The sequence below is a fragment of the Arachis ipaensis genome, chromosome B9 (genome assembly GCF_059453495.1).
Source record: "Arachis ipaensis isolate K30076 ecotype BB chromosome B9, ASM5945349v1, whole genome shotgun sequence".
Taxonomy (NCBI): Eukaryota; Viridiplantae; Streptophyta; class Magnoliopsida; order Fabales; family Fabaceae; genus Arachis; species Arachis ipaensis.
Genome location: NC_142444.1, coordinates 154,092,883 through 154,201,655, shown reverse-complemented (window position 1 = coordinate 154,201,655; position 108,773 = coordinate 154,092,883). Strand labels below are relative to the sequence as shown.

The 108,773-nt window shown below is 32.7% G+C and overlaps 14 protein-coding genes and 1 non-coding gene across 22 annotated transcripts; 8 read left to right on the top strand and 7 right to left on the bottom strand.

The window, feature by feature from the left end:
• Positions 1-4,356: 4,356 nt before the first annotated feature.
• KCS19 (3-ketoacyl-CoA synthase 19) lies at positions 4,357-5,981 on the top strand. Its single transcript, XM_016321398.3, has one exon. It carries the CDS (start codon positions 4,457-4,459, stop codon positions 5,921-5,923), a length of 1,467 nt encoding a protein of 488 aa, XP_016176884.2. The 5' UTR covers positions 4,357-4,456; the 3' UTR covers positions 5,924-5,981.
• A 3,140-nt stretch (positions 5,982-9,121) lies between these two features.
• On the top strand, positions 9,122-13,448 carry LOC107618505 (Protein phosphatase 2C family protein). Of its 2 annotated transcripts, none has more exons than XM_088497809.1 (9): positions 9,122-9,439; positions 10,377-10,519; positions 11,255-11,353; positions 11,483-11,641; positions 11,872-11,958; positions 12,063-12,154; positions 12,258-12,329; positions 12,924-13,072; positions 13,172-13,448. In XM_088497809.1, the coding sequence occupies exons 1-8, from the start codon at positions 9,288-9,290 to the stop codon at positions 13,050-13,052; spliced, it is 933 nt and encodes a 310-aa protein (XP_088353935.1). In that variant the 5' UTR covers positions 9,122-9,287; the 3' UTR covers positions 13,053-13,072; positions 13,172-13,448. The 2 variants fall into 2 exon arrangements, with proteins under 2 accessions (XP_088353935.1, XP_088353936.1); XM_088497810.1 differs by having other exon boundaries at positions 9,135-9,439; positions 13,191-13,448.
• Positions 13,449-15,163: 1,715 nt separating this feature from the next.
• ITN1 (Ankyrin repeat family protein) lies at positions 15,164-18,689 on the top strand. The gene is made up of 4 exons (XM_016319962.3): positions 15,164-15,529; positions 15,668-16,147; positions 16,794-17,203; positions 17,577-18,689. Exons 1-4 carry the CDS (start codon positions 15,505-15,507, stop codon positions 18,408-18,410), a joined length of 1,749 nt encoding a protein of 582 aa, XP_016175448.1. The 5' UTR covers positions 15,164-15,504; the 3' UTR covers positions 18,411-18,689.
• Positions 18,690-24,957: 6,268 nt separating this feature from the next.
• On the bottom strand, positions 24,958-26,119 carry LOC107616954 (putative membrane-associated kinase regulator 4). Its single transcript, XM_016318815.3, has one exon. It carries the CDS (start codon positions 26,100-26,102, stop codon positions 25,074-25,076), a length of 1,029 nt encoding a protein of 342 aa, XP_016174301.3. The 5' UTR covers positions 26,103-26,119; the 3' UTR covers positions 24,958-25,073.
• Positions 26,120-28,066: 1,947 nt separating this feature from the next.
• Positions 28,067-35,923, bottom strand: LOC107617319 (uncharacterized). The gene is made up of 18 exons (XM_088498191.1): positions 35,450-35,923; positions 34,919-35,140; positions 34,186-34,281; positions 33,831-33,883; positions 33,466-33,562; positions 33,222-33,295; positions 32,937-33,048; positions 32,257-32,367; positions 31,656-31,732; positions 31,261-31,327; positions 30,743-30,808; positions 30,324-30,431; positions 30,045-30,175; positions 29,897-29,963; positions 29,725-29,792; positions 29,030-29,126; positions 28,761-28,831; positions 28,067-28,669 (listed from the first exon to the last, which is right to left on the bottom strand). The coding sequence occupies exons 1-18, from the start codon at positions 35,597-35,599 to the stop codon at positions 28,300-28,302; spliced, it is 2,037 nt and encodes a 678-aa protein (XP_088354317.1). The 5' UTR covers positions 35,600-35,923; the 3' UTR covers positions 28,067-28,299.
• A 2,263-nt stretch (positions 35,924-38,186) lies between these two features.
• Positions 38,187-40,343, top strand: LOC107617317 (chalcone--flavanone isomerase 1A). Its single transcript, XM_016319056.3, has 3 exons — positions 38,187-38,379; positions 38,513-38,671; positions 39,721-40,343. The coding sequence occupies exons 1-3, from the start codon at positions 38,274-38,276 to the stop codon at positions 40,137-40,139; spliced, it is 684 nt and encodes a 227-aa protein (XP_016174542.1). The 5' UTR covers positions 38,187-38,273; the 3' UTR covers positions 40,140-40,343.
• Positions 40,344-47,780: 7,437 nt separating this feature from the next.
• Positions 47,781-49,776, top strand: LOC107617318 (chalcone--flavanone isomerase 1B-1). The gene is made up of 4 exons (XM_016319057.2): positions 47,781-48,003; positions 48,083-48,241; positions 49,089-49,312; positions 49,411-49,776. Exons 1-4 carry the CDS (start codon positions 47,898-47,900, stop codon positions 49,594-49,596), a joined length of 675 nt encoding a protein of 224 aa, XP_016174543.1. The 5' UTR covers positions 47,781-47,897; the 3' UTR covers positions 49,597-49,776.
• A 1,034-nt stretch (positions 49,777-50,810) lies between these two features.
• Positions 50,811-52,613, bottom strand: TT5 (Chalcone-flavanone isomerase family protein). Of its 2 annotated transcripts, XR_015899345.1 has the most exons (4): positions 52,199-52,600; positions 51,897-52,120; positions 51,302-51,641; positions 50,811-50,988 (listed from the first exon to the last, which is right to left on the bottom strand). XR_015899345.1 is itself a non-coding variant. In XM_016319055.3 (3 exons), exons 1-3 carry the CDS (start codon positions 52,461-52,463, stop codon positions 51,363-51,365), a joined length of 768 nt encoding a protein of 255 aa, XP_016174541.1. In that variant the 5' UTR covers positions 52,464-52,613; the 3' UTR covers positions 50,811-51,362. The 2 variants fall into 2 exon arrangements, 1 of the variants encoding a protein (XP_016174541.1); XM_016319055.3 differs by having other exon boundaries at positions 50,811-51,641; positions 52,199-52,613.
• Positions 52,614-55,927: 3,314 nt separating this feature from the next.
• On the bottom strand, positions 55,928-58,925 carry LOC107617315 (cationic peroxidase 1). Its single transcript, XM_016319054.3, has 4 exons — positions 58,648-58,925; positions 57,447-57,638; positions 57,185-57,350; positions 55,928-56,448 (listed from the first exon to the last, which is right to left on the bottom strand). The coding sequence occupies exons 1-4, from the start codon at positions 58,867-58,869 to the stop codon at positions 56,048-56,050; spliced, it is 981 nt and encodes a 326-aa protein (XP_016174540.1). The 5' UTR covers positions 58,870-58,925; the 3' UTR covers positions 55,928-56,047.
• A 1,527-nt stretch (positions 58,926-60,452) lies between these two features.
• Positions 60,453-64,912, bottom strand: LOC107618018 (Pre-mRNA-splicing factor 3). Its single transcript, XM_016319941.3, has 6 exons — positions 64,203-64,912; positions 63,308-63,589; positions 62,721-63,146; positions 62,435-62,626; positions 62,161-62,321; positions 60,453-61,611 (listed from the first exon to the last, which is right to left on the bottom strand). The coding sequence occupies exons 1-6, from the start codon at positions 64,761-64,763 to the stop codon at positions 60,729-60,731; spliced, it is 2,505 nt and encodes an 834-aa protein (XP_016175427.1). The 5' UTR covers positions 64,764-64,912; the 3' UTR covers positions 60,453-60,728.
• A 13,070-nt stretch (positions 64,913-77,982) lies between these two features.
• On the top strand, positions 77,983-80,640 carry LOC107616249 (ABC transporter G family member 6-like). Its single transcript, XM_021110903.2, has one exon. It carries the CDS (start codon positions 78,169-78,171, stop codon positions 80,458-80,460), a length of 2,292 nt encoding a protein of 763 aa, XP_020966562.2. The 5' UTR covers positions 77,983-78,168; the 3' UTR covers positions 80,461-80,640.
• A 988-nt stretch (positions 80,641-81,628) lies between these two features.
• LOC107617551 (FKBP-type peptidyl-prolyl cis-trans isomerase) lies at positions 81,629-82,712 on the top strand. Its single transcript, XM_016319325.3, has one exon. The coding sequence runs from the start codon at positions 81,920-81,922 to the stop codon at positions 82,520-82,522; it is 603 nt and encodes a 200-aa protein (XP_016174811.1). The 5' UTR covers positions 81,629-81,919; the 3' UTR covers positions 82,523-82,712.
• On the bottom strand, positions 82,678-89,915 carry SAC3A (SAC3/GANP/Nin1/mts3/eIF-3 p25 family). 6 transcript variants are annotated; one of them, XM_016319326.3, is made up of 14 exons: positions 89,529-89,915; positions 89,355-89,426; positions 88,034-88,882; positions 87,328-87,792; positions 86,592-86,693; positions 86,337-86,434; positions 85,573-85,747; positions 84,850-85,335; positions 84,601-84,741; positions 84,339-84,398; positions 83,990-84,120; positions 83,771-83,904; positions 83,424-83,659; positions 82,678-83,188 (listed from the first exon to the last, which is right to left on the bottom strand). In XM_016319326.3, the coding sequence occupies exons 2-14, from the start codon at positions 89,412-89,414 to the stop codon at positions 83,087-83,089; spliced, it is 3,039 nt and encodes a 1,012-aa protein (XP_016174812.1). In that variant the 5' UTR covers positions 89,415-89,426; positions 89,529-89,915; the 3' UTR covers positions 82,678-83,086. The 6 variants fall into 6 exon arrangements, with proteins under 6 accessions (XP_016174812.1, XP_016174813.1, XP_016174814.1 ...); XM_016319327.3 differs by having other exon boundaries at positions 89,520-89,874; XM_016319328.3 differs by having other exon boundaries at positions 89,355-89,429; positions 89,520-89,829.
• Positions 89,916-91,176: 1,261 nt separating this feature from the next.
• TRNAT-AGU (transfer RNA threonine (anticodon AGU)) lies at positions 91,177-91,250 on the top strand. Its single transcript has one exon. It is a non-coding gene; the product is annotated as a tRNA-Thr (tRNA).
• Positions 91,251-104,274: 13,024 nt separating this feature from the next.
• Positions 104,275-107,110, bottom strand: LOC148546856 (uncharacterized). The gene is made up of 2 exons (XM_088498232.1): positions 107,044-107,110; positions 104,275-106,151 (listed from the first exon to the last, which is right to left on the bottom strand). Exons 1-2 carry the CDS (start codon positions 107,108-107,110, stop codon positions 104,275-104,277), a joined length of 1,944 nt encoding a protein of 647 aa, XP_088354358.1.
• Positions 107,111-108,773: the final 1,663 nt, after the last annotated feature.

The following is a 108,773-nucleotide window of genomic DNA, read 5'->3' as shown; positions in this document are numbered from 1 at the left end:
GAGGAATGCACATTTAAGAAATAGAAAAAATTATTATTTAAATATTTCTCAGAAATGAGTGTTATTTTTTCTAAAAATTATAAGATGAGTTTAAAATTTAAATGCCTATGCCACAATTTCAACAAATTAGCTCATATGCCGCTTTCTTCTCCTATTTTTTTTTATTAATCACATGTATTATTAATAAAGTGAATACCTCATCCGATTTCTCATAATTATTTCGAAAGGATTACGAAATCCCCAAAAAAAAAAATATTCAATTTGATCTCTGATTTTTTTGGGACTGATTAGTTTTTATGTCAAAAAAATAACATTAATTTTTTTGATACAGAAACTAATTAATTCCATAAAAGTAAAGTTCAGGAACCGTGTTAAATTTTTTTTATTAAGAATCTCATCTTTTAAAATAATTGTTAGAATCATTTAGAGTTTTTTCTTTATTTAAAAATACTATTTATATAATACGTCATATTATATAATTATATATAAATATATATTATTTAATTTATTTTATATTTTAATATACATCTAACACGTTTGATTATTATTGCGTGATGTCTCTTCTCACTTTCTCAGTGAGTTTGATGCATCTGGTAAGAGACACTTTCTTAGACCCACTGCACCTACATGATTCCAATCTAAACCTCATCACAACTACTCATGCTGCATGCATGCACAATAATAATGTATGGTTACAGATATATATGACTTTGTAATTTGTTGTGTTTGATGTGTTTGTCACTACCACATTCAGTTCTAAAATATCTAAAGTGTTGTGAATATATATCACACCCGTGCATATATATGGACCGAAGTTGATTAATTAATATAAAAGTTTAATTTTCAATTGATAATGACTTTGTTTATTGTATTATGCATCATAACTTTATGAGAAAAATTCTAAGTAGTCTACAACAAGATCTTAATTAAGAAGTTAATAATCAACCTGTACATTATAGTTCATAATAACGACCGTTAAGTGATCAGACATAATCGTTTAATAATTGTCAAACCTTTCTTTGATTATATAAGCTCTTTACCTACTCGCTAGTGATTAATGAATATATATAAGAAATGAGTACAGTGTTTAATTAATTTTCTTTCTTTCTTTAGTTGGCGATGTACGTGCATCATATGTACATTGATGAATTGTAGTACATTATTATTATCTTCTGTTCCAACTACGCATTTTCAAGTCTTATGTGCCATTGTTGTAAAGTAGATAGAATTAATATCAATAATTTGGATCAAATGGTAAAAACTTACTCAAATCAGTAAATTATCTAACGGCTCTCACCTATCAATTTCACGTGAAGTCGACTGCACTTAAGTTTCCACTTAATCAAATAGTGAAATAGTTAGTCTAATAGAGAAAAACCGTAAAATTAAATGAAAGATTCGCAATGAGTTAATTTTTAATCTATTAAATTAAAAAATATCGTAAAAAAAAAATAAAATGAAATTATTAATATATTTAATTATTTAATGCAACCTGGCTAGGTATTTGATTTCGCCAATTTAATAATTAAAACTTGAAAAGAATATATAAAAAAAAGAAAGATATTAACCAATAAGGATCAATAATTCTCATCATGAGCTATATATGAGATAGGGGCCCTATTCTAATGATCTGATGCATCCTTTAAAGGAGACGCTGTTAATGTTAATTGTCCTTCACTATATGATCGAACATGTTAGCAAGTTTTATGCTGGTCCATATTATTAATTAATAAAATGAAAAAGAAAATTTTGAATAAGCTTGTTAATAATGGAGTAGCTGGCGGTACCTAACTACCTATATTAACACTTACACCGAAGTCATCAATATCTCAATGCATGTAAACTAACTTAAAGGAATGAGTAAGTTCAATTATTGTTACTGGATATATATATATCACCAATCAGCCACAAACCCCATAAAATATCGTCTTAGTTATTGTCTTTTTAAGCAGAGTTAGGCGTACTGGACAAGTGTTCATGATACCTTTGTCTTTCACATTTTTATATATATTTCGACCACATCGAAAATAAACCGTTTTAATTTTTTAGATGCGTGTCTGGTGGAAGTAAACATAAATATGGTTATATACTTATATATTTTATTTAAAAATGTTAAATATTTTTATGATAGATGGCATTTTTACATAAAGATAATATTACGGATTGAGAAAGATTTTTCGTGATTGAATCTACATATGTTTAGTAAAAAGAAATTTTTTTTTTAGAATAATAATAAAAAAAATCAATTGGAACATAAAAACTTGGCTGAATTAGTCCTAATTACTCTTCAAGACGGAATGGAAGACGGAAGAGGGAGATTATCGAACGAAGAAAAGATCCAATGACTTAAAAAAAATTGAACGAATAGCGGTGAAAATAAATCTCATGTACGATTTCTGTAGTGACAATAAAGATAATTTATCTGTCAACTTTTCCACTGTCACCTCTCAAAAAATCAAACTCTACCTTATATAAAATTATCAAGTACGCTTAACTTTTAAATTTGAAATCTGTTTATATACGGTAAATAATTTAGTAATTGGACAGACTTATTTATAATATTATCTTCAAGTGAAGATATATCTTTACAAGAATATTTATCTTTAAAAATACTATAATATATAAAAAAATAATTATTAAATTAGACAATATATACTTTTATATAAATATATAAATTATTTAATTTATTTTTAATATATATTTTATATAAATAATTAATTTAATAATTGATTATATATATAATTATTTAATTTTATTTAAGCCCGACGGGGCTGGTCGATCATATAACTCAGTAATTAATGTGTTTCTCCGGTGACTGAGGCCAAGTTGTCTGCCATATGCCATTTCTTCCATTATTCTTGCTCATTTTTGTTTTCATTTCTTTGTCTTTTATATACTCTACGTGAGTAGTATCCACTGGCTAGCGTGCACTAACGTTAATTTATACACAAAAGTAAGATCTATTGCAAGAAAGGAAATGAATGCAACTTGCTCGCATATGTATTCTCGATCCAATAATGGTTAAATTGAACATACAGAAGTGTTAGGGACTAGTATATTTTGTGATTTGTAAATTGTAATTATCAATTATTTATTAATTATTAGTATTTTTAATGATATAAAATTATATTTAATAATATAAAATTATTTACTTTTTTTTATGATTAAATTCGGGCTAAATTTTAATATTTTAATAAAAATATTGACTCTGTGACTTTTTTTAAACCGATTTTATTTAGCAACATTGATCAGTCGTCACAACAAATATACAGGTAACTAATTAATTTAATGAACAAACCCTAATGGCGAAGGAGTTTCTGCTTCTATATATGTAATTTAATAGAGAGCAAACAATATTAAAAGCTAAGTAAGATGGCACATGCCATGTCTAACTGAATGAAACAATTGAAGTACGTAGCTAGAGACTAATATAAGATCGAATTGAAGCTGGTTAATTTATTTTCATTTGGTTCTTGTTTTAACCTAGGGAGTCATTCAATTTTCTGAACCCCAATAGATGATGTTAGTTGAAATGCAAATCAAAAGTGTCCGTAAAGAACTATAAAGATGACAGAGTTTTTTCATTATTATATCTACACAGAAAAAAATTGATCAGTGCAAATACAATTGTGCTGCTAGCTCCTTGTTGGATGGTCCACCTGCTAGAATATTTATAACTTTTTGACCTACTCCAACGAGAACCCTGTTTGTACAGCACGAATAATAACTAGCACTATATTCAAATAATAATAAACAAGATTTTAATTTAATTATATATTTTCCCAAATGGAGGTAATAAGCAAGAACTATAATAGGCAGAAGTCAATATCGTCTGGTCCAGTAAGAGAGTTTAATTTGTTTTGGTTGAAAACTCATGCAACTTGTACATGTGAATGCGAATGTAGGAATGTGATTGGCTCTGTAGTACAACTTGCATTGCACACTCCACAAGTAAATATCATAATTTCTCCTATAAAATTTTCTTTTGTATCAACATAACAGTTAAAAATTATTACTTGGATATATTTCACAATAACTATTGTATTTACGTAAAAAAAAATTATGAGTAATAATCAATAAATAAGTAAGAATTATTAGATGATAATTTAGTCTAATACGTTAAATCATCTCAAAATTTTTAACTATTAATTTTATATAAAAATAATTACACATAAATTTTTATTTTATGTTTAAATACATGTATTGTTGCCAATGAGTTATAGGTCAAATGACATGATCTTCCCAAGTTGCGGATTCGAGTCTCCTATCTTTGGAAAAAAAAATACATGTGTTATTTAACTTATTTTTTAAAAAATATAATTTGCAAGGAGATGATGTAAAAATTGTTTGCATGTTGTTATTATTATATATAGAGGTAGCACTCTTGCACCTTGAAAACACACAGATACATAAAAAGAAAAGAACACCACTGTTCACTGTTCCTTTTTGAGCAGCCATGGATGTTCTTCTCATCTTATGCTTGTCCGTTCCAATGTTGTATTCAATCTATGTCCTCTCCAAGTTACTGATTATGAATCGAAGAGGGAAATCATGTTACATGGTGGCCTATGAATGCTTCAAGCCACCAGAGGACACAAAACTCGACACAGATTCCTGCACAAGAATCGTGATGCGCAACAGAAACCTTGGCTTAGAGGAGTACAGATTCCTCCTCAAAACCATCGTCAACTCCGGCATCGGCGAGAACACTTACTGCCCACGAATCGTTCTCGACGGCAGAGAAGAATGCCCCACTCTCAAAGACATTCACGACGAGATCGACGAGATCATGTTCCAAACCCTCGATAACCTCTTCAACAACACCGGAATCGCTCCCTCCGACGTCGACATCCTCGTCGTCAATGTCTCCTTATTCTCCCCCTCACCTTCCCTCACCTCGAGAATCGTCAACCGCTACAAGATGCGAGAGAATGTTAAGAGCTTCAATCTCTCTGGAATGGGGTGCAGTGCCAGCGTGGTTGCTATTGATTTAGTGCAACAGCTCTTTAAGTCTTACACCAACTCCATCGCCGTCGTGGTTAGCACGGAGGATCTCGGTGCTCATTGGTATTGCGGAAGGGACAAGATGATGATGCTCTCTAACTGCCTCTTCCGATCCGGCGGCTGTTCAATGCTCTTCACTAACAAACCAAGCATGAAGAACCGCGCAATCCTCAAACTCAAGCACATGCAGAGAACACAGTACGGTGCAGACGACGAAGCTTACAGTTGCTGCATACAGGTAGAAGACGAGCAAGGCCACGCCGGTTTCCGGTTAACCAAGAGTCTGGTCAAGTCAGCAGCTCTGGCCTTGACCGTTAACCTCCAAGAAATGGCGCCAAAGATTCTCCCTCTCTGGGAGCGAGTCAGATTCTTCCTGGTTTGTGTTCGTAAAAGCATCAAGAAAGGTGAAACCTTGAGAGTTTTGGAGATTCTTCTTGGGAACAAGAATAAGACGAAGAAGGGGAGCTTGATGAACAACGTTCTTGGCGGTGGAGGGTTGAATTTCAAGGCGGGGATAGAGCATTTTTGCGTGCACCCCGGAGGGAGAGCGGTTATCGACGGCGTTGGGAAAGGAATGAGGCTGAATGAGTATGACCTTGAGCCGGCGAGGATGGCGCTGCACCGGTGGGGGAACACGTCGGCCGGTGGATTGTGGTACGTTCTTGGGTACATGGAAGCGAAGAAGAGGTTGAAGAAGGGAGATCGGATATTGATGATAAGCCTTGGTGCTGGTTTCAAGTGTAATAACTGCGTTTGGGAAGTTATGAAAGATTTGTCGGATCAGAATGTGTGGAAGGACTCCATTGATTCTTATCCTCCTGCTTCTCTCGCCAACCCTTTCAAGGACAAGTACGATTGGATCAACGATGAGGATCTTAGCTTTGTTAGGTTCGATTATACCAAGTTTTCTTTGGGATAAACACCATTAATGTCGCTTAATTATTGATTATTCAAATAAGTTTCTGTTCATGTAAAAATATAAATTCGTGTAAAGGCGATCATTAAGAATTTAAAGATGGCACATGTTAATCCATCTAATGATTCTTTACGTGAAAAAAATATTTTGATGTGAGTAGTTATTTTTTACTAAACATACAGTTTTACTAAATATATATATGTAATTGTTGGTCATCAAATTAAAGGGAAAGCAAGTAGTGTAGGGTTTAATTTGTTTATCAAATTAATTAAATAGTAAACTTGCTGTAAAAATAGAAGAATGATATATATTATTTTTGTGTACATCTCTTTTTTTTTATATATTTTAATTTCTTACATTAAAAATCATTGGTAAGAAATAAAAGACGATAAAATATTTCTCTCTTATATCATAGAAAAAATATACATAAAAACGCATATAATATAAAATTTGATATAAATATCATTTTTTGTGATAATAATATTTATGTATATCTATCGACAAATTATAACCTAAATGATATAATTTTTACATACTCATTTAAAAATTATAAATTCGAATCTTTAAAATAAAATATTTATATATAAATATATATTAATAAAATTAATAAAATATATAAATATATATATTATTTAATTTATTTTTTATTTTATATTAGTAATTAATTTTGACCATTTATTTTTATAAGATTATAAATAATGAGGCGCACGCAGTATATATATTACTGCCTTTACGGCTTTACGGCTTTACCAAAGAATGGTAAAAGCATTAATGGGTTACGTACGATAACCCACAGGAAAAAATATCAATAGAAACTCCCAATAAATTTCCATTCACATTTACATTATTTTCATGGTGGCCCTATGAATTGACGAAGAAATATACAATACAAAAAGAAGTCAACAAAGGTAATTAAAGCTGCATGTCCCTATTGGTACATTTATTGGAGCTTTCTTTTTTGTTATGCGTTTTTATTATTACTATTATGTGCCTATGGTGGCTATATGAAGATCTTATGGAATAGATTCGGCATCAGAATGTGACCAATATAATTACGCAGCATATATATATGATATGTCGAATTAATTGGTTTAGAACTACTTCAACTGTGCATTATCACATACATGTGTCACCACTTAATTAAAAAAAGAGGGTGGCCCGGGAAAGATATAAAATAGCATCTAATAGCTTCTACTTCTATGTATGTGTTAGCCCAGTCAATTAATATGAATGAAGATAGATTATTATTGGTGATTCACTGGGTTATGCATGGCTATGAATGGCACTATAATAATCTCATGTAGAATCTGTGGGCCACGTACGATCGCTACTTGCTACCACTATCACCCATTTTAATTTAATGCCCCTAAAAGATATATATTTCTATTAAAAGGATAAGTGGCTAATATATATCATTATTATGGTTGGAGTGAATTAAAACCCCAACTAACTACATATTTTAGAGGCGAAATAAATTAATCTATTGTACTATGTCCATGTACGTACGCCTCTTGATTGATGTCCTGTATAGGCATTTGCCTAAATATATACATTTATAAAATGTCAATGCATACTATATATAGTTTTGTTTTTAAATTTGTTTTAGACGAAATATCAAGGACTATTATATACAGAAATGTGCCCAACATAAAGAAAGAAAGAAAAAAAACTTCACAAAGAGAGACTCACAGGTTAGGTTCATGATCACAAGTTTGAAAACACAACAAAGTGGGGCATGCACGTTGTGCAATGTGCAATGTGCAATTGAGGACTTAAAATATAATTTGCATGGACCAGCAATATGCATGTCTAGGCAGTCTAGCAACCATCAAGGAATAAGGATGATCGTTGAAGGTACAATTTCTAAGAATAGTATAAAGAGTTTAATTTTAACGTATTAACGGTATAAAATGAGAAAATTTAAAGGATCAGTATTTTTATTAAATTTTGGTCAATATTAAACCAACAAAAAAAAATAATTTCATACTATTAGATATAATTTTACAGCATTACAAATATTAATGATAACTAATTAATGACTATAAATCACAAAACATACGGCTCCTAGCACTCGTGTAAAATATTTTATTCAGTCGTATAATTACTGTTCGTTGTTTTCTTGGATGACCATTTATATCGTTAATGTAATTAAAAGATAGTTATTTTTTTTAATGTGTTAAATGTACATGTAAAATAATTTTACATGAGAAAATTTAGGGCATCATCACTTTTCTTAAAATTTGGCCAGCACTTAACAAAAAAAAAAAAATTTCACACCATTAAAAATATTAATAATAACTAATTAATAACTACAATTCAAAAAAATTACTAATTTTCTAACACTTCTTATTTTACATTAACATAGCATCAAAATTAAATTTTATATATAAAATATTACATTGCGTTTCGTTTTTATTTTTCGGAAGTAGGGATTACTTTGAATTTTTTAAATAAAATAAAGAATTATTTATTAATTTTTTGTAATATTTACATTTTTTCTTTTTATTAGTCAACTGCCAAATTTTTTTAGTCAAAGTCAACTCTCAAGTTTAATTACGGTAAGAACAGAATGAGTTAACTAATTTTTAACAACTTTCCACTATCTTTATTTTTTAAAATTTTAAAATTAAAAACAAAAAAGAGTTAACTATAAGTCTATAACTTATGTACCAAAAAAGATACAGACTCCTCAAGAACGTCTCGGATCGAATGTAATATTTTAAGAAAATTGGGATCTATGGATGATCTAATTGTTGTTGTTTTTGTATTTGATTGTTAATGAACATGATAAATTTATAATAAATTAATTATTTATAAAATAAAAAATCATTTTTATAATTATATAAAATATATAGGGTCAATTTATAATTAAAATTAGTTAAAGGACTATGTAACAGTTGTTAAAAAATCTTAAAAAGCATGTTTTTTTACTTGGACCACTAAGTGGTCCAAAGGTTCCTGGACCACCGAATCCTGAACCCAGATAGTTGTAACGTATGAGTTTTAAAATCGAAACTTCTAGGTGAAGTGGGAAAGATTATGCTATAGTTGACTTTTTAGAATTTCTCATTTTCAAATATTGGGCCGGACCGAGGCCCACGTAACAGTAATAGCCTTAGCTTTAGACAGAGCGACACTCTGACCCAAAAAAAAAAGGAACAGAGCGACAAAGAGAAAAAAAAAATATATTTAAAAATAAATAAATAAAGGAAAGAAGAGAAGAGGGGAAAACCGGAAAATGTTGAATAAAAAAAGAGGAGGGGGTAGTAGAATGAACGAGGTAGGAAGAGGGTGGTGCTAAAAAGAACGATAACCAGAACCAAAAATAAATAAATAAAAAGGATGAAAATAGCGAATAGTAACAATAATGATTTCTAATAAGGAAGACCGTTCCGCCACCGCGGCCCGAGCTGCAGCTTCTTCTTCTTCAAGGGATGATCGGCCCGCACCGCCGGCAGCACCCAACATTGTGATGTCGTCGAAGGATCACGATTCTCTCTTCAGCGGTGGTGGCATCAGGTTCCTTATTCATTCATTCTCTTCCCGTCTTTCATTCAATTTCCGGTTATGTCTTCGACTTTGAAATTAAAAAAAAAAAAAAAAAAAAAACTTCGACGTGAATTAACATGTCTACAATAACAATAATAATAATTTGTAATCATAATTCACCGCATCCAAATTTAATAAGGTAGGTGCCTATCTGCCATTCTGAAAATTTCATGGAAGGAATTGACGTTTTGTTTAATTTATATGTGACTCTATGTTAGGTTATAGCATTTTCTACGGTTGTTGCAACTAGGCTTCTTGTTATTAACTGTTTTATTATTACAATTTTGTCATTGCAATTAAGAAACTCTGCACCAGTTTTTTGCCAAATCCCTCAAGAAAATAACCGATGCATTGAAAACCAATTTTTGTATCACTATCTATCACACAATATTTATGTATAAATATCTGGTCAATATTTGTAAGTTATATGTATAGAATGACTTCAGACTCTATTGCTGTTAAGATAAGCCATAAGTTTCTATGCTTTTAAAATGGGAAATATAGTATGGTATCCATGATCCAAAACAGGGATGTAGGATGGAAAAAATTGGGAAAACGGACGATTTAGTAAGTACTCATGTGAAAAGATCGTTGTCTAATTTGGAAAACCTTTCCTGGTTAAATCATAAACGTTATTTGATCTTATACCAGGCAAGCATGTCTGAGTAGAGCAGGGGTCATGGAAAGGAGTGGTAATTAGTCCAATTATTCAAAGTTATTGTCAACAGCTATAAGTAATCTTGGTCTGGAGGAAAAAACTAGGGATTCTTGAAATTCAGTTAATTTTTGTTTGCCACCATCTGTTTATCTTTTATTTTTTTTTAGTGAAGTTGTTTAATGGCCTTTGATCTCTCTAATATTGGAAATAAAAAATTGAAACGAGTGAAGTGCTTGGTTTTTATTTTAGCTTTCTCTCTGGAAGTCGAAATGGAAGATTTAGCTATGGATATTCCAGTTTCAAGGGTAAAAGGTCTTCAATGGAGGATTTTTTTGAGACCAAGATATCAGAGGTTGATGGTCAGACTGTTGCCTTTTTTGGTGTTTTTGATGGTATGTGTAATGTTTCTGTTCTATATCTCTGAAGCCTAGCCTTGATGTCATTCCATTTTTTTCAATGGCGTTATTGATTTCGGTTGCAATATAGCCATTTTACAGTGTTATTGTAGGATGTTTACTTGTCAGACATAACATTAAGAAATTGGTGATTCTGTTTTACCTTTATAACTTGTATGCTCACTATTGCAATCTTGTCCAGGCCATTGGCTTTATCCGTTGGTGAGATGTTGTTGTCATAATTATGGACTCATGGTGTGTCTTTACAGCTTTGATGTTGTTTGACTGTTGTCTCGAATCTTTTGGAAAAGGCCTTTAGGGTTCAGTTATTAAGTGACGAGACAGAGTAGAGTACTTGAAATGAGCCAGTTGGATGATCTTCTGAAATTCTCCATTTTGAACTGTTAGTGAGCAGCATAATTAGGACTTATACATGGTATAGGTTAGCCCAAATGGAGAAAAGCATATTATTTATACCGGCAAAAGACAGCTAGTAAGACTCCTATAAGATTGGGATTAGGAATTTACCCATATTAAAGACTAAACAGTAGCATGTATCAACAGAAATTCACCAATGCTCATTGTAGCACGGAGCAAGTAATTGTAATACTGGAAAGTTTTTAAGCCTGTGTAGATCAAATTTTGTACTAAAATTGAAGAATGTGCAGTTTATTCCTCATTGACATGTCCTTTTCATGCATCTATTAAATTTATTTCTTTTTTTCTTTTTAGGTCATGGAGGTTCCCGAACTGCAGAATACCTGAAGGATAATCTGTTTAAAAATTTAAGTAGCCATCCTGACTTTATCAAAGACACAAAGACTGCTATTGGTATGAAATACTATCATATAAAATATACCTTGTAGTGCAAAATATTATATGCCACTATAGTGGTCTGATTTGCCACATGGATGGTCTCTAAACATAGTATGTTTATTGCCTGCTGATTTGTTATTGCAGTTGAAGCATTTAAACAGACAGATGTTGATTATCTCAATGAGGAAAAGGGCCATCAGAGGGATGCTGGGTCCACTGCATCAACAGCTATGTTGTTGGGCGACCGAATTCTTGTTGCAAATGTTGGCGATTCCAGAGTAGTTGCATCCAGAGCTGGTACAGGTTGGTACTGTGTCACTTATGTGCGGGATTTATCTGAATTTGGTGCTGAGTGAAGGGGGATTATTCGGCGTATTTCTTTTAGCCCAATTTTGGTGATATGCTTGTCAAATACATAGTAAATTTCCACTCCAAAATAGCTCAAGCAAAATAATTCCCTCTTCCCTCATCCCTGTTATTTTATTCTTCTGCTTTTCACTGTTATGACTTATGAGTGTATTGTTTTACTGTAGCTGTTCCTTTGTCTATCGATCACAAACCTGATAGATCTGATGAGCGTCAAAGGATTGAGGAGGCAGGGGGATTCATAATTTGGGCAGGTGGGTTTCATTATGCACTGGTGTTAACATCCATTCTTTTTATTTTGGTTTGCAATAAACTAATGATAGCAATAAATAGTTTAACTAGCTGGTTATTGATTCAGGGACATGGAGGGTTGGTGGTGTTCTTGCTGTTTCCCGTGCATTTGGAGATAAACTTCTTAAACCATACGTTGTTGCTGACCCAGAGATTAAGGTTGTTAACCCCATACATCTGATTATCACCCATTTGTATTCCAGTGATGTATAGATATTATGTCAGCTGATTTCCCCCCCTTGTTGCAACTGTTCTGGCTTAGGAAGAAGAAATAGATGGTGTGGATTTTATCATAATCGCCAGTGATGGTCTTTGGAATGTCATATCAAACAAGGTGAGTTCATCTTACAAGCTATACTATATTTGACCATAAATGACACGCTTGATCTTGTGAACTTTCATATGTTTTTGGTAATCACTGTTCACTGCTGAGTGCCACTACTCTGTACCAAAGCTGAACTATGGTTACAAGTGCATGTGCACCTTGTACTTGGTAGTCTCCATGCTTGCCGTCTTCATTGTGTGTCCTCTTTTTTGCTGCATACAACCTTGGTAGTGCAAGTATAGATGCAATTTAGGAAGTTTTTGGCGTTCATGATATAATTTTATATGCCAATCAGCCAAAATTGTGCTGTGTTCCAAGTGAATGAAGTTGTTCGTATTAAGGTTTATAGCGGTCTCATGTTTAAATTTCTCTACTCTACATGTGCACTCGTAGCAGTCTTCAAGGCCCTTCCTTCTTGATTTAAGAGGGGAGATGGAACGGATATGTGTTTACAATTTTTCATAGTCAATGCATGAAATTTCCCATGCCACATGTGATTTTGAAACGCTGTAGATTCAAACTTGGATTTTCAGTTTTAGTTTCAATTATTTAGCCTTGTGAATGCTTTCGTTTTTTGCCTACATGTCGTCCCTACTATTTCAGGAGGCGGTGTCTTTAGTACAAAATATCACAGATGCAGAAGTGGCGTCCAGAGAACTCATTAAAGAAGCTTATGCGCGAGGAAGCTCAGACAACATCACTTGTGTCGTCGTTCGATTTGATCTCTCCTGATCCGACTCCATGCTTTTCAGGTGTCTGCCATTTCTATGAACTGAAATCCACTCATTTTGTAGTTTTCTTATGTTGGAGTGTATTACTTCTCTTAATTTTTTCTCTTCTTGACGGTGCAGTTTTATATATTTTATTCAGATAAGGAAATAGTTATAGATGCATTTGATTTTACCCTTGAAGGATGAAAGCTCCATCTCCAGAATCCAGTTTTATGTTGGAAGACTTGTTCCCTTCATTGATACACATGATATTCTATTTGTTTGTTTGTTATGTTGTTAAACCCTCCAACTCCAACACCCTAAAATGAAAGCGTGGTGCTATTGAAGTCAAACCTGGGTTGTGTTGCATGTAAATCTCACGAAATATAAATACACACGCATTGTTTCTTCTTGCAAATGATTGAACTTCATTACTTCTTTTTTAGTATTTCGCGTATAGAAATGTTTGGATTCTATTTGGAACTACAATATTATGGCTCTGCTCAGACAAGAAGTTTCTAGAGATATAACATTTTGTGTAAATCATGGTTCGAAGCTTTCCTAAAGTTAAATAAGGCATTCTAGTAAAATTTGCATGTAAATTTTGAATATATAACAATATATTTTTTAAGTCTTTACTTTATATTATTAACTTTAATGTTCATATGTTACCTGAATTCAAAATCAATCATATTAGATGTACTAATTACTAATTAATAATTAATTGTAAATATGAAATATATATCGAAATATAAAATATACATTACGAATAATATATATATATATATATATATATATATATATATATATATCAATTGATTTTGGTGTGTCCAGATATTCTTTATTCGCCATATTTTACGGAGACATATAATAGATTGCAAATTAAAATCGTAATCTTCCAAGAAAATTTTTGTGATCAGTGTCGCTTTTGGGCTTTCCAAAACTGTATAACAATAGCACTTGAAAATTGAATTTTTTTTTTTTTATTATTTAGGCTATATCAAAGAATAAAATGTAAAATATAATACTAAATTTCTTAATGATTAATTCATTGTCGAATGTGCAGAATTAGAGCACAATATGAATAGTGTATGACTAATTGACTAACGCTCCAGCCCACAGGTTTTGTTTCAATTATTCCTTGTCTTTTGTCCCCAAACCGGTTGGATAATTTTATTATATTTGTAATTATCTGGCTCAAGCTACAAACAAATTAAGTAATGTTTAATTAGCTGAGGAGTATGGAGTCATGAGTTCAACTAATATTCATTTTTCAATAAGGAAATGCATGTGTGATTTGTGATGTTTTGGAGTAGATAAAGTAAATTAAAAGATTAAAAGACTTAAGACTCTTCCATTGTGACGGCGCACGCTCATAAAGCATTATAAATGGGTCAGTTAAGTTCAATGATGGTCTCATCTCATCAAACTCCGATTATTGACTATTAACACCTTTCCTTTCCTTCTTCACAAAATAAATTACAGTAATCTAGATATATTTGGTTATCTATGATCAAATTAATTAATGTTGTGTTCTTTAACTAAATAAATTAACGCTGATGTATATTAGATTATTAGTACATTTCTTTTTCTTTTGGGGGTCAGATTCTATATTTTTAATATTGTCTAGTTTACATTAAATAAATATCTATGTTGAAAATTTACATCCATTTATCAATAATTTTTTCTTCACTTGCCATCGCTAGAATCATCCAAATTTCTATATTATTATGTCACTCTCAGAGTAGAGTCTTTGAGTAACAAATATTATCTTGCGTTACCAATAAAACTGAAAATCTTCATCGCTAGAAAGAAAATGTTGATGACTATCCAATACAGTATTTGTATTCTTTATTATTCAATAAAGTATCATATTTAGTTGTCTTAATAATAATAATAATAATAATAATAATAGTTTATTTATTTTATATCTTACAAATATATGTTAAAATTATGAATTAAAAAAGTTTTTATTAAAAATATAAAAATTTAATTTTTAATATATATATATTTTGATTTATTAAATAAAAAATTTAAAATTTTTTATTAATAATAAATTTATTATATATCCTTTAAACATATATTAACTAAATCCTAATAACTTTTTTGGTTGGACACGGTATCCAACCCGACAGTCAAGACGAATATCCCAAAATGTAAAGAATTGAAAACTCTAATTCACGTTACATTCTTTCTCAGATTAATTTTCGGAGATGAATAATTTGCAGAAAAAAAATATGGAATTACAAAAAAAAAAAAAAAGGAGAAAAAGAAAAAGGAATATCCAAAATGTGTTTCTCCTTCTTGTCTCCCCCTCTCTTTCCCCTCACTTTCCTCTGTGTGTCTGCTTCCCCAAATCATTTTTCTTTACCATCTCTCTCTAATCACAGAATCGAATCACTTTATCCTTCATCTGTATGACTTGCTAAACGTTCTCTCCTTCTTCTTCTTCTTCTTCTTCTTCCACAATTTCCATGGCTTCCAACCTCAACCAACCAGGTTTTTCTCTTTCTTCTGTTACTTCACTTCAAAGTTCTTTGCTTTTCGCTATCTGCAGCTCTCAATCAACAAAGCTTTCGTTTTTCTGAGACCCTTTTGCCTCTTTTGTTTACTCCTCGTGTTTGTTTTTGTTTTCAGGAGCTCAAGTTCAAAGGGAGAACAGCATCAACAGCGCTATCTCTGAGATATCGCCGTCTCCGTCTCCTTCGTCGGCGACGGCGCCGGCGCTGGTGTTATCAAACTCCGGGAAGCGAATCGACCAGGCGGGGAAGAAGAAGTATGTGAAGCAGGTGACTGGGCGGCACAACGACACGGAGCTTCACTTGGCGGCTCAAAAGGGTGATCTTGGTGCGGTGAAGCAGATCCTTTTGGACATCGATTCTCAGATTATTGGGACTCTTAGCGGCGATGAACTCAACGCTGAGATCGCTGAGGTGAGGGCCTCCGTTGTTAACGAAGAGAACGAGCTCGGAGAGACTCCTCTCTTCACTGCTGCTGAAAAGGGTCACCTTGATGTTGTCAAAGAGTTGTTGATGCATTCCAGTAAAGAAACTGTTTCCAAGAAGAATCGATCTGGCTTTGATCCCTTGCATATTGCTGCTAGTCAAGGCCACCATGGTAATTTCTGAATTCTGAATTGTGATTTGTTTGCATTGTTAGATGGTATTTTAATTGTTATTTTCACTCTTGTGCTGATTGTAGTTGTTCTGCTACAACTGGTTAGTCCAATTAGGTGAGTAGGTGTAGGATATCGAAGCAGTTTTGTTGTTGTTTTGCATCCGAGGGTAGATCTTTTATTTATGAAGTGAGTTGTACTGACTATTTATGTTGTATTAACTAAAGAAAAGCAATAGTTATATTCTTGATTCACACAAGGAATTGGTTGAAGTAATTAGTAATTTGGACCTCTGAGGCAACAATGGAAGTTCTGATTCTAGGAAAGGTATTCTTGTTCGGAGACTGCATAGCTCTTGGACTCCCATGGTTGATTGGAAGTAAGTCTTATGGCACTTGTGGTAATTGAGAAACAAAATAATAGGAGAGGGAGTGGGAGACGAAATGTATATGATGTCAATGTTCTGTGGTGATATGTGTCGAGGAGCCTTCTAGGCCAAATGTTTAGATAACTTTCGCAAGTTAATTGATGGGTTATGTGCTAATCCTATAAGGGTTTAATTGTTGTATTTTGTCTAATCATAAATTCTATATGTGTGTACTCTTTTCTTACTCATCCTTTTTAATACATATAGTTTTTCTTTTGCAGCCATCGTCCAGGTTTTACTAGATTATGATCCCGGGTTAAGCAAAACAGTTGGTCCATCGAATGCTACTCCACTTATAACAGCAGCTACAAGAGGCCACACAGAAGTGGTGAAAGAATTGCTTTCAAAAGACTGTAGCTTGTTGGAAATTGCTAGGTCCAATGGAAAAAATGCCTTGCACTTAGCTGCCCGCCAGGGCCATGTAGAGATCGTAAAAGCGTTGCTCAGTAAAGATCCACAATTGGCACGGAGGACCGACAAGAAAGGGCAGACGGCATTGCATATGGCTGTAAAAGGGCAAAGCTGTGATGTGGTAAAATTGCTTCTTGATGCAGATGCTGCCATCGTTATGCTTCCTGACAAGTTTGGCAACACCGCATTACATGTAGCTACCAGGAAAAAGCGAGTTGAGGTATGTCAAAACTGGCACAACTTTACAAGCACCTTACGTATAGATGAGGTCATGAGAAACACAAATGATTTTAGTTTTATGGGATTCATACACATGGCTAAAAATGTGTTATTATCCCCCTAGTAGGATACTTAAATATGCCTTATAGCTGTTTACTTACTTGTCCACCTTGGAACATCGGGTACAAATATTAACTGTTAAAAATGCAAATGAAGCTGCTGATTTAGTATAGTTTGGCCTGAATTTGTCTGGAAATATAGGGTCTTATGTATTTAAATTTTCTTTCTTGAATTTACATACATTCCATCCATCCATCCATGATATTTTCTCAAATGAAAAATCTGACAAAGTTGTTGCTCATTTTACTCCACAGATAGTGAATGAGTTATTGCTTCTGCCAGACACCAATGTTAACGCATTAACCAGGGACCACAAAACAGCCCTTGACATTGCTGAAAATCTTCCCCTCTCTGAAGAGTCAACAGACATGAAGGACTGTTTATGTCGATATGGTGCGCTTAGAGCTAATGAGCTCAACCAACCAAGGGATGAACTGAGGAAAACTGTTACTCAAATTAAGAAAGATGTTCACACGCAACTTGAACAAACCAGAAAAACCAACAAGAATGTTCATAATATTTCCAAAGAGCTAAGGAAGCTCCATAGGGAAGGAATCAACAATGCCACAAACTCGGTGACTGTGGTGGCTGTATTGTTTGCTACAGTTGCTTTCGCCGCTATATTCACTGTGCCTGGTGGGGATGATGATAGTGGTCGGGCAGTGGTAGCAAGTTATGCTACTTTCAAAATCTTCTTCATCTTCAATGCTATTGCACTTTTTACATCTTTGGCTGTTGTGGTTGTCCAAATTACCTTGGTTAGAGGTGAAACTAAAGCAGAAAAAAGGGTGGTGGAGGTGATTAACAAGCTGATGTGGTTGGCTTCTGTATGTACTTCGGTGGCATTTATTGCCTCTTCGTACATTATCGTGGGTCGAAAGCACGAGTGGGCCGCAGTCCTGGTTACAGTAGTTGGAGGAGTGATAATATCCGGAGTCCTTGGCACCATGACTTTCTATGTCGTGAGGTCGAAGAGAACCAGATCAATGAGGAAGAAGGAGAAGCAGCTAGCTAGGAGGAGCGGATCCAACTCTTGGCCTCATTCAGATTTCTCCAACTCCGAGGTTGATCGGATATATGCCCTTTGATTTTATTTTTTTTTGGAACTCGCAACCCCCGAGGATCACAAGAAAAAGAGATGACATTGACCGGTATTTTGAATTTGCACCTTCCAAGTCATTAATGCTGTAAGAGTTCACCAAGAAAACTCTAATGCTTCTTGTGTTGCACACTGTACAGTTTTGTTTATTCTCTTAGCAATTGTTGTAGGATCATGAAGCAATGCAACTTTTCTGAGTATGTACCTGTGGGAAAAATCAATAGAACTGTGCTCTAATTCTAATTTATGTATCAATATATTGTCAAAATATCTATGGTTGCCATCCCTGTTTGTTGCTCAAGTTTTGTTACTAGAAATGTGTTGGGGACAAGTCATCACCACCCCTGACCTAGACTTCATAACTGCATCAAAATGTTGTATTGCTGACAAGAGGTTGTGATAGTAATGCAAGTTATCTGTTTGTCCTGTAATGGAGACAAGTGCATAGAAAGAATTACACAAATTTTAGATGCCATAGTCAACATATGTTTCTCTGAGTTAACTATTATTATATATAATGGGAATATGAAGGAAATATGCTATATAATTTTTTTCCTATTTTCGGTTTATAGTTAAAATGATCCCTGAAAGATCACTGTGTTTCGTTAGTTAAACAATGACACATGACATTAATTAGTTTGTAATATGTCATCCTTTAATTGACAAATGTATTTTTCAAAGACAAATTTGAACCATTTAATTTTTGCAAGGACCAAAAAATTGATATATTCATGATTTTTCAAGAGCTATTTTGATTATTTCTTTTAAGAAATATTCTGATCATTAACCCAAATATTTTCCTTGTATAACTTTACAATAATTAATCGATAAGTTGGTTATATGAAAATATATTCTCCATATACAAGTTATTATTTCATACAAGTCAATACAAGTCTCTTTAACTTAATTCACCTCACGCGCTACTATCTAACTAACTTTTCAATCATCGTGCGAATATATAACTACATTTTTTGAAAGGATTTCGTTTTCGTTTTCAAATTTTCTCAACGTTTTTTATTTATGTTCTCTTTCATCTCTGCGTTCCCTGCGTTTTTTATGTTCGTTCTCTATGTTTTTGAAATCAAGTTCTAAAATCAATTTTGAACAGTTATCTCGTTGTTGAAAATAATGAATAATTCAAGTTCAGATTGTCAATTGAACCAGAACGAAATTGATTATTGTTTTGAATCAAATCAAGTGGCTGAGGTGTGGTTCAATTCTAGTTAATGTTTTCGTTAGTAGTTTATGATTTTGTAGGTGAATAATGTTGTTTTTGTTTGTGAAAATTGTTGTTCATCGTTGATGGTTTGAATTGAATGTAATGTAAAAGTTTTGCATTAAAGGAAATATTTTTCTGTATTTGCAACAAATTTCAGTGTAACACGAAGATATTTAAGTGTATTGTTTAAGAATTTTCGGTGTATGTGTGCTGATAAGTTCTGCGGCTTCTTCTTCATCTTCTTATTTCATTTTCTCATAATTCTTTTCGAATTCAGCTTCGCAACTTCCTTCATTTTTTGCGACGATTTTGAGAAACTTTTTGAGAGATTTTGATCCTTATTTAAATTTTGAGCGTTGCGGTTTTAATTGAGGGAGAAGAACCGTTTGCACTATTAAAGAGTTAGAGAAGCGCGTGTTTACACGTAATCTAAATTGAAAATTGTTTTTATTAGGCTTGGACCAATTTATATAAACTTGTATACCAAAAAATTTGTATGTGTAGCCGTCCTTATACGAAAATAAAAGTACACGGCTGATGAGGATATAACTGAGTATAATATATAAATTTTGGGTCTGTTGCTGATAGCATGCTTGTTTTTATGTCTGAAAAGTTTCAAATTATGGTTTAAGAAAAAGCTCATGTCCAAATTATGAACTTGAAATTCCAATCCAAACAGAAATAGCATATGTTCTGAGTTGGCATTGTCTAAATGATTGGAATTGGTGGCATGGCATCTGGCCAATTGGGGTGGTTGTAACTTGAAAAGTTTTTGTTGTTTTGTTGTTTTTTTTTTCCCCTAAGCGAAGATCATTGCATGTGTAGATATAAGAATAACAAAATCACATAAAAGTTGATATATATCATAATCAAGGAATTTTGTTTTTAATGAAATTAGTAAACCACGCTTTTGTTATGAATATATAATTTAATTTTGATGCATTGTTAGTGTAAAATAATTTTATACGTGCATCTAATTACATAATGCCACATCAATGAAAATAACTACCTTTTACATTGATTGCGTGAATAGTCATCCAAAAGAACGGGTCTGATTGCACGACTGTGTAAAACGCTTTACATTGTCAGTGCATCGAAATTAAACTCGCGAATATATTAGGGGTGAGCACGGATACGCTTTACATTGTCAGTGCATCGAAATTAAACTCGCGAATATATTAGGGGTGAGCACGGATAGCGGGTACCCGATTACTCGTCCGAAACCGAACCAAACTAATTAAATTGGTTCTAGAACCAATGGGTAATCGGGTCCGACCTGAACCAAACCAATAACTCTCTCTAATAATTGGTTCGAATAATGATTTTTGGGTGCAGAACCCGTGGATCCGAACCAAATCACGTCATTCTTAATCGGTTTGGTTTGGTTCGGGTACATGCACAAAACAAACGTAAATTCGAACCAAACCGAACCAATTACAATTCAATTAGTTCGATTCTAATTTCACCATAAATCCGAACCAACTCGATCCGTGCTCACCCCTAGAATATATAACTAAAAATAATTTGTTACAATTGTGCCAATAATTTAAAAAAAAATCAGTGATCATGATAAGAAGCTGAATTAGTTAGGAATTAAAGGAAAACACATTGGTTGAAATCATACCACTGAAACCGGGTATTGAAATATAAGGAGCAGCAATTGGATTTTTTTAAATTTTTACAACATAATTAAACAAACACCAAGTCACTAACTGAATCTGAGACACACATGAAAGCACTATCAAAATTTCAAAACACACTCACATGAAAGCAAACGGAAATCATGATGTATGCTTGCTTCTTCTTATAGCTTATTGCGTTACTTGCTAACCATGTTCTCCTCTTTTTTATTTCCATTTCATAATAAACAAATAAACTTTGGGAAATATAACAGTAATTAAAGAAATTCCCATTGTCACCTTAAAGTTCTTCTAAATATAATTAAAGAGAAGATTTTTAGTGTTAACATTTAAATCCTTGGGGAATTCTATTGTTTTTGTCTAGCTTCCAAGATATTATGAAACTACTAATGACAACATTTTATTATTATTGTTATTATTATTTCATTAAGTTTAAATGTTTAATGTTTGGTTAACATAGAACTAGCCACTGTCAAAGTAGAAACAAATCGGAAAAGAAGCATCACCTGAAAAGCTGTTCCTAACTTTGTCTGCTATGATGAAGGATATATATATATATATATTTTCAAATAAAATGTGATTAATTTAACATAACTCTCGTACGTATGAAGTTAACTTCTTTTTGTCTTTCTATTTCTCTGACAGTTTTTTTTTTCTTTGTCAATACCATAGATTATAGAATACCTTTGCTTTAATTTAATTAAGTTATCCTCATCCATGAATTTTTTTCCACCAGACATTAAATTAAAATTAAAGGCAATATCTATTTAAAGTAATTATTTATGTAAAGATATTCTTATATAAAAATATTAATTAAAAATTGTTAGACAATTTAATATATTTAATTAAATTATTTATATAATATATATTAAATATTAATATCTTAATTATTATTTTCTACGAAGATATCTTGATGTAAATATTTATGTGTAAATTAAATTCTTTTTAATTATAGTTGCCAAGGGACTAATATAATAGACATATGTGATGCCACAGTAATCATAATTGTTACTCATAATCTGTGATGATTAGCCGAATGCCTCAAAAGATTCCTCCTTTATTTTTGCCATCACTTGGGTTGGGTGGGTAATGCCAGGTAAACAAAAAAAAAAAAATAATCAAAACTTGTCTTATTTAGTATTAATTAATTGTCGTAATAATTAATGAATGTTAAATAAAGTAAATTATAATTGTTTTTGGCTGATTTTCTTTTGTTACCAAACATTTTCGGATTAGGTCAATGCCAAGTTCCCTCATGTTTATGTTACTAAAAGAAAGGGTATTTTGGTACATAATTCCATAATAATGAATTCTGTATTTGAGTTTCATAAGTAATTAAAGTGATATATACTACATAGAATTGAACATTTAATTAAGATGTTTGTTTCACTAATAAGAAGAATTTATTTGTATACGTAAGACGGTGTTTAATTTAAAGAAAAGTATAAGTAACCAATAAGATTTTTGAACAATGTGTAAACAATGTGAATTAATAGGGTTAAAAGAGTAAATGTTATTCAAAATTTATATTGTTCCCCTAGCACTCCCCTTAATTTAAATATCAAAATCTTGTAGAATTAGTCAATTAAGTGTTGTTAACACTATTATTATTATTATCATTCTTCCACTCATTAAGTTCGTACTAAATAATGTACTATGATGTTTATCCTGAGATTTATTTTCATGATTGTTAAAAGGAATTATAATTTATAGAAAACAGAATCAAATGATTATTGTCACTTATATGTTGTATTGTATATAGTTGACACTTAACAGCATTAAAAAAATTAAAAGCAGTTAGATTTCTGCACAAGTTATTATCCTTACATTAATGTGTTTCTTCACTTCACCGTTACTTTAGTTTTTTGAGATCTATATCTGCAGCAACTTGTTGCCAATTTCTTGCAGATGAATGAAGACATAAATATCTCTAACAATTTTTTAATTTTTATATTAACATCCCTTAATTTTAATTTTTTTCTTTTTTAGAATTATATTTTTATATTGACCCCTTTTTTAAAATTGCTCTAGCTCCATCCCTAGTTTATATAATCGAATTTGAGCAATAAAACAATAATACTAATATTGATAATAATTCGAAGTTTTGTTTTCTGATACCCTATAAGATTTATATGGCGCTTATTCTTGTGATATTTGCAAAGGTAAATTTGTTATATGTTCTCACTAACTAAAATAAATTATAGTGTGATTCTGCGATGTGCAAAGAAATAAATTATTTATACTATATAGTATATTCTAATAAATGTTATATTATTTAGAGATTGATTATATTAAAAATATTTTATAGAATATTTATTTAACAATTTGTATATCATTCCATATAAATGATATAATTATTCAATTAAAATATAATACAAATTGAAATTTAGTTATTGTTTTAAGATTTTGAATTCATTTATTTTTAAAAAAGACATAAGTTTTTTTTATATTAGAGTTATCCAAGCTACATCTTTATTTATTGTTTTTATTTTTATATTTATTTTAGTTGTCATATTTTATCTTCTCATGTAGTATTTTTTAGTTTACAAATAATTAAAGGAAAATGAATGAATAAGAATGAAAATATAATATAAAATTATGAATTAATTTTATAATCATGACATATTTGAATGAATCTAATAAGAAGATATACTAAATTTGAACTTACTTAGAGGAGTCTTTTATAATTGGTACCAGAGATTAAGAAACAAAGAGTCTTATACAGAATGTATAAGTAGACTAAATAGTATAGTAGTAAGAGTCTTAATATGTATAAATTATAGAATTTGAATATTTGTAACTGAAATCTTTTATAATAATTATTATTATGACACTTTTAATGTATGTTTAATATATTTAATTAGTATTTTATATTTTAATTGAATAATAATAGATAAAAGCTTTTTCTTTTAACTTTTTAAAAACTTTTTACTAAAGAATGATTGGTTGATTCTCATTTTTTGGCAAGTCATTAGAATTGTTCACGTGACATCATTAACAAGAAAAAGATGGCTTAAACTTATTGCAAAAAAAATTAGTATCAACTTTTATATGTTATAAATAGATTTTATTTTCATGCATTGCCCTTAGTCTAAATGAATTTTATACAAACAATCAATGGTATGTTATCGTATCAGTAAAAATGACTAATTTTTAAATTTATTACTTAAAAAGTTATCTAAACACATAATTTGATGAGATGATTTATAAAACTATTAATATTTAAAATATATTTAGAAAATTTGCTCATGAAAGAAGAATGGAGAGGGGTTTAGAAGGTGTAAAAGAAAAGTGCGGTATGCAACTTGATTGTCATATCTTGAATTTGTTGAACAGATGGAAGTCTTTGAAGACTTTGAATGAAAATATATGCAACTCTTTGAATAGTCCCAATTGTGGATCATAAATTTTGAATAGTTTTTATGAAAAGAAGCAACTCTTGACAAAGAAAACCACTGTCTATGGTTGAATCTATAACCACCAATTTGGTTTTCTTAACTTTTGGAAAATGTCTCACAAATCAGTTGCAATTCAAACTAAAATAAGGAAATCTTGCAAAATGCATGGTTTGTAATGTTGTCATGCATATCATAGTACACTAACTCACAAGTAATTGAAATTCCAACTCATATTAAGTTGATCAAGTTGATTTCAAATAAAAATACTAAGATTACTGATAATACAAATTAATCACCAACATTAAAGAGTAGAGTATTGAACTTCTACTCATCATGACAATTTGGTTAAAGTAGTGAATTAGAGTTATCTTTCATCAAAACTTAAGTTGTCCCTATTAGCCCCTCAAAAGCACTACTCTTTCTTGATCCTCACTAAATGAGTAGAATCCTACTTCACTTGAATTCTTCTTTGTTTGCTGAGACTTCTTGCAGTGAGCAATGGCTCCTTGGATTGCATTCTCTATCTCTGAGCTTGCACTGCTGCACCTTTTAAGATGCTGCCTTGATGACTTGTTTGGAATCGAAAATGAAGATGATCCGGTGGACAGCGACGACTTGTTTCCCGAAAGAATCTTGATTCCTACAGAGAATGACCTTCTGTGATTGCTACTTGGATCATCTCCATTGTTCTTCATGACAGAATTCGAGGACTCGTATCGAATTTGACCATATGGATTGCTACTAGTATTATTATTCTTCTTCTTCTTGGACAAGTTATTATTATTAGCCTTTGAAACTGAGCCTTCATCAGCAACTTTTGTTGAAGTTGCATAGTTTTCATAGGAGCAACCGGATTTTCCAAACCAGGACTTGAGATAAGCCCTTGAAGCCCTCAACTTTGATCCTATTGATGAATGCTTCAGTTTCTTGGTCCAAGACTTCTTCTGATGATGATTACTCTCAACAGTGAATCCTTCATCACTTGTGCCTGTTGATGGAAACTCAAGCTTATAGTCTTCAGGGTTTAGCTCTCTGCTAACTTGGCATGATTCAACAGGAGAAATGTTGCAGGACTCAAATGGGGTGCCTGAGGTTGGTGTTGTGTAGGTTGTGGTTAATGGGGTGCTAAAAAACTCTTCAAAGGCTTCAACTTTGTCCATAACAAAAGGAGGGTCAGAGTTTTGGAGGATTTTCTCAACCATTTGAAGCCTTGGAGGAAGGTGAAGAGGAAGAAGCTTTCCTTTGTAGAAAAGCTCATCAGCTGGGGAAGTTGTTGAATCCTTTTCTTGATCAATGGAGGACATTTGGAACTCAAACTCTCCTGGTTGTGGATGAGAATGGCAGAAGAAGTTAGAATATGAGGTTACTTCCATATCAATGTAATCATCATCTGCAGTATCAAATGCTATGAGTTTTGAAGCCATTGATTTTAGGCACACTTCTCTAGTTCTTGTTCCTATGAGTATATTATGGAGAATTGAAGACCAAATGCTGCTTTTAAAAGGGTTAGACAATGCCATATTAAAAAAATATACAAAATAAAAAGCAGTGTTAATTAGTGTTAGTGTAGTTTAGTGGTATTCTAATTTATTGCTTCTTTTAATTTTAATCTCATGGTTGTCTCTTATCATTTATCATTATTGAAGGAGTTTGTCTGCAAGCAAGCATCCAAATGTGAAAGTTAAACCATTTTTTTTATTTTCTCTTATGGGGTTAAGCACTGACCCACATTACATAAACTCTGGATTATTTATTTCTCATTGGGATTGCTAATTTATTTTAGTATCTCTGTTTGCTAATGGTAACTAACATGAGTTCTATTGATGAATAGAAATTGACTTTAACCTGAAAATCTGTCTCACCCTTTATAGTCTAGTTACTAGCTGTAATAGAATAATAGTAGGGATGGCAAAGTCTAGTATGATTGAAAAGCAATGATATATTTTAGTTATACTTTTAGCCTTGTAACTTCATAGTGATTGGTGGTAAAAAAATGAAGGAATAAGACAGAGGATCTTCAAGGAAAATCTTGTGCCTTAAGATCCATGTTTTTGAAACCTTATACATTCTCATGCAAGAAATTGGGTTTCTGAACAAAGATATGTTTCTTTTGATTCTTTCTGCATTTATATAAGTAATTTGTGCACCATAATCAAGTTGATGTTGAAATAACAGCTCAGCAAATATATATAAACTTTGCACTGATTACACTAATGCACTTTCTTTTACCGGATTCGAGGTTCTGTTTTTTCTTTTTTTCTTTTTTTTTTTTTTTTATTGACACACTTTAGTGTATATATAAACTTGCACACGGGAAAAGTCTTGATAGACCTTTTTGTGAACATAAGCATCTTTTTCCAGTCTTTTCTTGTTATTCTTTCATTTGTTTTATGGCTAACTTAAATTACATTACATTACATGCCTTTGTTTTTTTAATTTTATGTTGTGGTGACATGACATGACATGACATAACTCATGTTACTTTTCTTTGTGTTTATTAGTTAATAATTAAGATTAACATTTAAAAAGTCCAAATTGTAAGTGAATAAATGCATCATAACACACTGAACAAGATGAAGGCAACAAAATGACCCGACAAATATTGGTGGGATAAGGGAACTGAGGCCGGAATGCCTGCAAAATAAAGTTCTAGACTTTGGTTTTCAACACTCCTTACCTACTTTTGGGTTTACCCTTTTCTCTCTTATTATTTTTTTCAATTCAAATCTTAGTTAGAGGCAAAAAGACAGTGCAAGGTCCTATTTGTTTCCTCCAATGAGCATTTTTTTTTTATTTGGTTAATTAATAGAGCCTGTGTTTGCAAACACTAATGTGAAGTATATCATCAACATTGAGAAACCATGCATTGCTTCATAGGAACCTTCCTTTTATGATTTTTATAGACTTATAGTATAGTATAGGTCCCTCCCTAGCTATGCTAATCTAGTTGCAACGTCACTTGTAATAAGGAATTGCTATAAAATAAAGTTAGGTCGTCAAGCAATTACACACCTATATATTTCGCCTAGAATAATTATAATAAACTATTAAGATGGGTGAAAGTGATAAGAATTTGAACTCCACAATTTTTGTTATGATAAATTTGTATCTAAACGGTATCCAAATTTGGCCATAGTTATTTACATTTTTGGTCAACTTAAAATATGAACCAAAAAGAAAAAAAATCAAGTATTCGCTACATGCTTCTATAGTCTTGATAATCTACATTTTTTAGTTCATTTATAAATGGTAGAAAAACCGTTTGAATATTTCTTAGTTAATATAACAGAGTAAATAATAAACGGCAGAAGAAGAGCACACAGTTCAATACCTTTAATTTCATGAAAAAAACAAAATGGCATATGGACAATCAAGGTCCTGAAATAAGTTGGACCCACTGAAAAAAGCTCTGACAAATCAGTTATAACTTAAAGTTCAGTACTTTACAGAAGAATGAAGAAATTATGCACGTTTTTATGTTACAAATTCAAAGAAATCTGACCATGCTGCACGTTCATTAACAGCCAACCTATATATACGCTTACAATTCATATCATACTTGCATATGTTTGATTATAAAACTACAACAGCAAGCGTTAAGGTCCAAAAGGATTCACCTAATTACTTGGTAGAGGACAATTCTCTTTCAAGCTCATCAAATTCCCAATCACCAATCTCCTCTCCTGAGTAGTCTTGGCTAACCTTTCCAAACTCCGATTCTAGCTTAGCTAATTCCGCTTCATGGTCAAATATATCATCTCCCTTAGCTGAAGGTGATTTTGACCGTTTCTCTGTTTCTGTCTTTAAAATCTCAGTACCCGGAGCTGGAGCTGAAGCAGCTGGTGTATCATCAAGCTTTTTCTCGGCAAGGGGTGATTCAGACTTTTCAGGCGGGCTCTCAATTTCCAGATTTGGTCTTTCAATGGCCTCAAATTTAGTCCGTAATTTTTCAATGGCATCAAAAAGCTCTTTAACTCTTTCTTCATCTTTCCTGGATGAGTGAACCCATAATGTGATTTAGAAAGAAAATATGAAGCAACTGAAACAAGGTCAAACAGTGGATTTTAAAGGAAATACAAAACCTCGAAATTTTCTCATGTTGAGCATAAAACTGCTGTTTCATGTTATCCACTACACTGAAAGTGGTGATAATCTGAAACAAGGAAACAGAACCATCAATAAGATCCAAAGTCCGGATATTCAAACATACAAGCAAATTGAACACCCCAGAGCATTTTTGTCTAGGTAAGAATCTACACTTGGGCATGCTTCAAGGTAAAAGAAGACAAATAAGTGAACTGCTGGATAAAGAAGACAGTGACCTAAAATTATTCTCAAGTCACATGTATACCTTAGCTTCATAGCTTAAATATTCCTCCTCAAGATTTCTCCTTGGACTTAATAGCTTTGTATCCTCATCATCTCCACTGGAGGCCACCTTCTCTAACCTATCTCCCCAAGAAAATTAAGAAAATAAGAAAAATAAACATGCACACATTTAGGCACATGCTGCAACCTAGATTTTGTTGACTAAGTTTGCTGGTTTTGGGAATATGGAAGGAGCAAAATCTTTGTGGTATTGCACAGTATACACCACAATTTGGAGTATTTTGTTGGAGTGAAACTTACGCACCCTTAACAACATATTAGATAAACAAGCTTTATGGGATAAAATTAGATATTTGGCCTTTATCTAGTGTAAAGCTTATGTACTTTTTAGAGGAATTTCCCTTTCAGACAAGTGCAGTTCACCACTGGTTTTTTGTTTATGCTTTGCTTTTGCTTGGAGGATCTGTTCTCACCCCCATCTTCTTGTAACATTAGTTTCAAAAAATTAAATTAAACAAAAAAAAAGGGGGCAAATTCTAAAATAAATATAATTTTATTCATGCGATCACATACTTATTTTGGTTCAAATTTTCCTTACAAATTTAGAGAGTTAAAATTCAAATTTGTTCTTAATTGTAAATAATTTGATTTCTCAAAAGGAAATTTCCATACACCCAAATTCTCATGTAGACATTAGAAATAACACAGAAAGGTTACCTTTGACTTAGATTCTTGAGGTTCACAACGAACGTTGCAATATGGTCGATGGAAGGCTCCAACTCTTTCTGTGAATTACATAACATGTAATATTACACAGGAAAAGCAGGGAAGCAGAAAGGAATCCACCATTTTAAATTCAACATCCAATTCTGTAAAGGAAAATCAATACCTTGTAACCAGCAAGAAGCTGAATGACCAAATTCACAAAATAGTCCTCATGGCTCTCCAATTCATCACTTCAAAAACACAACAATTAGCAACAGTATTAATTCATGATAAATCTCATATAAGAAAATCCACCAAAGTTTAATACATACTTGACCTGCTTCTCGTAAATTTCTGCATTTGACCGCTGCAGAACCCAAGTATCTTCGAGAAAATTAACCCAGGTCTTGATAACATCTGCTTCAACATTACAGGACCTAATTGATTTTGTAAGTTCATCTTCCTGTCAATCAAGGTCAAATGAATACTTCAGACAACTGGGTCAAATGAATACTTCAGAAAACTGTAGCTGGGTGCTGAGAATTATTTAAGCAGCAAAGTGGATTAGCATGATAACCCAAACACAAAAGAGAGAACTTCAAAGTTCAAACCTTTGTCTTCAGATGTTCAACTATCTGATTGTTTGCTTCCTCAAACTGATCCCTCTCTTCCCTCACATTCCACAATCGTGCTTGAGCAGAAGCCAAAGATGTATTAACCTACAGGGTGTAAACCAGACATCAATCAATTATAAAATGTCTGTTTCTAAATAAATCAATCATATACAAATAATTATCAATTAAGACCCGGAATGATATAATCACTCTTACTTTAAGGTGTAACTAGTTGAAATTATAGATGAAGATCAACATTTGAAGACAGAATAGTAAGAGAAGAAAATTCTAGGAAAGGGTCAAAGACTTCAGTTAGAAATTTCAATGGTTTCTAGACTAACAACATGAGAAACCATTCTTCTGCAAGAACTGAGAAAAATACTGAAGCATTGAGAATATAGATAGCAACAAAATACCTTTTTTAATTCAGCTTCAAGTTCTTCCTTTCTCTGTTGGAGTCCTGATATCTCAGTTGTCAATTCCTAAAAAAGAAAAGGGGGAGGGAGGAAAAAATCAGCAGTCCCTCTACGAAAAAGATGGAACACCTAGTACGCACACCAGACCAGAGATAAATTTAATAGAGCTTGCATACTGAAAGCCCTTCTATATCTATTGAGCAATGATCAATGATTAACTTCTTTCAATCTAGTGTCACCTAAACAATATAAAACAAAAATATAATACAGGACAAAGTGTATATAAAAACTTCAGATGGTGAAACAAAAATGCTCCTATAAGGATATCCTTCCCTCAAACCAAAATAAAATATTGTCCATACATTATTTAATATTGACAACTTAGACATAAATTACACATTTCAAAGCAAAAACAGACCTAGTCAGTTATGAAGTTTCCTTGTGAAAGATTGTTAATTCCTTGTCAGCCAAAATTTACAAATAAATACAATGCTGCCTTGCTGAACAGAACAGATTACCTTCTCCTTTTCACTAACTTCACCATCTTTAGCCACCCGAACTTTTAATGCCTCCTCTTTTTGTACTCTGTCATTATTTAGTGTAAGAAAAAGAGAGAAGGGGGGAGGGGGTTGGGTTACTTTCCTGTATCTGAAGCAAAAATATTATACAGCAAAATAAATCCTTCAAAATCACCTGATCTAGAAGCTACAAGATTCTTTGCATGCATTAACAAAAATAACTAAATGAAACATTTCATAATTAACCATCCTGCCTTTCTTGCATAGTTTCATGTCATATTGTCATGCCTAGGAATTCCATTCTCAGTTTATAGTTTGATATAATCAGACTAAATGAAATGAGATACAGGGAGAGAGAGCACTAAACAGACATTTTCATAATACAGGAAATCTACCTGTGGTCTAAAATACGCTTTTCAGCTTTTGCAGCAGAGTTGGCAAGAGAATCTGTTAAAACCTTTAGCTTATCAACCTACTTGTAGACATGAAAATGATAACACTGTTAGAAACTAGAATATAAAGAAAAAACAGATCTAGACACATTTAAAAATATTATTAACGAAGATCATCAAAACTGAACATTCCAAAATACCCCAAATGCATGTCCTACTCTGTAGTCCCATACTATTCCCAATACCAAAAGCTAGGACATATAGTCATGTACTTGTGGAAGTATATCACCATAAGAGAAAATTTCATCCTTCTGTGGATGTCAGCTAAATGGTGACAAAACAAAATATCTACAAGCCACTACCTCTCCAGTTTTCATTCAGAGTTGAGGTTATTGATATTTGATAACTAGCAAAGAGCAAGTCTCCATCATCTATCTTGGTTGAATGAAGGTAAACCATTCTAGTTTTAATGCCTGGTAATATATATATATATATATATATATATATATATATATATATATATATATATATATATATATTGTATCTCTATTTTCTAGCTCTCCTACCTCTTTACTTTCCAAACGAAACTATGAAATAGTTGTACCTTTTGGGCATGAACATCAGGAGAGTCTCCATTGGTTAAACCTTTTTTCTTCAGCAATAATCCTTCCAGCCTGGAGCATATCCGAATCTGTGCTAGTGCTATTTTTAAAGCCTGCAAAGTGATTGGTTGGTTATACTCCATATTTCAAATTTCAAAACATCGATAAAGTTTCATAAACACAATAAATAGTTGAATATACTCTTAGGGAGAAAGGGAGAAGGGCAAAGAGCAGAGAGTGAAAATCTCCCATTCAGCTCAAGAAAGAATCAAGATATTAGAGACAGGTAACAACTCTTCCTTAAGAAGATAAGTACAAAATACAACAATGGGATACAATCATACAAGTGCACTGACTGCATGCCAGCCAAATTAACTAGTATTTGATTACAGGGTAGAGACTAACTCCAAAAAGGCTCAAATGAGCTTCTTGCACAACATTATACTTTAATAATTGGGGGGAACTCTACTTTACCCCCTATAAATAGAGATCACATACACTTTAGTCCTAAACTAAAATAGTGTGCAACATGATCCCTTAGCCTTCTTATTTGTGTGTGTTAGTCCTTATGAAAATAGTACACATTTAAGAAAGTTTAGGGGGAAAAGATTGCACTCCTTATGAAAGTGCACTAGTTTCCTGTTAATTATGATAGAACACAAACAGAAATAAAATAACATACCTCTAGTGTTGCCATTGTTTCCTCAGCAGATTTATAATCAACTTGGTATTCAGTCCCCTGTGAAGTTATCTTATTGAGCTTTTTCTTAAGACTAAAGGCTTCAGCATCTATTCTGCAGCCAGAAAGCAACACAAGATTCACAACGAAGACAGGTATATTACACAGCTTTGATCTTATGCGACACCAGTAGAATGTGACTTTTATCCAGAGAGAAAACCTCATGATCTGTAGCAGAAATTGTACGACAAAAATGACAACAGGAACAAACCCTTGGTTCATACTGACCTAACAGCTTGAGAACTAATTTTCAACCCAGCAATGGCACCCTGTGCAAACTGAAGTAATTCCTCTCGCTTCACCTGAAAAACGGGCAAAACATATATAATAATGTCATGTAAAGCTGAAAAAAAAAAAACAGAATTGCCTAGAGCAGTATACCTATAAGTGGTGAGAATTGCAAGTAGTTCCAGCAACATTTTGGTACTAGAATACTTCTATCTATAGATGCAAGTGTAACTATCATACTTACCAATACTTCATCTTGATAGCCTGAAAATGCTGTTGCGAGATCTTGTAAACTGCTTACTATGGCATTATGAACCTCTTTCCCTCCAGTCAGACAGAGCCTATATAAAACAAATTAAACCATGATCAGGCCAATGTTTGGCTGAACTGAAGTATAAAAGCGTTACAAAATGTCTCACACAAATATGCACCAAAGGGCTTGAAATCTAGGAACAGAAGGATTCAGTCAAATTAAATTAAATGTCGTATGTATAGCCATATAAATACTCGCATCAAACATGTCGAATAAGAATTTTCATGCAGGTAAAACAGCAAATATATGCTAAGAATTGCAAATCACCATGAGCCATTTGAAACAGGCAAACTCACCCAAACATTTCCAGGAGAAGGGAAACCTCTTCCTCATTAGGAGCTTCGATAATCTGAGGAATAGAAAAGAGTTAACCCTGCGGTTAACCTCCATCATCAGCAATTAAAAGATTGACATATGCAGGATGATCTTCTTTTACCATTGTAATGATAGTATGAAACACTATTAGAATTAGAACAATAAAGCTGAAATAACTATACATCAAAGAGAAAACAAACAAGCAAGTGTTTATGTTTTACTAGATGGAAATATCATTGATAAAAGTTTATAAGAAGTTACTAACTCTTAACAACATTAACATACCAGAAGGAAATTCAGCATTAGTGTACCTAATAATGACATCAATTATCGTACCATTGATAATGTTATACCCTCCAATGCCTGACTTTGAAGAAAAACATCACGGAAATTTAACGGTTCACCTCCAAAATCACTATCATAATAAAGAACCTGAAAAAACCAAAAGTATGAAAAACACAAACAACAAAGTGAGAGAATGTTAAATCAAGATGTTCACTATTTCGAGGATTACATCAATAACTGAAAAACTTACACATCAACATTGGGAAATAATAATAATAATACCCTGAACACAGACATCAACAATATAGAAACACTGATACATAATGACTCCTCAGCTAAGCTAACAAGTAAAAACAAGTACACAACACTTCAGTAAATCTAATATAAAGCATCACACTGTCGAAAATGGAAATAAAAAATAAACTCTGAAACACGGAATTCTGAAGCAGTAAAATAGGGTAGAACAGCCACCCCAGCACTCTGCTCTAATATAATGCAAAACAGCAATGACAGGCTCATTCTGTAATTAAACTGAGAGAAAGACAAAACAACAACCAAAGAATCCTGCTATGACCAAAAACAGGGAAGGATCAACCACAGTTTTTCTACTGACAATATCATCTAAAATACAAACAACAAGAACTTCTTAAATAGATTGTCAGTGCTAAGCAGATTAAAAGTATAATAAAATGATTTCCTAAAACTTGGGTAGGTATTATATCCCAAAATCAAGTATACCAAACTAGAATGTTCGGATTCAAGGCAAGGAACGAAGGCTTCTTACCAGAGATGGTTTCCTTGGGTTATCTTTTAACTCTTCAACACCAAGGTGATGCTCAAAAGTCTTCTCTTTACCTTCATCCGCAGCTCGAGACAATTTATCAATCTCTTTAAGCACAACAAGCCATCTTCTAAGCAATTCCACTCTTTCAGGTCCCCTGTAGGTGATAGCAGCTTCTTCCAATCTCTTAATTGTCTGCGCAACACTTCTATAATTCCGAGCAGCCTATGCATACACACAACGTGAAATCAGTATCCCCATCATTCTCATCACCTCACATCAGAACACTTCAGTTACAAATTAATTTAGCTCCAAAACAGTAACATTACAACAATTCATTCATTTAATTACAAATGGGGAAAAACAAGTACTAGTTTAGAAGATATGTAAAACAAACAGCTGAGACGAATAAAAACGAGGTCAATAAGTCACTAGAAACATGAAGGGGACACAAATTTTGACCTAGTTGGGAATTAGGGTAGCAATCACAGGCGAAATTGAAAGTAATACAGATAGAGGGGAGAGTAAAGTTACAATGCGATCCTGAAGGATTTTGGCGCCCTCGGCGACGGCTTGGCCGGCGTGTTGTACGACGGTGTCGGCATAGTTCCTGACGGCGCGAGTGAGGTTGGTGTTGTTCCCAACCTCCACTGCTTTGGTCATCGCAGATCTCAGCCACGACATCTTCTATCACTGTCACTCCCTTTAATTTCACAGTTCAGATTACGAATGCCAACACTCAACACAGAAATGCATGCACCAAATTTAGGGTTTGAATAGTTGGTACGTAGTGACGATAACAAGAATAAGGTGGTTTTGGAAATTGGAATCGATACAGAACCAGCATGTGTCTAAAGCTTCAGTTTTTGGATTTCGAGACGATGAAGACGTCAAATCTCTACGTACGACGCCGTTCCATTGTCGTTTTTTCAGTTTTCAATGTGTATGTATACGACTATACGTATACGTACGTATATTCCAAAGCATAAGTTAATGGGCTTTGGCAATAGAATAGCCTGTTTATCGTATGGGCTAATATAGTAATATGGTTCGGCTTTCTGCTCATTTCTCCCAACAGAACAACATTGAAGTGCACAAAAAAAAAAAAAAAAGAAATATCTGCAAATATCACAGGGGGGGATAATAAGTATATTATTTTATTTATTAAAATCATAAATATGTAATTATTCAAAATGATTAATACCTTTTTTGTTGTATGAAATGATAAATGTCTTATGTCTTAATTAAAAGATCTTGTTTGAGCCTTAGAAATAATGATGAAAATTATTTTAGAAAAAGAAATGTGTATACTAAACTATTTTATATCTTTATTTTAATTATGTGACGTGCATAAAAAAAAACAACAAGGAGCTAACATTTTATTTTGAATTAAAGTTTTGATAGCATGTAATGATTGAGATCGAAACGGTGTAGTTTGGAGATAGCAGAATGATTAAGTAATGGAGCATTATAATTTGACAAATTCTACGATTACAAAACAAATAGAAAGAGATTGTGTCATATATGCGTAGTCATAGTCACAGCCAAGGAACTTCACATGTTTTGAATTTTTGATGTTCATATATAGATCATTGTTCAATTCAGTCCAATAATAAGATTACTAGTAAACAAAACTAGACCGGCAAGACCGTTGACCCAATACCGGCATGAACAGAGATGGTTGTATGATTTGGAATAATAAATTTTCTAATAATTCAAAAATAGAAGATTAGTGATATCGTTTTAAATATAATGATGACTGCCAGTTAGGTGGGTAGGTATAGGATAACCGATAATGTAAAAGTGGGACTCAGATCTTAAAGGAAGTAGTACCTAGTAATATAACTTGTAAGCAAAAAATGCTTGAAATATAAACGCTTCTTCTTATTATTATAATATATAGCTAGGGGTGTACATGGTCAGGTCACATCGGATTTGGCTTAATCCGGATTTGACTCGAAATATAGATTGGGTCTAATTTTTAGACCCTAACTTGATATTAGATCTGATGAAACTTACGCACTTTCGAGCCGGGTAAAAACTGGGTAAAAATCGGATTTTAACATGTAAAAATCACCTAATCTCCAACCATTATTTCACAATTCACATAGTAAAATTCACTTAAAAAATATAACAAGAACCAATCCTTCTCTAAAATTAAAGTATAACCATAATTAATATTAATATTGTCTAAGAATACCAAATATTTAAATCAATACAAATAACACAATATTATGCATTAGTCTAAAGTCTTATACATTTTAAACATAAAATATTGACTTATAATCTTATAATGACTAATAACACAAAATATTAAGGTTTACAATATTTAAATTCCACATAAGAATAGCCATCATCCATCACTAAAAGTCACCAAAAAAAAAAAAAATCATCCATCACTAATAACACAAAATATTAATTGTGTATGATGACCGGACCACCGGACCGAGTTCGGATGACTCGAGCTATTGTCCGAATCCGATCCGAAATAATGATCGGGTCTATTTTTAAGACTCTTATCCGACACTAGACCCGATAAAATCACACTAAATTAACCCCTAAAATATTCGGGGTCAGGCCAAATCTTCGAGCCGAGCCGAGTCATGTACACCCCTGTATATAGGTATAGGAATTACCTAATTTTTTAGTTTATTACGTTATTATTTAATTTGTTATACCAATTAATATTTAGTAAAGCAACTTAATAGTCAAGCTAGACAAAATCACTTTTCATGTCAGTATTTAATTTAATTTAATTAATTAAAGAACAAAACATAAATGATTTTTTGTTTTTATAAAATAGTTTAATAATTTATTATTTCTAGTTTTAATCTTTATAAAAAATTATTTTAATCCAATAATTCTTAAAATAATCTACTTCAATATCACTGTTAAATTATTTATTATAATAATATTAAAAAAACAATAATTTAAATCATTGTATTTAATTTAATATTTACAAAAAATAATTTAAAATTATTATTTTTATTATTTATTAGATATTTTTATTTTATTAAATATTAATGTGATAAATTAAATAAATTAATCTTATCTCGTCACATAATGTAATAATGAATATGAAAGTGGAAAAGCGGCTTCTTTCTGTATAAATATTAAATAACTAATTTTTTTTTAATGACAAAAGCTCACATATAAAATTAATAATTAAAACTTATTAAATTTAATTAAATTTATTAAATTATTTAACCATCCTTAAATATGGACACGTAAATTTTGAGCATTTCTCATACATATATATATATATGGTATAAACATATTCTATACGCCAAATACCAAGGGGATAAAACAAGAAAATTGTAGCTTACAAGTTAAGACACCTTTAATTTATAGTTTGAGTATGGCGGCGGAACCATCCATCACGGCAATACAGTTCGAGAACCTTGTCTTCCCGGCGGTGGTTACTCCTCCTGGCTCCTCTAAGTCTTATTTCCTCGCCGGCGCAGGTATTATTATTATAATCTATTACACGCACCTTGAACGGATTAAATAATTAATGGTTGCCTTAGCTTTTGTCATAATCAATTAAAAAGTAATAATCTAGATTAAATAGTTTATTGGTTGGTGATGAATGAGTAGGGGAGAGAGGATTGACGATTGATGGAAAGTTCATAAAGTTCACCGGAATCGGAGTATACTTGGAGGACAAAGCGGTGCCATCACTCGCCGGAAAGTGGAAGGACAAGTCCTCCCAACAATTGCTCCAAACCCTTCACTTCTACAGAGATATCATTTCCGGTATGCTTAAATAACTATTCACATAATCAAAGTAAGAATCAATTATTTTTATTTACGCATGTACGCGTAATGGAAAGTTTGAGTTAAAACGCCATGTTTACAGTCTTTAATTTAGATTCAGTTTATATTCGTGATGAAATTGCTCACTAAACGTTGAAAAATGATATTGATGGGATTAAAAGCTTCATCAAATATATTGCGTGTACATAAACTATTCTGGATTACACTTTTATTTACAAGTGGGACAAAATTAAGGTCAACTAAAGCATGCTTAAATATGAGAAATACAATAAATAATATAAGACAAACTAAAAATTAGTATTAATTATTATATATTTATATATTTATTTTTTATATTTTAATGTGTATTTTATGTAAGTATCTAATTTGATAATTAATTTTTATTATAGTAATGACATAATTTTAAATAATATTATCAATCATATTACATATATATTAAAAAAAATAGTTAATAACAATATAATATATATATATATATATATCAAAAACATTTATTGTACTATAAATAAATTTGATTAAATATTTCAATAATTAATTATTTAATTAAAAATAAAAAATTTTAGAAACTATTATTTTTTAGTAATTTTGTTTATTATTTTATCAGCATAAATATTAAATTATTTTTAATAAATAAATTTTATAAATTTATGTGTATAAATTTTAAAAAATATAAATATAAATTATATATTTTTCTGTATAAATACCTTTAAATATAAATACAAATTATTAATTTAAAATAATAATATTTATTGGTATCGTAACTAGTTAGTATATATGTAGTAATTTTGTGTATGGATTATATTAGGTAGCTAATGACCTTTTTGAACAACATGAATAATAATTCTAAAATTGGTCCAATTCAAATAAAACATATTACACTTTAAATTACTCATCTAAATCTTAATATTAAAATAATCATCTGCACACCTAATAAACTGAATATTCAATATATTCATTATTCACATTATTTAATATTTTCATTATCTACCTATAGTTCACGCATACTTAATTTAACAAATTGTTTCCAGGGCCGTTTGAGAAACTGATTAGAGGATCGAAGATCCTGGCACTGAGTGGAGTGGAGTATTCAAGGAAGGTGATGGAGAATTGTGTGGCACACATGAAATCCGTTGGGACTTATGGCGACGCAGAAGCTGCAGCCATTCAACAATTTGCTGAAGCCTTCAAGAACGTCAACTTCAAACCTGGTGCCTCCGTCTTCTACCGCCAATCACCACTGGGACACTTGGGCCTTAGTTTCTCCGAAGATGGCAACATACCGGAAAAAGAGGCGGCGGTTATTGAGAACAAGCCATTGTCATCGGCGGTGTTGGAGACCATGATTGGAGAGCACGCCGTTTCTCCTGATTTGAAACGCAGCTTGGCTGCAAGATTACCTGCCGTTTTGCAACAGGGTATTATCGTCACACCACCACAACATAACTAATTAAATTATATATATTAAGCTTTTGCTCAAATAAAAATAATTGAAATGTTAATCACCATTTTAATTATTCTTGTAATTTTTGCCATCAGCCTCGCTTTTAATTTAATTCATCTACCCCAGTTGTGTTCCTCCAATTTTAGGAAAATAAAACACTGTTCAGCTTGTTGACTGAAAAATAAATTGAAAGAGTTATAGTTTATTGTAGTTAATTTGTCCATTTTTTTTTCTTTTCAAAATTTATGATTTTATATAAATTTTTTTAGGTGATGATCAATAGATCGTTGACCATTATATAATTAGATTAACATTCATACCTTCGTTTAAATAATAAGTTAAAAAATGAAAAAAAAATATAGTAAATAATTCTAGTGATTACTTATTAACCAAAAATTATTAATCTCGTATTATATAAATTTGATAATAAAAATAAAAGTAAATGACCACCTTAGTCTTTAAAAGATTAGTTTTTGATAAAGGTAAATTGATATTTTGACTTTGGAAAGATTATTTTTATTTGGTAAATATACTGCATTTTTTCATAAGTGGCAAAAACCCATATATATTAATTGATTCAATATTTTGTTCCAACGATGAGAAATTACATAAAAATAATAAAAAAAATTGAGAAACAGCTCTATATCTAGGACCTTTTTATTCATTATTAGAGTATTATTAAGTGTTTAATAATTTAGTTTCAATTGGTTGATTGATGATTTTGGTTAAGTGTACAGAGAAGCAATTTAGTTTTTATGGTGGTCCAAAGTTAAACAAGCCCAATCAATTAATTAAACTTGGTGCAAAAATTAATTTAAATAATAGTGGCTGAAACCTAGAAATTAAGAAAAGAAAGAATTGACCCAAAGCTTCTTAAAATCCATTCGATGATCTCAAATCCATAGATTTTACATTGCAAAGTCTTCATGCCTTGGTTATTGGAACTCAAATTTCATTTCAATTAATTACTTCATTAGTTAAAGTGACACATTTTTCAAGTTTCAATTCACTTTAACTTGTTTAAAACTTCTGCCAAAATTTTCTTATCTTCTCTCTCCTCTGCTTTGGTCATGTCAATCTTTTAAAGAAGAAGATAGAAAAAAAATGAAAAATGCACAGAGTTGATTTTGAAAAAAGGCAAAAAGTTTTTTGCCATATCAAAGCAAGAAAAGGTTACGGTCCAGTAGTTTGCTTCTCAGGGTTCAAAACTTAACAAAAGTTTTTTTCTTCGTTTGTATATCACCAATGATCAAGAAGAAAAGATCCAAGGTCTCATACATGGAAGAGGAAACCATAGAAAATGTGAAACCACCTTGGATCAGAAGCTCATCAACAGTCAAAATTAAAACTTGGGGCCAAAGTCAAGATTAATGGCCAAAATTGAAGAAGATGGATGAAAAAAGATGAGAGAGATGCATGCAATAGATTCGAGCTATCTCTCTCTCTCCTCTGATGAAGTTGTCGCTACTCTGATGTTGGAGAAGAAAGATGTTGCGAGGGTGTAACTGATTTCAACTTTGGAAGTTTCACCCTTCTATATTAAGGGTGAACGGCCAAGGGTTGAGATCAAGGAGAGTAAGTGAAAAGTACAGAGTTCCCATAGCTACCCTAAAACTGTTTGAGTTCTTCTCCTTCAATGATGTTCATTTAGTTTTCTTTTTCTTAGTTTTGTCTGTCTGAGTCTCATGGTAAAAGGCAAACATTTGTGAGGTTTGTAAGAAAAAGTCATTGAGAGAAAAAAGGCACTGAGCAAAATTAGAGAAAAAGGCATAGATGTCTCAGAGTTTCTTTGTACATCTATCTATTGTGTGTCATGATCCTGTGGGGATTTCCTTACAAGTTGGGTTAGCACTTTGCTGTTGAAAGCTTGGTTTGAGTCCAAGTCTAATTCAGATTGGGGTTAGAATCTGGATTTGTCCCATATAGGATTGGGTAAATTTTAGGGAAGAATTGGTGTTGGTAATCTTGAAAAAGATAGTGAAATTTCATCATTGTTGTGATGGAAACTGGATGTAGGCTACATTGCACCTAGTAGCAGGATATATCTGGTGTCAATTTTTTTTCTCTACTTCTTTTCTGTTTTTTTATCTCAGGAGACAAAATGAAAAATATCTCTCAACTTGTTACGAGACAAAATTAAAATGTCTCTCAACTTGCTACGAGACAAAAGTGAAAATATCTCCTGAAGTCAGTTGAAAAAGTAAAAGTAATACTCTGAAAAAAAGGAAGCTAAGATTCAACCCCCTCCTTCTCTTAGCCACTGATTACCATCAACGAGAAACCAAAACCATATCTTGGTCGATTCCTCCCTAAATTTCAGCTTCCAGGATTCAATTCCAAACTTCCAATATCCACCAAGTTAACTCCAATTCAACAAGATATACAATCTAATTCATATAATATCACAATAATCAACATTGAGCTCACTAGATCACCAATTCACAAGGGTTAGGGTTTCCTTACCGTTACACACGAGTTAGATGGACGAAATCCAGTGATTATCCACCGCTAGAGTACCCCTAAACCATCAAAATCACAAAATCTCTCAATTACCAAAATCCAAATCATGAATTGAAAAGGGAAGAATTGGGTAAGAAAACGTGATTCCCTTACCAAATTGTTCGGTAAATTTTGTAGAGAACTCCAAGATGAACGCGTGGCTGCTGACGGCCCGTCAATCGAAATTTCGGATTGAAAGTTACGTGGAACGGAAAATTGAAGGCAAGGATTTTGCTCTTTTCTTCTTCTTCCTCGGCGTGAAACTCATTTTGTGAAAGGAAGAAGGTTGAAAGCCTCGTTTATAAGCTGGATCTTCGGTTCTTGGGTCTTACCCAACCGGTTTGGCCTGCTAGTCTGATTTTAAGTCAAAATTTTTAAAATTAGTGTCAAAATTCATATTTTAATTATTTCTACTTCATTTAATTATAAAATTTAATTTTTAAATTTTTTTAATAATCATTAATTTATTAACTAATTATTCATTAATTATTCAAGATTTACAAGCAAAATGTTGAGGAAGTGGTTGAAAAAGTGTGAAGGAACTGGTGCATGTGCGTTATTAGGTGCTTCAATATAGCAGGTTTTTCTTCCTCATCCATTTTCTTTTTTTTCTTCTTATGAAGATCTCTCTCTCTCTCAAGTAAATAGTTGTTCTACTATGACAATTATGAAATCAACCCTTCTCTCTCTCCTTAACCAAATAGATAGTTACTCTACGATGGCAATTACAAAACTAACCATGGAGATAATTTTTTTGTGAGGAGAATTGCACTGATGGAGATAATTTTTTTGTGAGGAGAATTGCACTGATAAGACTAGTGTCATAGACAAAGAAAAAGACAAGAGTCTCTATTTATGGTGCAGGAAAATAGAAGAAAAGTTGGCACTCCACACTCAATACGACGTCATTTTCAAACAAAAGAGGCACCAAATTTGATACATCGTTTTGTTTTGTACGTACCAACGTGTAATAATAAGTTCATGTCAACATTTTAATCACGTCTCATTGACAAAAAATGATTCAAAGACTATTCTAAATTTTAGAGTTCAAGTTTATGAACGAAATTGAATAAGTATTAATTTCAGAAATTATTTTGAGATTCGAGTGCGAATTCAGAAATCAAATTGAGACTTAACTACAACTAATTTATACACAAGACAACCTAAACAAAAGATTTACTTATTTTGCTATTAATTTACTTGTGCACTAAAGCACTAAGGAATCCTTTACTACAAAGTAGGGCCGTCAAAATGGACAAAATTCATCGGACCAGCCCGTTTACCTACTTAAATAGGTAGATTTTGCCTCTAAAATTAAGCCCTTTAAATTTCGAGTTGAGCCCGATGAACCCGAAAAAAATGACAGGTTAAACATGCTAGTCCGCGGGCTAAACGGGTGGTCCGTTTATTTTTTTATATTTTTTTAAAAATAGCACATTTAGACGATATTTTTTTCCGATCCGACCCGAAAATTCAACCAATTAACTAAAAAATATTGTTTGTTTAAGGTTTCTGACCTAAAATTAATATTTTTTATCAAAATATTTTTTAAAAAGATAAAATAAAAAGATAAATAGGCTGGCCTGTTTAACCCATTAAACTGACCATAAACGATTTGGATTGAAAAATTATAGCCTGCGAATGAAGCGAATTTAAACAGTCCAGTCCATTTAATTCACGGACTTAACGGGTTGGGTCTAAATGGGTTGGACTAATCCGATTAACAGTCCTACCACAAAGTGCACTTTATTGTTTTTTTTTTTTTAAGATAAAAGAAAAAAAAAATGTAACAAGTCATGATTTCTCTCTATGGTGGTGGTAGCTGAGATAGATAGACTGCCTACTTCCCCGAACACATGGCAATAACATTGACCTCCTACGTAAAGGACTACAGTTTAATTAGATCTGCCCATTCAAATATTTTATTTAGTCTATTTTAAATATTCAAACTGACCTCTTAATTAAATTAAAATAAATCTAATTAAATCTGATTGCATTGGTCGAAGGTATAATTAATGAATAGATTTTGTGAATTTTATATAATACATTAATAAAGTTTTATTTTAAAGATTAAATTTAATCAATATTATATAATATTTATAGAATGTAATTTCAAATTATGTTGAATTTATTAAAAATATGACTTGATCTAAATATTATTAACGTGTCTTAATTAAAAAAAAAACTTTTTCAGTGACATTCCAAAATTAATTTTGATACCAAAAAGATAGAATATGAGACTAAAGGGACAATAAATATATATTGTCTAATTGCAAAATTAAAATAAATTAGGATTAATATTAAGGTTTTAGAAATCAAACTGTCAAATGACCTGTTTTAATTAATGATTTATCGATTTAAAAGTTTAATTTAGTTCAATGGTAGTTTAATTAGAATAACCAAATTATAATAAAATAATATGTAAAATTATAAATAAATATACAAAAATATAAATATATACTAATATAAATTTAAAAAGTGCAAAACCAACTAAAATTTTATAATCTCATATAAATATAATGTAAGAGTTAAATAAAAGATAGTCAAATCTTAATATTTATATTTATATAATATTTGTGATATTATATATTTTATATTATAAAATACTAAAAAATAATTTATATCTTAATTTGTAATTACTTATTTGAAAAATAAATGTATTATATTAAAATTTTAAAGATAAAGATAATTTATTATATATAAAAAATATTTTTTATCATAAATTTAAATAACTCATTAGAAACACTTTTTTTTTAGGTGAAGATGAAGAGAATATGACATTTGAACTATAATTCGTTAGCAATTCATTAGAAATATTTACACAAGAGTGATAAACAAGAGATATCTACACAAAAATTGGCCAATTTTTATTTGGCTTAACCGATTGATTTTCAGCTGAGTGGGTTAACTATTAATTTGATATTCTAAAGATTTAGTCGCTGACTAAAAGATCCCTGAAAAATATTATCGATAAAACAATCCTTGAATGATTTGAAAATACGATAAAAATAATCAATAAATATTATAAATTTTTTTGGAAATATTTCAATAAATATTTAAAAGGTGTAAAAAAATTCAAAACAAAATTTGATCTTTAAATTTTTGTTTTTATTTTTTTAAAAAATATAGTCATTCACAATAAAAAAAATTAAAAAATCTCTATTTGACAAAAAGTTACAAAATTTTAAGAATAAAAAGATTTTATTTTTTTAATCATAATTGTAATAAAAATTTAATTTTTAAAATTATTTTGTTAGAATATATATTTAATATTTAATTTTTTTGTTATTTTTAAAAAAATTTTAATAATTTATTTATCATTAATATCTGTTGAAATTTATTGTATTAGAAATACGAATTTTTAAATACTATTTTAGTAATTGATTAGCAGTTTATGAACAGTTTTTAATAGGGGTGTCCGCGGATCGGATCGGATCGGATATGGCCAAAAATTCGATCTGATCCGCACAATTTCCATCGGATCGGATCGGATATGATATCCGCACTTTTTAGTGTCGGATCCGATCCGATCCGATCCGCACGGATCGGATCGGATCGGATATCGGATATATCCGCATAATTAAACCTTCTCTTTTTAATCATATTTCTATGTAAAAAAAATTGATAAAGATATTTCTTTCATACTTTTAAACTTATTTATTCCTAAAATATTTTTAATCAAACTCTCTCTAAATAACAAAAATAAAATAATACAATATATGAATAATAATTACTAACTAAAACATACAAACAAGTAAATATAATACCAAATATATATATATTATTTATTTTTTAATTATTATAGTGCGGATCTGCGAATCCGCGGATCGGATACGCAGATGTAGAGCAGATATCCGCGATCCGATCCACAAAGAGTACGGATCCTATCATATCCGATCAATTTGCGGATCGGATCGTATCCGCAATTTTCGGATCGGATGCGGATATTTACCGCGGATCTGCGGATATGATCCGATCCATGGATACCCCTAGTTTTTAAACAGATAATTTTAACTTATCAACTAAGCTACATAGTCAAATACTTGTTGGTTCAACCTATTCGGTTCGATTCAAAACATTAATTAACATGGTTTACCCGGTGGGATTTTCACTACATGTGTATAAGAATAGGAGCCATTTGGAGTTTAGACCAACCTTTGTCCTTTCTGACGGCTTTTAATATTCTTAGTTTATTCCACATACATCGATTCAATGGTAATTTGCACGATATAAAATAAAATAAAATGATTTATGTTATTAGCTAGGTTTGTGTTGTTTTACTTGAATTTAATATAATATTTATAAAGAGAATAAATTATTGTTTTGTCTATAAAATTTTAAATTCTGATAAATTTATCCACAAATAAATAAATTATCTTTAGTAAAGATGAATAAATTATTATTATACAAATCTATTTAAGAATATTATTAATATTTGAATGTTTTTTGAATAAACTACTAAAATTAATCTCTAATTATTAAATTACTAACAGAATACTTTTTAAATTTATTAATAACAAAAATATTTTCAACATCGTTTAATATACAATAAAAATAACTAATATATATACATTTTATAAATAGCAAATAATTTCTGTATTTGCACTGACAAACTGTTTATTTATTTAATTTGAAATTTTGTAAATACAGTTTAGATAATTATTTAGAATTACATAAAAATAAAAACAAAAATCAATTTTTAGATTTTTTAATTTTTTAAAAATATTTGGATGCTAAAAAAATTGCAATTTAAATCAATTATAGTAAATCAAAATATTTTAAAAATAAAAATATTTTATTTTTTAATCTTACTAAAAATCATATTGAAATCTGACTTTTATATCTAACAGTTGAATATTTTATGACGTTTTAAAATATTTCATAGTTAATAAAAGAAAAGTTTAGGGGCAGCAACTTTTTCAAATTTTGGCCAGCATGTAACTAGTAAAGAAAAGTGAGTCATTGAATGAAATCTCACACCAATCTCACACTATTAAAATTATCATTGATGACTATTTGATGCTACAAATCACAAAAGTTGCTGTCCCTAACACTCCTTGTTAATAAATTTTAAAAAAAATTAATAACTAAAAATAATAATAAAAATTAATAATAATTTTATTGTAATCCCTGTATTAGTCTATGGTGACAGAAGCGTAAGTCACGTTATTATTTGTTTAATATCCCTTTGAAGTTTGAAGATCTATATAAAGTACCCAGTTTGCCCTCTAATCTTCACACTCATCAAACACTACTCATAGAGCTATGGTGAAGGCAGCATCCCTCGCCGGAGTCAACGTGGAGTTCCTTGAATTCCCGCCAGTGGTCACACCTCCGGGGACCACCAAATCATATTTCCTTGCCGGCGCAGGTTCTTCCATCGATCGCTTTCTCTATTCAACTTAATTACTTCTTCGAAATAACATATATAATGCATGCAATGGTTGCAGGAGTGAGAGGGTTACCAATTAATGGGGTATTCGTCACGTTCACGGGATTAGGGTTATATTTGGAAGACAAAGCAGTTCCATATTTAGCTTCAAGGTGGAAGGCCAAAACCCCTGCTCAGTTGTTGGATTCTCTTCATTTCTACAGAGACATCATCCAAGGTCCTCAACCCTCCATAATTAATTTTAATGTTCTACCTAAAACATCTTGTTAAGTTAATTTTTTTTTTAAATATAAAAGTTAATTACCTAACACTTTTTCATTTTATAATTAATCCGCTGTCTAGCTTAATTGGAATTTTGGTAGTGTGGTCCCTCTTTTTATATTCTCTTCTTTTACTATCAACTCAATTATTGAAGTTTAATTTTAATTAAATTGCTTCTTTTGACGCGTAGCACGTCAATAATATATTGTATCGGACATCTCACATTCTTTTTTGACTGGAAATATTATATGTAGGTGGGTATTTTAATAAAAATTTTGTAATTATCTTTATATAATTTTTTAAATTTTTAAATAATAAATTGTAGAGTTAAATTTTAATATATTATAAAAATATTATTTTTATTTAAAATATAATCAATTAAATAAATTATATTTTTATATAAATTATTTTTAGTTGAATAATCTCTTATTATATGCATTTGAATAGTCCCTTATTATATGCATAAAAATAAGCATGATGATATGATATATAATACCAACTCACCTACCTACTACTACATCGACAATTCGACATAGACAAAATATGTATACTAATAAACTTTCAATAATCAATATATATTATTGCAACCATGTTATATGCTATTAAATGAGTCATATATATAAAATATAAAATACATACTAAAAATAAATTAAATTATTTATATGTATATATTGACTAATTTTAATATGTATATAGTATTTTTGATATTATCGGATTACATTATATAAATTTTAACTTGTTCTTAGACCAATCGAATAATGAAGTGAATTAATTGATCTGACTGGTGTGTTATAATTAATTAGGTCCATTTGAGAAACTGATTAGAGGGTCAAAGCTTAAAACATTGGATGGTCCTGAATATGTAAGGAAGGTTTCAGAAAATTGTGTGGCATACATGAAATCCATAGAAAAATTCGGTGATGCAGAAGAAAAAGCTATTCATGAATTCAGACAAGCCTTCAAGGATCAAAACTTCCCACCAGGCTCTACTGTCTTCTATGAACAATTCCCCAATGGAACATTAGGGGTCAGTATATATACTATACTTAATTAATTAATTAATTTTAATCAACCAATAGTAATGTAATTTAATTTAATTTAACATGTTTGATTAATTAATAACAGCTGAAATTCTCCAAAGATGACACAATACCAGAACATAGGAATGCATTTATTGAAAACAAGGCACTTTCAGAAGCAGTGTTGGAGACAATGATTGGGGAGATTCCTGTTTCCCCTGCTTTTAAAGAGAGTTTGGCTACAAGACTTTCTCAGATTCTGAATGAAGCCAATCCCTCCATTGAGTTCTAAGAAGTTGAAGCTCTCATAACAACCTTCGATAAAAAAGGGTTCCAACTAGACATTGCTGTTTACTTTGTCATAAATAATGCCACTCTTCTTGTCTCAATTATCTCTGTGCTTGTCTGCTTTTCTTTCCTTTATGCCAAATTGCCAATCAATTAAATGAGTGAAACAAAGCAGATTTTCCTACTAGAGCTCCAAGTATATATTTCTTAGACTATTAATTTCATTACTTACACTAAGTAATTTCATCCAAGAACATAAATATTGACATGAAAGACAATGATAAAGCAATACTTAAAAATTACAAAATATTTAACCCATATGATATTTAACATAAAAAACAAATTTTTGACTAAAAGAAGATAGAGAAATACTAATATTAATATTAATACTTATTAATGGATAATTTAGAAATACATAAAAATATTATAATTATATTAAATATTTTCTATCTTAAAAAACATAATTTACGATCCTAACAAATTAGAATGCTTAATTTTTTATCCTAGTAAAGATATACATGAAAGTACTCTTAGAGTACCGTATTTATACTTAAATTATAGAAATATTATTAATATAATATTTTTATGTATATCTAAATTATCCATTAATAATACTTTAATATACATACTTATGATAAAATAATAAAACCTATTTATATGATAGCTTATAAGACAATTCTTGCACTTTAAGTTTGTTTTTGAAGTTGAATTAGATCCATTGAATTATAAAATTGCGGTTGTTATTGGGCACCCAAACCTTTGTCTACCAACTATAAAGTGGTGGTGGTGGTGATGATGATCGATCCACCACCTTATTTGAATGAATAATTAAATATGGATTTAAGTTATTCACTTATTCTATAAAAGAATTACAAATTTAGACAAAAGCTTTTAACCTTGGCTTGGTTTAGTTTGGTTTGTGCATACATGAAAACTAAACACACAGTTAGGCTGATGTGCTTCATAAGAGAATATGCTAATAAGAGTAGTAGGCTTGTAAATACTACATTGACAGAATCTGATGTGTGTTAATATATAAAAGTGTTTGAATTCTATGTATACATGAGGTGCATCAATGACATCAAGTTCATGTTTAATAATATATTAAGAAGATTATTATTTAATCTGACAAAAATGTCCAACCTATGGCCTCAGCATCGAGAAATTTAATCACACCCAAATTAAAAGAGTTAGTTGTCCACAAGAATCTCGCAAGCATAAATTAACCAATTCTTTAATTTCCTCAGAATTATCAAGTTAACAACCAGAAGAACAGCATGCATCTAATGAAAACAAGGCAGTATTGGAGACCATGATTGAGGGAGATTCCTGTTACCCCTGCTTTAAAAGATTGTTTGACTACAAGACTTTTTCAGATTCTGAATGTGGCCAACCCCTGCATTGAGATCTAACTTCAGTTGAAGAAAGATTACATCCAATTGTAAAAATGAATGCTAATTTCTTTTCTGAATTATCCTTGTACTTGGCTACTTGTATCATAATATGCTGTAACAGATTTTGTATCCAAAGCATCAAGCTTCTTATGTTCCCTAATTTCCACCATTTTTTTTTCTTTTGGTGTCTCATTTAATATATACAGAAAGAAAACCATCATAAAAACCTGAACTCTGCATTATATTCACACAGATCCTCAACCATCTGTGCTATATTTGTTCACATATCATAGTAACAAAACAAAGAAATTCTACCTTTTCACCATTCATTTTATTAATACACTAGAAGCTCGTGAGTGATAGATTGAATGTGCTCCTAAGGTAATTTTTCTGCTACATCTTCGGCAACCGAATTTCCATTTTTCGTGTGATGTAATCCATGATCAGTATCAGAATCATGCAATTTTTTATCAGCAGTATCATTATGACCACTCTGTTTGAATAACTCATATAATCTGGTGGCCAAACTCTGTTTTGCAGCAGGGGAAACACCATGCTTTCCAATCATTGATTCAAGCACAGCTTCTGAGAGTAGTTTATTCTCAATCACTGCAGTTCCGGCTTCTGGAATAGATCCATCTTTAGAAAAACCAATCTGCAAACAGTGTGATTAATTGATTTTCATATTCATATACATATTTGATTTTCATAAAAAAAAGCTTGATTATGCAGCTATAAAAAAGTGTGATTATTCTGCTACGATAAGCATGGATTATTCTAGACAATTACTATATCAGAAAAAAATAACTAACTCGCATGAATCTGTTTTATATTATGCATCAAAATTAAATTAATAATACTAATTTGGTGGTTAATTTTAGTAATCATCTTTTATTGTGGCATTACTAACCACTAGAGATCCGTTGGGTAATAGTGTGAAAAGAATAGAGGAATCTGGAGGGAAATTCTGATCTTTGAAAACGGAAAGAAACTTGTCAATGGCATTGGCTTCTTGGTCGGTGTAAATTCCAAGATGCTTCCAAATAGCGACGCAATTTTCAGAGACTTTCTGGGAGTATTGTTGACCCGTCAAAGGCAAGATCATGGTTACCTGCATAAATTTCTCAAACGGACCTACACCATAAAAATTCAGATCAGTGCTGTTAAAGTTTTCACAGCCATAGGTGCCTGGATGCAGAGAGTAACGGTTACCTGTAACGATGTCTCTGAAGAAGTCGACGGATTCCGTTAACTCGGTCGGGGTCTTACCGTTCCATTTGAGGGCGAGTGAGGGAACGGCGTTATCCTGGAGGTAAACAGCAATGGCGGTGAACTTGACGAATTTGTCGTCGATTTGGAGGCCCCTGACTCCTGCTCCGCCAAGGAAGAAGCTCTTGTCGGAGCCTGGAGCTTTGGCGGTGGCCGGAAACGTGACATTCTCGACTTGTACGGCGGTGAAGGAGGAGGGTAGGACCATTTTGAAAGTGAGTGAATGGAAGGAATAGGCGTGTAGCTTTATAGACCCTACCTTCCCATCCTATCAACTTGCCTCACCTATCAGTCAATCCACCTACCACCACCGCCGCCGGTTAATTTTTTGGGTTAACAACTATGTTAGGTATCCAACAAAATATTAGTATGAATATATATTAAAATATAAAATATTTATTAAAAATAAATTATATATATAATAACTGATTTTGATAATTAATTTTAATAAATAAATAATATTTTTATATGAAAAAAAGCAAAATCTTGACTATTTTTTTCTTCAAAATAAGTAGTTTTTTTTTTTTTTATCAAAAATAGGAGACTCGAACCCGCAACCTCTTAATTGAGTATGGGGAGACTATACCATTTGAGTTATTACTCATTGACTTCAAAATAAGTAGTTAGTAGAATTGAAAATATCAATTCTATCCACAGATATTTAATTTAATTCAATTCGTTTAAGTAGAATTGTTAACTTAATCTATAGCAAATTCAATTAAAGGTAGAATGAATTGAGTCTCACATTTTTTTATTTTTATTATTTTAATAAAGATGTTGTTATAATTTTATTGTTTTTAATTTTAATATAGACTAAACTTTACATTTTTATTTTATTAGTATGTTTATAGATTTTAAAATGATTAAATATTATGTTTGATTGAAAAAATTAATTTATTATAAATAAATCGAATGTTGAACTTTAGAATGTAAATATAGTTAGAATTGAATTAAAAAAATTTAAATATGTAGATAAAACAGAATTGGATTTTAGATAAAATTTAAATCCATAAATAAAATTAGGATGAAATGTAAATCTTATTCATTGTAGTCTTAGAATTATTAGTAATAATTAGTATAATTTAAATTGTTGAAATTTTTAAAATATTGAAATTATTAGTCCATTCTATGTTTTAGTTTTTTTTTTTTTTTTGTCGAATGGATTGGACAACCCCAATTTTAAGTATCATTATACACCCACATTATATACTCACCTACACAACACTAAAAAACCTGGATGCAACATATTAAGAGGCACATGATTTACCATCTGAGCTAAGCCTCAGCCGCTATATTTTAGTTTTTCTTTTTAAAGATAATTCATGTTTTTTTTGGGCTCTCTAAATTGATCAAATCACTGCAAAGCAATCAATGCCTGCACTATTTTTTCTTCTAACCCACTATGTTTTAACTCAGTTATTTTAGTATTACCGAGCTCACATTCATCACTGAACATACCCCAATCTTCCACGTAAGTGTCCAAAAAGTGAATACTAGATTTATTAGCATGTCTATATATATAGTGGGGTTACATTCTCCTTCACTCTATGCTCAGAAGTCTTTGATGAGTTGAAATTATATTCTTGAACTAATTCATCATATTCTTAAATGTGATTTATTTAATATTTAAAATGTGATACTTAGGGAGATATGAGTGGAAATAAGGTGCATATCCCTTGATGAAGATGGACTTTCCAGTTTCCACAACCCAACCCCCTTGAAAATGAAGTTCCTTATTAAAACTTGAAGTCAATGTGCAACTAACACTCAACTATTCTAATCAGTAATAATTACTCAAACTCTCAAATTCACGGGTTGGTTAGTTAGTAGCTACGTTCTTGTTCTATATTTCTAAGGAAAAAGTTTCAAAATAAAATAAAAATCTGACTTAGTAGCTCATCATTTTTCTTTCCTTAATTAAAAATGTAGGAGTTCAAATTTTTCTTTGAAGGCTTATATATATTCTTTATATTTGTAGGGAAGGTATTAAGAGTGTTTTATTTTCCGTTAATCAAACAAATCCTTTTTTTTAAATAGTAAATTATATTTTATTAATTATTAAAAAATAAAATATAAAGATGTTGAAAAGTAGGTTAAACGGTGAGAATTTTTTAAAATAATGCACTAAAGATATTTATTCAACGGTGTTGGTCGAAAGACGAAGAAGAATTTTAAAGAAAAAAGAATAATAAATCAAATTGAATGAAATTAAGAGTTTGTCTTATGGAGTTGACGATTTAAGCTGAAAATTTTTTAAATTTTACAGAACAATTTGACAGAGTTTATTAGAATAGCAGACAGTATCGAAGTAGAACCTTTAAAAACTAACTGGTTGCGAGCTTTCCAATAGTTCAGCAAATGATGGCAAGCAATTGAGGACTACAGTCAACATTTTTCAACGGGTTAAACATCTACGTCGATGCAGTCCATCATGTCCAAAAATCGTTAGGACTTTGAGGGAGAAGACAATTATAAAGGTAATTCTGAGATCATATTTCCTTAATTCCAGAGCAGTCGATCAAACAATGGGTGATTGTTTATGTTGTTTCATGACAGCAGGAGCATATTGACGATATAAAGGATTGGAAGTGAGTCAAGTCAGCTCATGAGCTAGCTCGAACTCGATAAGCTAAACTCGTACGCCAAATTTGAGTTTGAAATTGAGCTCCTAAATTAAATGAGTCGAGCTTAAAGCTCATTAGCTCGTGAGCGGTCTTGATTATATATATATTAATGATCTTAATTATTTAAAATTTTATATTTATTTTTTATATATAATTTTAATGTAGGATATAAAAAAAATTTATAATTTATTGATAGATAAACAATATATAAAATTAATTTTTTAAATACTTTTTAAAATATATAAGTTATAATTTATTAATATAGAATTATAGATTATGTTTCTATTATTTGAGCCAGCTCGTAAGCTCGAGTCAGGTCGTGAGCTTTCGGTGAGTCGAACTTGAGCTTAAAAAATAGACTCGATTGTTAATGAGTCAAGTCGTAAGCCAAGCTCAATTTTTGTGAGTCGAGCTTGAGTTTGGTCTAATTTGACTCGACTCAACTCAACTCACTTTCAGCTGCTGATATTGATGGGATGCGGCGGTGAATTTGAGCAAGTATCAGAAGACGATCATGGAGAACTTTTTAGATAAATAGCTTAATTTTGTGAGGCAAGTTCAACTTCCATAGATCAATTCACGACCTTTTTTGCTGCATATAATTAGGGCAAAGTTCTAGAAGCAGATGGTGAAATAAATAGCTAATTTTGCAACTTGAAATTATATCATATTATTTGGATTTGTTCAAATTCTGTTTTTTTTATATCAATAATTTTTATAGTATATATTCAAATAGGTCTCTAAAAAATTGTAGTTGATATTTTCATTTTTAAAAAAGATTTATTACATTGAGATCTGAAACTTTATAAAAATAAGACATATAGATCATTTAGTCACACTTTTGAGAATCTATTTATCCAAATAAATATAATAAATTTAAAATATGTCTTATTTTTATAAAATTCAGTACCTCAATATAATAAAAAAATTTTAAGGATGAAAACATTCAACATAAAATTTCTTAGAATCTATTGAGGTATATACTCTAATTTTTATGTTTGCCGATAGTTAAATTTAATAGCATATTATTTTCTAAGTCTTGAGAACATTTCTCTTAACATAAATATTTATTATATTCCACAACTGAATTGATGAACTGAAACGAAACATGAGTGAAGGAATGATATGATGATAAGAAAGAGTGGAATTTTGATGTTGTAATAATAAACTAATTATTAACAAATCTGCATGTAGTTCTGATTTGACCATCATTGCCAGTGATAGGAGAAAGCAAGCTCATCTTAACCATGGCATCTGCAAAATCCTTCTTGAAACGACCAAAGTTTCTGCTATACATAAAGACCTGAGAGTCAGTGATGCCTGCTCCATTAGCATAGAGCTGCTGATCAGAGTGCACAAGACCCCTTTGATACACAAGATTCTGATAGAAAGCGTTGTCAAAAGTGTCTGGAGTGATTGAATCAAAGGGAGAGAGGTTGTCATCTCCATCACCTTTTTCAGAGGGACACAATGCTTTCATTGCTTCTGCAAAGCTTGGATCTATGTTGCTCTCATTGTAAATCCTGTCTCTGAAGAATCTGCACCTCACTCGTCCTATTGTGTGACCTCCTGAACAGTTAACAATACAAAATTAAAAATCATCAAATGCAAGGATCGAACTCTTAACTTTTCGGATCTAGAGTTCAAATACCATGTCATAATATAAACCACTCATCCCAAAAGCTTCAGCTGATAGAAAAATGTAACACTAATGATTATATCTCTAATATTCCCTAAACCTCTATTGTACACATTGTACAAATATTTAATTGGCTCCTCATACTTTTCCTATATATATTTTTTTATTTTAAAGCGTTGATTGATTGTTAGGATTTAGAATTTTGTATCAAAAGAAAATTGAAAAAATAATTAAAAAAAATATTACATAAAAATTTTAGTTATATTTTTCTAACACATAAAAAAAGATATAACTTAACTAATAGTATTATTAATATCCGTGTTACTCGTTCGGTTAACTATAAGTATTAAATTTAAGTATTTAATAATTGGACAGCATTGAACTTATTTAAAATTTTTTGGGACAAAAATAAAATGTTTTTTTTGGTGACTGACAAAAATAAAATGTTTAAATGTTAAGTATTAAATTAGAATTTAGTCCAAACGTTAGAAATTAAAATAATATTTTATCCCCTTAACGTATTACACTAAATTTAGACTGAAAAGTCTGAAATTTATATTCTACTATTTCACCTAGGTGCCCCATTTTGATGTATTATATTAAATCTAAGACTCATATCTAAATTTTTTATCATGAATTTATATGTTGAATTAATATAATTATTACCTGATAAAGTAACCATTTCTTGGATGTTGAAATTTTTCTTTTTGAAAGTGGTGATAAGGGAACTGAGATTGAAGAAGGGAGCAGGTAAGTCTGAATTAGACTCACTTAAACTTGCAGTGGTTGAGTCTCTTCTGCCCAATTTAACCTCCCATCTTGGTCCTTTAAGCTGATACATATATATGTACATTTTATCTTATGAATTAATTACACAAATTTTCATTAGTTAGATATTGGTTAATTGTATTATTATGATGTTACTTACAGCAAAAACAGCATCTCTGGCAGCAAGAGCTAAGATGTCAGCACAAGAAACAACAGAAGGGCACATGGACTCCAATTGAGATTTGATGCTGTCAATGACCTCAAAACCCCTCAATGAGTTCTTGTTGGGAGCTGAATTCTTCTCACCTATAAAGTTTGGGGTGTCATCTAGCAATACCGATGCATCACATCCCTGTATTATTGTATATATAAAAATCACCCTTCATTGTTTATATTAATACAAACTTTTTTTCAAGTGTTAAAGACGATTTTGAAATATTAAGGACTTAAATAGGATGAAAATGTTGGAACAAAAATAATATATAGAAATAAATTTTAATTTTATCCTTCAATAATATTAATTTTTTTCGGTACATAGTTATTCAATTATTTTTTAATTACATCTAAGTAAATTACATTTAATCATATTACTTTCATTCTAAATAAATTTATTTTTTTTATAATTTTACTCTTAAAATTCTTTACTCATCATGAAATATTTGTAGAATGACTAGTACATAAATTTGCGGTGAAAAAAACAAATGATACATCTAAGTAAAAATTTTATTTTACTCTTTCTATTGCAAAATTATTTTTTGGTCCCTCCTAAATTTAACTTAGCTTTGTCCCCGTGAATACCCAAAATTACATACCAAAAGAACATATAAATTTCTGCTAAAAAAAATCTAAAAGTAAAATAGAATATCAAGAGTCAATGATAATTTTGTTGAAAATCACGAAAAAGACAAGTAGATAAGTAATATATGTGTTTGAAATTGAAGTCAAATTTTGATTAATATGAGTGGAAAATAAAAAAAATTAACAAAAAAATATTTTAAAATAATGAAAAAAATTAGTTAGAGTTGGCTATAAAAAAAAATTTGGCTTTCTATACTTTGTTGTATAATAATTGGAGTTGCTATTGCATGCATGTATAGGAAACTATATAGTATACATTACGGAAATTGATCATCTCCAGTTTTTTTAACACTTGAGAAAATGAAGTGTGATCTCTCACCATTAACTTTATAAGTGGATTCAAAAATAAATATGAGAGAGAAAGCAATGAAAGGTGAGAGATCACAATTGACACCATCCAGTTTTTTCTTCACTGAAGAGGATCCACTGCCTATACATTACTACTATAGTCTACTATATATATAAGGGATAGGATATATAATAATGCATGAAATGAGACTTGCTTGGACAAAACAATCATGGAAATGGAGGCGAAGCAAGGAAGCACCCATGCGAGGCTCTTGGTAAACAGCATCAATCACTGCCTTCCTAATGGTTTCAACAGCTTTCGGACACGTTTTGTGATAGAAATTTTCACTTAACAACTCATGATCATCATCACCTGAACCAATCCCAATAACACATAATGTTATTGCCAAAATCAACCAACACTTGTTAGATGCCATTGAGACACAACACAATTCAGTGCTTTAAGATTATATGTACTATATATGTAATTGATATGGTTAATTTCATGGACATGGAATAATGATAACAATGTTATGCTTTATATAGAAAAGAAGGTTCAACCAACTACACAAAATTTCAGGTTTATGTATGTAAAATTGTCCATATTCTACGGGTCAAATCTCTGCAAACTCAAGACAAATCATATATAATTGATTTGATTATACCAAAAAATGCAGATACAAATGTTAGGGATCAAGAAAGCGTTTATTTATAATGTTATTAATTAATTAAATAGCTGTATTTTGGTAAAATAAAATGTTTGACTTTGATCAAAATTCCTTGCTGATTTTGATAGCAAGGCATTAATTGTACTTGGCCTTCAAGTCAGGAGGAACCAAATGTAAGAAAAGCAATGGATTATGATCCATGTCATCATAATGAATAATGCTTATCATTCTTTGGTTCCAATCGTTTCTGTTTTGGTGGCTGAAAATAAACTTAAAGAGGTATGGCATACCTTTACTGCATTTCAACGCTTTTGCTCTAAAATTTTCAGTCATCACCAAATTAAAAGGATTTCCCTCTTTATGGGAAGGAGAAATTAAGGAAGAGAAAAGACAAAGGTTAGTTTCAATTGGTTGATCAAACTGACTTCAATATGACAGTAATGTATATCGTTCCTATTTCCTAAGTGTCAAAAACCTTCATTAGGCTGAGCACGGATAGTGGGTACTTAGTTTTCCGTCCGAATTTGAACCAAATTAATGACTCTCTTTAGTAATTGGTTCAGGTAATGGTTTTGGGGTACAAAACCCGAACCAATCCGTAGACTCGAACCATATATTAATTGAAAAATTATTTATTTGAAAGATTATTTCTTTGAAGGATTATTTCTATTGCACTTTTGTATTTAGCTTCTAATGTGTTTGGTGTTTAACATGTTTGGATTTTAATGTGCTTAGTGTTTAATATATTTGAATTTTAATGTATTTAGTTTTTAATGTATTTGGTATTTAACATATTTAGATTATTTCTATTAATGTTACATGTTTATTATACTTATAGAATTTTTAAGATAAAATTTTTGTTTTTGTTTTATGAATTTCAGTTTTATCGGGTACCCAATTATCCAAACCGAACTAATTTGTTTTTAATCGGTTTAGTTTGATTCAAATACATATACAAAAAAATGTAAATTCGAACCAATTACAATTTAACCAATTACAATTTAATTGGTTCAGTTCTAATTTCACACTTATACTCACCCCTAACCTTCACCATGTGTAACATTCTTAAAGACTCTAACTAAGCACTTGAAAAGAAATATAGCGTATTCGTCAAATTGTAAACTACTAAGGTAAAATCTAGTTTTACGTAAAAAAGAAAACCTTAATCATTCTTATAAAAATAGAACGTATTATTCTTGCGTTGCGTCTTGTTATATCGGATTCATATTATGACCTCAAAAATATATACGCATTCGGTTTTCACATTTAACATGCGCGTAACATAAAGAATGCAGGATACAAGAGAATTTACACGGTTACGCGAGAAGGCAGAAGGGAATATCAACAAAATATTTAGCACAGCAAGAAACATCTCCATCTCATTGTACTCCCAAGGCCACAAAATTCGAAATATAATGTTCCATCCCACACAATCATCATCAAATCACTGTTGATGGCACTGGCCAATGGAAATAAGTGAGCACTAGCAGTCACCATAGTTCTTATTTGTCTGAAACACTGTACTGCATATTGTGAAACTGATCACTCAACAAGAGACTTCAGTCAAAGTAATGAAGGCAGGTTAATCATATTGAAATAAAAATGAAAACAAAAACACCAGACACAATTCAAACAGCTTCATCTTCTACATAGTTGACAGCTAGGTCCCAATAATGGGGAACACCAGCATCCACAAAAACTTTGCGAGCAGCTGCTTCGGTGATGCAGTCATGGACAGTGAACCTGTTGAAGCTCGGTTTGGCGACACTTCCTTGCCATACTAGAGAACACTTATTCACTGGTTTATCGTCATCCGAATCTTCATTTTCCTCGGTCTCTTTTGAAAATTCGCTCCAATTTATACGCCTCAGCATAAGTTTCCCATACCTCTTGATCGACTTGCATCCACCTTCAACCACAACTACCGTAATACCATCGCTAATCACAGCACATCCACTCAAACGATTCTCCTGAGCATTGACATCAACTCTAAAGCGGGCCTTTGGATGTGATAGGTCATTAATCTTGTAAAGTGAGACCAGTGTTTCCACTGTATTAGGGTCATCAAACAGCTTCTTCTCCTTCTTCTCCCGCAGCTCAGCAGGAGTAAGCTTGCGTGCAATATTCCTATCTATATGAGCCTGCTCACGTTCAGCAGCTGCACTTCGTATTTCCTTTTCAAGCCGAGTAGGATCTTGTGTTGCTTCAGAGCCAAGTACTTTCATCAAATTGCTAATCTTGACCTTTGATTTTGGAGGTTCTATTACACCTTGTCTTATCATCTCCTGCCTCTCTTTCTCCTTGGCCAATCGCCGCTGTGTCCTGAGTTTCTTCTGTTCCTTCTTGGTTAGTTTGAGGGGTTGAGGTGGTGGAGGTGCAGGCTCAGCAGGTGGTTCAATAGGACGAGGATGCTCCACATAAAAAGTGATTTTCTCCATTTTCAGTTTGTCTTCTCCTATGGTTCCATCAGCACTGTCACCATAATTTCCAGATTGCAGAAGAGGTACATCCCTGAAAAATTCAAACAGTTAAGGAAAAGAACTATAACTTTTATCGGCATTTAAGCATGTTTCAATAGAACAGATGACAGGGCCACATTATATTCAACAGCAGATATTCAAAAATCAGGCAATTCATAGTAAAGTCCAAGTTACAGGACAAAGATGTTATACCAACTTTGCACAAGGATAATACTAGCATTTTGTTACCAATCAACCTGCTATTCCAGTTTGTTATAATCTAGCATCAGCACTTTCGTTTTTGGGGATAAAGAAGAATATCATTACAATGAAGAGAATGATGGTACTAGATGGGACAAGTAAGCAAAAAGTAAAAAGAACAACGAAACATGACTTTCCTAGCATCAAAATATAGTTATTTCTAAAAACGATTGAAAGGGAAGAACATAACTTCATGTATTGCCTAAACATATCTGTACTAGCTAAAACGATTAATTACTTAAATTTATGCATTCACCTTTCACACAAACCTTAAACTTCCACCAGGGCACAACCATGATGCTCTTAACAAACCAACTAGTACAGGTAAGCAGATACTTACCACCACTCAATTTCTGGAATTTGTTCCCTGGGTTTCTCTTTAATTACAACCCTCTCTGTTATTTCTATTAAGTTCGGGTTTATATCAGGAGCAGCCTTTGCCTTTGCCAATTGTGCTAGCTTGGCCTTCTGCTCTTTTGCTTGAGCTTCCCCAAATTTGCTCTGCAGGAGTCAAACAATAACAGCAAAGGATATATAATACGAATGTAAAGAATAAAGTATAAGGGCAAATTAATAATGGGTCTTGCAGGGATAACAGAAAGATGAAAAAGTACCTTTAATTTTATTATTTCAGCATCTTTTGACCATTTTCCTTCCTCCACAAACTGAAATTGTCTCTTGACCCTCAAGAACTTGTTTTTATTTATACCCATACTTGGATCAAAATGGGGATTACTATCAGGATCGACATCTAAAACAGGCTTTAGTATTTCAAATGAATCTTTCTTCTGTTTGTTAATGTTGACCTACAATGTTCAGAAACAGACAGTAACCAAGATGCCAATCCCAAATATATGCAGATAAATGGTAAAAAAAGAAAAAATTAAGAACATTACACACCTTTAATGTGCTAAGGTTACTTGGCTTAGTTACATTAACAACATTTCCATGTTCATCAATTTCCCTTCCCTGAGCATCAAGACGAAGAACAGGGGCTTTGGTGGGTTTCTGTGGAACGGCAATATCTGCTACCACTTGACCTGGAAACATGTTTATAAGAGGAGCAAACTGTGGATCTTGCCTAAATCCCATTCTAGCAGCAAGCTCCTGAGCACGCCTGACAGCTTCATAGTTGGCTGGAGTTGGAGTTGGAATACCAGCGGCAGTCGAGCCACTAGCTCCCGAAGAAAGAACCGGTACATTTACTGCAGGTCCAGATGGAGATGACATAGAAGGTTTTGATGCCACTCCGGCACTAACAGAGGGAATGGCAGATTCATCAGGTTTTGTGCTTCCGTATGAGTTCTGTGGAGAACTCTTGTTCAACTGTGCAATCAAGAAGTGCTCCAGATGAACATGTATAATTGATAAGATAATTGGCAAAGTAAACCAGAATTTAAAATAATAATAAATAAAAAAAAGTAAACCAGAATCAGCAGCTATTCATCGTATATAAATATCTAACAGACAGAAATAGCTCAACTCACCTGAGGAATCTTCTTCAGCTTCTCAGCCAACTCTTTCTGCATCTGTAAAGCTTTCTTAGCCTTAGCTAAGGCATCAATAGACAGGCTTCCACTTTTCCCAGCAGTTGAAGATGACCCATCTGTACTAGATTTTCCAGTAACCTCATGAGACCTGGTAATACTAACTCCCTTATTTTCATTTGTGGTAGAATTTGAAGATACCTTAGTAGGAAAAGAAGTAGGGCCCCAAGATGCCTCAGGAGCACTCGTCGGTGCCACAGCAGGTGATCCCAAGGCAGAACCCTGAAAGTGCAATGATAAAACACCAGTAAATGTGTAAATCTTCAAAAAAGAGTATAGATACACTCAACAAATTTTAAAAATGATAAAAAAAAAAACAAAATACTAAACATCATATAAAATTAAGAGAAAGAGCCTATTTTCAAAAGTTGGCAGAGAAATCATAATAAAATGTTATCACTTATCTAATTGTTGCTCTACCCCATCTTGTATTGGAATGGAAATTCAGAAAATAAATGCGAAAAGTGCAGGTAGAAGCATCCAAAGAGTCCGTGAACTTTGCTGTACTTTCAAGATTAGGTTCCACAGAAAGGTAAACCGCAATCATGGAAAGACATCAAAACATGTCTCTAGTAAACCAGCAGTAATAATCCAACACCTTGAAACAGTATCTCAAATTATTCTACAAGCATTACCGTTCTAGTACACTAAATTATTACTAATTACCGATACCTTCACTGCACATCTTCAATAACTGAAAGTAAACACACAGGCCTACAATTCTGAATAATGCATTAACATAAACCAGGAAAATAGATATCTCTACAATTTAGAATTGATATTATCCATCGTGAAACCCTGAAAACATAATAGTTGGGGAAAAATTAGAACTCACATTATTCAGAGAAGCGTTCCCGTTTCCATCAATCTGCTTATTATTGTTATCAGTGAGCTCCTCGTGCTTCAACTTGACCTCATTATCGAGAACTTGTTTCTTATCTTCAATGGCAGCTTTATCAATTTTCGCTTCTTGTCCGTCTTCCTTTATGGCTTTATCCCCAAACCTTCTCCTTTCTCTTTTCAGTTCCTTGGACTCCTCGGAAACCCTAACCCTCTTATCATCCCTATCTTCCTGGCTCTGCTCCCTCTCTTTCCGCTTATGCGAGTGCGAATGCGAAGAGTGTCGTGGCTCCGCCGAATCCTCTCTCTCCCTCTCGTCATCGCGAGGCTTCGACCTTCCTCTGCTGCCTTCTCTCTCGTCTCTGTCATAAGCTCTGGTTCCTTCTCGGTCATCTTCATCCCTCTCCCTGGATTTGCGATCGTGCTTGGAATTCCTGTCGGATCGGTGGTGGTGGTGATGGTGGCGGTGCTCATCGGAGGATTCACGGTGGCGTTTGTGGTCGCGATCGGAGTGACGATCTCTGGTTCTCTTGGATGATTTTTCTCTGTCGTCCATCGTTAGGGTTTGGGAGATTCGGTTTTCTCTCTCTCTCTCTCTCTCTCTCTCTCTCTCTCTCTCTCTAATATCTGCACTCTCTATAGTGTTCTATCTCTGTTACGTTGAGCTTATTAAGAAAAGAAAAAATGAAAATGAAAATCAAAACCAAAATATCTAATCCTCTTGTATACTTATTCAATATTTTATTAATTATTTTCAATAAAAAATAAATTTAATAATATAAAAAATTGCACAAACATTTAAATATTGCTAAAAATAACTAACTTTAAAATTTATTATTTGAGAAATTATCTAAAATATATTATTAATATAAAATATTCTGATAACATATTCAACTTAATTAAATTTTACAAGTTTAAGTGGCAGAAAATCTTTTTGATCCATAATTTCATGGAAAATGTTAATGATTATAAAATTGTTTTCATTTTTTTTTTTGGTCGGTAAATTGTTTTCATTCAAAAACATGAGTGAGATATATAATGGGCTTCAAAATCATGTGTTCGTCCCAATGAACCCAATATACTTGTTGCATAAAATGGACTTCGATCTTGTTCTGTAACTACAACAGCATAGCTTGCGACCCATATACCAATGTTATACCAAAAAAAAAATGATACTGTGAGTGAATTGTGAAAGCTTTTATTGTTTGATTAAGAACACTTTTTCTACCATTCACTCCACTCTTGGTTTTAGTTCCGTTGACTTTTCAATATCCCTAATTTTCATTTTCAAAATGTATAAATATATATATGGATTTATCTATCGTGTATCATGCCCTCGTTAAGATTATAAAACAAAAAAAAATTTATTAAAAAATATAAAAAATTTAAGCTGTGTTTGATTTACGTTTACGTTTTTATTTTTTATTTTTATTTTTAATATTCTGTTTTTTAGATTTTGGGAAGGAAAAAATAAAAACAGTAAAAATAAACAAATTTCCTCTTCTATTTTTATCTCCTATTTTCATTTTTTATTTCATAAAATTTAAAAAACAAAAAATATTAAAAATAAAAATAAAAAATAAAAACACAAATTAAATGCATTCTAAATTTTTAATGTATTTATTTTACATTATTAAATAAAAATATTTAAAATTTTTTATTAAAAATAAATTTATCATAAACTTTCAAAGTACATGTTAACTAAACCCAATATATATTACTAATTACTAACAAATTGGCTCACAACTACGCAACTCTTGAAGGTATGTTTTTAGGAAAAATTTAGACGAAATTATCTTCACAGTAAAATTAATAATTTAATATATTTAACTAAATTACTATTTATAATTTTTAAATATCAATTTTGAAATAACATAACTACATACAAATTTTTACTATATTTTGACGCACTGAGAAAAAGAAGTGATGATAGTCACATCAAACGCACTAAATTACTAATATAAAACTTAGTAAAAATAAAATGTTATATGCACAATTTTTTGTTGCATATATCTTTTTTATACTTTTCTTTTTATATCATTAATTAAATAAAAAAATAAAAATTTTGTTTTTATACTATAAAAAATAGTAGAAATATTATTTTTGAATAAAAAAGGAAGCAGCATCCAGTTGTGTAGAAACACATGGTTAGGACTTAGGAGGCACCCAAATTTATGCTTTGACTTTGAAATTTGAATAGTATACGCAGGGCAACACCTAAATTGGTAAGAGTTAGCTTCCAATTTGGTAAATAGTAGTTCATGCATGGTAGCCCATCTATATTAACTACCACCTTTCTACTTTTTCATTCATTTATTTACATACTTATTTAAAATTAATGATTACCTTCGTAGCAAGTTACATTTCATGTTCTTATTATTAGCTTCTCAATGGTGCTAACTCTGAATGCCTAACAAGACAAAACATACAACACATTGTTAAACCTTTCATCGTTTTAATTTTATTTTCTTTCTTCCCCTCCTTCATTCCCATTCCAAAATAAACTTTTTTTTTTTTTTAATTTTTCCTCCAATATGAGTGTTCGTAGTGTGAATTTCCCTGTATATATAGTTGACTTTTTTTAGTATACTAAAGTCTAAAAGCAAAAACACATTCTTGTCCACACCCAAATTTTGAATAGATAGATTTCAGAAATTGGTTGAAAGTGGAAGCCATAAAATTAAAGTGGGTAGCAATCAATGACGAAACCAATAATGCAATGCTCTATGGAGAAGAAGAATCTTTATCCATGCATTGACAAATAAATAGTGGATAGACATGCAATAGAAAGCTTTGTGTGCAAGGAATAAGAAAAAATATATGGGTAATGCTACAGTGAAAATTGAAATTTTTGATAAAAAATAAAAATTATTTTTTAATAAAGAAAAAAATCTACTAAAAAAAGTTATATTTTTTTAAAATTCAATAAAAAAATGTTTATATTTTACTTAATTATATATATAATATGCGCTACATTTATTTTTTAGGACTCATACTACTAACTATAAAATTAGGATTGAAATTGAGTATTATACGTAGTAATCAGAACTAAAATTTTAGTCTTGAGACAAAAAATTTTAATATCTTTAGAAAATGAGGACAATGACTAAAATTTTTAAAAACGAAAAACTGAAATTTTTATAACATTTTTTTTGTAGTATAATTAGAATTAATTAATATCAATTACAATCATTTAACATATCTGTATATTTATTATTAGATATTACGTTTTTATTATTTTGATTCTTCTAGTATTTATATATAGTATTGTATATATATTATTTAGCAATTTACTCAATAATAGACATAACTATTTCTTCATATTACTTTTTTGTTTCTAACATCCAAAAATACATTCATTTAACTTTTTAAATTATAAATTTATCCTTTAATTTTTATATTTATTTTAAACCAAATATAATATTAAGACATAACTAAGTCCAATTTATTTTACATCAAACGACTATTTTCAATGGTGACCCGTTCAACTTTCAATAGTGTCCTGAATAAGATTCGAAAAAGACTAGCAAATTAAAAAGAGAGTTTACTCAATTGGACAGGTAGACTCTGCTTTGTTAATTCTGTTGTAGCCACTATTCCTACGTACTAGATGTAGGTCTCTATTTTTTCCAAATGGATCATTAGTAAACTGAAATCTACGGTGAGAAATTATCTTTATAAAGGACAAGTTGATGGAACTTGGAAGATGATTGAATTTTGTTAGTTGGAATATACTAGTTATTTCAAAAAAATATGGAGGTTTGGAAATATTGTGTGAATATTGCTCTTCTTGGGAAGCTAATTTGGAATTTTTCCATTAGCCGAACAAGTTATGAGTCCAATTGTTGGATGTCAAATACCAATAATTTCAATATAATTGTTTTAATTTGGTTGTCCTAAGAACAATGGCTCTCCCATTTAGAAGAGTCTTTGCAAAGCTTGAAAAGTGTTGAAAGATGGATTTGCTTGGTGTTTTGGGAATTTTAACCAGAATTTTTTGTTTTCTAGCTGGAGGAGAGAAGGACAGTTATCTAATGAGATGTATTATATTCACATTTCTTATTCAAACCTCCGGATGCAGGATATCTAATCGGTTAGTATGTGGCACTTGAATACTTTTATTCTCCTTTATCTCAAAATATGAAAGGTAATAGTCTTTTTTATAATTCAAATGTGCAAGCAGATTCGAAAATGGGTTGGTATTGGTCTGAGTCTGCTGTCAAAGTCTATAACTCACACAATGGTTACTTATGGTTGTTTAAGCAGTTATTTAGTTAGGAAGAGTGGGAGAATTGATTTTGGCTTTGGCGCTAGCTTGTTTCAGAAAAAGCACAAGTGTTTGGCTTAACTGTGTCTTAAGGAGGCTCTTCCTACTGCAAGTTTTCGTTTCAAAAGAGGGATGTCATTATCGGATAGGTGCCCAAGATGCCTTTCTATCCAAGAATCGATTTTAAATTGTATTCGGAATTATCAAAAGGTTCAGTTTGTATGGCATAGGTTGGATATTTCTTATCATCATTTGGATTTGAAGAATGTGTTATTGTATCATAGCAGAGAGTATCCGTTTAAGTTCTTTTCAGGACTTTGGTGGATATGGAGAGTAAGAAATAATGACATCTTTAATCCTCATGAGACTTGGCCTCTGAAAAAAGTGATATGTCTGATATTAGCTTCAGAAAAGAAGTTTAGGAGTATTTTTGAATTACAACGTATGTCCGTCCTATCTATTCTAAGTGGTTCTTGAAATCTCTCATCCATTGGTACTTTTAATATTAATTGTGATGCTAGTTATTCTGGTTCTGGTGATAGTGTTGGTTTTACTTGCGTTATTAGAGATTGTAATGGGAGTTGGCAAAGAGGGTGTTTGGGAATGCTTGAAAGTAATAGTATTCTTCAAGAAAAATTGTTTGATACTTGGAGATGATATCTCTTAACTTGGGATGTGGGTCAACGAGATGTTATTTCTGAGACGGATTGTATGAAAACATTTAATCTTATTACTAATCACCAAGATGATTTTAGGTTTATTGATCCGTTGATACTCAAAATAAGGAATATCATGCATTGAAATTGACGTATTAACTTTCGTTTGATTATGAGAAATGCAAATACAGTGGCAGACACCATGACAGAGATAGTAACGAGGTTACAACTTTATCAAGTGAAGCTTCTTTTTTTTTTGGAAAAAGTTTAAGAGTAGTTTTAAACAAGACTATCCCTCTATTTAATTGACTTCTTTGTTTTTCTTGTTTTTTATTTAACTTATTTAAGTTATCAAAAAAATACAATACAAAAACTTAATTTAATCTATATTTTTTAATCTCTATCTTTTAATTTCTATCCCTCAATCTCAATCTCTTTTTCAAACGCAACCATATATTCATTTCCATGCTAACTTTAAGAAGCTCGGTGGTGGATAGCTCTACTATGATTCGGATCATGTGCTTCGCACTTTAAGAGTTGTGCTATTCTTTTATAACAGATAAGTCACTCAAAATTAGTTATCTTTTGTTTCCTTGTAAAAACGAACAAGTGAACTAGTGGAATTATTAAAAGAGAAAATATAAGAAAATAATAATGATAATAAATAATATGAATAATAAATTAAAAAAAAAGATAAAATTAATATTAATAATTAAATACATTCCCATTATGTACAGTTATTTTTAATAAATTATTTTTGTAGATTTTTTTTATTAAAATAAAATACTAATAAATCTTAATAATATAAAAATAAAATATATATTAATCAACAACATTAACGTTTTTCTCGTCTAGAAGCTGCCACCTTTATTTGAACATGTCATATTGTATTGATTTTTTTTTTTGGTAATAAATCATGATTATTCCGTGTACAAAAAGGTTGAAGAAAATTGAAAATTTCATCTCACCCACACACTATTGTTCACATTAGGGGTATGCATAGACCGGGTGAAACTGAGTTTGATGTGATACAGATCTGACCCGAAATATATATCGGGCTTATTTATTAGATTCGAACTCGATTTTAGACTCGATGAAACCTATACACTTTCGGGCCACGATTATACCGGGTAAAAACTGAGTGAAAACCGGGCCGTTAACATTACATTACCTTGATACCTTCTTATAAGCTAGCATGTGAAAATATCCAAATTTCTAAGAATCCAACCATTATTTGACATGGTAAAATTCACTTAGAAAAATATAACAAGAACCAACTCTTCTCTAAAATTAAAGCATAGCCATAATCAATACTAATATTGTTTAATAACACCAAATATTTAAATCAATATAAATAACACAATATTATGCATTAGTCTAAAATCTAATGCATTTTAAACATAAAACATTAATTTATAGTCTTATAATAACTAATAACACAAAATATTAAGATTTACAATATTTAAATTCCACATAAGAATTGTCATCATCCATCACTAATAACACAAAATATTAATTGTGTATGATGACCGGGCCACCAGGCCGACTTCGAGTGACCCGAGCCATGACCTAGACCCGACCCTAAGTAATGAACAGGTCTATTTTGAGACTATTACCCGATCCTAAACCCGAAAAAATCACACCAAAATAGTCCCTAAAGTGTTCGAGATCGAACCGAATCTTCGGGTCGAACCGGGTCATGCACACCCCTAGTTCACACTTCCTTAACTATACGAGTTAAGAGTTAAGAGAGAGAGCACTGATTCTTTCATAGTTTAAAAATTAAATGATCTATTTAGAACATCATCGCTTCTGAATTTCATATTGCATGTGGACGAAGAAACGGAAGAAGTTGAATTGAGATTATAATCTTCCATTATTTTTATTGCAGGAACATATCTATACATTATACATACAGCTGTTTCAATCAGAAAACTAAGCACGACACATACATAAGATTGATTATTATTGCTTAGCCATATATATATATATAGCCCTTAATTACTTCTTATTAGTTTGCATCATTAATTTTCGTATGTTTGGCAACCTTATTTATTTGGCAACACTGAAGTTCCACAATGCAAAGTTTTGGCATATTAAAAATGGTACCTTCCTAAATAAGTGTTCACTTTTTTTTTTTTTGGAACAATGAAAGTAAACCAAAAGAAGAAGTAATAATTCTTTCTAAAATACAGCATCAATAATAAAGAATATATGAGAAAGATCATCATCTGTCAGTCATTTACTATAGCTTAAATCTATTTTTGACATCTTTTTTAATGATAAAAAATAATAAATTCTAATGGTGTTTTAATATTTTTTCTATTTAAATTAAAATTGATGAAGTCTCATGTTAAAATAATCTTTATGATTATATCTCGTAATCTATTGATATTTTTTTACGTAGCATCTTCTAATCAGTAGGGCTGATAATGGATAGGGTAGGGTAGGGTAGGGTTTGGACTCTACCCTAACCCTATCCACGAGTTGAAAATTTTATTAAAACTCTATCATATCCTACCCGCAAGTTGAGAATCTCTCAACCCTAACCCTACTCGCACCCTAAAGTTCTAAACCCTACCCTACCCTACCATACTCCCAAAAATATCAAATTTTTTCAAAGTAAATATAAAATTCAATCATTTCAAATTTTATACATAAAATAAAAAGCTAATACTTTAAATTACTAAATTAACTAACTAGTTTAGTAGTTGTTCACTTATTGTAAATTTACCCTACTCGCAGCGAGTCGGGTAGCCTACCCTATCTGAACGAATTTCATTTCCAGCCATCCCTTGAGACACAACCAAATCCCATTAAAACAAACCCAAATAAAAAATTAGTAACTTTTTAACTATTCTTTCATTTTTATGAAATAATGTTGATCGACAAGAAAAGAAAATAACAAAGTATCTTATTAAACTATAGTAACTAATTTTTAAATTTTTATTAAAAATTATTTAACTATATAAAATTTAATTAGATAAATGAATATCTTTTTTAAATAGGTAGTGTATCAAAATTAAATTTTTATTTTATATACTAAAAACTAAATGCTCAGCACAAAAACTTAGAGAACAAAAATGAACATGTTTGATTAGAAATTTGAAACTTCTTAATAACCTAATCATATTGATCTAAATTTTATATCAAGATGATATAAGATCAAAGATATAGAAATAGTAAAATGATTTTTTTTTTTTTTTGTGTGTCCATTATAACACCCATTCAATATTCTATCATATATGTGTGTCGTAGTTGATCACCGAAAGTTGCATGAAGTGTTGGGCAAGTTTTAGTTTCTTGAAAATTAATAATAAATCTGTCATTTCATAATTCGTTGCTTTCATGACCTTTATATTCTTATGGTCCGTACGATAGATGAAGGTGGGATTGTTCTCATAGGATTGCATATATGATTTGGTTTGATCCATCATCCTCACAAATATTAATATACACCAACAAAAATGTTTAAAAAATGAAAAAAATAAGCTCAAAACAATTAAAAACTACTTTATTTTATATTCTTCAATTACTGTTAAAATAATTAAATAATACTAAATATAATAAATATGTAATTTATAAATATTATATACATAAAATTATAAATATTAAATTAAATAAAAAAACTTTAACTTATTTCTTCCTAGCATTATAACATTTCTTTTGTTCACACACACACGCACATATATGAAATAGACCAAGCAATAAATGACCATGTGACATTAACCCAATTTCCTTGCAATCAATCTATGGCTTCCTAGCTATATTGGATAGGCACAATTGATAGTGATAGTTCACTTCCTCTAGTTCCATTTGTGTGTGGCTTGCTTTTTTTGACCCTCACAAACCCTTGATTGAATGATTATTGTTGCAATATCATATTGGATAGTTTGGTTTAATTTCTATATACATATAGCACTTGCACACATTTAGTTAATTATATAAGCAAAATACCCTACAGATGTATATATATAACTCTTATTAGGTAAGTCATTAATTTGCATTGGTGGAATTGAATCATATAGCTGGATACCAATCACCATGATTTCTATTGAACAAGAGATACAAGACTGACTATTGCTTAAATTTTCAGCATAACGTTATAAGCACCAAAACTTACCACGAAAATACCGAAGGTATTTACAAATTTGATTAATTAATATTAATAAATAGTTATTAATCGTTTAGTATTATTTAGTTGAAAGGACATAATTTTTTAAAGATTGTGTATGTTTAAAATATTATGTTTATTGACTAAAATGATATAACTCTTTAAGAATTGTGTATGTTTAAAATATTGTATCCATTGACAATAAAAAAGACAACTATTCGTATACGTAACTAATCATAATTGCTACGTGCAATATGTATAAATAAGTTCTTGTCTACTATTTCAGAAATATAAGTACTAAGTGTGTATTTTAATCAACTATTAAAATATTTTTTTTTGTTTAAGAGAGTTGAGAATTTCTTACTATTGCTAATTAAAAAATTCTTAGGTTTTATTGTATCTTGAGAGAGTATTGTCATCAACCCTATAGCAACTAAATATGGGAATAAATATCTCTCTAAAAAAACGATCTAATCGTGCCTTAAAAGTTAAAACCACTACACAAATATAAGATTTTGTCATCTTACCATCTTCATATACCCAACAAATATTTAGTAATAAAAAACTATATAAATTTATTTATTTTTAATTTTATTTAATATATTATATAATAAATAAATATTAAATAAAATAAATTTAAATTATTTAAACGAATTATTTTTTATTCCTCTAACATTACCGAACATATTAATAGCCACTATTAACGCGCAAGGTTGTAAAGCAACAAAACAAGAACATATTACTCTTTTCTTTAGAGGTCTAATTTGGTTTTCACTTTTGTTACTAACAAACTCCTAATAACAGAATGAATTTGTAAAATAGTATTTTGGAATATAAATATTCATGTATCCATAATTGAAATTTCAATAATTAATTTTTTTAGGGGGTCTCTATTAGAGTTACAAGAATGAATTGATTATTTTGGAATAAATAAATACATATATATGACTTACATACATGTAACATGTGTTCCTCATTTCTTTTCTACAGTTTTAAAATTTGGTCATTTCTATAAAATTGCAACTTAGTTAATTGTATACCGACTTCTAGGAATACTTTCGACAAAATTTATTATATGCAGTTGCATTGAATAAATATCAAGAGACAATAGATGCATGCACAGCCTAACCACACAAGTTTTATTTTGTGTTGATCAAGCTTTCTACCAACCATTATTTACATAAACACTAAATTTTAATTGAGAGTACAAGTTACCAAGATATTTAGACAAAAGTTCCATCTAACGAATGTTTCTAGAATTAGTATGCCCACGTCCATAATCTTATCGTGTTAAATTGGAGTACCTGTACATTGGAACTAAGGGGAAAACTAGGATAAACTAGAGAAATTAAAAGGGGAGGGAAATATTAAAAAGAAAAATCAAATTAGGATTACCTCTAGAATCCCTCTCAAACATTTTTAGTTTTAACAAAATTAGTATTTACATACAAAAAATCTATCATTAAGTATATATTTTTGTTTTACTAAAAATAGAAAAATTTAAACCCATAACCTTTTAAATGAATATAGAGAGACTATATCATTTAAACTATAATTTATTAACATCTATCTTTAAATATTTGTATATAAATATACGTATTGTTTAATTTATTTTAATATATATTTTATATCGATAGTTAATTTTTTAAAAGATTAGTAAAAGGTGAAAACTCAGGTGCAGTCGACTTCACGTGAAGTTGATATCTGAGAGCCGTTAAATGATTTGACTGATTTGACTAAATTTTCATCTAAACGTATCAACTTCACGTGAAGTCAACTTCACCTGAATTTTTACCTTAGTAAAAACAAGGAAAGCGACTTTCAAACAAGAGAGAAAGAGAAAAAAAAAAGAGAAAAAATTGTTTATTATTAAAAAAAATCTAAGAAATTACAGCATAAGTCAACTAAGTCAAATTTTTTTATTTTTATTTTAAAATTTGAAAAATTAAAATAACGAAAGGTTGTTTTTTTTTAATAACAGACTTATTTTTTAACTAGTTAATTGGAATTAGCTTCACTCCTAATTGATTTCCTAATTGAACCATTATTATTATTAGACTATTCCTTTTTAAAATAAACAATGTTATAATATATTTATTATTATATTTAGAACTAATTTGGATAGGTCAATAAGTAAATTTTTTACTTTTAACTTATAAAAAATTAAAGCATTAATATTTAGTATAATTTTTAAAATTAAATTATAACTTTCTAAAAAAATATTTAAGTACTTATAAAAAAATTAAAAAATATGACATCTCTTATAATAAATTTTTTTATCATTTTTTTAAATAAATACTTTGAAAACTAAAAAAATAAATATAAAGTAATTTATTTTATAAACTATTTTTAATATAAATATTTATTATTTAATTTTTTTAAAAAAGAATTTAATTAAACTATTTACACAAATTAGATTTTAACTTATTGCTATAATATTTAAATGAGAATCGCACTTCAAATATATACACATTTTTTGTAACACTAAGAGAAATTAAAAAGCTATATTATTGCACCTTATTGTAACGAGACAACAATAACGAATCTATTATATATTATATATCTCTAATTTTAAGACCAAAATATGCCACATGTCACCTTTTTATTGCAATTGAAATCAAATTTTTCTCTCCAAAATCAAAGAATTCTCCTCTCTTCTCTCTTCCTTTCTTTATCTCTTTCATTTCTTCACTCACTCTATCTCTCTTATATATCATTATCAATGACTAATTACGAATTTGACAATCAAAATATACAGCATAACATTTTCTAATTGTATTTAAATTAAATTAAAATTAAAATTGAAATACTAAAATTAAAATATAGCTATATTATATATTATATTTATATATCTATTATATATTACTAATTTTAAGGCAAAAATGTAGCATATGTCACTCTCTCATTGCAATTGAAATCAAATCATTTCCTTCAAAATTAAAAAACTCTCCCCTCTTCTCTCTTCCTTTCTCTATCTCTCTCATTCCTTCACTCACTCTATCTCTCTTATATATCATTATCATTATTAATGACTAATTACGAATTTGACAATCAAAATATACAATATAACATTCTCTGATTGTATTTAAATTAAATTAAAAAACTAAAATTGAAATATAGCTATATTTTATATTATATTTATATATTACTAACTAATTTAATAACTAAAATGTGTCATACGACACTCTTTTATTAAAATTTAGAGAAAATATTTTCCTCTAAAATTAGTAAACATCATTCTTATATTTTCTTATCTACCTCTCTTTTTTTCTATTTCTCTCTATCCTTCCTAATCTATATGTAATTTATAATTCATATTTTATATTTTATATTAGTAATTTGACAAATCAAAATTTGTCACTAGATATTTTCATTATAATTAAAATAAAAAATTTTCTTAACTTTCAAAATTAACAAACTCCCTCTCTCATTCTTCTTCTTTATCTTTCTCTCTTTTTTCTCTCATTTTCTATTTTTTTTCTACCTTTATGTTCTACAAAAAATAAAATTAACAACATAATATAATTTAAATAAAAAATATTATTTTATACATATATTTTATTTAAATTTAAATTTTTACTGCTTATCTTTTTAATATATGTTTTTACTTTTTTTTTAAATATTTATTACATATAATTTTAAAAAAAATACTAATGTTGTGATTAAAAGTTAGAATCAAGATTCAATTGTTTTAAAAAAATGAGTTAATTTTATAACTATAAATATAATTTTTTTATATTAATATCTAATTATATTTTTATATATATAGAAAAAAATATTATTTTTAAATAGCAAGTATAAAAATTAATTATTTCTATTTGTGCAACAAACTTAATACCTAATCAAATATAAAAATATACACGTTAAATTCTTTTAAATTTTAGATAACGAATGTTAAAATTAAGTAAAAAAATTAAACTCTTTCATTTGAAAATAATAACTAAAAAATTTATTATTTAATTTTGTTTAAGATTCTGGTCTTCTTAGCCGACGGAGACTTTTGTCCCTTAATACCATTTTATAAAAGTAATTTAATATTATAAATTTTTCGTGTCATAATCTATAATACCAGGACTTACATAATTTTAAAAGACTTATATTCCCGTAATAGTATTACGGGTAAAAATACTAGTTAGAAATAAAACACAAACAAAAAAAGAGCTGCACAAATATTTCTGCATTTGTTAATGATGACCGAAATGTGTGATTTGGGAATAGTAAATTAGACGACTAAAACATATAGTATAGTATTGTATTAAAAAAGCTTACGCCAGGGACTCACAGTAGATCAACGCCCAACCTAATTCTGAGAAGTTGAAACAGCAAAGCAAAATGGACCATTAGTTTGAATAATAATGAATAATGAATCCAAGGGGAAGAGGAGCCATGTGTCATGAATGCACTAAATAACAAATCCTCACATGTTTCCCACAGCCACCTTTGTGATTGCAAGGAAAGTGGCAAACAAAACAATAAGGAGACGTATGCATATGCCATGAATTAGGAGTTGTAGGTCACCTCTCTCACACCTCTTAATACCTAATAAATCATCAACACCCATATCTTAGACTTAGTAGTCAAAACCACAAAATTAATACCCACAGTCCTATATCTATATCTATAACCACTGTCCCACACTATACCATCCACCCTCATTCAATTCCTTTAATAATCTTCTTCCCAAACCCATAATATATATACACACATCAACACACCATGCACTTCCAAACCTAACCTAAATTATAAAGGACCTACAGTTAACATCCTCGTCTCTTCTCTCATCTTCACCCTTTAACGCCGTTAACTCAAGGGTTCTCTAACTGCAAGCTCTTTCTTTAGTCCTTTGCTCCTTCGGCATCTTAATTAACACATACAAACGAACTGCCCGGTCAACGTTAACTCTCACAGTCAACTGAAAGAAGCAATGTCATCTCGCGTTGTAGCAGACAATGCATTACCTGTAACCAATACGACGCCGTATTTTGGAATGACGGAACTCGACGATTACACGCGGCGTTCAGCCGCCATCGGCGGGTCTCCTACTCTGGGACAGCTCCTGAAACACGTTGGCGACGTGCGTAAGGAAGTTGTTGGCGACGGAAGTGAGACGCCGGTGCACCAAGCTCTCGAGATTGGTGACGACGGCGTCGGAATAGAGCCACGCTCACTGCCGTTTGTACTCTCCTTCAACAATTTGACCTACAGCGTCAAAGTCCGTCGGAAACTGACTTTCTCGGCGATACTTCCTCGGCGCCGGAGCCGTCTCGGCGCGGCGGCGGATTCGGAAGCACCGGCAGTGGGAGATAGAATGTTCTCACGGACCAAGACTCTGCTAAACGACATCTCCGGCGAGGCTCGCGACGGCGAGATCATGGCGGTTCTTGGCGCCAGTGGCTCTGGAAAATCCACCTTGATCGACGCACTGGCGAACCGCATCGCTAAGGGAAGGTTGAAAGGAACGGTGGCACTGAATGGCGAGGCGCTGGATTCTCGCCTCCTGAAGGTTATCTCCGCCTACGTGATGCAAGACGACCTCCTCTTCCCCATGCTCACCGTCGAAGAAACACTCATGTTCGCCGCCGAGTTCCGCTTGCCCCGCACACTCTCTAAATCAAAGAAGAAAGCACGTGTCCAAGCACTAATCGACCAGCTAGGTATCCGAAATGCCGCGAAAACTGTCATCGGAGACGAAGGCCACCGCGGAGTATCCGGCGGAGAGCGTCGTCGAGTGTCAATCGGAATCGACATAATCCACGACCCTATCATCCTCTTTCTTGACGAGCCAACCTCCGGACTTGACTCCACGAGCGCATTCATGGTGGTGAAGGTTCTACAAAGAATCGCACAGAGCGGAAGCATCGTTATCATGTCCATCCACCAGCCGAGTTACCGAATCTTAGGGCTTCTCGACCGAATGATCTTCCTCTCACGTGGCCAAACCGTCTACAGCGGCTCACCGGCTCAGCTTCCGTCGTTCTTCGCGGAGTTCGGACACCCTATACCGGACGCAGAGAACCGAACCGAGTTCGCATTGGACCTCATTCGGGATCTAGAAGGTTCCCCAGGCGGAACCAAAAGCTTAGTAGAGTTCAACAAGTCCTGGCAGTCCATGAAGCACCCTGCACCCGCAGCACACAGTAACAACACCGTCAACGACCAAAACGGCATGTCGTTGAAGGAAGCAATAAGCGCAAGCATTTCGCGCGGGAAACTAGTCTCAGGCGCAAGCGCAACCAACACGAATTCTTCAAATCCTTCTTCAATGGTTCCAACCTTCGCGAACCCGATCTGGATGGAGATGGCCACACTATCAAAACGTTCGTTCTTGAACTCTCGAAGAATGCCAGAGCTTTTCGGGATTCGGTTAGGTGCGGTTATGGTGACAGGATTCATCCTAGCAACCATGTTCTGGAAGCTCGATAACTCCCCGAAAGGAGTGCAAGAAAGGCTCGGGTTCTTCGCATTCGCCATGTCCACCACCTTCTACACCACCGCAGACGCGCTCCCAGTGTTCCTCCAAGAACGCTATATCTTCATGCGAGAAACAGCTTACAACGCATACAGAAGATCCTCCTATCTTGTTTCCCACGCGCTCGTCTCGTTGCCTTCGCTGTTGTTCCTCTCATTGGCGTTCTCATCAATCACGTTTTGGGCCGTGGGCCTTGACGGTGGTATTTCGGGCTTTCTGTTTTACTTTTTGATAATATTCGCTTCATTTTGGGCCGGGAACTCGTTTGTTACATTTCTGTCCGGTGTGGTGCCTCATGTTATGCTGGGATACACAATTGTGGTGGCAATTCTTGCGTACTTCTTGCTCTTCAGTGGCTTCTTCATCAACAGGGATAGGATTCCAAGTTACTGGATTTGGTTCCATTACATGTCACTTGTGAAGTACCCTTACGAGGCTGTTCTGCAGAACGAGTTTGAGGACCCTGTCAAGTGCTTCGTTAGAGGCGTGCAGATCTTTGATAACACGCCGCTTGGGTCGGTGCCGGAGGCCTTGAAGTTGAAGCTCTTGGATAGCATGAGCAACACCCTTGGGATGAAGATCACTTCGTCCACGTGCTTGACCACTGGTGCTGACATTTTGCAGCAGAATGGAGTCACGGATTTGAGCAAGTGGAACTGCTTGTGGGTCACTGTGGCTTGGGGTTTCTTGTTCAGGTTTCTATTCTACTTGTCCTTGTTGGTGGGAAGCAAGAACAAGAGGAGGTGATTATATCTATATATTATGTTCATAAGATCGATTACAAGTTTATTTAATTAATTAATTAATTATATCGAGTTTTAAATCTTCTGCATCCTTTTATTCTTTTTGTTAATTGTATTATTATATTACCTTTGTAACTTGTTCTGAATTCTGATTTAAAAATGTGATGTGATGTTGATAAGGTTATTTACCGGAGAGTTTTCTCATGAAGCATTATTCGTTATACGTAGTGTAGTTTCCATTTACTATTTTGATGCCTCTTCGTACCTCTTTAGCTCTTTGTCTTTGGGTCCTACAATACTACAACAGTATATATATCCTGCCATCAAAGTGAATAAATGAAATAGCTCAAAGTTTCAATTCTTTCACGCGATTTTTGTTAAACATTCTTAGAGTTTGGTGTGTCAATCCTAATCAACTCTAGTGTTGGCCAAAGAAGGATCCGAAATCTCGGAATGTGCCGCGAAAAATTAAGAAATTCAAATAAAACTCGGTTATTCAACAAATGAACAAACAACTTTGATATATTTATAAGGGTTATCACAATTTTGAAACAACTACCTTATATGGACGTCAAAATACATCTACCAAATCATACTCATATAAAATATATATTAAAATATAAAATACATAATAAAAATAAATTAAATAACACATATATTTATATATAAATACATAATAATTAATTTAATGATCAATTTTAATATACATATAACATTTTTTATTTAAAAATGGGCGGTGCTCTATGCTCACACCTTTAGATTTGTTTATGCTGTTGGAGATAATAGCTAGAATTTCAATTTAATTATTAAAATATTTTAATATTATAATTTTTAAAAAGTTAATCGATTTTAAACAATTTATACTTAAGTTAGAAAAATTTTACGATTTCATGTTTTATATGTTTAACATACATTTTTAATTTTACGTAAAATTTCGATTTTTTTCTACCTATTGGAAATAAGAATTAATTAAATTATACTGAAAAATGGCCATTATTAACATTATTGTGTTAGAATAATAGCATGTTCCTCAATTATTCTATTCCCACACCCGAAATAATAAAAATATAATATTTTAATATTTTGAGAATGATGATATATATAACAAGCTATTTACAAGAATTTTATTTGAATAATAAAGTTTCATCCGTTCAATAGAAAAATGTATCATAAGGATTATTGTAGCAGTATAAGATGAGAGTCTGAAATCTGAATTGATTGCAGAATAAACACAAAAGAGAAAGTGGGGAGAAAATGAAGGAAGGAAGGAAACGAGACAGCGCATGTACCATGAGGCATCAGGCACCTCCAAAGTAATATGTGAATAATGTGATTGAGTTATCGAGTGATGTGGTGTTCATTTTATTATACACACATATTTTCTGAGGTTGACATTAAGTCACAGAAAAAAGGCTGCGATAAACAACAACGACTTATCCAAAACACAGAAAGAGAGGGAGAGAATGGCGAACATACCGTCGTCACTGTCTCTGCAATTCTCAAACTCATTCCCGCTTCCTTCTTCCAAATTCTCACCCAAACCTCACCTTCTCTGCAACCACCACCACCGCCGCCGCTTCTTTCTCTTCACAACCCGCGCACAATCCGATCCTGACGAGTCCTCCCAACCCGAATCTGACCCGCCCGCCGCTCCCGACGAGGACGACTTCGAGAACCGCATCAACCAGCTCCGTGTCCGTTACCGGAGTGGCACGGGGAAGAAAGCGGAGGCTCGAAAGGGCCGCAAGTCCAAGAAGGGATCCTCCTCCACCTCCGGATCCGGCGTGTTCTTGCCACCGGTACCACTGAAAGAACCGGTGTCCGGCGGATTGAAGGTAGACTTCGGGTTCAGCGCATACAGCGAGAGGTTAAACGGTCGAATTGCGATTCTGGGGTTAACGGCGCTGTTGCTGGTGGAGCTGGCAACGGGGAAGGGAGTGATAAACTACCACACACCAACCATTATTCTTATTCAGATCTATTTCGTGGCCGCAGTTTCTGCCCTCTACATCAAGTACGAGAAGGAGAAGATAAGCGTTTGGCCCGAGTCCTCAACTAACAAGTAAACTTCAACCGCAAAGGCTTTTCTTTTTTCTGGCCAGGGATGCTATTTATAATTTAACTGTGCTATCTTATATATATATTGTTGAGCTTCAATTTTGTTCATGTAATAATACTATGGGAAAGTAAATATGTAAAGCAGATATATTGGTTCATATCATGGCAAGGAAAGAAATTGAAGGCGAGATTTTATTATCTTTGTGCACTGCACTAAATTACAATACATCTACACAACAGTTTTATGTTTGTCACCTACCTGGAAAGAATGATGATTGATGACCACTCCAAACAATGTTTTTACGATGCCATTTTTCATTAGATATTGAGGCAGAGTTCTAATGGTTTTTCATATGCTATTCTGTTCATACTGCACTTTACACAGCCCTTTTTATATCTTATCTTTTGCCAGAAAAATATGACAACCTACGCTTACAAAAGGTACATCAAGGGCCCCAATATTTTTTCCCACTACCTTCCTGAATGATCTTCACTATAACAGTAATCCAAACAACCCCCCCCCCCCCCTTCTTTTCCCCAACAAAAAAAAAAAAAAAACAAAAACAACTTGGCTATAAGGGTGGGCGTGCAAAAAAGTCATTGACGGCAAGATTAGTGTCACCGTGAGCCACGGCATCCTCCGGCTCTGGAACGAATAGACTAGTTGATGAAACCTGCACATTAAACATTCCTTGAAGTGTCAGTAGGAAGAAATCATACTGTGCATGTCAATATCTTGTATCTATAAAAGAACCAGCAGCCAGATAGCTTAGTAACAGCATGATCAGATAAAGATGAGTGATATTTCAGCAAATAAAAATTCTATAAGCTCGTATTGATAACTATTTCAGGATAGCAACAAAACTCATGACATGGACAGGGAACAAAAGATAGAGATCAGACACATACTTTTGTATCAACTACCATGTCACCATTGTTATCCGCAATTATGTTTGCACCGTGTGCTTTCAACCATTCTGAGCACTCTTCCAAAGCATCCGTGTCTTTATCATCGCTTATTCCATTTGTTGGCACTACATTTGAGAATCCAAGAACCTGAGAGATATATGAAACAGGCACAGTTGGGCGATATGACCGGCACATGCAGGTCACAGCTTTAAAACGCATCTTCTCAACATAAAGATCTGCGGAAGTTAGATTGAAAATAAAAAATCACATTAGTGTGAAACTCTTAATTCTTCATAATAAGTTGCCAAAAAGCTGCAAATGAAAACAAGTTAATCTAAAATGCTCACCCATAAGGCAGGTGTTCAAGTTAGGAGCTGCTTTGTATAGTCTGAAGAAAGTAACATAATTTCCAGAGGTTACAGCTGCACGAACAGCAAGGGCATGTTTTACAGCTTCATCCTTTTTTGCTTCCTCGGATAACCTGACATCGACAAATATTAGACATCCAAAATCTGATGTACTCCTCGACAATTTCAACATGGAAATTATTAAAAATGTGGGCTAACCTTGACATTGATGATAGGAGATCTCTGTTATTATTTGCATGCATTATAACACACAGCAAGTTGTAAGCAGCAAATTCCATATAGGACCCTTCAATCCCTTCAGCATACAGAGTTTTCAACTGAGACTGGCACTGAAACCACACAAATCCAATCAACTTGCTTCGGATTCAACAAATAAAATAACATGGCACAAAAGGAACAAGGCTTTGCACTTGGTAATTAATAATTCAATACTGAATAATTCCACAATTCTTATAATAAAAAACTCCTATTTCTTGATCAAAAGAAATTCTACCTAAGAATGGTTATACTTAGCTCCCTGATTTAAAATTAAGAATCCAACACTAACCTGATTATACTCAGGGAGGTCCCCAAACTCCAGTGCCAACCGGGCATGTGTTTCATACACCTGAAACATTATTTAGAGTTAGCGAGAGCAGTAAAGATGGAAACATAAGGTACCTAGAATAACCAGTTAAAATAAAATAGAAGGCATGAGCTATTTGAGAGCGAAAAGAAACCAAATTTAAAAATTTCCAGAACAAATGACTAGTAGGATAGCCAAAGATATTTGACGTGATCCAGTAGAAGATATCTAGACTGAATAGTACCTTGACTGTTAGATGATTGCGTATTCGTTGCACAGTAAGGTCTTGGCGAATTGACTTTAACTGGTCACATTTATAAAGGTAATTCTTTTGGGAATTTTGAACCATCAATAGTGCCTTTTCAAGGACCTCTTCAGGTCTTACCTGCAAGTTCAATAAAATTTAATCGAAGATTAATGACTAAAGTGGAGAAGGGAAGCCAGCAAAAGGAAGCAGTGTGCCATTTAAATTCATAAGACAAAGAAACTATACAGTGGCAGGGTCTGGTGCAGAAGTTAATCGCAGATAACGCTTCTCAATTTCTTGGCAAGTACCCTTTACAGTAAGGGCATCCCAATCAATATCCTCAACAGCTTTGCTAACACCATCTTCAAAGGCTTTGCTCAACACTATGGCACTAGCCCTTCTATTATACAAGTTTCCAGCTCCAGCATTTCTTTTCCTGAAGTGATTATTTTCTGATCGATGCCCTTGCCCTAAATCGAAACGTTTAGAACGATTTTCACGTCTCTTCCTTTCCTCTGGGGAGTCTCTAAAAGCCATTGCAGCAGAATAATATTGTGTCAACCTTTGTTCTTTATCACTATCACTGGATGCATCGCCATTTTCAGAAGCATCAGCAAGGCGTTGCTTCTTAAATGCCCTTTGGGGTGTCTTGTTTGATGTTCTCTGAAAGAATGGAGAAAATTTAGTATTCCTCAAACCATCTTCCTTGTTCTCGTTGTTCTCCGCTACCACCTGCATGTTTCATTTATATAAATACATATATAATTTTGTTACTTATATAGACACATATTTCTAATTCACAAAGTGATTAATGAGAAGCATTTCTATTCCAAAAAACAAAAGCCATTGCAAGTGATTATGCATATTATTCTTTTTTTTCCAATAAAAATTAAAAAGTGAAGTTACAGTAATGTGCAGGAGCAGACCTTCAAAAACCTATAAATTTCTTACTAAGTCTATGAATAATACCTTTCTGTCCTTTTGATTTGGTAACCAACTGCTGTATTTGATAGTTTCATTACTGACTAACACCGGATTATCGACTGGCTTATCCTCTGGTAATGGTTCCCACCTACTTTTAGTTCGCCTGGGACTCCTTTTGTACTTTGGCAATGAAGAATCGTTGGTTGAAGATGGCGAACCACTGCAAGAAATGATATAAGAAAGTATAAAAACACTGACTCAACTACTTGTAAAAATAATAATAGCCATTAGAATTTATGACACGTCAACATTCAGGCATTTGGATGCATATAATCCACATTTACAAGGCATGACACAGGTGCCAAAACAATATGGATACAGGACTCAATTCTAAAACAAAGGATAAAACACAGGAGGAATACATTAGCACAAATTCCACTAACACCAGTGATGGATGTGACTGCATACATAATTATAGAAAAATGAATGGTACCTGGTTTAAGCTAAAGTTATAATTAAGTTATGATAATGAAGCATGAATATTCGAGAATGTTAAAAATTATGTTCCATGAAACTAAAAACATAATAATTAGAAGAGAACCACATGACAACATACGAAAGAAAGGAGATAGGAAAGCTTTCCACTTTCAGTGTTTTCTTTTGTCAGTTCTTTTTTTTTTTCTTTTTTTTCCATTATGAAGATCCACCATTCTCTCTTTTTAATATTCTTACCTAATGTTATTGAAATTCTTGTTTTATCAGTGAGAGTGAAACATACAAAAACTAGAACCAAACTGGAGACAACATACTCTTTATTGGCATTATCTGCATCTGGCATTGGGAAGAGTGGTTCCATATCCCAATTTCGTGCATATAGTGTACCATCAGCTGTTGCCTTGGTGATCATCTGGAAGAAAGTTAATGAGCCAGGTAAGATTAAAAAATCAAACTACCAAACAGAAATTATGTCACAAGCCAACTTTTTTCAACAGGTAACTGGCTAAAAGGAATAATGCATTAAAATATTTACTTCTTCCAAATTCCATTGAAGAAATAAAACTCACCTCTTTCATTACAGCTTGACATGCTGCCATTTGCTTTTCGTCTTTACAACGAGCCAAAGCTCTCTCACAATAGCCACGCAAAGACTTGGGAAACATACCAGGCTGCAAGCAACAATAGTTTAATTACTTATACTTAACACATAAAGTCATAACCATGACCGTGTGGTAGCAGTTATGAGTTGTTATGAACCAAACATGCAGCAAACCAATTTCTAGGAAAATCAATCCTGTTCATTCAAAATGCACCTAAAACAAAAAACTCCAGAACAAGGCGCCTTTCCCTTTTAGCCTATTAGTAGTATTGTGAAACAGGCAAAAGTCAACAGGCATATTGATTAGGGAAAGAAAGACCTTCTCAAGGGTTTTCTTTCCTTATGGTTATGTTGCAGAATTGGCTAGATGTGCTTCATATATGTTTTTCTTGTTCTTTTGTTGATTTTGATTGATTCTCAAGTTAGAGAGAAATCCTAACCCTCAAACTATTTTCCTTCACCTTAATTATTTTTTTTCATTTTTATCCAGTACTCTATTTAAGCTACAATAACTTTAAATAACTAGTTTCCATCAGCATGTAATAAGATGTTATGTTGAAGCTTTTTTTTTTTTTTTCTGTCTTCACATTCCTTTCACTAGTAATATATGAAATAGAAGTGTATAAATTGGCAGGTGAAATACTCTAGGATGCATTGTACAGAAATTAAAAATAAATATTTGGATATTATTTCTAAATTCTCACCTTGAGTATTGAGTTAGCAGCATCATTAGATGCCACTTTCTCAGGTGGCTTTGGAAGTGAGACAGCAATATAAGCAGGTTTTACTGCTGGACTGCTTGAAGAGTTATCTTTTTCGGTTTTGGGCTGTCCGAATGTCAAATTTGAAGCGATTCGAGGATTTGTTGGAATCTGCAATTTACTTACCCGTTTCGTATCCAAAGATGGAGCAGTTTGCATGGGCATCTGGTTCACCTGTTGAGCAGTAGCAGGAGGAGGATAAGAAGGAGGAGGAGGAGGAGGAGGAAGGTGTAAGTTGGCCCCTTGAGAAGAAGCTGTCATCGGCTGATCCTGAAATTTATCATAAGAATTATTTAAATCTAAAGGACTTTGATAGTTTGGGGGAATAGGATTAGTGTGGTGTATTTGAGAACTTTGGCCCCCATGTTTCCAGTAACCATCATGATCACCACTATTTACAGCAGCAGGCTGACCACCAAAACAAACAAACAAGAAGTTAATAAGTTAATTACGTTTTATGGGATGGAAGCCACACAATATTGGATATCCTATATACCAAAATTTCATCATAATAGGGACGCAACAACTAGCCTAACATCAATGCATATATCAGAATACAGAAAGGGGGAAAAAATAGCCAAAGCAGTTCAACATGTATAAATATAATTGGTTTCCCAACACTTCTTTTCCCTGAAAATAATATTCAAACCTGAAAAGAAGGCATTGCAGAAGAGCTGGACTCTTGCCTCCAATATGGTGCATATGATTGTGGTGGCTGGCTATTTGGAGTTGGATAACTACTAGTAACTTCAGGAATAGAGCATGACAAAGTAGATGAACTTGGGACAGATAAGTTCTCTGTCCCTGGTGCACAGCTGACTTCTGTTTGGTTGTAATAGTCTGCCCACTGCTTGTATTGTTGTTGATACTGCACAGAAGGGGCTGCAGTGTTGGAACTATAAGAGGCAGTGGAATCTGGTGTGTAATTTGTATAAGAATGAGAAGAATAACTTGAATAACTTCCATTGTTCCACCCTGTTGCTTGGTTTCCATAACCGCCACTGTTTTGGTAACCGCCATTTGTCTGATAATCACCAGGATTGTAATAAGTGCTTGAATAACTTGCAGATCCAGCATAAGACCCAGTATTCTGAAAGGAGGAAATAGGCTGATAAGGAGCACCTGTGTTTTGATATGCTCCTACAGGCTGTGTATATGTATGATTAGGTTGTTGCTGATAGTTGTTATAGTAGCCTGAGTATCCCGCACTGCCATAACCATATGGATTAGAAGAACTTGGGTATGATGCGTATGCATTGTAATCTTGTGGTACATTAGCTGTTCCCAAATTTGATGAATTACCAGCAACTGACGATACGTTTTGGCCTTCTTGAATGCTTCGTCCAGGTGGTTGTGGATGCTGATTATACTGGTAGGGTGGATTAGAGTAAATTCCATTTGTTGTGGAGCTATGAACAGTCCATGAAGCAGCTTCTGATCCAGCCGTAGGTGCAGTGTATGAAGATGGCTGATGTTGTGTTGCATCAATATGCCGATTCTAAAGAAGAAAGAGAGGTGGGTTATGCATCTAACCGATAATCAAGATGCCTAGCAAAAACTGGTAAAAGCGTACAGAAACTGAACCATTTCTGAATCTAAATAATTTCCAACACAGAAAATTACAGGCAAGGAAACAATGACTATTATTTATCATCTGCAACTATAATATTAGCATATATGATAGTACAGAGAGGAGATCCCCAAAGTTGGTACAAACTTTCAGTCTTTTCCTAACAGGGTCAAATTCCTCCAGAGAACACATATCAAACAATGAAAATTAAATGACAAACCGAAGCTTTCAGCAACATATGAATCAGAGTTTAGATAAAAATAAACAAACAAATAAATAAAGATAGGTGAAGCAAGGTTATGATTAATATTGGATTTAAAGCTTATGCTAAAATGAGTAACATGAAATTTGAGTATCCCTAGTAGTTTCTAACTAGAGAGAGACAAGCTTCATAGATTACCTCGAACAGATGGGACTCTGCAGCTAAGGTTTCGGTCTTACTTCCTTCGTTGGCCATCATCTCTCGAACACGCTGCTTGACAAAGCAAACCACACGATTTAATTCACACAAATCCAACCAAAAATGAAAGACAAAAACCCTAATTAGTTCATAGCAAATCCTTACATCACAAACCTTGGAGTAGCTCGGGAACGGAAATCAGGGGATCAGATACGCATCGGAGGAACCGCAATAAACCAAAATTCGGAGAAGACGAAAAATAGAAGATTCAACGAAAACAAAAATCAAAGCAAATGAAAAATAAAAAAAGAAACAAAACAGCAAGATACTAATTATTAACAGAGGAAGATTAATGAAAAATGTGAAAAAGTAAGAAAGGGGGGACTTTGCAATAAAATTTTAAAAGGGGTTATTGGCGAAAACGCAGGAACAGAGCACAAAAGAGGGATTCGGAAAGAGAAAAAGGAAAATTTATGCGGGCGTTCGGGTCACAATGTAAATACTAAATAGGCGAATTGGCAATACCCTTTGATTTCAGAAACTATAAATAAATGGGTAACTGTTTTTTCCTAAGAGACTGTATTTTCCTTAGTAACATTGGGCTTGTTTGGTTTTTCCACAAACATCTTCTTTGAGTTATTTTTTGTAAAGATCTTATAGAAAAATAAAAATAATTTTATATTTAGATATTTTATGTAAAAAAAATTTTTATTTATTAATTATATTTGGATATAATAATATAAAAGTATTTTTTTGTTTATTTATGACATAAAAAATATTTTTTTTAAAAAAAATCTTTTAAAAAAGATATAAATTACAATTTTCAAAAAAAATATTTTTTTTATTTTTTTAATATTTTTACTTTTATTATTAGAAATTTATTAAATACATTAAAAAAAATTTATTAAAAAAATATTTTTTTTATAAAAATAATGATCCCCAAACATATTATTTCGAAATTTTTGCAACCGGCTACTCCCGTTTTTTCTTTACGTTATCGACTATAGTACAAAATTAACCATCATGTCATGACAAAAAAATCCCCACGTTAAATATACACATAATTTTTTTTTAAAATACATAAATTAATATTTTTAAAATTTTATTAACAAGATACATTATTTGTATAAAAAATAAAAATCCAAACAAGACAACTATTTTCTACTACACTATATCCAAGTGCTAATATTGAATGTTATGCATGATAATACATTTATTAGAATTTAATTATTATATAATACATTATCATACATAAAAATTTTAAGTTTATGAGTGACCTATGATACACGGATATGGGACACGACACAAGACACACGAACATGCGAATTTTAAAATCTTATAAGATATGGAAGATTATATAAAATATAAAGTATTTTTTAAATATATTATAATGTATTTTATTGATATTAAAATATAAAATAATTTTTTAATAAATAATAATATATTATTTTTAAACTATTTTAAAAAATACATGTCAAGAATAAAGCTGGACACACTAACATCTGATGGTATTTAGATGTGTTCAAGCATGTATTTTTATTTTTTTATTAAGACGCGACAGAATACAGACACGCGTGTCAGAATGAGTGTCATATCCAACATGTGTCCGACATAGATACGACAACTCAACGAAGTGTTCATGTTTCATAACTAATAACTAAGTCATATATTTTTCTATTAATATGAAATTATGTTTTTATAAAAATTGGTTTCAAAACAATAATATATGCAAATTAAATTTTGTATAATCAAATTTCATTATGTAAAATTTTTCAGAATTTATTTACTTGGAATCATGTTTTGAAAAATAAGTGACACATCTGCTTTCGTAGCTCAGTTGGTTAGAGCACCCGTTTAGTAAGCGGGAGGTCTTGAGTTCGACTCTCAACGAAAGCAAATTTGCGTAAGTTGGAGTGTTATATAAAAATATAAAATTTTATACACAACATAGATATATAATCACCTCCTAGAACGTTCCGCGTCGACGTAAGAGGAAGAAACAGAGCAATGTCTAGGAGTTTTGTCCAATCCTTCTGATTAGCGCTTACAAAATGCCTCAAGTAAACTCTCTCAGTCTACCCATCGGTTTGAGGATGGAAGCTTGTTGAGAAATGGAGCTCCGACCCAAGGAGTTTGAACAGCTCTGTCCATAGTCCGTGCTGCTTCAGTGCAGTCAGTAGGGACAGGTATAAAGGTAGCATACTTCAATCTTATCTTGTTGGCACACAAGACAAGTCTTCACATAGCTCTCCACTTCATCTCTCATTTGAGGCCAATAATAAGAAGATTCAATGAGTGCTAAGGTCCTTCGCTGACCTTGGTGACCAGCCCATTTGGTGTCGTGGCATTCTCTTACCAACTTCCTTATCAGATTTTCCCATTTAGGAACGTATAGTCTTCTCCCTTTTGTGTAGAGAAGGTCGTTTTCTAACTAAAATCTTTTGGTCTTATATTCTCTAGCCAACTCCACCAACTTCTTGGCTAATGGGTTGTGATGTAACCCTTCCTTGATGGTATGCACAATATCTCCTTCCACCATAGAAATGGCCGCCAACTCAGCCTTGCGACTCAGCGCATCTGCTACCACATTAGTCTTGCCTGACTTGTATTCAAATTCGAAATCAAACTCAACCAAGAAGTCTTGCCACCTAGCTTGTTTGGGGATTAACTTCTTTTGAGTTTGGAAGTAGCTTGTAGCCACATTGTCTGTCTTGACGATGAAGTGTGAACCAAGCAAGTAGTGATGCCAAGTTCTCAGACAATGCACCACCGCGGTCATCTCCTTCTCTTGGATAGTGTATCGCCTCTCTGTATCATTCAACTTGCGACTCTCAAAGGCAATAGGATGTCCTTCTTGCATCAGAACTCCTTCAATAGCGTAGTCAGAAGCATCAGTGTGGACTTCAAATACCTTTGAGTAGTCGGGTAGTACTAGTACTGGTCTTTCTGTGATAGCAGCCTTCAACTCATCAAAGGCCTTTTGACACTCCTTTGACCATTCCCAAGAGTGATTCTTCTTGAGAAGATCAGTTAATGGTGCAGCCTTAGCGGAGTATCCCTTGATAAACCTCTGATAGTAATTAGCCAACCCAAGGAATGACCTCAATTCAGATACCTTGTTTGGCGGCTCCCACTCTTTGATAGCCTTCACCTTTCCTTGATCCATGCAGAGAGTTCCACCTTTAATGATGTGTCCCAATAAGTGGACTTGCAAAAGAACACTTTTCCTTCTTCACATATAGGTTATTCTCTCGCAAGATCTTGAACACGGTTTGTAAGTGTTTTACATGTTCCTCCAAAGTATTGCTATAGACAACAATGTCATCCAAGTAGACCACTACAAACCGATCAAGGTAAGGTCGAAAGATCTCATTCATCAAGGTACAGAAGGTCGCAGGAGCGTTGGTCAAGCCAAAAGGCATCACCAACCACTCATACGATCCATACCTCGTGACACACGTGGTCTTAGGCTCATCACCATCGGCAATTCTCACTTGGTGATATCCTGACCTCAAATCTAGCTTTGAGAACCACTTGGCTCTACCTAGTTGATCAAACAAATCGGCTATCAAAGGAATGGGATATTTGTTATTGATGGTTACCTTGTTCAGTGCTCGATAGTCGATGCATAGTCTCAATGAACCATCATGCTTCTTTTGGAACAAGACTGGTGCCCCATAAGGTGCCTTCGATGGACGGATGAACCCAGCATCTAGCAAATCCTTGAGTTGCTTCTTCAACTCTTCGAGTTCTGGCGGTGCCATCCTATAAGGTGTTGAGGCGGGCGGCTTTGCTCCTGACTCCAATTCAATCTTGTGGTCCACTGATGAATTGATTTTTTGATGGTATAGAATTTCACAAATGAATTCTCGTTGCAAGTATAGTTTCTAAACCAATCACTAATCCTTTCATACAAAAAGTTGTTTGTCACTAGTACAAACCCCTAAAATTAATAACCGAAGTATTCAAACCTCGGGTCGTTCTCCCTAGGAATTGTAATGAAGTGTCTTGTTATCGGTTGTGAGTTATATTTGGGGTTTTGATATGAAGCATGAAAGATAAATGGTAAGAAAGTAAACTAATGGCTAAAAAGGTCTTGGCAAGGGTTGATGGTCAAAGATCTCTATCCTAATCACTAACCACAATATGAGAATTGGCAAGGATTAATCTCATTACATCATCCTCTAACTAGTAGTAAAGGAAAGTCAAATGAGCTATATCAATCCTAGTCCATAAGTCCTAACTCTCCACTAATTCAATTAGTGAGAACTAGAGTCAATGAATCCCAATCATCAATTACTTGGACATTAGTAACTCAAGAGTTCCTAAGTTACCTTTCCAAGCCAAGAACATAAAACTCTACTCTAAAATCCAACCAAGCATTTCATCAAACACTTGGAAGGCACAAAAGAAAAACATAGTAAATCAACAACAAGAATTAATTATAACTACAATCAAATGTAAAGAATTAACAACAACAATTAAAGGAAACAAGATCTACATGAATTACCTCTTATTGAATTGAAAGAAAATGGAATGAACAATAGTAGATCTACAACAAAACATAAGAACAACATAAAGGAAATTACAACAAAAGAATGGAAGAAGAATGAATGTAACAACAAAGAATTGAGAGGTAGAAGGAGATGAAAGCATGAATTAAAATCTAGATCTAAGATTATTGAACTAAACCTAATCCTAATTCTAGAGAGAAGTGAGAGCTTCTCTCTCTAGAAACTAATTCTCACTACTAAACTAAGCTCAAACTAAACTAATGATAACTAACATCTAAAGTATGAAAAGTATGAAAAGTATGTTGATTCCCCTTCAATCCTTGGCTTAAATAGCATCAGAAATGAGTTGGATTGGGCCCACAAGGCTTCTAAAATCGCTGGCCACGTTTGCATTAAGTGGGTCATGTGCCACCATCGGCGCGTCCGCGTACCCCCTATGCGCGATGCAACTATGGCAAATCTTATATCGTTTCGAAGCCCCGGATGTTAGCTTTCCAACCCAACTGGAACCACATCAATTGGACCTCTGTAGCTCAAGTTATGGTCGTTTAAGTGCAAAGAGGTCGGCTTGACAGCTTTCCGGTTCTTTCATTTCTTCATGAGTTCTCCAACTTTTCATGCTTTCTTTCTTCATTCCCTTGATCCAATCTTTGCCTCCTAAACCTTAAATCACTTAACAAACATATCAAGGCATCTAATAGAATCAAGGTGAATTAAATTTAGTTATTTTGAGTCCTAAAAAGCATGTTTTCACATTCAAGCACAATTAAAGGAGAATATACAAAACCATGCTATTTCTTGAATAAATATGGGTAAAAGGGTGATAAAATCCCCAAAAATCAATACAAGATAAACCCTACAAATGGGGTTTGTCAACCTCCCCACACTTAAACCAAGCATGTCCTCATGCTTAAACCAAGAATGAAGTAAGGGTATGACATTTATTCAATGGAAACTAACTAAATGCAATCTACCTATATGCAACTATCTAAATGAATGCAAGTGCTTGGTCAAAATAAATCAATTCCCAAGAAACATATATGCACAAGGGCTAAGGACTAGCAAGTCTAATCCACAATTGAATTGAGTTATTAAATATTTTTACAAACTTGCATGAAGAATGATGATCATAGGTGAAAACATGTAATTGAGCATCAAACCCTCACCGGATGTGTTTGCACTCTATTCGCTCAAGTGTTTAGGGTTGATTCACTCAATTCTCCTCTATTTCATGCTTTCCAAGATTTGTTTTTCTTCTAACAATCAACATTTATTTCATGCATGCATACAAGTATCATGAGGTCTTTTCATTGGTTGTAATGGGGCTAGGGTCAAGGTAGGATGCATATTTGGTCAAGTGAGCTTGAAATTTGAATCTTTGATAAGGTTAAACTTCCCACCTAACCTATGACATCCTATACAATTAAGTTCTAATCTAGCTACCCATTTTTCACTTTTTCACATACTCCTGCATTTTCTTTTCATTTCACAACTCATATGCATTGATCTTATTGAGCTTCACCTTGGGGCATTTTGTCCCCTTTTTTATTTCTTTCTTTTTCGTTTTCTTTCTTTTTCCATTTTTTTCTATACTTTTCATATTTTTTTTTGTTTTTCTCATTTTTTCTTTCTTTCAAACTATATACAAGAGTACCAATGCATAAGGTCTATACATTTAATCAATACACGAGCATGTACCCAATTCTTAATATTTATAATAATAATACAAAACTACCCTTTTATTCACCCAATGTCCCAAGGTTCCCACACTTGAATGATACACACACTCTAGCCTAAGCTAATCAAAGATCCAAATAAGGACATTTATTGTTTTTCGCTTTAAGGCTTGTAATGTGCTAAATTAAGAACAAGTGGGTTAATTGTAGGCTCAAATTTGGCTAACAATGGAAGATAAAAGATAGGCTATTTGGGTAAGTGAGCTAAATGAAATGATGGCCTCAATCACATAAATGCATGAATACACAAAATAATGCACATAAAGAATCAAACAAATCAAAGATTACAATCATAGAAAGAGAATAATGCACACGAGAAGGAAAAATAAGTGGTTATAAGATGTAACCACATCATTAGGCTCAAGTCTCACAAGCTTGTGTTCTTAGCTCAAAACATGATCCATAATATATATAATTCAAGCAAGTTCTATGAAAAGTTTTCACTCAAATCAATTGGTGCCCTATAGATAGAAATCCTTGGAAAATTTCATTATTTTGACTAAGCTTATTGTGTATATATATGCAAAAATAAGAAAATGCAACAAAAATCCAAAAAACCTAAAATGAAATGCAAAAGTGTTGGAATTAGAAATTTGTCACCCAAAATTGCCGACCGGTTGGACGACCTCCCCACACTTAAAAGTTTGCACCGTCCTCGGTGCACTCAAAGATGAGCAAGGGGGTACAGCGACTCGCCGGATTGCTATGTGTTCTTTCTTCCACTTCTATGGTTGCTTGTGGTGCATTCGTTATGAAAAACAAAAATATAACACCATAAGATGAGAAGATATAAAAGCAAGGAAGCATACATTGTTGGAATGAGGTAAATCACTAGAATGAGGTGAGTGAATTAGTGTGACATTAAGAAATATTAGGTGTGTAAATTCTAAATTGCGCGGTTTAGAATACACATTAGCATAAAAGCTATGTCACAAAAGAAGCATGCACTTCACTTATCCTAGTGTGCTTGAGATGCTTTAAGTAAGCTTGTAAGGTAAGACAAGCATTAGAGAAGCATGAAAGCATTCAAGTCAAACATATGGATGGATATAATCATGAAATACAATGCATTAAGGTAAATGCACAACATCATCCATCAAGAGGTTGCCTAATCGAGGGAAAAGGATCCAAATCACATGGTGGCTAGCTACAACATGCAATTCAAAAGAGTTATAAGCTCGAAGACAATTCTCATCACTTGGTATTTTTCAAAAGGTAAGCAGGAAGAACTCAAAACCAAGTAACAAAATATAACCTCAATCATAGAATCCAACAAAGGTTATAAACATAATGATGTTAAGAAAACATCCCATTTTAATACTCAGTAGCAATTAATGGTAAGCAAGAATAACAATCCAACACTTACAATGAAAAAAAAATGAAATGGAAACTAACTAAAACTAACTATCAACTAAATGACTAACTAATTAGTTAACTAAAATAAATGGTTATTAATGGTGTTTGGAGGTGTTGGATGAGTGGTAGAAGGAGGGAAGAAGAAAGGAGAAGGAAAGAAATGGAAAGGGGAAAAGAAAAGAAGTGGATGGAAGAGAGGGCATCCACGCGTACGCACGCATGGCGCGCGCGCGTCGTTGGCTTATTTCGAGAGTGGCGCGTACGCGTCATGTGCGCGTGTGCGCAAGTGGGGTTTGTGCCAGAGGCACAACGTTGGCGCGGCGCAGGCACAACTCTCTGGAAAATGTATGGAGGTTGGAACTTCTCAATCCGCGCGTACGCACGCATGGCGCGCGCGCGTGGATGGTCGAAAATGCTGGAAGTGCGCGTACACGCCATGTACGCGTACGCGTGGATGGTGCTCTGTTTTTTCAAAAAAAATTTTTTATGTTTTTGCACCAATCCAAGCATTCCAAACCTCCAAACAGCTACCAAAACACCATAAAACCTTATTTAACATACTTAAACTACCAAACATACTCAACTAACTAAACAAAACATGAAATTAAGCTAATTCTACCAATATATACAAAAGAGAAAATGAAAGGATTTTACCATGGTGGGTTGTCTCCCACCTAGCACTTTTGTTTATTGTCCTTAAGTTGGACTTATGGGGAGCTCCTCATCAAGGTGGCTTGTGCTTGTATTCATCTTGGAACTCCCACCAATGCTTGGTTCTCCATTGTGCCCCAAGATTCTTCATGGATTGAGCCAAGTCTTGATGGAGTTCTTCACAAGCTTGGGGCTCCCAAAGTTGATCCTCTTCTTGTAATCCGGGATCCCACACTTTGTTTTCATACCCGTCTTGAGGTTGATCATCATTATTAGTCCAACCGGGTGGTGAGTAAGGTGAATTCTCTATATAGTGGCCAACAATCTTCCTAGACCCATCTATTTGAGCACTACTCCAACCTTTATATCTCATGTTTGATGCATCAACCATAATGAGCCTTGATTTGCAACGCCAACCACGAAACATCTTTCGCTTACGCTTCATCCCACAAAGGATCCTAAGTTGACCATCCGTTTCAAGCAAGCCATACTCAAGTGGGACAATAAAGCTAATAGAGATGAATTTTACCCACTCAAGTGAAGGAGTAGATGGCCACCTAGGCAAAGATGCTTCCAAAGATCTTGGAAAAGCATAACCAACCCCCGTTCTTCTATTTCTAGGGACTGCCACCTCTTCACAAGATTTCTCTAATTCAATCCTTTGTTCATTAATAATCAAACTATCTAAGCCTTTTCCCTTAATCAAACTATAATTGGGAGGGTGAAAGGAGTTTACCTCCACAACCTTTTCAAATGCACCGGGAGAAGGTTCTTCAAGTTCAAAGGATTCTCCACTACTAGGACTTGATGCTTGCTCTTTATTGCCATGGGAACTCAGTTCTTGCTCTATCCCATCCAAGTCTTCATATGGAATATGCCTTGGAAGGTGTGCACTTTCCTCCCTAGCATCAATTTCAATCATCTTGGAGGGGTTTTCTTCAACTCTATGTTCCCATGGAAGCTCCGCATCTCCTAAGTCTTCTACCACTTCTTCCTTGTCTTCAACAATTAAAGCTTCCTCCAATTGTTCCAATACAAAGCAACTTCCCTCATTTCCCACCGGAGTTTCCAATCTCTCCTTCATGCTATGTTCTTCATTTGATTCTCCACATGTAGCCATGAGAGTTCCTTGAGTGTTCAAGCATTGGGAGGCTAATTGATTTGTTACCGCATCCAAGGCGGCCATGAAATTTTGCACATCCCTTTTCATCTCTTCTTGCCCTTGAACAAGAACACCAAGGGTTTCATCCCTTAGAGATTGGGGTGGGTGGAAGGTTTCATTAAATTGGGGGGAGGGTTCATAGTAGGAAGGTGGTTCTTCTTGGTAGAGTTGTGGTGGTTCTATGTTTTCCACTCTTTCCACTTGTTGCACAACACACTCCATGGTTGCTTGAAATTGATCCAATGCTTCCTTGAGACGATCCCTTGACTCTTGTTCCTCTTGGATAATATGATTAGGATCATGTGGCTCTTGGATCAATGGATATGAGTATTCTTCCATGGGAGGTTGTGGTGGAAAGTAGTATTCATCTTGTGGTTGGAAATTTTCATATATTGGAGGTGTTTCATCTTGGTAATAATGTAGAGGAGGTGGCTCTTGAAAATATTGATGTTGGAATGGTGGTGGCTCTATATGTGGTTCATATTGCTCATATGGTTGTTGGTAGGATGGATATAGATTAGGGTCATATGAAGATGGTTGGTAAGAAGGGGCTTGTGAGTATGGTTGGGAGTTATGTTGAGGGTATGGATCATAGGCATATGGTGGTGGTTCTTGAAAATCACAAGGTGAGTCACCATAGCCATTGGATTGGTATGCATCATAGAATGGCTCTTCTTCATAGTGCATTGGTGGAGGTTGTTTCCATGAGGATTGATCATATGCATATGGCTCCTCCCACCTTTGGTCATCCCATTCTTAATACACATCTTCATTATAGTCCTCATTTCCTACAACATGTTGATAACCAAACTCATAGCCAAGGTGAGAATTCATGATAGCAAGAAGAAAATGAAAACAAAATCAAGTAAGAAGTAAGAAAATTAAATCCTAAAACTAGCAAGAGCTAACAAAAGCAAACATATTCACACTATTCACATATATACAATAACCAATAACATAACACCATTGCAATTCCCCGGCAACGGCGCCATTTTGATGAATTGATTTTTTGATGGTATAGAATTTCACAAATGAATTCTCGTTGCAAGTATAGTTTCTAAACCAATCACTAATCCTTTCATACAAAAAGTTGTTTGTCACTAGTACAAACCCCTAAAATTAATAACCGAAGTATTCAAACCTCGGGTCGTTCTCCCTAGGAATTGTAATGAAGTGTCTTGTTATCGGTTGTGAGTTATATTTGGGGTTTTGATATGAAGCATGAAAGATAAATGGTAAGAAAGTAAACTAATGGCTAAAAAGGTCTTGGCAAGGGTTGGTGGTCAAAGATCTCTATCCTAATCACTAACCACAATATGAGAATTGGCAAGGATTAATCTCATTACATCATCCTCTAACTAGTAGTAAAGGAAAGTCAAATGAGCTATATCAATCCTAGTCCATAAGTCCTAACTCTCCACTAATTCAATTAGTGAGAACTAGAGTCAATGAATCCCAATCATCAATTACTTGGACATTAGTAACTCAAGAGTTCCTAAGTTACCTTTCCAAGCCAAGAACATAAAACTCTACTCTAAAATCCAACCAAGCATTTCATCAAACACTTGGAAGGCACAAAAGAAAAACATAGTAAATCAACAACAAGAATTAATTCTAACTACAATCAAATGTAAAGAATTAACAACAACAATTAAAGGAAACAAGATCTACATGAATTACCTCTTATTGAATTGAAAGAAAATGGAATGAACAATAGTAGATCTACAACAAAACATAAGAACAACATAAAGGAAATTACAACAAAAGAATGGAAGAAGAATGAATGTAACAACAAAGAATTGAGAGGTAGAAGGAGATGAAAGCATGAATTAAAATCTAGATCTAAGATTATTGAACTAAACCTAATCCTAATTCTAGAGAGAAGTGAGAGCTTCTCTCTCTAGAAACTAATTCTCACTACTAAACTAAGCTCAAACTAAACTAATGATAACTAACATCTAAAGTATGAAATGTATGAAAAGTATGTTGATTCCCCTTCAATCCTTGGCTTAAATAGCATCAGAAATGAGTTGGATTGGGCCCACAAGGCTTCTAAAATCGCTGGCCACGTTTGCATTAAGTGGGTCATGTGCCACCATCGGCGCGTCCGCGTACCCCCTATGCGCGATGCAACTATGGCAAATCTTATATCGTTTCGAAGCCCCGGATGTTAGCTTTCCAACCCAACTGGAACCACATCAATTGGACCTCTGTAGCTCAAGTTATGGTCGTTTAAGTGCAAAGAGGTCGGCTTGACAGCTTTCCGGTTCTTTCATTTCTTCATGAGTTCTCCAACTTTTCATGCTTTCTTTCTTCATTCCCTTGATCCAATCTTTGCCTCCTAAACCTTAAATCACTTAACAAACATATCAAGGCATCTAATAGAATCAAGGTGAATTAAATTTAGCTATTTTGAGTCCTAAAAAGCATGTTTTCACATTCAAGCACAATTAAAGGAGAATATACAAAACCATGCTATTTCTTGAATAAATATGGGTAAAAGGGTGATAAAATCCCCAAAAATCAATACAAGATAAACCCTACAAATGGGGTTTGTCAGCCTCCCCTCACTTAAACCAAGCATGTCCTCATGCTTAAACCAAGAATGAAGTAAGGGTATGCCATTTATTCAATGGAAACTAACTAAATGCAATCTACCTATATGCAACTATCTAAATGAATGCAAGTGCTTGGTCAAAATAAATCAATTCCCAAGAAACATATATGCACAAGGGCTAAGGACTAGCAAGTCTAATCCACAATTGAATTGAGTTATTAAATATTTTTACAAACTTGCATGAAGAATGATGATCATAGGTGAAAACATGTAATTGAGCATCAAACCCTCACCGGATGTGTTTGCACTCTATTCGCTCAAGTGTTTAGGGTTGATTCACTCAATTCTCCTCTATTTCATGCTTTCCAAGATTTGTTTTTCTTCTAACAATCAACATTTATTTCATGCATGCATACAAGTATCATGAGGTCTTTTCATTGGTTGTAATGGGGCTAGGGTCAAGGTAGGATGCATATTTGGTCAAGTGAGCTTGAAATTTGAATCTTTGATAAGGTTAAACTTCCCACCTAACCTATGACATCCTATACAATTAAGTTCTAATCTAGCTACCCATTTTTCACTTTTTCACATACTCCTGCATTTTCTTTTCATTTCACAACTCATATGCATTGATCTTATTGAGCTTCACCTTGGGGCATTTTGTCCCCTTTTTTATTTCTTTCTTTTTCGTTTTCTTTCTTTTTCCATTTTTTTCTATACTTTTCATATTTTTTTTTTGTTTTTCTCATTTTTTCTTTCTTTCAAACTATATACAAGAGTACCAATGCATAAGGTCTATACATTTAATCAATACATGAGCATGTACCCAATTCTTAATATTTACAATAATAATACAAAACTACCCTTTTATTCACCCAATGTCCCAAGGTTCCCACACTTGAATGATACACACACTCTAGCCTAAGCTAATCAAAGATCCAAATAAGGACATTTATTGTTTTTCGCTTTAAGGCTTGTAATGTGCTAAATTAAGAACAAGTGGGTTAATTGTAGGCTCAAACTTGGCTAACAATGGAAGATAAAAGATAGGCTATTTGGGTAAGTGAGCTAAATGAAATGATGGCCTCAATCACATAAATGCATGAATACACAAAATAATGGACATAAAGAATCAAACAAATCAAAGATTACAATCATAGAAAGAGAATAATGCACACGAGAAGGAAAAATAAGTGGTTATAAGATGTAACCACATCATTAGGCTCAAGTCTCACAAGCTTGTGTTCTTAGCTCAAAACATGATCCATAATATATATAATTCAAGCAAGTTCTATGAAAAGTTTTCACTCAAATCAATTGGTGCCCTATAGATAGAAATCCTTGGAAAATTTCATTATTTTGACTAAGCTTATTGTGTATATATATGCAAAAATAAGAAAATGCAACAAAAATCCAAAAAACCTAAAATGAAATGCAAAAGTGTTGGGATTAGAAATTTGTCACCCAAAATCGCCGACCGGTTGGACGACCTCCCCACACTTAAAAGTTTGCACCGTCCTCGGTGCACTCAAAGATGAGCAAGGGGGTACGGCGACTCGCCGGATTGCTATGTGTTCTTTCTTCCACTTCTATGGTTGCTTGTGGTGCATTCGTTATGAAAAACAAAAATATAACACCATAAGATGAGAAGATATAAAAGCAAGGAAGCATACATTGTTGGAATGAGGTAAATCACTAGAATGAGGTGAGTGAATTAGTGTGACATTAAGAAATATTAGGTGTGTGAATTCTAAATTGCGCGGTTTAGAATACACATTAGCATAAAAGCTATGTCACAAAAGAAGCATGCACTTCACTTATCCTAGTGTGCTTGAGATGCTTTAAGTAAGCTTGTAAGGTAAGACAAGCATTAGAGAAGCATGAAAGCATTCAAGTCAAACATATGGATGGATATAATCATGAAATACAATGCATTAAGGTAAATGCACAACATCATCCATCAAGAGGTTGCCTAATCGAGGGAAAAGGATCCAAATCACATGGTGGCTAGCTACAACATGCAATTCAAAAGAGTTATAAGCTCGAAGACAATTCTCATCACTTGGTATTTTTCAAAAGGTAAGCAGGAAGAACTCAAAACCAAGTAACAAAATATAACCTCAATCATAGAATCCAACAAAGGTTATAAACATAATGATGTTAAGAAAACATCCCATTTTAATACTCAGTAGCAATTAATGGTAAGCAAGAATAACAATCCAACACTTACAATGAAAAAAAAATGAAATGGAAACTAACTAAAACTAACTATCAACTAAATGACTAACTAATTAGTTAACTAAAATAAATGGTTATTAATGGTGTTTGGAGGTGTTGGATGAGTGGTAGAAGGAGGGAAGAAGAAAGGAGAAGGAAAGAAATGGAAAGGGGAAAAGAAAAGAAGTGGATGGAAGAGAGGGCATCCACGCGTACGCACGCATGGCGCGCGCGCGTCGTTGGCTTATTTCGAGAGTGGCGCGTACGCGTCATGTGCGCGTGTGCGCAAGTGGGGTTTGTGCCAGAGGCACAACGTTGGCGCGGCGTAGGCACAACTCTCTGGAAAATGTATGGAGGTTGGAACTTCTCAATCCGCGCGTACGCACGCATGGCGCGCGCGCGTGGATGGTCGAAAATGCTGGAAGTGCGCGTACACGCCATGTACGCGTACGCGTGGATGGTGCTCTGTTTTTTCAAAAAAAAAATTTTATATTTTTGCACCAATCCAAGCATTCCAAACCTCCAAACAGCTACCAAAACACCATAAAACCTTATTTAACATACTTAAACTACCAAACATACTCAACTAACTAAACAAAACATGAAATTAAGCTAATTCTACCAATATATACAAAAGAGAAAATGAAAGGATTTTACCATGGTGGGTTGTCTCCCACCTAGCACTTTTGTTTATTGTCCTTAAGTTGGACTTATGGGGAGCTATTCATCAAGGTGGCTTGTGCTTGTATTCATCTTGGAACTCCCACCAATGCTTGGTTCTCCATTGTGCCCCAAGATTCTTCATGGATTGAGCCAAGTCTTGATGGAGTTCTTCACAAGCTTGGGGCTCCCAAAGTTGATCCTCTTCTTGTAATCCGGGATCCCACACTTTGTTTTCATACCCGTCTTGAGGTTGATCATCATTATTAGTCCAACCGGGTGGTGAGTAAGGTGAATTCTCTATATAGTGGCCAACAATCTTCCTAGACCCATCTATTTGAGCACTACTCCAACCTTTATATCTCATGTTTGATGCATCAACCATAATGAGCCTTGATTTGCAACGCCAACCACGAAACATCTTTTGCTTACGCTTCATCCCACAAAGGATCCTAAGTTGACCATCCGTTTCAAGCAAGCCATACTCAAGTGGGACAATAAAGCTAATAGAGATGAATTTTACCCACTCAAGTGAAGGAGTAGATGGCCACCTAGGCAAAGATGCTTCCAAAGATCTTGAAAAAGCATAACCAACCCCCGTTCTTCTATTTCTAGGGACTGCCACCTCTTCACAAGATTTCTCTAATTCAATCCTTTGTTCATTAATAATCAAACTATCTAAGCCTTTTCCCTTAATCAAACTATAATTGGGAGGGTGAAAGGAGTTTACCTCCACAACCTTTTCAAATGCACCGGGAGAAGGTTCTTCAAGTTCAAAGGATTCTCCACTACTAGGACTTGATGCTTGCTCTTTATTGCCATGGGAACTCAGTTCTTGCTCTATCCCATCCAAGTCTTCATATGGAATATGCCTTGGAAGGTGTGCACTTTCCTCCCTAGCATCAATTTCAATCATCTTGGAGGGGTTTTCTTCAACTCTATGTTCCCATGGAAGCTCCGCATCTCCTAAGTCTTCTACCACTTCTTCCTTGTCTTCAACAATTAAAGCTTCCTCCAATTGTTCCAATACAAAGCAACTTCCCTCATTTCCCACCGGAGTTTCCAATCTCTCCTTCATGCTATGTTCTTCATTTGATTCTCCACATGTAGCCATGAGAGTTCCTTGAGTGTTCAAGCATTGGGAGGCTAATTGATTTGTTACCGCATCCAAGGCGGCCATGAAATTTTGCACATCCCTTTTCATCTCTTCTTGCCCTTGAACAAGAACACCAAGGGTTTCATCCCTTAGAGATTGGGGTGGGTGGAAGGTTTCATTAAATTGGGGGGAGGGTTCATAGTAGGAAGGTGGTTCTTCTTGGTAGAGTTGTGGTGGTTCTATGTTTTCCACTCTTTTCACTTGTTGCACAACACACTCCATGGTTGCTTGAAATTGATCCAATGCTTCCTTGAGACGATCCCTTGACTCTTGTTCCTCTTGGATAATATGATTAGGATCATGTGGCTCTTGGATCAATGGATATGAGTATTCTTCCATGGGAGGTTGTGGTGGAAAGTAGTATTCATCTTGTGGTTGGAAATTTTCATATATTGGAGGTGTTTCATCTTGGTAATAATGTGGAGGAGGTGGCTCTTGAAAATATTGATGTTGGAATGGTGGTGGCTCTATATGTAGTTCATATTGCTCATATGGTTGTTGGTAGGATGGATATAGATTAGGGTCATATGAAGATGGTTGGTAAGAAGGGGCTTGTGAGTATGGTTGGGAGTTATGTTGAGGGTATGGATCATAGGCATATGGTGGTGGTTCTTGAAAATCACAAGGTGAGTCACCATAGCCATTGGATTGGTATGCATCATAGAATGGCTCTTCTTCATAGTGCATTGGTGGAGGTTGTTTCCATGAGGATTGATCATATGCATATGGCTCCTCCCACCTTTGGTCATCCCATTCTTGATACACATCTTCATTATAGTCCTCATTTCCTACAACATGTTGATAACCAAACTCATAGCCAAGGTGAGAATTCATGATAGCAAGAAGAAAATGAAAACAAAATCAAGTAAGAAGTAAGAAAATTAAATCCTAAAACTAGCAAGAGCTAACAAAAGCAAACATATTCACACTATTCACATATATACAATAACCAATAACATAACACCATTGCAATTCCCCGGCAACGGCGCCATTTTGATGAATTGATTTTTTGATGGTATAGAATTTCACAAATGAATTCTCGTTGCAAGTATAGTTTCTAAACCAATCACTAATCCTTTCATACAAAAAGTTGTTTGTCACTAGTACAAACCCCTAAAATTAATAACCGAAGTATTCAAACCTCGGGTCGTTCTCCCTAGGAATTGTAATGAAGTGTCTTGTTATCGGTTGTGAGTTATATTTGGGGTTTTGATATGAAGCATGAAAGATAAATGGTAAGAAAGTAAACTAATGGCTAAAAAGGTCTTGGCAAGGGTTGGTGGTCAAAGATCTCTATCCTAATCACTAACCACAATATGAGAATTGGCAAGGATTAATCTCATTACATCATCCTCTAACTAGTAGTAAAGGAAAGTCAAATGAGCTATATCAATCCTAGTCCATAAGTCCTAACTCTCCACTAATTCAATTAGTGAGAACTAGAGTCAATGAATCCCAATCATCAATTACTTGGACATTAGTAACTCAAGAGTTCCTAAGTTACCTTTCCAAGCCAAGAACATAAAACTCTACTCTAAAATCCAACCAAGCATTTCATCAAACACTTGGAAGGCACAAAAGAAAAACATAGTAAATCAACAACAAGAATTAATTCTAACTACAATCAAATGTAAAGAATTAACAACAACAATTAAAGGAAACAAGATCTACATGAATTACCTCTTATTGAATTGAAAGAAAATGGAATGAACAATAGTAGATCTACAACAAAACATAAGAACAACATAAAGGAAATTACAACAAAAGAATGGAAGAAGAATGAATGTAACAACAAAGAATTGAGAGGTAGAAGGAGATGAAAGCATGAATTAAAATCTAGATCTAAGATTATTGAACTAAACCTAATCCTAATTCTAGAGAGAAGTGAGAGCTTCTCTCTCTAGAAACTAATTCTCACTACTAAACTAAGCTCAAACTAAACTAATGATAACTAACATCTAAAGTATGAAAAGTATGAAAAGTATGTTGATTCCCCTTCAATCCTTGGCTTAAATAGCATCAGAAATGAGTTGGATTGGGCCCACAAGGCTTCTAAAATCGCTGGCCACGTTTGCATTAAGTGGGTCATGTGCCACCATCGGCGCGTCCGCGTACCCCCTATGCGCGATGCAACTATGGCAAATCTTATATCGTTTCGAAGCCCCGGATGTTAGCTTTCCAACCCAACTGGAACCACATCAATTGGACCTCTGTAGCTCAAGTTATGGTCGTTTAAGTGCAAAGAGGTCGGCTTGACAGCTTTCCGGTTCTTTCATTTCTTCATGAGTTCTCCAACTTTTCATGCTTTCTTTCTTCATTCCCTTGATCCAATCTTTGCCTCCTAAACCTTAAATCACTTAACAAACATATCAAGGCATCTAATAGAATCAAGGTGAATTAAATTTAGCTATTTTGAGTCCTAAAAAGCATGTTTTCACATTCAAGCACAATTAAAGGAGAATATACAAAACCATGCTATTTCTTGAATAAATATGGGTAAAAGGGTGATAAAATCCCCAAAAATCAATACAAGATAAACCCTACAAATGGGGTTTGTCATCCAGCTTCCTCCTAGGTGGTAGTTGTTTTGGCAACTCGGGAGGCATCACATCCTTATTTTCTTCAAGAACTTTCTTGATTTTGGGAGGGACGTCTTCTCTTTCAGATGTTGACTCCTCTTGTAATAGAGCCAAATATGTAATCTCTCCCTTCTTGAACCCTTTCTTGATTTGCATAACAGACAGTATCAGTGGTTTGTCAACTTTAGAGACTGTAGGGACCATGCATGGAGACCCTTTCTCCATGACGCATACTACGTCGTAGTATGACATAGGTATTATATTTGCCTTCCTTTGCAAATTGAGCCCGATGACTATTTTAAAATCGTCCATGGGTGCTACTGAGAAATCCACAAGGCCTTTCCAAGAACCAAGAGTCATCTCAACCCCTTTTGCTACTCCCTTAAGGGGTTCACCCTTGGTATTCACGGGTTTGAACCAACCATTCTTTTCGGTGATCTTCAACCCAAGCCTATTTGCTTTATCAGGCGTGATGAAGTTGTGCGTAGCACCAGTGTCGATCATAGCCATGACAGGTTTTTCATTGATAAAGGCTTTGACATACATCAAGCCTTTCTTTTATGCAGTGCTTGTCTCTTTGCCCTTCACAGCATTTATGTGTTGGATAGATCTAACACACTCAGTTACTTGAGTTTGAGCTTCTCGTTCCTCAGCGATAGATGCCAAAGTCCCTAGCTTGGGACAATCCTTCATTTGGTATGGTCCCTTACACACGAAGCATCATCCTTTGGGTACGAAAGCCTTCTTCTTTTCTTCGTACTCTTTCTTTGAAGAGTATTTTCCTTCCTTCTTGGTTGAGAAACTCTTTCTCTTGTCTCCCCCACCTTTAGC

Excerpts from the sequence above, each read along its gene's own strand:
- KCS19 (XM_016321398.3), top strand. The coding sequence starts at position 4,457 with ATGGATGTTCTTCTCATCTTATGCTTGTCCGTTCCAATGTTGTATTCA.
- LOC107618505 (XM_088497809.1), top strand. The coding sequence starts at position 9,288 with ATGATTTCTAATAAGGAAGACCGTTCCGCCACCGCGGCCCGAGCTGCA. Across the intron at positions 11,642-11,871 it reads TGCATCCAGAGCTGGTACAG|CTGTTCCTTTGTCTATCGAT; the intron begins GTTGGTACTGTG and ends GTTTTACTGTAG. Across the intron at positions 11,959-12,062 it reads GGGATTCATAATTTGGGCAG|GGACATGGAGGGTTGGTGGT; the intron begins GTGGGTTTCATT and ends TTATTGATTCAG.
- ITN1 (XM_016319962.3), top strand. The coding sequence starts at position 15,505 with ATGGCTTCCAACCTCAACCAACCAG. Across the intron at positions 15,530-15,667 it reads TTCCAACCTCAACCAACCAG|GAGCTCAAGTTCAAAGGGAG; the intron begins GTTTTTCTCTTT and ends TTTTGTTTTCAG. Across the intron at positions 16,148-16,793 it reads TGCTAGTCAAGGCCACCATG|CCATCGTCCAGGTTTTACTA; the intron begins GTAATTTCTGAA and ends TTTCTTTTGCAG.
- LOC107616954 (XM_016318815.3), bottom strand. The coding sequence starts at position 26,102 with ATGGCTTCAAAACTCATAGCATTTGATACTGCAGATGATGATTACATT.
- LOC107617319 (XM_088498191.1), bottom strand. The coding sequence starts at position 35,599 with ATGTCGTGGCTGAGATCTGCGATGACCAAAGCAGTGGAGGTTGGGAAC. Across the intron at positions 33,884-34,185 it reads AGGGTATAACATTATCAATG|ATTATCGAAGCTCCTAATGA; the intron begins GTACGATAATTG and ends TCTATTCCTCAG. Across the intron at positions 30,176-30,323 it reads TTGAACATCTGAAGACAAAG|GAAGATGAACTTACAAAATC; the intron begins GTTTGAACTTTG and ends CTTGATTGACAG.
- LOC107617317 (XM_016319056.3), top strand. The coding sequence starts at position 38,274 with ATGGCGGCGGAACCATCCATCACGGCAATACAGTTCGAGAACCTTGTC. Across the intron at positions 38,380-38,512 it reads TTATTTCCTCGCCGGCGCAG|GGGAGAGAGGATTGACGATT; the intron begins GTATTATTATTA and ends ATGAATGAGTAG. Across the intron at positions 38,672-39,720 it reads CTACAGAGATATCATTTCCG|GGCCGTTTGAGAAACTGATT; the intron begins GTATGCTTAAAT and ends AATTGTTTCCAG.
- LOC107617318 (XM_016319057.2), top strand. The coding sequence starts at position 47,898 with ATGGTGAAGGCAGCATCCCTCGCCGGAGTCAACGTGGAGTTCCTTGAA. Across the intron at positions 48,004-48,082 it reads ATATTTCCTTGCCGGCGCAG|GAGTGAGAGGGTTACCAATT; the intron begins GTTCTTCCATCG and ends CAATGGTTGCAG. Across the intron at positions 48,242-49,088 it reads CTACAGAGACATCATCCAAG|GTCCATTTGAGAAACTGATT; the intron begins GTCCTCAACCCT and ends ATAATTAATTAG.
- TT5 (XM_016319055.3), bottom strand. The coding sequence starts at position 52,463 with ATGGTCCTACCCTCCTCCTTCACCGCCGTACAAGTCGAGAATGTCACG. Across the intron at positions 52,121-52,198 it reads CTTCAGAGACATCGTTACAG|GTCCGTTTGAGAAATTTATG; the intron begins GTAACCGTTACT and ends TTTATGGTGTAG. Across the intron at positions 51,642-51,896 it reads TACCCAACGGATCTCTAGTG|ATTGGTTTTTCTAAAGATGG; the intron begins GTTAGTAATGCC and ends CACTGTTTGCAG.
- LOC107617315 (XM_016319054.3), bottom strand. The coding sequence starts at position 58,869 with ATGGCATCTAACAAGTGTTGGTTGATTTTGGCAATAACATTATGTGTT. Across the intron at positions 57,639-58,647 it reads TCCATGATTGTTTTGTCCAA|GGATGTGATGCATCGGTATT; the intron begins GCAAGTCTCATT and ends ACAATAATACAG. Across the intron at positions 56,449-57,184 it reads AGAAATGGTTACTTTATCAG|GAGGTCACACAATAGGACGA; the intron begins GTAATAATTATA and ends TTAACTGTTCAG.
- LOC107618018 (XM_016319941.3), bottom strand. The coding sequence starts at position 64,763 with ATGGACGACAGAGAAAAATCATCCAAGAGAACCAGAGATCGTCACTCC. Across the intron at positions 63,590-64,202 it reads GGAACGCTTCTCTGAATAAT|GGTTCTGCCTTGGGATCACC; the intron begins GTGAGTTCTAAT and ends TTGCACTTTCAG. Across the intron at positions 61,612-62,160 it reads ATTCCAGAAATTGAGTGGTG|GGATGTACCTCTTCTGCAAT; the intron begins GTAAGTATCTGC and ends TGAATTTTTCAG.
- LOC107616249 (XM_021110903.2), top strand. The coding sequence starts at position 78,169 with ATGTCATCTCGCGTTGTAGCAGACAATGCATTACCTGTAACCAATACG.
- LOC107617551 (XM_016319325.3), top strand. The coding sequence starts at position 81,920 with ATGGCGAACATACCGTCGTCACTGTCTCTGCAATTCTCAAACTCATTC.
- SAC3A (XM_016319326.3), bottom strand. The coding sequence starts at position 89,414 with ATGATGGCCAACGAAGGAAGTAAGACCGAAACCTTAGCTGCAGAGTCC. Across the intron at positions 84,399-84,600 it reads GCAATCATCTAACAGTCAAG|GTGTATGAAACACATGCCCG; the intron begins GTACTATTCAGT and ends ATAATGTTTCAG. Across the intron at positions 83,905-83,989 it reads CTCCTATCATCAATGTCAAG|GTTATCCGAGGAAGCAAAAA; the intron begins GTTAGCCCACAT and ends TGTCGATGTCAG.
- LOC148546856 (XM_088498232.1), bottom strand. The coding sequence starts at position 107,110 with ATGTTGTTCTTATGTTTTGTTGTAGATCTACTATTGTTCATTCCATTT. Across the intron at positions 106,152-107,043 it reads TTCTTTCAATTCAATAAGAG|GAAATGAGGACTATAATGAA; the intron begins GTAATTCATGTA and ends AACATGTTGTAG.